The sequence below is a fragment of the Cucurbita pepo genome, chromosome 4, assembly GCF_057944985.1.
Source record: "Cucurbita pepo subsp. pepo isolate OVF chromosome 4, ASM5794498v1, whole genome shotgun sequence".
Taxonomy (NCBI): domain Eukaryota; kingdom Viridiplantae; phylum Streptophyta; class Magnoliopsida; order Cucurbitales; family Cucurbitaceae; genus Cucurbita; species Cucurbita pepo.
The window spans coordinates 8,107,832-8,214,051 of NC_141801.1; the positions used below are offsets into that span (position 1 = coordinate 8,107,832).

At 36.7% G+C, this 106,220-nt stretch overlaps 17 protein-coding genes and 1 long non-coding RNA gene across 27 annotated transcripts; 8 read left to right on the forward strand and 10 right to left on the reverse strand.

Moving 5' to 3' along the window:
* Window positions 1–604: 604 nt before the first annotated feature.
* Window positions 605–4,783, forward strand: LOC111793507 (uncharacterized). 2 transcript variants are annotated; one of them, XR_015420755.1, is made up of 5 exons: window positions 605–1,216; window positions 2,320–2,916; window positions 3,085–3,367; window positions 3,509–3,951; window positions 4,052–4,783. XR_015420755.1 is itself a non-coding variant. In XM_023675416.2 (4 exons), exons 1-4 carry the CDS (start codon window positions 605–607, stop codon window positions 3,535–3,537), a joined length of 1,521 nt encoding a protein of 506 aa, XP_023531184.2. In that variant the 3' UTR covers window positions 3,538–4,783. The 2 variants fall into 2 exon arrangements, 1 of the variants encoding a protein (XP_023531184.2); XM_023675416.2 differs by having other exon boundaries at window positions 3,509–4,783.
* LOC111793509 (uncharacterized) lies at window positions 1,091–2,522 on the reverse strand. Its single transcript, XR_002814940.2, has 3 exons — window positions 2,383–2,522; window positions 2,026–2,130; window positions 1,091–1,231 (listed from the first exon to the last, which is right to left on the reverse strand). It is a non-coding gene; the product is annotated as an uncharacterized LOC111793509 (long non-coding RNA).
* Window positions 4,784–5,322: 539 nt separating the features above from the next.
* On the reverse strand, window positions 5,323–6,643 carry LOC111793508 (thioredoxin H2-like). Of its 2 annotated transcripts, none has more exons than XM_023675417.2 (3): window positions 6,359–6,643; window positions 6,185–6,266; window positions 5,323–5,614 (listed from the first exon to the last, which is right to left on the reverse strand). In XM_023675417.2, exons 1-3 carry the CDS (start codon window positions 6,595–6,597, stop codon window positions 5,468–5,470), a joined length of 468 nt encoding a protein of 155 aa, XP_023531185.1. In that variant the 5' UTR covers window positions 6,598–6,643; the 3' UTR covers window positions 5,323–5,467. The 2 variants fall into 2 exon arrangements, with proteins under 2 accessions (XP_023531185.1, XP_023531186.1); XM_023675418.2 differs by having other exon boundaries at window positions 6,185–6,307; window positions 6,433–6,642.
* Window positions 6,644–7,035: 392 nt separating this feature from the next.
* Window positions 7,036–9,847, reverse strand: LOC111793821 (mitochondrial outer membrane protein porin of 34 kDa). Its single transcript, XM_023675871.2, has 6 exons — window positions 9,688–9,847; window positions 9,508–9,575; window positions 8,723–8,833; window positions 8,054–8,140; window positions 7,683–7,891; window positions 7,036–7,592 (listed from the first exon to the last, which is right to left on the reverse strand). Exons 1-6 carry the CDS (start codon window positions 9,734–9,736, stop codon window positions 7,286–7,288), a joined length of 831 nt encoding a protein of 276 aa, XP_023531639.1. The 5' UTR covers window positions 9,737–9,847; the 3' UTR covers window positions 7,036–7,285.
* A 1,123-nt stretch (window positions 9,848–10,970) lies between these two features.
* LOC111792365 (putative auxin efflux carrier component 8) lies at window positions 10,971–14,352 on the reverse strand. Its single transcript, XM_023673772.2, has 5 exons — window positions 13,551–14,352; window positions 12,399–12,573; window positions 12,087–12,330; window positions 11,499–11,575; window positions 10,971–11,431 (listed from the first exon to the last, which is right to left on the reverse strand). The coding sequence occupies exons 1-5, from the start codon at window positions 14,056–14,058 to the stop codon at window positions 11,365–11,367; spliced, it is 1,071 nt and encodes a 356-aa protein (XP_023529540.2). The 5' UTR covers window positions 14,059–14,352; the 3' UTR covers window positions 10,971–11,364.
* Window positions 14,353–17,639: 3,287 nt separating this feature from the next.
* On the forward strand, window positions 17,640–19,892 carry LOC111793849 (pectate lyase-like). Of its 2 annotated transcripts, XM_023675911.2 has the most exons (3): window positions 17,640–18,080; window positions 18,494–19,619; window positions 19,709–19,892. In XM_023675911.2, exons 1-2 carry the CDS (start codon window positions 17,881–17,883, stop codon window positions 19,611–19,613), a joined length of 1,320 nt encoding a protein of 439 aa, XP_023531679.2. In that variant the 5' UTR covers window positions 17,640–17,880; the 3' UTR covers window positions 19,614–19,619; window positions 19,709–19,892. The 2 variants fall into 2 exon arrangements, with proteins under 2 accessions (XP_023531679.2, XP_023531678.2); XM_023675910.2 differs by having other exon boundaries at window positions 18,494–19,892.
* A 1,092-nt stretch (window positions 19,893–20,984) lies between these two features.
* On the reverse strand, window positions 20,985–28,055 carry HMG (high mobility group). The gene is made up of 16 exons (XM_023676089.2): window positions 27,895–28,055; window positions 27,072–27,257; window positions 26,665–26,770; window positions 26,182–26,318; window positions 25,934–26,017; window positions 25,767–25,861; window positions 25,493–25,601; window positions 25,308–25,394; window positions 25,137–25,229; window positions 24,063–24,260; window positions 23,824–23,969; window positions 23,600–23,747; window positions 21,995–22,093; window positions 21,737–21,916; window positions 21,514–21,592; window positions 20,985–21,394 (listed from the first exon to the last, which is right to left on the reverse strand). Exons 1-16 carry the CDS (start codon window positions 27,946–27,948, stop codon window positions 21,267–21,269), a joined length of 1,929 nt encoding a protein of 642 aa, XP_023531857.1. The 5' UTR covers window positions 27,949–28,055; the 3' UTR covers window positions 20,985–21,266.
* Window positions 28,056–30,145: 2,090 nt separating this feature from the next.
* Window positions 30,146–32,701, forward strand: LOC111793436 (AP2-like ethylene-responsive transcription factor At1g16060). The gene is made up of 7 exons (XM_023675307.2): window positions 30,146–30,718; window positions 30,794–30,876; window positions 31,024–31,032; window positions 31,467–31,629; window positions 31,703–31,753; window positions 31,836–31,912; window positions 31,995–32,701. The coding sequence occupies exons 1-7, from the start codon at window positions 30,510–30,512 to the stop codon at window positions 32,576–32,578; spliced, it is 1,176 nt and encodes a 391-aa protein (XP_023531075.2). The 5' UTR covers window positions 30,146–30,509; the 3' UTR covers window positions 32,579–32,701.
* Window positions 32,675–35,214, reverse strand: LOC111793435 (uncharacterized). The gene has a single exon (XM_023675306.2). The coding sequence runs from the start codon at window positions 34,937–34,939 to the stop codon at window positions 32,924–32,926; it is 2,016 nt and encodes a 671-aa protein (XP_023531074.2). The 5' UTR covers window positions 34,940–35,214; the 3' UTR covers window positions 32,675–32,923.
* Window positions 35,215–35,719: 505 nt separating this feature from the next.
* On the reverse strand, window positions 35,720–40,821 carry LOC111792690 (uncharacterized). The gene is made up of 8 exons (XM_087122914.1): window positions 40,485–40,821; window positions 40,210–40,402; window positions 39,957–40,054; window positions 39,707–39,812; window positions 38,948–39,165; window positions 38,409–38,451; window positions 37,047–37,300; window positions 35,720–36,479 (listed from the first exon to the last, which is right to left on the reverse strand). The coding sequence occupies exons 1-8, from the start codon at window positions 40,808–40,810 to the stop codon at window positions 36,071–36,073; spliced, it is 1,647 nt and encodes a 548-aa protein (XP_086979040.1). The 5' UTR covers window positions 40,811–40,821; the 3' UTR covers window positions 35,720–36,070.
* Window positions 40,822–42,311: 1,490 nt separating this feature from the next.
* LOC111793737 (V-type proton ATPase subunit d2) lies at window positions 42,312–46,411 on the reverse strand. Its single transcript, XM_023675764.2, has 10 exons — window positions 45,972–46,411; window positions 44,912–45,032; window positions 44,701–44,808; window positions 44,460–44,562; window positions 43,927–44,007; window positions 43,752–43,837; window positions 43,580–43,639; window positions 43,448–43,496; window positions 42,850–42,984; window positions 42,312–42,728 (listed from the first exon to the last, which is right to left on the reverse strand). Exons 1-10 carry the CDS (start codon window positions 46,150–46,152, stop codon window positions 42,597–42,599), a joined length of 1,056 nt encoding a protein of 351 aa, XP_023531532.1. The 5' UTR covers window positions 46,153–46,411; the 3' UTR covers window positions 42,312–42,596.
* A 3,799-nt stretch (window positions 46,412–50,210) lies between these two features.
* On the forward strand, window positions 50,211–53,199 carry LOC111793859 (plant cysteine oxidase 2). Of its 2 annotated transcripts, none has more exons than XM_023675923.2 (5): window positions 50,211–50,653; window positions 51,235–51,353; window positions 51,457–51,637; window positions 52,522–52,728; window positions 52,819–53,199. In XM_023675923.2, the coding sequence occupies exons 1-5, from the start codon at window positions 50,431–50,433 to the stop codon at window positions 52,944–52,946; spliced, it is 858 nt and encodes a 285-aa protein (XP_023531691.2). In that variant the 5' UTR covers window positions 50,211–50,430; the 3' UTR covers window positions 52,947–53,199. The 2 variants fall into 2 exon arrangements, with proteins under 2 accessions (XP_023531691.2, XP_023531690.2); XM_023675922.2 differs by having other exon boundaries at window positions 50,213–50,653; window positions 52,816–53,199.
* Window positions 53,200–53,564: 365 nt separating this feature from the next.
* Window positions 53,565–57,687, forward strand: LOC111792332 (3-dehydroquinate synthase). 2 transcript variants are annotated; one of them, XM_023673724.2, is made up of 11 exons: window positions 53,565–53,617; window positions 53,808–53,965; window positions 54,075–54,326; window positions 55,758–55,924; window positions 56,089–56,187; window positions 56,302–56,370; window positions 56,441–56,581; window positions 56,661–56,750; window positions 56,862–57,029; window positions 57,217–57,295; window positions 57,379–57,687. In XM_023673724.2, exons 2-11 carry the CDS (start codon window positions 53,884–53,886, stop codon window positions 57,498–57,500), a joined length of 1,269 nt encoding a protein of 422 aa, XP_023529492.2. In that variant the 5' UTR covers window positions 53,565–53,617; window positions 53,808–53,883; the 3' UTR covers window positions 57,501–57,687. The 2 variants fall into 2 exon arrangements, with proteins under 2 accessions (XP_023529492.2, XP_086979122.1); XM_087122996.1 differs by lacking the exons at window positions 53,565–53,617; window positions 56,441–56,581 and having other exon boundaries at window positions 53,683–53,965.
* A 5,135-nt stretch (window positions 57,688–62,822) lies between these two features.
* LOC111793761 (Glutaredoxin family protein) lies at window positions 62,823–64,913 on the forward strand. Its single transcript, XM_023675794.2, has one exon. The coding sequence runs from the start codon at window positions 63,417–63,419 to the stop codon at window positions 64,677–64,679; it is 1,263 nt and encodes a 420-aa protein (XP_023531562.2). The 5' UTR covers window positions 62,823–63,416; the 3' UTR covers window positions 64,680–64,913.
* Window positions 64,914–68,598: 3,685 nt separating this feature from the next.
* On the reverse strand, window positions 68,599–69,625 carry LOC147792987 (uncharacterized). Of its 2 annotated transcripts, none has more exons than XM_087123493.1 (2): window positions 69,034–69,625; window positions 68,599–68,905 (listed from the first exon to the last, which is right to left on the reverse strand). In XM_087123493.1, exon 1 carries the CDS (start codon window positions 69,536–69,538, stop codon window positions 69,035–69,037), a length of 504 nt encoding a protein of 167 aa, XP_086979619.1. In that variant the 5' UTR covers window positions 69,539–69,625; the 3' UTR covers window positions 68,599–68,905; window position 69,034. The 2 variants fall into 2 exon arrangements, with proteins under 2 accessions (XP_086979619.1, XP_086979620.1); XM_087123494.1 differs by having other exon boundaries at window positions 69,017–69,625.
* Window positions 69,626–73,648: 4,023 nt separating this feature from the next.
* On the forward strand, window positions 73,649–82,167 carry LOC111793073 (cullin-3A). Of its 3 annotated transcripts, none has more exons than XM_023674786.2 (3): window positions 73,649–73,810; window positions 74,035–74,263; window positions 79,621–82,167. In XM_023674786.2, exons 2-3 carry the CDS (start codon window positions 74,103–74,105, stop codon window positions 81,659–81,661), a joined length of 2,202 nt encoding a protein of 733 aa, XP_023530554.1. In that variant the 5' UTR covers window positions 73,649–73,810; window positions 74,035–74,102; the 3' UTR covers window positions 81,662–82,167. The 3 variants fall into 3 exon arrangements, with proteins under 3 accessions (XP_023530554.1, XP_023530555.1, XP_086979307.1); XM_023674787.2 differs by having other exon boundaries at window positions 73,806–73,897; XM_087123181.1 differs by lacking the exon at window positions 73,649–73,810 and having other exon boundaries at window positions 74,122–74,263; window positions 79,605–82,167.
* A 161-nt stretch (window positions 82,168–82,328) lies between these two features.
* On the reverse strand, window positions 82,329–85,606 carry LOC111792173 (uncharacterized). Of its 2 annotated transcripts, none has more exons than XM_023673507.2 (5): window positions 85,569–85,606; window positions 84,120–85,039; window positions 83,078–83,482; window positions 82,760–83,001; window positions 82,329–82,661 (listed from the first exon to the last, which is right to left on the reverse strand). In XM_023673507.2, the coding sequence occupies exons 1-5, from the start codon at window positions 85,592–85,594 to the stop codon at window positions 82,404–82,406; spliced, it is 1,851 nt and encodes a 616-aa protein (XP_023529275.2). In that variant the 5' UTR covers window positions 85,595–85,606; the 3' UTR covers window positions 82,329–82,403. The 2 variants fall into 2 exon arrangements, with proteins under 2 accessions (XP_023529275.2, XP_023529274.2); XM_023673506.2 differs by having other exon boundaries at window positions 85,136–85,576.
* Window positions 85,607–103,530: 17,924 nt separating this feature from the next.
* LOC111793707 (myb-related protein 306) lies at window positions 103,531–104,890 on the forward strand. The gene is made up of 3 exons (XM_023675713.2): window positions 103,531–103,696; window positions 103,782–103,911; window positions 103,998–104,890. Exons 1-3 carry the CDS (start codon window positions 103,564–103,566, stop codon window positions 104,668–104,670), a joined length of 936 nt encoding a protein of 311 aa, XP_023531481.2. The 5' UTR covers window positions 103,531–103,563; the 3' UTR covers window positions 104,671–104,890.
* Window positions 104,891–106,220: the final 1,330 nt, after the last annotated feature.

The window sequence follows — 106,220 nt, forward strand, 5'->3', positions numbered from 1 at the left end:
TTAACATGCATTAAAAAAATATCATACCATATACTTTTTATGGTTATATAGAACTATAAATAAATAGTGACATATCATAAATTATAACCTAATCAAAGTAGTTAGGTGACAATTATGCATCATAAATGTCCAAACAAATTAATGTGACATTAAAAATAAGTCTAAGAAAAATAGGATATAATTAACTAAACCAAATCAGTTCTTACATTTTACTTTGCTTCTCGACTAAGTCAGGCCCAAGAGGTGTCTATACGAGCCCGTCTAGTGGGTCCATGTGTGCCTGGACCGTGTGTGAGAAAGTATTACACATCCAACCCTGTCCGAAATTAGAAAGAGCTTAAGGTCATGTTACGATTTTAAAAGATAGGTCTCATCATTAAACGTGTGTGATTATATTACTAACCCCAATAGTGTAGTGACTTGCTGAATATTTATTAAGTACTCAAGCCACGTGGTACTCGCGTAAAAGTAAATCGCCCTATTTCTAGGATGGTCATGGTAGCCAACATAGGGAAAAAAAAACAAAATTGACCTAGGGTTGTTGGTCAACCCCTTTCCTACAATTAAAAGGCACTTCCCTATTACACCTTCTTCTTGTCCTTCCATGGAGTTTTTCAACACCGCCAGAGTTGTTCGCCTTCAAAGCCATCTGGGCAAGTACCTCCAAGCCGCCGACGACCAACAATCCACCCGCCTGACCCGCAACGGCGCCACCCCTCACGTCCGATGGACGGTGGAGCTCATCGCCGGAAATCCCCACGTCATACACCTCAAGAGCTGCTTCGGCAAGTACCTCACTGCCTCCGATGCGCCTTTCATTCTCGGCACCGCCGGAAAGAAGGTCGTCCAGGCGGATCTTGCCGCCGTCCCCAGTGAAGGCTCCATCGAGTGGGAGCCGAGGAAAGATGGGTTTTTCGTGAAGTTGAAAACGAGGGCTGGGATGTTCCTCCGTGCAAACGGCGGAGCGCCGCCGTGGAGAAACTCTGTCACTCACGATATCCCACGCCGGACGGCGACGCAGGAGTGGGTGCTTTGGAGTGTGGATGCTCTTGATATCACGCCGCTTGATGAGTTGGCTGCTGACTGTATCTCACCGGCGGCCAGCTTTTCGAGCAATTCGTCGTTCTCGAGTAATTCTGATTACGATGTGGAAACCCGGTCGCCGTCGATGTCCATCTCCGGTACCGGATCTGGCCACGTCACTGACAGAGATCTGGTAAGCTCCGGACAACTGTTTAATCCATTCTCATTTTATTTGAATAGTAAAAATAAATAAATCAATATCCTTAACATTTCAAAAAAAAAAAAAATTAAAATTAAAAACGTTAAAATTTCATTAATTTAACTTTTAGTTTATTATTATTAATTATTATTTGTTCTCTTAGCTTTCTTATGAATTAAATGGTAAAGAATAATGATAATAAATGATAGAATAGAGAGTGTTTATAAATTATTTCATAATTAAATTAATTTAAAAAAAAAAAAAAAAAACAATTTGCTTCGAATCTGTCAAAGTTGACCAATTCAATGACGTTGACCTCTAACTTCGAGACAGAACTGACGTGAAGGACAATATAGGATGCTTTCTAGCTCACGAATTTCAAATTATATTTTAATTAATTACATACATATTTAATACGCTTCCTTTTATTATTGTTAAACTTTTTATAAACTAAATTAATAAAAATGTCCTTGAAATGTTCATTTGCCTTAAAAATATATATATTATTAAACTTTTTAAATAAAAATTTCAAATTATCTAAATATCCTTTCATTTTCAAAAATACCCTAAAATTTTCACAAGTTTCATCAATATCCAAGGTAGTGACTTCTATTATTAGAACTATTTATGATATTTTATCAAATTATGAAAAGAAAAAATGTAATTTTAAAATGATTAATCATGGATTATAATAAATTTTGTAATTTAAATTTTAAAATTAATTGAAATAATTTGGTGTAAAATGAATTTAAAAAAAAAAAAAAAGAAAAACAGAGCTAGGTTTGAACCACAAAAACTATTACCGGAATTAGCAGATTCCGGCGAGGCAAAGCCGTGGGCTCCTCCTTTATCGGGTATACAGTTCTTTCCTTTCCCCGTCGTTCATTTTGCCTCTCTGCTTCTTTCTCCTGAAAAAAAAGCTTCTCCTTTAAATTCGTTGTGTGTTCTTGAATTTTGATTTTTGGTCTTTTTGTTTGGAGCTCAGATCAATTGGGTTTTGCATTCGATCCCCGGTTTGGGCATGATTTGTTCTGAATTTCGAGTGTTTTTTTTGTTTGTGAGCTAATTGGGCATAACTTTGGTGGGGGATTTAACAGAGTACAATGGAGCTATTTCGAAGGGCACAAGTGGTTCGTCTAAAAAGCCACCATGACAAGTACCTTCTAGCAGAGGAAGACGAAGAATCCGTGTGTCAAGACCGCAATGGCTCGATCAAGAACGCCAGATGGACGGTGGAATTCGTCGAGCATGCAACCACCCTTCGCTTCAAGAGCTGCTTCGGCACGTACCTTACGGCCAGCAACATCCCCTTTCTTTTGGGCATAACTGGTAAGAAGGTCATTCAAACCCAACCCAAAAGGCTTGATTCCTCCGTCGAGTGGGAGCCCATTAGAGAGGGCGATCAGATCAAGTTCAGAACTCGCTACGGCCAGTTCCTAAGGGCCAATGGTGGCTTGCCTCCCTGGCGAAACTCCATTACTCATGATATTCCTCATTCAACCTCCCATCAAGATTGGATTCTTTGGGACGTTGATGTTATGGTGATTCAAACTCTCAACTCTCTCGATTCCATAGCTAGTTCTACTGGATATGAACCTATTCTCCCCCCACCCCCACCACCATGGATGACTACATCCCACCACCATTCAAAGGTTGAGTCGTCGCCGTCCCGAGATCATCATTCCCATCACAAGGTTAGCTCATGATCTCAATTCTATAACTTTTTGTCAAAAATAACATAGGGACAACAAATTAGGCTAAATCAATGTATAACTATTGCATAAGTATGAAATATGTGAGATTAGTAATATTTTACATATGTATTAATATCTTCTGTTGATATCAAATCTAATCAAATGCAGTCAAGTGGGTCACCGGACAAATCGACAATGAAGGTCGAGGGGAGAGTGATTCATTACAAAATCGCAAACGAGAAAGGAGACGTGGAAGAAGGAGAAGAGGTGAGGTTCATATTCAAAGGAAGTGAAGTGGAAGAGTTGAAGGAGAGATTAAAAGAGGAGACCGGCCTAGAAGACATCGTTGTCTGCTCTCGCAACCCTCTCAATCAAAAACTTTATCCTCTTCGCCTTCAACTTCCTCCCAACAACAACGACATGCACGTCGTTGTTGTCCCTTCGTCCGGAGGTTAGTATAGTTTCAAAAAATTTACTTTTGGTCCTTATAACTTTAGCTAATTGCCCATATCTCTCACTTTATCATATGGAATAAGGTAGTATTTCCTAGGTTTTATACTATTGTCTGATCTCGTCACTAAATGTTCATCAGATGTCGAAGCACCCGACGAAAGCCCGTAGAGCAGAGAAGTCAAACCACAAGGTTTTCTAGGAATGTTTTTGCAGCTCCAAATTGACAGAAAGTCAGATTTTTTCATGTTAAAGTTGAGAAAGAGGAGCTCATGCTTATTAATTCCCTATTGAATTTTTGTCTGAAATTTTTGTATCAATTGTAACATACAAAATGCCGCATTGTTTGTATCAGTTGTAGTAATAATCATTATTCACAGACTTTAGATACATTATTCAAACATTGTAAGCTTAGTCGTTATCGAATGTTGCACATTTATTCGATTTTTTAGGATTTGGAATTGATAGTATAGGATGGCGTTTGGGATGAAGATAATGTCTACAAGAATTACAAGTCTGACTTAGTGGTAATAAGTCAACCCTTTTGGAATTCACCAAATCAATTGTAGAGCATATTAAGTTCAGGTTGGAAACAAAATTTTGAGTCTATCTCTTTCGAACGGTGAAGTCAAATTTATGATTATAAGTCTTTCTGAGAATAAGGACTTTGCTTGGATGTTTGCAGGGTATCGAATGGTGGAAGCCTAAGTTCAACGAAGAATACTATCAAAGAGGAGAAAGAGTAAGTTCATTGACATTGAAAGTATTGGCATGCTAATACAAAGTGTTTTTTTTTTCATTTCAAAAGATTGTATTTTTTTGGAGTTAGGATGATTTGGAGAAGGTTGTCTACATGGTTGCGTTAAAAAGGAGGTTTCCAATCCAGTAAGAAACAGTTCAATGTCGAGTGTATCAACGACTCATAAATGGTACCTTTGTGCTTCAATATTTAGGTATAGAAAATTGTGGATTGTTAAGAAATTTCTAGATGAGTACAACTCCACGTAATATAATGGATTATGCTTGAAAAAATGATGGGATTAGCAAGATTTCCAAGGGTTTTTTTCTGAAATGTTTGGTCAGGGAATAGAGTCTTTGGTTCAGAAAGGCCAACCGACCGAGTTAGTTGTATATATCTCACTTCAGCGATTTACCCTTTCTAACAGTAGATGTGATCGTTGAATGCTTAATTCTATTCCCATATGCTTAATGGGTCCTTAAGCATATTTACATTGCTCGAGTTTGTTGAAAAATCAGTGGATAAGTATGTTCCCCTATAAGTTCTTAGTAGATGTCAGTTCTTCATCATTTTGATCACTGTGGTCAATGTAGTGTATGCTTCTTTGTATTAAGAGTTTCTGTTTAAACAATGTTAATTTAGTGGTTTAGATTTAATTTAAGATTGTTACATTTTGTTGATCTGAGATGTTGCGTACTTTTAGGCTTTGATTTATTTTATTAAAAACTTCAAAGTTTTGTAAAGGATGAAATATGGCAATTGGTTGGTGGCTACAGGTTTGAGTAAGAATACTTGGGAGAGGGATGATTTTAGTGCCTCAAATTACTTTGGCCTCCAGCTTAGTAAGAAAATGGTTCAATTAGGGTTCTATGAGAGAAACAACATTAGGCCAACCACTTCAGGAGGCAGAGATTTAACCTTTCCTGTTACAACTAAAGTATTTTCCTTTCCATAGAGGAATGCCACAATAAATGAGAGAAAAAGGTTCTCCAGATCATAGAAACTGTCTTAGCTAAGCTACAATACCAAGATTGGTTTCACATGGACATCAAAATTCCAACTCAACTTCAAAAACTTTAGGATATTTGCAAGAAATCACCTAAAAACTGTTGGGTTTTCAAGCACACAGATGATAGGAGAAAATAAACGAACGAATCATTAGACCAAAAAAAGGTTAACAATGGGTATATCTTACAGGAAAGAGAAAATCAGTCAGATTGAGCTCAAACAAGAACATGGAGTTTATATAATACGTGTAAATTCAAATCACTGGTCAAGTTAGAATATAGATAATTTTCATATGTTTGCATAAAAAGAGGAAGAAGAGTGAGAGAGAGAACTTATTGCTGGGGATTTGTGGATTTAAGTTCCACCAGAAGCTGATCGGTGCTTCTGAATCTTCTTCTCCAGCTCTTCCTTACGGGCTCCAACCACCGTATCCAACACTTTCCCTCTCCTCAGCAATACAAATGTTGGCATTGCTTGTACTCCAAAATCCTGAGCCACATCCTGATTACAGAGACACTCGTGTCATTCTCACAATTGGATTCAGGGTAAATTTCTTTTAGTCATTTTTTCACTTTAGTCCGTGTTAAAAAGATTCAATCTAGCAAATTATGTTTGAACATTATTCTAGAATTCAATAACATGTTGGGATGCAGATTCAAGTCTCTAACATTTTAATTGAGGATACAATGTCTTAACTTGTTGAGCTGTGAGAAGAGGGCATAGTTTTCAATTATATCATAAGTAACTCCTCCAAGTTTCTATGATAAAATTACATGAAACCATACCTATTCAGAGAGAAAAGTTTCGTATTTCGTCTCCAAGTTACTTAGAAATTGGCAGAAATTGCAAATTTTCCACTCTTATATGCTCAATTCCTCTTCTAAGCTTATGCTAACTCACTACTATCATTCAATTTCAACATAGACCAACAGAAAGATATTATTAGAGTAACAGAGACTAAACTGACGAACACCCTAACATAAACCACCAAAATTTATAATTAGCAACAATTGCAATTAAGAATCAGAAACAGAAACAAGGGAATGCCAAATTAGAAGTAGAAAGACATACAGATAACTCATCGACATCGATTTTGATGAACTCAACATCAGTATATGTACTGGCCATGGCGTTGAAGGACGGCTCCATGAGCCTACAAGGTCCACACCAAGTCGCCGAGAAATCAATCACCATCTACTCTCACACAGTCGCAAAAAAATCAACGAAGAGAGAAAATCATATCACCGATCAACAGTAGTCCTAGAAAAAACCCCTTCAATCAAACGACTGGCAATGGAAAAGGTAAAATTGATTCTTACGAGCTTGGAAGATTCCTGAACGGAATCGAAGTGGAGTTTCCATCTGGCCGACGAATGAAAAGAAGACACCGACGACGGCTCCGACGAGGCAGCTTCGGCACTCGCCGTTGAGGGGCCGAACCATTTAGAAACAAGAGTGCCGATCGTTGAGAAAAGAACTCCCATTTTTCTCTCTCTATTTTCTCTCTCTTGGCAAAAGAAAATGGCGTGTTCTATGCCGGCGTAGACTTGGAGAAAATGGGCCCAACTACGGGCCCAACTGCGGCCCAACTACCAAATATTAATTAGGGATATTTAATTAAAAAAAAAAAGGATATTTAAGGTATAAAATAGGGAAAAAAATAAATTTTAATTCTCTCTAATTTTTTATAATTTCGAAAGTTTTAAGTCTCTTTAAATTATATTTTTTATTTTTCACTGAAACATTTTTATATCTAACTTATAATTTTTTTTCAATTTTGAGATTGGGTTAAATTTTTAATAAAAGTAAAATATTTATTTATTTATTTTTAAATATTTAATTTTGCAACTCACCATTAATATATATATATATTTTTAAAAAAAGAGGAGGGGAAGGGAGATTGAATAGCAAAAAAGATGCAATAAAGAAAGAAAAATGGAACAATATATCAATTGTAAATCTCCTCCTCAACCAGTTTCATCTGGCCCGGTTTCAAAAGGGACTCATCATCTTAACATTTATTTCTACAATCCAAAACGACTGGCGGCAACATTCATCAACACATATCATCGAGGTCTCGACAAACAACTTGGGGAGCTATGTACCAGAAAACTCTACCTTAATTCTTCCGGCTTAATTCTTCCGGCCATAGCGAGTAATCAATTTGTCCTATCATGGCTTGAGGGCCAAAGCTAGTCCAACCTTGGCACTCTTGTCAATCGCTTTGGTGTCTACCTCCCCAGATACGGTGAAGAACGACTTTGGACGCCACTCGTGCTGGATAAGAGCACTCGCCTTCCCAAAGTTGTTCACTCGAGCCTTCACCGTGGTCAGTGGATCAAGTGCATGTTGGGTTCCAACAGTGATTGTATTCTCATTGGAGGAAAAGCTGTGAGCGACCTCTGCTCCGACGGCCGTGCTGGTCAAAGGGTTCACTGTGTGGTAGTATGATGCACTCAACGTATCACCCTTGTCATTCCTGGGTCATTAACGGACATCATTCTCCTTAATATGTACCAAAAAGGAGTATAACTCATAAACCTGTAAGAGAGCTGACTAGAAAACTCACAAGGTCAGAGAAGCAATTAGGTCTGCGTTAGCAAAGCTCAGTCCAGTATTGACTTTGGTGAAGTTTCCAGTTTTGGTGTCAAATGAGAGATCGGTACCGAGGGCAAGAAGATTTGACCCAACGACACCAGAAAAGTTGACGATAGGATTGGCTGTCAACCCAATACTCGTGCTGATTCCAGCATAGTCATGCAGATATTGCAGTTCCACCTACTTGACAAAAACAAAAAATCAGTCGGTGATTCTTATCGACCTGTTTATAACTATTTCAACACGTCAGTCAGCAAAAAATGAAAAAGAAAATGCACAACTCCATCAAAAAGTAGGACACAATCTCTCCAGAGACTGAAAGTACATTATTCCATCACTCACCTTACCAGACCTTTGATCAGGGACTTTGAAACTAAGTATTGCCTTCAATCCAGGAGCAGGTTCATCCACAGTTATAGTTGTAACAAGCTACAAAATTTCAGAACAGCATTTCTTAGATTGTTAACTGATATGAGCTACAAAGAGAGGCAATCTTGCTGCTTTCAACATGAAAATGGACCAACCTATGACTATTGACTATGAAGAATTATGGTTTCCTATTCTAATTAATAAAAGTTCGAAGGAATTAAACTAGACAAGAGAGTCTACCTTCCGCAAAAACTTGATTCAAATGTTATATTCTATGTTGGTATTTTAATCAGTATACTACGCATGTTCATACCGCTATACATGATCATATAATCCTTGATTGTGAACAGTTCAGATGAACTTTCTGTATATCATTTAGACTTTTTCAAAGGACCTTAAGCTGCATAGTGCCTCATAATTGGATAAAAATTATAGACATCCAGATATAAACATGAAACAACAATGATACTACAAGTGAACCTTCAAATTTCTTGATAGGCTAATGGAAAAAACTATGGAAGTTTAAATGTATAAAATTTTAAAAGTGGTATAAAGTAATGGGGGGTAGAGGGAGACAGAGAGACGAGAAAGAACATACTTAAATCATAATCTGAGGGATAACAAATAAGAAAAATAGATTACATTGGAGCTTGTGTCAACTTTGATATCGGTCGTGATGTTTTTGTTCTTGAGCTGAGTATTAACATCACCCAAAAACAGGTCACCCTTCTTCGTTCCTGAAGATGTTATAGCCTACAAATAAAAACACATAAACAAAGAATTAGAAAAAGCTTGTAACAATAGAGGAGAAGAATTATCGAAGTTACATCCAAAATACTAAGTACAAAAAACTAGCAAGCAAGCAGCAAATCTGAGATGGAACTTGAACTTTTAATGGAAGCCTGAACTAATTCAAAGAAACCTCTGGTGCAAAAGAATTGAGAATCACTGTGGATGATGATTGGTGCATGCAACACAAACAAAATGCAAAGTAACCAAACATTAGAGCAACTACAATTTATTTTACACGAAAATTATTAATATGAAAAGAAACCAATGATGCCCCAAAAACAGAGTGGTAATGCAAGCGCATTTGTCAATGATCATTCAAATAAAAGAAAACCCTATATTCATTACCTCAAAGAATCGAAACCCAGCCCAAATTATATATATCAAGGAAGGCTGTAATAAATTCTGATAATACGTTCAAGATCGATTACAAACAGAAACGAAGATTATAATTTCAATCCATAGAACAGCATAGAGAAGTCAAGAAAGTATATTAAGAAGCTTATTTTCATTTTTTGTTTTTTCTTCTCTTTTGCGTTCTTCAAGATTCATTCACCAATGGAAATTACATCCACAAGTGTATCTTCGACACAAAAACAGATCTAGAAACTGAAGAAAGTGTGGCAGGACGAACTCACAACTCCAGTGGGGGAGTAAGTGGTGATGGTGAACTTCTGGTCGCTCTGGTAGTCTCTGTAAAGAAGATCTGCCAAAGAAAAAGGCAAAACACAACAAAATTTGAAGAAAAAATCAACAAAAATGACATATTGAACACCATATTACCCAGAAATGAAGATGAAGATGAAGAAATCAATAACCTCTAGCTCTCTTGCCGATATCAGAGTAGAGACCAGGACCCTTCCCCATGATTTGTAGTAACGGAAATTGAAATGAAAACTCCCAAAGAAATACGATAGTCCTCTTCCCCAAAGCTGTAGAAAATGGTTGGAGGAATCGGTGGCTCTCATATACACCTTCAAAACCCTAATTTCAGCGCTTTTTTTTTTTTTTTTTTTTTTTTTCTTAATTGTCTTCATACCGTTGGATTCTAAGACAAAGGGTCACAATGTAGCCTTTATGACCGTTGATTTTTTTTTTTTTTTTTTTTTTAATTTCTTGAAGGATGATAATATTGTATCTCTTTCTTTTTTCTTTCTTTTTTCTTTTTTTTTTTTTTTTTTCTGTGAAGCTCAAATATTTTAATTTAAGTGTATGGGAAAATTACAAAATTGAGGCGATATCATTTTAGATAAATAATTCTACAAAAATAAAAAATAATAAAAAATAAAAAACCTTTTAAGATAATAATATTTGGTAAGTTTTATGATTTAATGTATACACCCCACCAATTAAGTTATGTTTTTTTGTTTTTTTATTTTTAAATTTTTCATTGAGAAAAAAATAATAATAATCGAGTCGTACGTTGTTTTTGGAGTTAGCTCACTCTCGCAGGATCATAACTCTCTGTCCCGACACTCAAACTATACTAGTGTGACCCAAATTCAGGAGTATGTCCAATATTGGGTAGGTTCTACTAAAATTAGCGACTACTAAAACTCTCGATTCACACTACAAACTACGCTCAATAGCTCAACAAAAGCTATTGACTTCCAAGGTTCCACAACCCGATAAGAGAAACAGTATTTTCTTATAAAATTATCTCATTGCGTCACGAAAAAAAAATCTCGTATATATGTGCATGCTCGTGCACGTGGGGTACAATAATTTTCATGCATTTTCATCTTCCATACGAAGGAGTTTAATATCATCATTGGAGTTTTGTCTTCTGTATTGTTAACAAATGATGATCTTGTCTCTTACATGCTCTACTCTCACTGCAACTGTTATAACTAATCTTCTTGATAAACTTCAAAGCTCAAAACCTATAAAAATAACTAAATAAGGGCATAGAAACCTCTTCCTAGTAGACGTGTTTTAAAATTGTGAGGCTGACGGCGATACGTAACGGACCAAAGTGGACAATATTTACTAACGGTGGACTCGAGTAGACTACCTTCTACTAATAGTTAATAGCACCAAGAAAACGTTGAACTTTCATGCATTTTCATATTGTTTTTTGATAGAATCTTCGAAGCCCGGCTGATATTTCAACAATTTATAGTCTTTAGAGTAAAAAAAAAATGCTAAGACATGGATAGCGAAGGTTCGTTCGCTCGGGTATCGATCAAAAGTATGGCAACTTGCCCTCTATTTTGTTTATTGCACATAATACTCGTTCGGTTGTATTCATAGTGTCACGGTCATGCTCGAAATGCGAAGACACTTAACACACACATTTACAAGCATTCTTAAAATCATAAGTCGTATACCATAATGGGAAAAAATGGCTACAAAAATGTATAACTCAAAAACTTCTTTTATGCATCTGCACATGGTCTGACCTGGTGCTTAGCGTCGATGTTATAACTTCTTGTGTTCTGATGCCACGTATCGTGTCGTGTCGTGTCGTGTCATGTGGTGGCAGCATTGATGATTTACAATGATAGCAAGGAGTAATAAGCCAATGCTACTGGCAATGCAACGAGCAAGCCTAGAAGTACCCTGACACCAAAACAAAGCCCCATTTCAGTACTAGTTGAGCCCAAGAGATGAAAGTTAGAAGAGTTACCCTGTGCTTAAGACATCTGGGTGTATATTATACTCTTTCGCAAACACAAATGGAACAATGCCTTGAGGAAGTGCTGCCTGTACCAAACAACAAACAATCAAACAAAACGGACCTGCTAGCAGATATGGTCCTCTTTAGGCTTTCCTTCAAGGCTTTTAAAACGTGTTTGCTCCACCAGTTATAAAGGGTGTTTCCGTTCTCCTCTCCAACCAACGTGGGATCTCACAATCCACCCCCTTTCAGGGCCCAACGTCCTCGCTGACACTTGTTCCTTTCTCCAATCAATGTGGGAACCCCACCAAATCCACCCCCTTCGGAGACCAGCGTCCTTACTAACACACCGCCTCATGTCTACTCCCTTCAGGGAACAGCCTCCTTACTGGCACATCGTCCAATATCTGGCTTTGATACCATTTGTAATGGCCGAGACCCACCACTAACAGATATTGGGAGAGGTTTCAGACTTTCCCTCAAGGTTTTTAAAACGTGTCCACTAGGGAGAGGTTTCCACACCCTTATCAAGGGTGTTTCGTTCTCCTCCAGAATCGATGTGGGATCTCACAACTGGTAATGCAAATTAAAACAAACCTGCACGATTGCCACTCGGAGCAATCTGCCCTTGAGGCCTAGAGGAAGTGAGGATGCAGCCATAAGTGCAGGTCCCATTAAGAATTTCATTCCCATGGCTACCAGTGTCATCTTTGTACCGCATGCTATGATGCTTGTCCGTGATCCCATGAAAAGGCCTAAGCTGAACATGGCCATACCAAGTCCTCCAGTTGATAGAATTGTTATGGATCGGTCTATTACTTCTGGTAGTTTTACTCCCCACCTGAGAGTATGTTAGTTTCATCCCCAAACATGAGTGAAGTGAGAGCAGAGGTGTTGTGTTTCGTGTACCTGAATCTTATGCTTGCCCAAATGAGTCCTAATATTGTTGCATGAGTGTTGGGGTTGTAGATGAGCTTCCTAGCAACTGTGAAGAGAATGGACCTGGTTTTGTGCCTCCTTCCATTGCTGTCTCTTGCTTCCTCACCTTCTTCTTTGGCTAATCCTTCTTCATTTGTATCAATTTCTGAAAGATAAACACGGTGAGATCGCATATCGATTGGAGAGGGGAACGAGTGCCAGCGAGGACGCTGGTCCTAAAGGGGGTAGATTGTGAGATCCTACCTTGGTTGGGAGGAGAAAGAAGCATTTTTTATAAGGGTGTGGAAACCTCTTCCGCAGACGTGTTTTAAAAACCTTGAGAGAAAATCTAAAAGGGAAAACCTAGAGAGAACAATATCTGCTAGTGGTGAGCTTAGGCTGTTACAAATGGTATTAGAGCTAGACACTGTGTGGTGTGCCAACGAGGATGCTGGGTCTCGAAGGGTGGTGGATTGTGAGATCCCTCATCGATGGGATGGGAGAGGGGAACAACATTGATTGAAGAGGGGAAACGAGTGCCAACGAGGACGCTGGACCTACAGGGGTGGATGTTGAGAATTATTGGGAGTGAGTCCCACGTTGGTTAATTCCATCATGGGTTTATAAGTGAGAAATACTATCTCAATTGGTATGAAGCCTTTTGGGAAGCCCAAAGCAAAACCGTGAGAGCTTATGCTCAAAGTAGACAATATCATACCATTGTGGAGATCCGTGACTTCTAACAGTGGATTGTGAGATTCCACGTCGGTTAGGGAGGAGAACAAATCATTTTTTATAAGGGTGTAGAAACCTCTCCCTAACAGACACATTTTAAAAACCTTGAGAGGAAGCTCGGAAAGTAGTCGAAATAGGGCAATATCTGCTAGGGGTGGTCTTGGGCTGTTACAATTGGTATCAGAGCTAGACACTGAACAGTGTGCCAGGAAGGACACTAGGGGCCCAAGGGGGTGGATTGTGAGATCCCACATCAATTGGAGAGGAAAACGAGTGCTAGCGAGGATGCTGGACCCCAAAAGTGGTGGATTGTGAGATCCCACATCGGTTGAGGAGGAGAACGAGAACGAAACATGTTTTTAAAAAAGTTGAGATAATTTGATTCAAAAACCAAATTCCAATCCTTACCTATGGCTTCTGATGCTGGAGCTAAAGCAGCTGCTTTAGTGGTAGTAAACTCAAACAGAAACAACAATATATTATACCAAACAACGCTCTGCAAGACAACAATCTGGGCAAGAAGCACATCTGCTTCACTGCCATACATGGCCTTCAATACAGGCAGCCCAAGAATGAGAGTATTAGGCATGGTGGACAGAGAAAGCCCTGTGATTATCCAGTTCAAGCCTCCCCTAGACGTGATTTTAGTCACTGCTCCCATCAGAGCAATAGCTAATATCTTCTGAACAAAGTCAGCCAATATCAATTGCAGGTTCATTTTGTAGAGATTGTTGTCCGAAATGACTTGAAATGATAGCAGTGGGATTGAGAATTTCGCCACAAACTTGTTTATTCCACAACATTGCTCTGCTGTGAAGAACTTCCACCATTTTACTGATATGTAAGCTAATATCATGGCCACATACAGAGGGACTGTGGCTGCCACAACATGATACACATCAGACAACGAAATCATGGTCACCAGCAGCTGAGGGGTTTCAAAGTTTTTCCTTCAACAAAACCACTTTTCTCTGCTTTTCTTCATTGCTTCTCAGCCACTGTTCATTGGAAGCCTCTTCATCCAAGAATGCCCACTCTCCTTCAGCCCTCTTATTTATAGGTGAGCGTAAGTACCCGAACCCAACCCGACCCAACCATGTTCGGTTGGGTCGGTTTTTCAAGAAACTTGATCCGACCCACTTACACCCCTAACTCGATTGTTTAGTATAACTCATAACTAAATGAGATTTTTTTTTTTTTTTTTTTTCTATACATTTAGTGAACCAACTTTGTATAATCCCTCTTGTGACAGTAATATGAGGGAGTAAACTTATGAAAGTGGGGGCATTTTGTCACTGTCAGCTAAAGGTAGATTCTACCATTCTTGTGCTCATGTGCTTCATGATTTATAAGTTCTTTAAATAAAGCAGATCTAAGTAGACTGACATGATAGCTCTGTAACTTCTTCCTGCTTGTTCTTTGAAAGAGAGGTGTTCGCGGGTTGGATTGGATCGAGTTGAGATAATATAATCTAGTTTTAAGGAAATTTATTAACCAACACTGTAACCGTCCAAGCCTACCACTAGCAGATATTGTCCTCTTTAAGCTTTTCCTTTTGGGTTTACCCTCAAGGTTTTAAAACACGTCACTAGGGAGAGGTTTCCACATCCTTATAAGGAATGCTTCGTTCTCCTCCCCATCCAACGTGGGATCTCACAATCCACTCCCCTTTGGTGCCCAGCGTCCTTACTGACACTCGTTCCGTTATCCAATCAATGTGGGACCCTCCAATCCACCCCCCTTCAAGGCTCAGAATCTTTACTGTCACACCGCCTCGTGTCCACCCTCTTTAGGCCTTAGCCTCCTTACTAGCACATTGCCCGGTGTCTGACTCTGATACTCTTTGTAACAGACCAAGCTCACCAGTCCTCCTTGAGATTCCCCTCAAGATTTTTAAAACACGTTTACTAGGGAGAGGCTTACACACCCTTATAAAGAATACTTCGTTCTCCTCCCCAACAGATACCGATATGGAATCTCCCAAGCACAATCCATAAACTTTTCATTTATTTGAACCTCAACCCAACTCAAATAGATTCATAACCCAACCAAAGCCGTACAAATTGGGTTGAATTGATCGAATTTTTCGAGTCATCGAACACCCCTAGGAAGAATATTGGTAGTTTTCTTGTAATAATAAAGGCTGTATCTGGTCTGTTTATCTTGTAGCAGTGGGAAAAAGGAATAAAGAAATGCATTGCAAGTGAAGTAATGGGAATCATAGTGGCACAGTTCAATGCAGTTGTGTGAAGGAATCACTGCTAAAAATGGTCAAAAGCTGAGAATAATTGAGATGGGAAGGAATTTCCTTTTGTGCAATGCAAAATTTAGGTGAGTTTTGCAATGTTCTTTACAATAAAGACTTGAAAACTTGTAGGAAGCCCTTGAAGAATGATGCCCAAGGCCTTATAGAGCCTCAAAAGTAGCTCAACAATTGGAATTTGATCCCTTTTTTGTGTTATTGATTACAAGAAAAATTGCCAACTCATTACAAAGTCAAGAACATCTCATTCATATAGAATTGTTTTAAGCTAGTGGCCCAATGGTTCTTCAAATTCTATTCGCCATTTAATTCTGATATCAACAATGGGTATCATCTCAAATTCTTTATGCTATCAAATGTTGTGACATACAATATCTTTTGCTACTCACTTTGTCCATTGGTTTATGAAACACTGTTCTTGGGAGGGTTATGCTGTCTCCACCTTGTTTCCACTCAAAATAAGCTTTTGGTTAAAGATATTGCTTTTTTCAACCCAACATATAATTTAATTGGTTAAAGTATATATCCTCTATTATAGGTCAAGAGGTTTAAATTCTTCTACTCACGTGATGTTGAACTAAAAAAAAATCTTCATATTTCACGTTATTGGTTATGCTTATACATTAGTATTTACGTGCTATGCTTAGTTTCTTATGTGACTCCATTGGAATAAAAATAGAATATACCATAGTTTTCTATTAACTTAAAGTGTTATTGTGACATAACTTTTTATGCTAAAATATTGAATTAAAATGTCTTTATTATTTTGTGGACTTATATGTTTAATAAAATGGTCTTAAAATAATACAAAGGAAATATTAAAATAAACATAGTAAATGTAAAACTAATCTAAGATCTATGAAATTAAATGTTACTACATGTCCATGTGTCATGGTATTTAATTGCGATATCGCCGTGAATCTATAAAGGTGTCTTGTCTTTATTAGAAGAGCACATGACTTGAGTATTTTTAAAAAATATGATCTCACTATTAAGGTCGGGAATACAAACACATGTAATAATGAACACATTGTAATACTTCCTTACACATGGCCCACATGAGCTCACCAGTCAACCTCCCCCAAAATTATTTTGAAGAATAAAATAAATATATGTACAATTATTTTATAAGTAAAAGTCATGAACCAATTTAATCCAACCGAGACGACAATTCACTTGAATTAATTAAAATTATATATAATTTCATTAAACAAATTAATAATGTGATTAGTTTTTAAAAGGTTTAAAACATTCTAATTCATATTAATATCGCTCGGGCCAATATGATATCAGTCTAACTAATATAAGGGTTGTGAGTTCTTGATCAAAATCGGATTTACTTTGTTTGGGATGAACTCACAAAGACTCGACTGGGGACTTCTCTTATAGAGTAGCGTCTTTTATAAGACTCGATTTCTCAGAGAAATGAAACTCGAAGGAATCTAAATTTTTTTTTTTATCTCTTTTGGCTGCCTTTAAGCTCTTTCGATAAGACGTCTATCCACATGTATCCCAATGTGACGTCCATTTTTTAGTATTGGATATACTCGAGAGAAATGTTTGGAATTCGACCTCTCCCAAAGTAACGTCCCAAAGTACATTTTCAAGTTGTCACAATTAATTAGTCTACGACGTACCAAAAGTGCAGTAGAAAATTCTAGTTTAGTTAAAATCTTTTTTTTTATCCAACTACTAGAAAATACGGTTTTAAACCCAACCCAACTTGACTGCATTTGAGTTTAATGAGATCTTAGTTATTAGTGCAACATATGTAGAAGATAAACCTGATTTTTTTAGAAAATTAAAAAAAAAAAAAATGAACAAATGAACAAATCAACTCGACCTAACCCAATTGGAAATTGTCAACCCATTTAGGTCAGTCATGTCACAAATCCAACGAATTCAAAAATTTTCAACCCAATTCGACTCGAAGTTGTCAACCCATTTGGGTCAGTCATGTTACCAATCCAACCAATTCGAAAATTTTCAACCCAACTCGAGGTTGTCAACCCATTTGGGTCATTCATGTCCAAACCCAACGAATTCGAAAATTTTCAACCCAACCCAACTGGAGGTTGTTTTAAAAGAAAGGTGGTTAACAATAGGAGTCAAATTAAGAATGAAGAAGTTCCCTCATATGAGGCAAAAGAATAGATGGTTGTTATTCAAAAAAAGGAAAAAGAATGACTGAAATGTGGCGTATAAAAAGGGCATTGATGAGGGGATTAGGCAGGGCAAGCAATGTTTGGAGCTTAGAGAAATAAAGAAAGAAAAAACTGAGGCTTTGTACACATTTTGGTCTGGCAAGGTCTTGTGTTTGGTTTGGGTTTGTAAACCTATCTGGGTTGCTTTGTTAGGAGACCTTGACCAGCCCAAACAAGGCTTGCTTTCCCAGAGAGCCTCCAAAAAACACCAAAAAATAAAAAAAAACACACACACACACAACAACAACAACAACAACAACAATAAACAACTATGATGGCTGGCTGTCGGTTTAAGGTTTTGATGGTTCTGCTGCTTTCAATGGCTGTTCTAATGCCAACTCTCCGAGCTGGCATTGCTGAATATGATGACTTTTTGCTCAAGAAGGCTGTTGCAGCCGAACAAGTGGCTCATGAGGCCTACAACCCCGACCCCATGAATGTCACTAACCATCTCAACCTTCAAGTTCATTTGTATGTTCATCCATCTTACTCCTCTCTTACTTTATTTAAATACAATTCCTCGTTTATTATTTATTCTAAATGAATGAAACGTGATTGAATTGGTCCCGGTCACTCTTCCAAACGGAATGGAAGAGGAGAGGAAAGGATCAGGAAAGGATCCAATGACTTTGAAAAAATTAAACGAGAAGCCGTATGATTGAATTGGTCTCAGTCACTCTTTGGGACGGAATGGAAGAGGGGACGAGATTCTCGAACGAGGAAAATGATCCAAATGATACAGAAACCAAATTAGAATTTTTTTCAAACCTTGTCTTCATTTTCTATTTTTTATAGTCTTTTTTTTCTATTTTTTATACTGTGTGTGTTCATCCGGTAAGATCGAGTTTATCAAAATGATGTTTTTTTATTCATTTTCGATATAGAGCTTTTGAGGGAAGCAATAGCACAAGGAGGGGCTTAGCCAAATACAAGGGACCATGTTTGGCGACAAACCCGATCGACCGATGTTGGAGATGCAACAAAAAATGGGCCAAAAACCGCAAGAAGCTAGCCTCTTGTGTCCTTGGTTTTGGCCGAAAAACCACCGGTGGCAAAAGAGGCCGTTACTACAAAGTAACCGATCCATCAGACACCGAATTCGTAGACCCTAAACCCGGAACCCTAAGACACGCATGTATTCAAAAACGACCATTATGGATCACATTTGGACGTAGCATGATCATCAAGCTATCAAAAGAGCTATTAATATCAAGTCACAAGACCATCGATGCACGTGGTGCCAATGTCCATATAGCCTATGGTGCTGGTCTAAGCATTCAATTCTCCCGCAATGTAATCATCCACGGCCTACACATCCACCACATCGTGGCAGCCAATGGTGGCATGATCCGTGACGCATACAATCACGTGGGCCTACGAACCGTAAGCGATGGCGATGGCATATCAATCTTTGGGTCGTCCAACATTTGGCTGGACCATCTCTCCATGTCAAACTGCCAAGATGGGCTCATAGACGCAATCCAAGGCTCCACAGCTATCACAGTGTCAAACTCCCATTTCACGCATCACAACGACGTGATGCTGTTTGGTGCAAGTGATTCATATCAAGGGGACTCCATCATGCAAGTGACCGTGGCATTTAACCATTTTGGTAAAGGGTTGGTGCAGCGAATGCCAAGGTGCCGATGGGGGTTCTTCCATGTGGTTAATAATGACTATACTCATTGGTTGATGTATGCAATTGGTGGGAGCCAACATCCAACGATTATAAGCCAAGGGAATAGGTTCATAGCGCCGCCAAACCCGGCTGCTAGGCAGATAACCAACAGGAACTATGCGCCGGAGAGTGTGTGGAAGACGTGGACGTGGAGGTCAGAAGGGGACTTGTTGATGAATGGTGCTTATTTTGTTCAGTCGGGGAGTCCGAGTAAGCGAAGGACGTACAGCAGGTTGGATATGATTAAGGCCAAGCCTGGGACTTATGTTAGAAGGCTTACGCGCTTTGCGGGGTCGCTGAATTGCTATGAGGGGCGCCCATGCTAAGCCATGGTGATGAATCAAACATTTTGTCATTTAAATTCAATTCATTTTTATTGTGATTGGGTTATGATTTGATTTGGAAATTGAATGGGTGACAGATGGGATGTTCGAGAATAAAGCAAGGGCGGAGTGAGGCTTTGGAAAGGCCTTGAGATGATGTTTGTTTTTTTAATTATTTTTGTTACCATTTGTATGTGTGAATTGTATTCACTTTCCTTTCTTTTCTTTTTATGTACACAATTCTATTTCCTTTATAATATTACTTTTTTTTTTTTTTTTTCATTTATCGTGGTCGGGTTCTCGGGTATTTTAAAAAAAGGTTTTTATATCTCCCAATCTCATCTGTAAAGAGCGAGATGATTGTTTGTTATTCTTATCATTGAAACATAGGTTAGGATTGAAGCTCTTAAAAGCCATCGAGGCATTGGTAGTCATATTGGTCAATCCTTTCTACATAGCCATATTGAAGCGATAAATGAGATCAATTCATTCTCTAAGAAACGTAGCAACTTCGAACTATGTATTTTTGGCCCAAGGCCTTTATTGTTAATAACAACTCCATTTAGTTAGTTCCACAGGTGTACATGAGTCATAAATCTTTTTTTGGTCATTTCAACTGTCATTACAATTCATTCAATAACTTGATTAGTCGATGAAATCGTAGGACTCGATGAAATCGTTTTTTTTTTTTAATGACATTTCTTTCTTGGGGTTTCTCCATTATTCATCTATTTACGTATTTTAAAAAGAGGATCCTACCCCGATTTCGGCTCTTATACATAATGCTACAATAATCAATTGGGTTATATTTAAGAGAAGTTTAGTCTACTATACAATGTCTCACATATAATAATCTAGAAATTACAATATAAAATGAAAAGGGAGGTTTGTGATGATTTTAAAATCTTTCATACTAGTATCCTTATGCATGAAGATAATTAATTCGTTCGTTTGTGGTCGGACTCTATTATGAATTTCTAACCACATTCTTCATAGAGCCTCTTATCTCTTCCTTCTCCGAGTTCGGGTTATGGAAGAAGGAACCGAGAAGAAAGTATCAGCAACAACAGGTTTTATTACGAGACAGCTCATGATGTTCATATCAATCTATGAGTTGGGTTGAATTTAAAGAATTTTTTGGACTCAAAAGTTCAAGTGGTTGGATTTGGTTACCCAACCCGAAAAAGTTTCTTGTTTTAACTTAGCATTTAAATTGTGCAAAGACAAACCATGAGTGTCCTAAATAGCAACGGTAAGCTTTTGCGCCAAAAGTACCATCAACCAAAGACCATAAAAGAAGGGAATCCCTGAAGAAATTTAAATTCTCCACCTCTTCCTGAATGGGAAACCCAAATGAATCAGTTTTACTCAATGTAAAGAAAGAATTCTAAATATTTACCAGGTTGTGTTAGCTTATAGCCAGCCAAGTCAGGTTGTTCAATCTCTCCTGTTGCTTCAAAAATAAATCCACACAACAGAAGCCGTAACCAACCGAGTTATGTTATGCTAATACAACGTGGACCAATAACCTAGGTACATGTAAGCAAATGATTCAGCTATATAGTCGTTGCACAAAAATGCAATACAGATCTTCCCGGACGTACCAAAAAGAACTCAAGGAAAATGCCTATAAAGAACTAGATATTGATCTATCATCTATGCACTGTCAGATTCGTTCCCTGAATCTATATTCATTGGCTGTGGATTCTTATAGCCACTGATTTCCTCCTTGTATCGTATTTTGTCATCCCGAGCCTTCGATTCGTACGGTTCTTTCTCTTCAGCTGCAAGTGAATTGATCAAGGTTAAGCTAAAAAAATATGTGCATTTCTTAGCTTAAGATGACATACTGGGATCAATGATGCAAGAGATCTCAATTAAAAAATTGAAAAGACACACATACCCGACATCTTATTCCACTTATCTCCAAGTACTCGCCCTAATTCCGTGAAAGAAATTCCAGGATTACTTTTCTTTATGTTCTGCAATGAGGAGATACAGGTAATAAGCAAACTAGTTCATGTTATTAATAAACATAGAAAGGAAAAATAAAAAGAAGGTTCCTACCTAGGTTTCGTCTTTGCAATAAAGAAGGGGGAGAATGAGAATAAAAGTGAGAAAATTACCTCTCTTTCCATCTTAGAGAAGAACATGAAACCAGATATTGCTCTCTTCGGTGCATTTGGATCCTTTTTCTTTTTAGGCTTTTTCTTCTTTGAACCATCATCAGTCCCTTCCCTAGGTTTCTTCTTGGCAGGTGGCTTGGAAGCTGAATGATCTTTTTTAGCCTCCTTTTTTCCAGGCTTCTGAAAATGGAAGCTCAGTGAGCTACAATATAGAATGCAAATACATATTCAACTCAAGGAAAGAGAAAATTCGCTCACCTCTTTTTCACCTCCACTTACACTAGCGTCAGAATCCTCCCCACCTGAATCATCTGTTGGAGAACCCCCATCATCCTTTTCAACCACAAAATCTGAATCCTACATGAACGCTTCCATATTATACAGAGTTGGACACGAATACCAAAAGGTGTATATAAAGAACTACACACACACACACAAGTTTACTCAAACACAATGATATATATACGTGACACAAATTCAGAACTTCATGCATACAAAAAGATTGCAAAGGATTGCATACGTGCAGGAAGCAAATATGAACAGAGAAAGATTCACCATTAGCTTCAGCATCAGTCTCACCCAATTGTTACCTTGAACGCATGCAATGATGCAACTACCCTCTCAACTCATGGTAATGCAAAAGTAGCAATAAAGACAATAAAATAATTTGCAAATTAGATGCATAGGAGGCAACGCTTGGTAAATCTATCACACGTGACATTTACATTTTAATGGATATTCACATGTAGTACCTATCCATGGCTCACACTACGTCTGTATAAAGTATGTCCAATCCTCAGAAACCTCATATCATTTCAATATTTTGTACTAACCACAAAATATTGGGCAATCATGCAAAAAAAAAAAAAAAAAATTATGTAAAAAGTTCCAAAATTTCAAAAATTCAACTGAATGAAAGATCATTTAACCAGTATGTACTACCATTGGGTTCAAGAGGCATACGTATAATAAATTAACCACCAAAAACGACCAGGGGAATCCAAAAGCATCAATGTGTCATGAATAAATAGAAAGTATCTGATATGAACTGTGCTTTTTTGGATGAAACGAACGAAATTCATAGAGAAAGAATGGAAGACTACACAAGGGCAATAAAAAAAAACTACGGGCCAAAAAGAGGGAAAATGGAGGAAAAATAGAAGAATACAAGAAAGAATAGAGAAAGGGGCTCCAATTCAAAAGAAAGATAAACAAGGAATAATCACTGAAGTCCATAATGATGGAAGGCCAATGGGAGACATATGAACTGTATTTACTGAACACTCATCCAATGGAAGATTGGATGGCCCCTATGAAAGGGCCAAAATCTCTCCTTACAACCTCAGAACACCCGAGACAAATAGATTACACCCTTGAACTGCCAAAGTCCTTCCTATTTATCATTTCCCATACCTTCAAATAACAATTCTAAAATCTTCAGTCCACGATGGTACATATCTATGAAGTCATCAATAGTTGTAATCCAACAAACGTGCTAGGACAAGTAGAAAATTGTGATCTGATTGAGCCTGATAATAGAAGGATAGAAAAGAATTGCCTAAGCTTGTATAAAGCCAGAGTTAGTTCTAAGTTCTGGAATTTTGAATAGGTATGAGCTCTCCCTCTACCATTCTCACACATCCCCTTCTAGTAATCTTATCCCCATCCAACTTTATTAGAACACTCTGCTATCACCTAAACTAACTTCGTCTCAACAGCCTAAATAATCACAACCACCTAACATTAACTGGTAGTGAAGTAAGCATCCTAATGCTTCCTACATAAAAGAGACAGTAGGCCTGAAGTATTAACAACTGTTGAAAGAGAGATCCAAATTGCGGTACTAAATAGGTCAAAGCTTACCTCTTCATCACTCTCATCTCCACCAGCTTCATTTCTAATACGCTCAAGATGTGGATCAACAGCATCATCATCATCCGCTTGGAGGACAGCCGCCACACCATCTCTAGCCTGGGCATCTCCCAGATTCATGATTTTCAAACCCTTTCCGCTGCAGGGATGAACAAATAAGTTAAAATGGAATAAAAGCCACCTCGATACATGCAAGGAAAGAAAATTAGACTCACCTGATAAAGTCAAAAAGATTATGGTATTCATTCCTCTGGATATTTCTAAAGAGATGTTCTTGTTCAGTTTTCAGTCTGATGAGAAGATCAAAGTAATGCATATTGGACCCACCAGCAGCATGCCTCTCAAATTCAACATAGTCAATCTATTACAAAAATATTTTAAGAAAAAGGTAAGCGACTCACTGGATTGAACTATCACATGATGTGAGAAAATGCAAGATCCCAAGAGCTTATACCTCATCGTGAAGAAGAAGGGTGGGAGGTTTAGGAAGAAAGAAAAAACTTTTTTCAAGTGGATACAAGACACCATCTTCAGCCTTCAAAGATGACTTGACAGCATAACCATCTTGACAACTGCGGAATTTTCCAGGTCTGGTAATTTTTGCACCAGATAGACCACGCAATATGGTGGTAAACACCTCGTGAATCAGCCCCTATTTTCAACAAAATTATTCACTGAGAGACATTGAATTCACAAGGCAAGTCTAAACACCTTGGTAGCTACTGCTGTAGATATAACAACAAATCATGTGATCCATGTCCTTATAAAACACATGGCAAAGTATGGCTGAACAGGTCCATCAATGGAACACTATGCTTTGATTACTTGATTGTAGCTGTGAAGCACAGACACTACAGCAGTTTGGGTAACATCTCCATGTCCAACAATATCAAACACTCCAACACTAGTTGGACACATGTTAGATACTTGTAAGTCATAGACATGTATCAAGTACTAGTTCAACAAACTGAATAAGACTCCAATACTTGTTGAGCATATTCTAAACACTTGTTCATAATCAACTCATGTGAGACACATGTAAGCATATGACAAAAAAATATTACCAATGGACTAAAGTATCCCATCCATTTTTAAAAATGGAGACACATATTTCATTGATATAATGAAATATATAAGGCAAGGGATTAAACCCCATATCAGTGGGATTCTAAAAAATCATTTCAATTCGCCAAAGGAGCTTGTATTTGTTTAGTTACCTTTTATAAATAGAAAAATAAAAAATAGTAATATAGGACAAAAATAATAAATTTTTTAGTGCAACATAAAACTGGTTTTATTAAAAAATAAAAAATAAAGATGCCTTATTGAGTTTAAATTTCCCTTCGGTATAGTATCAAAATAATATATATGTTTAAAAAATGTATCTAGCAATTGGTTTTGCTGTGCCCACGGCACACCCTAGGTTCTGCAAAATAATGTGCCACTGTTCATATTGTGTCTTCATTTCTGTTCCTTCGATCTAGAGTACGGAAGTTTTACTTTCTGAAAGGAAGGAGCGGTTGTTTACCTTATAAGAAGGTTCCAACTTGTCCTTGAACTTTGTGTGGAGAAGTTCATCGCCTATTTGCAAGGTGCTTTGAACCACATAGTCAGTCTCAAACTGCAAGGATGCATAAGAATAAAAGGTTATCCCAAGAATTACATGCAGGAAAATCTTAACAAATGAAGTGATAAATACCTGCAAAACAATATGAGGATATAAAGTTTGGCCTTTACGGATTGGTGGATCTAGAGTCACGACAACAAAAGTATGGGGCTGGTTGGACTGCATAAAACATCACAAGCACACAAGACTCCATATCTTATTGACTGCCTGATCTAGATAGTGTAAAATATAGGTCAATAGAGGTGAAGAAGAAAAACCTTTGGAAGTAAAAAAAGCCGAACAACACTACTGTATTGAATTTTGAAGTCATTGGCTTGTCCTTGGAGCCGCAGGAAAGAAAGGTGAAGTTCAACACTGTACCGACCCCTATACAACAAAAAATAATCTCCTTAGAATACCTTAAGAAAAAGGAAAAATCTAAGAAGCCAGTATTAAAAATACCAGATACATGTGCATGCTATGATAGTTCTATGCATGTGCAGCACATAACAAGCAGAATACAGAATACATTTCCTCTTGATAAATATCTACCTTGGAGTGAGGATAGCAATACCCTCAAATGTGACCACAGCTTCCTCAATGCCCGCACTAACATCCGCCATGGACATGATTTTGTCACGAAATACCTAAACCAAGCAATACTTCATAAACAGCCACAAAAAATATGTGTACTAGTCTGAAACAGATAATGATCCTACCTGAGCAGGAGGATGATTTTCATCACCAACGAATTGAGTATTGGTATTTGGTATGTGAAAACTTATCTCCATTAGAGAATCTTTCTGTGATCATAAATTCATAATGATAAAAAGTATTAGATCACAATGAAGCAAATGTAAAAGAAAAGCTTTGCAGTTTGAGATATTAGATATCATATTGCTCAACAATTTGGTTAGGAACAAACAACAAAAACTACTTACAAGAAAGAGACAACATAACCATTTACCTCATTAGCTCCTGTAGTATCGTCCACATGGAACTCTAACATAACATCATTCTTCCCTTGAAGTTGTGTTTGAGCAACATCAGCTAAAGACACTTCAAATGCTTGCTTTGAACCAACCAAGAATGTAAGCATGTTCCCTACATCATAAGTTACAAACGTAATTAAAAGAAGGCACACTTGACCTCATAAAACTAGTTCACAAAGTGATGGCTATCATATTTCATTTGCATAGCAGCTCATGCTAGAAATACAAAAATTCAATGAAATGTAAGCTAGAGCTAATTGCCAATATAGTGTAATTTAAAACCAAGATTGGCGGTTTCATAATATCCTTTTAATATCTTCTTAGATATCTACAGTTGCGATCTTATACATGCAAATAAAAAGTAGTTCTTTGGATATAAAATTGCTAACCATAAGAAATGATGAGTTAGAAAGTACAAGCACACCATGTGATAGATTGAATGCAGCAAAAATGCTTACCGTTCAAATCAACTTCACCCCAATTACGGCCGCTGACAGAAAGTTGTTTTTCCTCTGGTGCTATTCCACAATTACTTTGGAAAAATTTGGTTAAACTAGTAATGTCCTGCATTAACAAAAAAAATTATAAATAAAAAAGGAAGAAAAAAACTACAATCAGAACATATTGAATGCTCCATAAAAAACACAAATGTTCTTGAAATATTAGTTTGTAATCATCTCATTTCATGCTACTGCTGTGAACAGATGACATGCCCCAATCTAAAAGCTATTAACTAACCAAAGGCAATGGTTTATTGAATTATAACCCCATACAGTAAATGAGATATTAACACCTTGAGGTGCATAGCCAGATTCCAAAAGCAATAAATATAAAAACAACTTCGGTCTATAGAAATTCAGGAAACCTGGTCGCGGAATCCAATGAACTTGTAATATAATCCATCTTTGACCCGAATTCCCAACTGGTTTGTCCTTGGGACCTTCATCCATGTTACACCAATAATGTCTTCTTTATCCAGCTCAACAGCCTTGCCACCTCCTTGCTTCTTCCACTGAATACCTCTTTGATCTGTTTTAAGCTGACCAGGGTTCTGCGTTAAAACATACACACGGAGGATAACTGTTAGAATCCATGTTCATCATTCCATACCTTCACAGAACTGAAGCCCACAAAGCAAAATCAGAAATTGTAACTACTAAAGATCATTTCCTTCCTTTGTTGCTGAGTATCCTCCAATATAAAGAAGTTCACCAAATGCAACTAGTGAGATGCGAAGGATAAAAAATTACAAAGTCCGAAATAGAACTCTTTACCACGTGTTCCCAACAGATGACACTCGGAAAAAGATCAACAACCGCATCAAATTTTATAAACATGGGAAAGTTAAAGAAAACCTGCGATAGCTTATCAGCATTCCCTTCCCATAAAAATTCACCAAGAAAATAACTAATTATTCTGGCTATTTGCACGCAGCGCCACGAGGAGGTACACAAAGATACAAACAGTGGAGAAATATAAGAAATCCGCCTATTACTTTTCAGTTTGCAATACAAAACTATCATGTAAGTACATACAGAATCTAGGGATAGTTCAAAACTTAGGGTTTGAAAAGCACAAGAACATCCCAATGCCCATAATCTATACTAAATACAATGATCCAACTCCACCAAGAAACCTAGTTAAGTTACCGTTCAAAGGAGAGAAAGAGAGAGAGAGAGAGAGCTTACAGTGCCTCCACGACCGCCGAGAGAGATATTGTTGTAGAGCTGACCGTCAGCCATGGCTGGAAACCTGAGACCAACCAAAAGCAAGCTAATCGCAGAAAGAGAAATGCGAGGAGAAGGGTTTTTAATCGTTTGGGAGGAATTGCGAGTCCCACTCTCATGGCGCCAAACGGTGGTGATATGGTGTTTACGAACTCATCGTAATCTTTTTTACATTGATTTTGATTGGTTGTTTTTCGGCTCTAACGTATGTTTGCCCGCACTGGAGTATCGCCTTAATTACACTCAAAAAGTAAATTTTCATCCTCAATTTTGATCGCAAATAATAATAATAATAATAATAATAATAATAATAATAATGTTTCTTTCTTCTCTTGAACTAACGTGTCATCTCTCAATCCACCTCTTTTAGGGTCTATCGTCTTTATTGACATACTGCTCTGTGTCTAACTCTGACCTCTTTTGGGGTCTATCGTCTTTATTGGCACACTGGTGTCTAACTCTGATATCATTTATAACAATTCAAGCCCACAGCTAGTAGATATTGTTCACTTTAGCTCGTTACGTATCGTCGTCAGTTTCACAGTTTTAAAATGCATCTACTAGGGAGAGGTTTCCACACTCTTATAAAGAATGTTTTGTTATTCTCTCCAACCGATGTGAGATCTCATAATCCACCCTCTTCGAGGGCCCAACGCGCTCGCTGGCACACTGCTCAGTGTCTAACTTTGGTATTATTTATAACCGTCCAAACCCACTGCTAGCAGGCAGTGTCTGCTTTAGCCGTTACGTATTGTCGTCAACCTCATGGTGTTACACATAACCAATACTGGGAACAAACAAGGGAATCCCAAACCATATCCGCTTTTGCGCCAGCCACGACAATCTCACTCAAATTACAGGAACCCTTTTTCCCTTATTTATTAACCTGACCTGAACCTATTTATTCAAAGACAGTAAACAAAGACTCAACTCAAGAGGAATGAGACTTTACAGTGAAAGAAGAAATTCAGGGGGCTGAAGAAAATGAAAGATTCATTCTGAGAGAAAAGTTTCCACACCCTTAAAAAAAAAAATGTTTCGTTCTCCTCTACAACCGATGTGGGATCTCGAAATTCGAAGTTAGAAATAGAACCTAAAGCATGGTTTGAAGGTTGTCATAGGAAAGATCGTCATGCATAATTTGGAAGTGTATGGAGTTTTAGCTGCTCATGTAACTGTACTCATGTCTGCAACTGAAAACAACCCCATCACTTTCCTCCATTGTTGCTTCCTCCCACTAAAACACAAGCTTCACCAGCTTTCCTTAAACTTCTCAAATCAAGACAAATATGTCTTTTTCAATCAACTTTATGTTTTTAATTTGATCTAATTTGATCAATTAGTTGTAATTAACCTCTGTTAGTTGTAAGTAACCTCTGCTGAATTACCATTTAGTTGGACTCGATTCATGCGTAAATAGTAGAGGATAAACTTGTTGTCGGGGATCTTACGAAATTTAACAAGACATTCTTTTTGCTTGGGGGTAAACTTAGAACTGATGTTGACACCCGTGTATTCTTAAGTCCCTTACACTCATATTAGTAATCGAGTTTAAGAACACCTTAGACTAGAGAATTTGTAGACGTGTAACAAATATTACCACGTTACAAACACTCTTCAAGTTTCTCAAGACTCCTAATTGTGTAACAGCTCGATAGTTATTGATATCATGTTGATGATCATAATCGTTTTAGCTCGAGCTGACCTTTAACTTGTCTGGGTCGTTCTTTATAGCTATTTTCGTTGGATCGATTGTATTGGTTTCTAGATTGGTCTTTATAGCTATTTTCGTTGGATCGATTGTATTGGTTTCTAGATTGGCCTTTGGCCTCGATCGTCCCTCAAGGGTTTTACCACTTTAACCTTTAGCCAAACCCTTGAAGCTTCATGTCAACACATGTAAGTTGGACTGGAAGTGGTGTTTCCACCAGGGGCAGCTCAAGAGGCGCCAGCACCGGCAGAAGTTCTTTATCACGAACCCATCCTCGACCTAGTCAAGTTGGAGACGGAGAAATCCACTCTCGATCAATTTCATTCTAATCTTTTACAAAATCCCTCAGCAAAGATCGACACTCGATGGCTTGAGGAGCACGTCTCAAAGAGGTCATTGGGTCTTGAGCTTACACTTGTTTTGGACATAGCCACTTGCAATGAGCATTAAAATCCAAACAGAACAACCCAAAGCTATCGATCCAAAGATTTTGGAAGCACTTTTATGACCTTTAGCTAAACAACCAGAAGTCCTTTCACCGGCTGATACAAAAAGAAACAGAGGAAATTCTATGTTTTATAATGAAATAACGTTGGCAGAGACAATGTGGACAATGGTGTTCTTTGTCTTGTCTCAACTCTGCTTCGGAATTATCGACTCTCCTCTTTTGGACTTCCTTCCCCCACAAGAATTAACATCATCATCCAACAATTCATTCTTGGCTGTTCTTCCAAGTTTTGATCTTATAAAACAGAAACTGAAAAAGACAGGCTTTGAAAACAGTACAAGAACATGAATTGTATATATACATTATATTCAAATGGATTGAAACTTGCAGAGGTGGAGGGGAAGAACCCAGAAACAAATGGAGGCGCCAGCTTTGATTTTGAAGAACGAGGAGAATCTAAGAATATGTTGGACGGAAGGCCAAGTTCCGGCCACCAGGCGTGTCAAGAGACGGCGGAGAGATCCCTCCACTGCCTCTGCCATCGATCAAACTAAAAATAAGCAGCAATCCGATCAAGCTCCGACCACCACAACGAAGCGGAGCTCAAGATTTCGCGGCGTCAGCAGGTAAGAAACTGATATGATGGGTGAGATTTTGGTGTTCCTTATGGAAATTTATGGGTTTGTGTTTGGGATGAGAAGACATAGATGGACGGGTCGGTTTGAAGCTCATTTATGGGATAAGCTTTCTTGGAACTTGACACAAAAGAAGAAGGGTAAACAAGGTATAAGAACTTAACTTTTTCATACATCTCTGTTTCTCAATCTTCCATTTTCTTCTTTTACTAATACTTTCTTGTGGGGTTCTTTCTTTTTTTCCTCTTATCTTCGTGACCCTTTTGATGAACTGAAATTTTGGACGATCGAACCAGTTTATCTCGGTGAGTATATCTATATAACGGCTCAAGCCCGCTGCTAGGGAGTTGCTAAGAAGAAGTTTCCACATCTTTATAAGCAATGTTTTGTTCTCCTCCCCAACTGAACTTGGTCCTCACTAGCACTCGTTCCCTTCTCCAATTGATATGGGATCCCACAATCCACCCATTTCGAGGCCTAGCATCCTTGCTGGCACTCGTTCCTTTTTCCAATCGATGTGGGACCCCCAATTCACTCTCTTCAAGGCCCAGTGTCCTTGCTGACACACAGCCTCGTGTCCACTTTTGATTGTGAGATCTCATATCGGTTAGAGAAGGGAACTAAGCATTCTTATAAGGGTGTGGAAACCTCTCCGTAGCATAGGAATTTTAAAAACTGAGAGGAAGCCCAAAAGAAAAAACTCAAAGATATATGTTTATGTGTTTTGATTATATGATAGGAGCTTATGATGAAGAAGAATCAGCTGCAAGAGCGTATGATTTAGCAGCACTCAAGTACTGGGGTGTAACAACAATCACTAATTTTCAGATATCAGATTATGAGAAGGAGATTGAGATAATGCAGACAATGACAAAGGAGGAGTATTTGGCCTCTTTAAGAAGGTCTGGATTCATCAAACATCTTAACTGTGTTCATCAAATTGGCTTTGTTCTAACTTAAATTGTATTGTTTCAGGAAAAGCAGTGGATTCTCAAGAGGTGTGTCAAAATATAGAGGAGTGGCAAGGTGAAGTTCTTGTTGATTTTTGTGCTGTGATGAACTTCTTGAATGTGTTTAAGCATCCAAAAGGAAATCTGGGTGTTTGCAGGCACCATCACAATGGTAGATGGGAAGCAAGAATTGGGAGAGTTTATGGGAACAAGTACCTCTACCTTGGAACTTATGGTCACTAATTCTAAACAATTAGTTCTTAGTTAACAATTAAATTTGACTTATACTCACAGATTTGTTTGATCTTCCATCACAGGCACTCAAGAGGAAGCTGCTCGAGCTTACGATATGGCTGCCATTGAATACCGAGGGATCAATGCAGTTACCAACTTCGACTGGAGCAATTACATGGCCTGGCTGAAACCTCCGCTGCCACCCGTCGCCACCCCGAACGAATCCCATATGACATCGGACCCTCTCAAGGAGCTCTGCAACTCCAGCTCCATCATCCCAGCAGAAGAAACTTCCCTTTTCCAAAACCATCACTACCACGACAATTCCTTCCATTCTCTTCAAAAGCAAGAGCTTCTTCATAAAAGCTGCAGCATTCCTCTCAACAGTTATGTTAAATCTTCTCCATCAGCTCTCAACCTCCTTCTTCGATCTTCATTTTTCAAGAAACTCGTCGAGACCAACTCCAACCTTTCGGTGGATGAGGCTGATAATGGAGAAGAGGCGAAGACTCGAGCTGTGCTTGACAATGTGTTTGATGAATATGGAGACATCTTCTGTGATAGACTTACAGATGAAACGTTTGTTTGCAGCTCCGACAAAGAGCTGCAAGAAAGTGAGCTTCATTCGTTCTTAAATGGCTCATTTCATCGCTTCAAAGCATCCTGAAAAAGAGCTTGATTTTGTGTGTACTTTGTTCATACCATCATATTTAACATGTTAATATGAAAGTAAGAACTCGATTCTGTCAACTGTGGACACAAATGAATCAATTACTTCTTGCTTTATTCAGCTCTGTTCTAAAGCAAACAACTACAGCATGAATCTCAAATGTTGCAGAAACATAGAAAAGTAATAATCCAGAACTCGAGTATATTGCCAAATATAAAAAAAAAAGTACCCGGTTTCATACGATCGAATGCAACATCCTAACGCTTCCATCTATCTCTGCAATGAAATTACATATACGAGATGCCGTTGGATAATACATACCCTGCAACCCATTAATGAGCATCAAAATTGCTTTCTTTTGCTCTTGAAAAGTCTATCTCTCTTTGTGTAAACATACAAGAAAGCAAAGAAAACTCCTACAGATACAGACACAGAACCCCATGGAAATGGAGGGTCTTTAAAGCAAACCAACGATGCCTCAAGTTCTTGGGATGCATTGTAGACGATGGAGTGAAGCGTGTACAGGTCATGATCTGAAGATCTTATGTAGTACAAAGCCATCTCGAAGTCGAAATGCGACATTGCAGACACCACTTTGTCCAGCTTGTATTTGAAAAGGTTCCACCGCTGTATGAACTCCATTCGTTGCTTCGATTTTAGCAGATTTCTATCACCCCCATGTGCAGCTACAGAGTTAAGAACATCAATTGCACTAGTGATACTATTATTCAATGATGTCAAGATAACATTTCTCTTCGCTGCATCCTTCTGAACAAAAGATAAGGAGGAAACCTCTGAGAATGGACCGAAAGGAGTTTGCCCGATGCTCCACGAGTAATCGACTATGGTATCGTTGTGCCTCGAGCTCCAAGCTAAATGGGTAGGTGAAACTCCCCACATACTCTGTAAAATCGAACCGACTAGTGGCCTCTCAAGATTCCTTGTATGTGTAAATACATGGCGGCCATTACAGCTATAATCACTCACAGTCTGTGTATTCCTTGTCCTCACAGCAATAACCATGTCGTTAAATGCTACAGATTGATGGTAACGATCAAGCAACAAGATTGAGTTCAAGTTCAAATCAAATACATAAACGGGAATAACTCTGGCCATATCCACATCCTCAGGGAATCCAGCCCTTCTAAACTCCTCAGCAGAATCAGACAGAATCTGATGCAATCGCTTAGAATCCAAATACTCATTCACAATCAAAGTATAGTTATCAAACAAAAACCGGGAAGTAAACGAATTGGTGGACCGAGATATTGCAAACGCACAAATGGGGCACTTAGCATAGCTTACCCTATGAGACTTAAATCTCAAAGACTGCTCACCCAACAACAACCCAGCATCATTCAAGGTTCCCTCAATAGACTTCCAATCCAACTCATCTCCATCATTACTCTCAGACCCATAAATGTGTACAAATTGAACAACCAATGAACTCTCAAAGGGAATAGGAATTCTCATAGAAGGAACTAAATGAACCTGGTAAGCACTCCAAACCAACGAAGCCAAATCCGCCAGCAGCGCCTTCTGGGACTTCGGGCGGCCGTGCAAAGTCGTCAAAGGATGGAACTCTCCTCTAGGAAGAACCCCATCTCCAGACAGAGATGGTCCATAATCAACAGGCCCTGCACCCAAATCAATCCATAAATACCTTTCGGCACCACTCCAAATGCTTCCCAAACACTTGGTAAAACCAGGGGAAGAATCCCCTTCACCATATTTGTAAGCATACGGCTTGTCTTGGGAGCCCAAATTAAGCAAATATATATAAACCCCTTGGCCGGATTTCTCCTTCTCGAAATCCTGCTTTATGAGACGATCCACAGAATCATAGGATACAGCAAGAAGCGAAGATCGGAGGCTAGAAGTAGTGCTGGCAATTTCAGATTTCAAGATCTCAGAGAGATGGGTAGCCAGAGAGGAGGCATGAGATACGTCGAGATGAAGGGAATGCTTAAGGGCAAGACGGTGTTGATACGAATCAAAAGGAGTAATTACATGGAAATGGTCAGAAGGGAGAGAGGCAGAGAGGAAAGAGGAGAGATGGGTCGATGAATCGGAGGGGAAATCGCCAACAAGACGAACATGTAGAGAGAAAGAGAGGGAGAGGGAGAGGAGAGAGGAGATAAAAGAAGGAATGAGAGGAGGAGGAGAAGAAGAAACAGAGAGGGATTTCTTGAGAGACGATGAGAGGGAGAGAAACGTGTCGTTGGAGGCATGTGGGTCGAAGCGAGATTGCTGAGCGAGAAATGAATCGAGGCCGAGGATCGGAGCGGAGGAGGCGGTGGCGATGATGAACAGGAAGACGATCGCAGCGGCAGCGGCGGTGGCAGCGGCGGTGGGCATTTTTAGGGTTTTGGATTGGATTGGATTGGATTGGATTGGAAACGAGGAAGAGAGGGAAATGGATGTGATTATGAACGGATTAGGATTTTGTCATGGATTTCGAGGAGAACCCATTAAAATAGAGAGACATTTGAAGGGAATTGAAGGGAGAATCGAAGAAGATGAAGGCGGAGATGATGATCGTACGGAGGAAGAGCGGATTCAGTGATGTCTCTCGGCGAGTCAACCAGGACACATCCCAATTTCCACAAAATTTTGATTATCGCTTCATCTTTTATGTTGCCTTCTCTTCTTCTTTCCCTCAAAAAATTAAATTACATCAAATAATTTCAATTTATAATATCTTACTTATAATTAATTTGAAAGACTAAAATTTTATTTAATTATTTATGAGACTTTCTCGTACATTAAATTTTCTATCAATCACATCATTAAGTTAATCCACGAGCGATCCATCAACCTCATGTACTTAGTTTAGTGTTGGTAATCAGCTATAAAAAAAATATAAAAATCGATTAGTATTAACCGAGGATGAACAACTAGCTTATGTTTTTACTCGTACAACTCCCAAAGTTTAGATAATAAATTGATTTTTGCCCAAAGTATTATTTATGAAGTAATATTTATAATGTAAATGAAGAGAATGTACCATGTGAGTACAAATCTCCGATAATGCTTTCAAATTCTAATTCTAAAGATAAAAATAGATTTTTTCCAATAAATATTCGAATAATATATTATTTTTTTATAAAAATAAGGGATATTATTGCAAACACAATAAGTGACTTTAAAATTTGTTACATTCGAACCCTTCTTATGTCATTCATGTTACAATTCAAAATTACATTAATAACCTCCTTAACATCTAAATCTTAATCTCTCAAAGATAATTCAACTAGTATTAAATTTAAACTCTCAACTATGAGGTTAGAAGTTCGAACCTGTCACTAGAGACAAACCTATCAAGATAAGTTTGGACTTTTAACATCTAGGAGTAACAACTCGAACTTCGAACTTCCGATCTTGATTGATGGTATATATCTTAATCAACTGAATTGTGCACAAGTTGACAAAACCAAGATCGTAAGCACTAAGAGAAAACGAAATTATATATGACTTACAGATGATGTACTACACATCGGAGTTATCGTTGTCGTCGTCGTAGCATTGTGAATCCCAAAATTTGGAGACAACCTCGTCGTGTCTAACAATGGGACGAGAAGCATTGGTGTAGTCCCTGCAGCGTAGAAGTCCCAGATCTTCAGCATAGCAGGCAGTGACAATTCTACAGCCATTAACAGCCATAGAGGACAATGTAGTGCTGCTGTCCGTACTTTCAGTGAACCAGCAGCTCAATGAATTTGCGTGTGCACCCGAATCTGCCTCCCAGACGTTTACATCGACATTATCTGGACATCCCGTCACTATTTTGTAGGGATCCATGTGTAGGAAATTCACTGCTCCTCTATGTCCATCCAATTCAGCTATTGGTTCAGGTTTAAGAGCGTCCTGGTTTCTTCTTACATCCCAAAGCCTTGCACTACACAACGAAAAAGTATCCATTTAGTTTAAACCTATTTGATCTCCTAGATCTTAGATTTATTTTATAACCATCCCTAAACTTTCAAAATACTTATTCTACCGTCTCACTTGTTGGATGATGAAAGTCCCATATCGGCTAATTTAGGGAATGATCATGGATTTATAATCAAGGAATACTATCTCCATTAGTATGAGGCCTTTTGGGAAAGCCCAAAACAAAACCATGAGAGAGCTTATGCTCAAAGTGGACAATATCATATCATTATGGAGAGTCGTGTTCATCTAACATCACTTTCATCAATATATTGTATGAATAAACCATCCCTAAACTTTAATGATATATTGTATGGAGGGTCGACATCATTATTCTACTATCTCACTCAACTAGCCTAAACAGCTTCAATATATGCCTAAAGTCAACACATCAGTATAGATATTTAAAATCGTGCCATCCATCCATTAAAATGCTAAAAATGGTTATGTTTTGAAAATCCATTCACTAAAATAAACATTATAAAAGTTTAGACATATGGGCATTGCTCTTGATCAATGAATTAGAACGTACCTTCCTCTACCACCTGTGCATATTAAGGATTTAGAGGGAATCATCTCGAATGAGTATAGAAATGGATGATAAGCTGCAGCAGTTAGAACTTTCTGCATAGTCCTTAAATCGACTGCAACAACGGAGGAACTTGTAGCAGCATAGAGCAAGGATTCATGGCACTTAATGTTTATAGGAGCACCAGGAAGAGAAGTTAATCCAACGCAACATGATGAACGGATAGTCGATGATGCAGTTACATCCCAAACTCTCACCTTTTTCCATCGCGATAATAGTAAGAAAGAAAGAACGGAATTAATAAAAACTACAAAATATTAGGTCCAACTTTGAAGCTGTCTATAATGAGATGGTTAAATATATTTCATTAAACAACTAGAAATCTCTCCATCGTTCTGAATTCACAATCCAGAAAACATAGATTAGTTAAGAGCAAGGAGCATAGGATAACAATAGAACTTTTTGACACCGAGGAAGGTATTAAACCTAACAATAGATTAATACTTCCCCCAAGACCTCTCCTCATCCCTAAAATTTCTTCTATACTTCTTCAAGCCAGATATTCCTCCAAATGGTCAAAAAGCAGTTTTCAACTTTTGAATGCCATATATAACTATTGGAATGTCGTAGGCACGTCAATACATCCATCCATATATTGTATGGAGGGTCGACATCAATATTAAGGGGTAATCAATATTTGAATATATCAAAAACCTAAAAAATCACTAATAGAAATATACATGCAAAAACACGCTTTATAGCTCAATTAAAGTTTATATATATTCTGGTTTCTCATAATATTAATTTTTTTTTTTATCAATATCCATTAGTATTTCTACAAAACTTAGATCTCAACATTTTCATCAACACTAAAATTTAGTCCCGGCATGCATCTAACTCAATAAGATTCAAGGGCCAAGAAAAATTCTCCAGTTATGCATGACATGTATCTGCCCTTGTGTATGCTTGCAAGCAATTGCTACAATCACTTAAGAATTTTTGTGACGATTCCTCAGTTTCCTCTCAATCTAACTGCTCCAAGGTTTATAATGAAATAACCAAAAGCATTGATTACATAAGACAACCGAACTGCTATATAACACAAAAAATTAATTATGTCATGGTGTGACCAATAACACCAGTCAACAAAGATAAAGTTTAGAAAGTTATGACAACACAGTTGGATTATTTGCTAAGATACGCCTAGCTTTACTACTATAACCATACTAATAACACATACTAACACCCCAACATGTCCCTTACTAGTACTCTCACATTAACCTTTCATCTCTCCAAACATTGAACCTTCTTAAAAAATGCAGCGAAAATGCTAAATTAGAAAGCACTAAAAGATTGTAAAAATACCTTGGAATCTCTTGCAATGCTCACTAAAAGAGATGTCTTATGTCTGGGTGCAAAGACCAAGAGAAGAAGAAAAACATTAGAACATATCATCATAGTAATGAGAGAGTTCTCTACAGAAATAAAAAAGAAGGTCACTGTGTGTAAAAACAGAGATGATGCTACAAGAATTGAGACAATATTTTCGTAAGTACTGGAAAGACTTCCACGTGAGCACATGAATTTACGAAGTGTTGACACCACAGCAAAATGCTATCAAAATAGAACTGGATATCAGAATCTATGTTTCAAAGTGCTTGTATGTTCTAAAGGTCCAACTCTGAATTCAACCAGCCTAAATATTCCATATCCTTATGATATCTAGGTTTGATGAACTTAGAAAGAATGTCACGGCTATACTCCGGTCAACATTTCAATCTGAAAACATGATGTCATGCTGTAGTAAGAGATCTGATGTAAATAGAAAAAAAAAAAAAATTGAAAAAGAGTTGAGAGGTAAACTAGGACAATTATAAGAAGAATAAAGTTAAGTGCTTGCTTACCCTGCAACTGACATTAACTTAATTGGTTTCTCATGTCCATGTAGTGTAGCCTTTAAAGCACTCTTGCCTCGCTTGCCACTGGAACCAAGAGACCAAAGGCGAACTGTACCATCTTCCCCTCCACTGGCTAGTACTTTGCTACTACCATCACCTAACAGTTTATCTGATAGAGTTGAAACAGGGCCACTATGACCTCGAAAACATTTCTGACAAGAACCCTATAAAAGGTAAGGCCACAACAAAAGGTAAGGGGTTAGGGACATTACTTTTGAATTTTAAACTCTAGGTCGATTAAAAACTAAAAAGATAAAAATAAATAAAAATCAAATTGAGAAAAAACGCAAAGGAAACATATATCCGATCTTGAGCCTGAAGCTCTAATACCAAATGATATGTGGAAATCACTACAAGAGGAGTAAGATTCGGATTACCTTGGTGATTTGAATCTCAAACAATGTTCTTGCCTTGAGATATTCGATCAACAAGGTAATCCGAATCTTACTCTCCTTGTAGTAATTTCCACATATCAACTTTGTAAGACAAGCTTAAAGGCATATTAACCTTGATTAACAAATAAACAATTAAAGGATAATGATATGGCTTCCAAATTCATAACATGAAATTTTCCAACCAATTTTCAAACTTGTAGCAATAAAATATGATCAGGAAAAAACAAGGTGGAAAAAAATGTAGAGTATCTACTTTCTAGCGACTGCAAAAGAATTCATAAGAGGACCAATTCATGATTTCTGCCCATACCTTCCACCACAATCGAATCGAGTGATCAGAACTCGAAGTTACCAAAAAATTTCCAGATTTTTTCCCTTCACTCCTAAACAATGAAGTTTCTGTAAGGGGAAACAACCTGCAAATGAAATCATATTTCAATAGCCAGCTAAGAGGGCATTTCAACGAGTGTCAAGTTCAATTAAGCAAAGGATGAAAACAACTAGAATATAAATCATTAGAACAATCAAACCAGTTCCCATGGCAAATACTCACATCTCACCTCATACAAGTGATGCGCGCATTGTGATCATTCAGAGTGGTAAGAGAATGACTCCTGCCAAAAATTTTGGGGATTTTCATCATTCGAATTGAGGAGCCCTAACCAACAGAAAATAGCTAAAGGTGGGCAACTAGAAACAGTCTAATTCACTTGGCATCAATTTCAACAATCCAGACAACAAAATTGAAGGCAATCCAGATCAAATTAAAAGAAAAGATTCGACAAATAATTTCAAAAAGAATTCAAACAATACCCGGGAAACGAATACATCATCTCTATCCAAAAGCATGAGGCTATAAGGCTCGGGTTCGGTCAACATATCAACAACCAATGGATCTTCAAACTTGAACTGTTGAAGAGCGGAAAGCCTAGCCAAGTACGCATCCCTAGCTCCTCCTGAAGCTACGGAAGAATCAAGAGTCGGTAATAGATGCTGCCATCGCTCCCTACAGAAACAGAATGACAATCCCAATTGTTGATTCGGAAATTCATAAAAGAGCAGAATGGAAATAGAAGGGGATGGAGAACCTGAAAAGGCGTTGCCAGATAGAGTCGGAATAGGCTGCTTGTCGGAGATATTTGCAGGTGGTGGCGAGATTGAAGATGTCGTGGAGGTTGAGGAATGTGGCGCAGTGAGCCAGAGAATCTTCATTCAAGTCGGTAATGGCGGTCGGCAAGCTCTGATTCTGGTCCATCGATTGGCGATGGTGATTGGTTTTGCAGGGTTTACAATTTCCAAAATCTTCAACAGAGCAAAACCCCCCGACAGGAAATGGACTGCAAATTTCTTGCTTGGATTTTGCAAGTTTGATCTCTTCCCCTCCTCCCTGCAAATCTTTCAACACCACGGCCATTCCATTCTGATGCTCTATTAAAGTGAGGTGGAAATGTAATTAAAAATTAAAATATTTCTAATCTTTCAAAAATTTTAAAAATGGTTCAAAAAATAATCTTACTTTTACATGAAACCGGTTTCATTAATATTTAATATCTAACTTTGTTAAGAAAATTAAAAATATTAATACCATGTAAAAAAAAATGTTGATTAATTTTAAAAATAATATCAACATCGTTGATATTTATTTTTTTAAAAAATTCCATATTAGTAGAAAAGTATTTTTTATATTTTTTTTAAAAGTGAAAAAAATTAAAGGATATTAATGAAATTTATTTAAAATTTAAGGATATTTTTTTAATACTTTTTAAAAATTTAAGTGTATTTTTTTCAACCTTTTACAAGTTCAAACTTTTTTTTTAAGTTTAAGATATTAGTCAAATTTTTTATAGTTTAATATTATTATTAAACATTCATTCCATCAATTTAATAAATGCTAATTTAATCGAATTATTTCAAAATATCCCTCAATCAAAGGTTCTAAATTTTCAAATGAATTACGAAATATTTTTATGACTAGTTTTAAAAGGACATATATAATAATTTGTTTTAAAACATTAAAAAAAAAAAAAAAAAAAAAAAAAAAAAAAAACTACGTTTTAAAAATATCCACGAATTTTTTAAAGTTGCATTACATTCTTAAATTTTTGCCCCGGCCAGATGGCTCCTGCATTCCTTTGCATAACCAGCGAGAAAGACGAAACAAATGAAAGATTGTAGTCATAAGATGTTACAAATGGCACCTCTCTACTAGTAAAATGTGGTCGGGGGACGAAACAATGCAGAAATTGGTGGACATGTGATACCCGAGTAAATAAACAATACATGAATGAATTGAAACAGTAATCTCATATTCATGCTACTTAAAGGAGATTCGAAAGATTAAAAACTTCAAAAGAACATCTCCATTTGTTCTCATTGTATAGTTGAAGTCCCAATTTTATGAAGTGTTCACATAAGCCCCTATTTTATTTCTCAAATTCCATCATTGATTGTGTAGACCATTCAACTAATTCTTTCCAGACTGCTATTCCTCGAGATATGAAATCAACTGAGCGATAACTTAAAAGGATTGTTAAGGCCAATACGTTCTTCCATTCGGATCATAGAACTCATCAAGTCATCTCGATGCTCAAAGTTGCTACCTGTTGTGACCTATATTTCTAGAGTCTCGATCCTAACCATTAATTTGTAGACAAATATTTCGATTCAAGGCAGCCTGCCATTTCATCGATCATATCGGCTTTAGCGACAATCTAACATAAACAAGATTGCCACTAAAGAAAAAGAAGCTATAAGTTTAATTCTGGATATTGCCAACAAAGCTAGAAGTTTAATAAATTGGAAAAGAAACCACTAAATCATAAGATGAATCTTGAAAGAAACACAATACCTGTCTGTTTGTTACCCCCTTTTCCTCCTTCCTTCTGGTTTTGAATAGCGGACTAACAAAACAAAGCTGATTCAACAAGAACTTATTACATAATAAACTCAATTTCATCTCCCACATATGTCGTACGATTCTTGTGGGTACAATAACTTCTCACTCAATTTTAAACCATTAATACATCAAAAAACGCACTTATTTAGACATGAAGTCTTGCATGGAAAGAATGTATGAACCCCCCATCTCGACAGCACAATATAGGATAAGATGGAGACGAGATTTTACAGTAAATTATGCAAAAACAGGAAACAAATGTGATCAAGTAGACAGCCCCCCCTTTTTCTTTTCTTTTATCGGACTAAAATATGAAGACGACGCTGTCGTGAACCCTTGACTTCTGATTCTGAGCAACGCATTCCGAGATCCACATTAGGTTCCTAATCTCTTGTTCCCTCAACCTCATGTATGCAAAGAAAACACCATAATGGAACTGCATGTAAAGAAGATCTAGATGTTACTTGGTTCAATCATGTCAAATTTGTGTAAGTTAAAGTAACCGAACTTCTAGTTGACCTCCGAGAGAAATCGGGATTTGTGGAATTAGAACAAACCTGTTGCTCAAATGCTAAGCATAGCCTTTTCACCTCCTCTTCATAGAATGCCTTGTCAAGCATCTGACTTTCTCCATATGATAGCTTGGAGAAAATGGACTGGTAGGGAGGGTATTTTTCCATGGCACCACGAACCTGAAATAGGAAGTAAAAGAGGCTTCAATATAAGTCAGAAATTAAACCAAATTTATCATAAACTACAATATCACAAAATTTCTCACAGATGAACTTTGTTTTACTCATCTATCCTTATTTTTTAACCGACATACTCCCTTGAATGATTGGATGATGTTGTATGAAATCATCACATATTAGTTCAATTAGAGCGTCGTGTCAAATTTAAGTAACAGAATTATTGATGGAGGACTTGGAATCAAAATTGAAAGTTTATGGATTCGATTATGAACCAACCATAATCAAAGATCAAATTATAACTTTTAATTTGACCAGTCATTTGCACTTTTGTATTCTTACTATTCATGAGAAGTCAATTTCCACAAATGGAAACCAAATCAGCAGCCCAGTGTTAAAACTTGTACATAATGTTATAACTCAAATTCATGAGTACCCAAATCTTAGGACTCAAACTCATAAGTACCTGATCGATATCCTCACAGATGGCGAGCTCTTCATGACCATAGGGGTAACTGTCAATAAGGAATCTCATTAGGTGATGGTCCACTCAGCATATAAGTAATTTAAAATATATTGAGATTAAGAAACTGCTTACAGTAAACCAAAATTGGAATATAACTTCCTTCGGTCATCTCGGGTAAGCTCAGTGCCAATACTACAATAGATGAGGTGCACTTAATCAGAAAAGATGTCTGAGCATAACAATCAACACAAGAGAAAAGAAATACGGGGACCCAACAAATATTTATTGACCAGCAGCAAGATACCTATTTATGGTAATATTGACAGCCCTTCGATCAGCTTCAAAAGCAAGGAGGTCAGACATGATCTCAGCAGTGGCTCCACCCAGTTTCTACGTTAGAACCCAAATACAAATAGATAAGAAACTGGGATTTTAACAACGGAAAATGAAGCTTCTATATCTCAGTAATCTTCATTCACCTGACAGAACCTGTAGAAATCCTCTAGGTATGCCTTGTAGAGAGTGTTCCTCATTATTTCGATGTTCATATCATCCAAATCCTAACAAAAATAAGAGGAAACATCAAACCAGTGGCCATGAAGTCCAATATACTATACTACTTAACAGACTAAATCATTGAAGGACAATAAAGCTGCACACCGACAACGCCTTAATACCATAAAAACACATAAAGAGTTTCTCATACCGTCAGATATGATTTATGATGAAGTAATTATGCAAAGGAATCCAGTTTAACTCAAAGCGACAATGAATAACTCAACTCTCTAATGGAGTGCTCTGGCAGCAATGACTTCCAAAACTAAAAGCTCAACTTAAGTTTTTTAGTCAAGAAAATGAAACATTATCAATTATGCATTTACAATTGTATTTGCAAATATAGTACACGTACAGGTATCATATCATGCAACATGCTCTACTGTTATAAAGTAAGATGCAATAATAATAATAACCAAAGCCAATATGGGACAATGAATGGAGTCAAGCGTTATACCTCAGATGTGATACACTCAGAGAAGTATGGAGCCAAAGGGGTGTCAACAAGCACCAATCTATAAAGTTCCCGCATATTCTGAGCAACTGCCAAGGTAGCAATGCTAAAAAAGAATAAAAAGAAAAATAAATCATGAGTCTTTTTATACCATTAATATTTGGGTAAGATACACGTTTTTTCTTGTTTAGTAAGAAATGTCACGCGACACTATCAGAACACAAAAGCTCTCATTTGACAGTACCTATCAAACATGCCCAACGGGTGGCACTTCTCCAACAGTTCCTGAACATCTCTCTCATGCAAGGTTCCAGTAACGATAAGGACAACATTGTCTATCATGTGACCATATCTGAGTAAAAAAAAAAAATCCATCCAGTTGAAACTATGAGAATCAACAAAACAATAGATGCTGAAAAGGCAAAAATAACCTTCAGAAAAGAAAGTCGACATACGTGATATACTCTAAGAACGTCGACAGGGGCTCCGTGGCTTGGCACAACATGTGTTTATACTCATCAACCAGTTTAAGGGTGCATTTCTCCACAATTGTTGTTGTATGCAATGGAGATGGTTCTAAAAAATAATTTGAAATTAGCTAATAAAATCTTAAACCTTCAAGTAAGAAATGTAACCGTCCACGTAGGTACAGGATGACAAGTTAGACTAGCCCATACACTATTCACATAAGATCTTCATAGAGTAATATTAATTAATCTAGAATTTACGCACTGTGCAATATGCTATTTCTCATATTATTAACTACAATTATGGTCGGTCTCTTCATGGTGTCCTTTTCTAACAGCCAGACAATCCCTATACTCCTGAATATGAAACCCAAATCCTCGATGAACTCTGAGTTACCATTTCCCATCATAAAATATCAGTATCACACAACAGCAAAACCAGTCTCCTACAAAAATAGAAATCCCTCTCCTTAAAAAGAGACAGATATAATGTGAGAGGTCCCAACGTTTATCAAATGAAAAAAAGGAGGTCTCAACCGAAACCACATAAATCATCTGCATCTAGCACTTTCATAATCACTCTTCAGCTTCATAACACATATGTCAATCACGAAGAGGCTCTGTTTACAACTTTCATTAGTGAACTATTTTATCTTTCAATCAACTTGCAAGGCCAGAAGACACATAGTCAAAAGTAGAAATGTATTTCAATGGTTAATGAAGAAATAATTACTTGGTGTTCGACATTACAGACATGGGACTCGAGAGTATACAGCGAATCTGGAATCAGAAGCCTAGCTTCAAGTAGAACAACAGTACTAATATTCCTTGTTCAAATTCAATTATTAGTTGTGTCAAGATCCAAGCCCTTCGCTTCCATTTCCAATTTAATCGATAGCTGGCATCCTCAGAAAAACTAATCCCCTACCAATTTTCCCATCGTACAACTAATCCAACGATCTAAAAACACTAAAATTCCCCCAACTTCCACATCCAATTTCATAAGCCATCGAAGAAAAAAAAGAAAGGGAAAAAAAGGTTCACCCACCGTTTTGCAGATAAGGGCCATACTCAGTGGCAGAGAGGTGCATCTTGATATCATCAAGGGTTTCACACTGACACAAATTGTTATAATCAGCGGCAGTCAGCAACCCAGCCCTATGTCCCCGAACGATGGCCTCCAAATAGCCTCCATGAATGTTGAACGTAAGCGCTTCGAAACCATACATTCTCTAGAAATTCGATCGAAACGAGGGGGAGATCCGGGGAGAGAGCAGTGGCAAGAAACCAAACGCCTCCTCCGAGAGAACCCTAAGGATGCAGAATTGAAAAAGGAATTCGCAAGATTAGATGCAGACGAATGAAAAATAAGGCTTGGGAACCGGAAGAATATGAAGCTCCCTTTTTTTGCGATCCGAGTTGCAGAATCGGCAATTGATTATCAAAGAACTGATGAAGATGATGATCCCAATCGAATCGATCTGAATCTGATGGTGTCTTCAGACAGGTCCGAATAATATCTGAAATTACTGAATTGTCCTTTCATTCTTTTCTCAAGTGGGCCTGCTGAAAACATGGGCTGGACTTCATTTTGGGCTTTGGATTTCAGTAAATGGGCTCTCTTGCCTGGTAAGCTATAAATAAGATCGTTCGTAACGTTTCTTTTTCTTTTTAACTTTTTTTTTTTAAATATATAATTGATTTTCTTAAAGAATAAATATTAATTGATTTTTTTAAATTCTAAATTGTGAATTTTAAAAACCGGTATGTGGAGTCAAATTTTAAAGCCTTCTTTTCTTTTACTATAAAAGTCAAATTTAAAAGAAAATTGTATTTCCACGTAAATAAAATAAATATGACGTCATTTAATAGTTTTCGTTTTTCTAAAAAGGCGAAATTCGTAATTTCTTCGGTGGGCCCACTCCTCCACCTCATGCATGGGCGAGAAAATTGAGATTTTTTATTATTATTGTTATTATTATTATCATTTTATTTTAATTCAGTTGAATTTTCTCAAAATAAAAAATCTTTTTTTTTTTTTGTCAAATTAACTTACCACCTTGATAATAAATTTATAACCCAACCTTATTCTACTTTTTAAAAAAATTAAAAATATTTAACACATAATCAATATCAATTGAAAAATGTTAAATATTTGAATTTTACAATGTAATATTTATCAAGCATATATATGATTTTTTTTTTTTAAATAAGTAATTACTCGACAACCCAACTCAACTAAAAAAAAGAGAGTTGGGTTGGGGTGGGGTTGTGATATGAACCAAAAGACATCAATCATACAATATACTTCAATGAAATGTGAAAAAAAAGTTGTCAAAATTATCAAAAGATGTTTCAATTCATGACACATTGAAGAAAAATGAAGTTTGATTGTTATAAATTTTGGGTGGATTACAATTTAGAGTTATTGTATTTTGAGGCTATATAAAGCTATGTATGTTGTATTTGCAAGGAAGACTTGGAAAATAGAGTAAAATGAGCATTTGTGCTTTCCTTAGCCAATGGCTAAGTTTATTTGCAATTCTATGTAGTTTAGATTGCACGTAAAATCATTCAAGCTCGACATGATCAATCTTGCTTGTGAAGTGATTCGAATCTCAAACAAGTGTTCTTCCTTTGAGATATTTGATCAACAAGAATCATTCAAGCTAGACATGATCGATTCTTCTTGTGGAGTGATTCGAATCTCAGACAATATTCTTGTCTTGGGATATTCGATCAACAAGGTAATCCGAATCTTACTCCCCTTGTAGTGATTCCTTATCTTATCAGGTTGTGAAATCTATTCAAATCACCAACTCAACTAACCTAATAAGTTTAAAATATTTCTCTAACTCAACTCGACCTATATACACCATATGAAATTTAGCCCAGTGTCATAGGAAAAAAAATGGTAGTCACCGTCTTTTTTCTTTCTTTCTTTCTGAAAGAAAGTATTTATCTTTAAGATTCAACAAAAACGTCAATCTCTTCTCACATTAATAGAATCTTATAATAATATTTGTCACAACACGATAATATAATATTATCTAATTTAAAAAAAACATTTTACATTTTTTTTATTAAGTTAAAATGTTGGTTATATGTTGATACATTTTTTTTTAATATTTTATCAATTTTTTTTTTATAAAATAATAAGAATTTTGATTGATATCAAACTGAAACAAGACACGTGTAAAAATGGCAAGCTAACATTTTAACCAAAAAAAAAAGGAAAAGAAAATAATAATGAAGACGTGGAAGGAGCCAAGTCATGTGCGTGGCACCTGGCATCCACGTGAGGGCATGCTTCGACACGTTACAGCCGGCAAGGCGCAAAACACACCGGTGGGGCCCAGAAAAATAAAATTAAAAAAAGAAAAACAAAATTCGGATTCCATTGGGGGAATAATATAATAAGGGGACAGTGTTCTTTTGACTGGTACGAGGAAACTTGCTATTGGTTAGGTATTTGATGACGTGTCCTCTATTTTTGGTGCTATTAAAATATCTCTACCTTTTTCTCTCACGTTTGTTTGACTTTTTTTTTTTTTTTTTTTTTAATAAAACTATATTATAATTTATTTTAAGCTCAATTAATAAAAATACTGAAAAAAAAAAAAAACCTTTACCTAAAAGAGTTAAAAAAAATACTTTTACCGTTTGTTTAGAAGGGAAATCGTTAATATTTTAGTTAAAAAATGTTTGATTTTGTTTTCAAAATTTTCATTAATAACTTTGAACTATTTTAAGAATTTAAAAAAATAGTTTTACTGTCAATACCATATTTAAAAAATATTCACAAATTTTTAAAAGTAGTATTCAAAATGACGTTAATATTAATGTTAATGTTACTGTTCTAATTTTACGAGCATTTTTTAAACATAATACTAATGGTAAGAATTTTTAAATTTTTAATAGTTTATGAATATTTTTAGACAAAATATAAAATTTAGAGACGTTCTTTATTAGTTTAGCCTCAATTTTAATTGAATATAACAAAAAGATTAATTTGATAAAATCACGTGGTTTAATTGATTTTTTAACCTAAAAATATTAATGAATTTTTTTTTTAACTTTTGAGATTTAAATTTAGCATTTATTAGAATATTTAGATTTCAAATGGTTTTGTATTATATTTCTAAAATTATTAAACCTCGAGATAATTTAATTTATTTTTTAAGTTTAAAATTAGTTTCGTATTAGTAAAAAAAATAATATCATGAATATTTAATATGCTAACATCAACATGCAACCAAACCACGTCAAACTATGACAAGATACCATTTAGGTGGGTCGAGTATTTAATTTTAATTAAAACTCATTGCATAATAAAAATTAAAAAAATTATATTATTATTATTATTTTTACAAATAATTGATACATATTAGGGTCTATAGAGGAAAATAATATTATAATAGATTATCTCCTCTCTTACTTTTCTTAATTTTTTTTTTAATAAAAAGAACCTTTATTATTATTATTATTATTTTTTGTCCAAATCATCAAACTCGATCTCAAAATCTCTCGTTCCATACAAATAATGAATATAATACCATTTTGTAACCATATCTTATAATTTTTTTTTTGTCATTTTGTTAATCATCTCGTCTCCAACCTATTCCTTCTAGAATATACCAACCCAACTCAACTGAAATATCGTGTCGATCAAGCTGGTCTATGCTAGAAGAAGGTTAAGCTCGAAACTCGACGATAAAAAACATCTTTCTTTTATTAGTTGCTCTTAAAAATAAGTTCAGTAGAAACAAGATAAGATTATATATATCGTTATAGCTAAATAATAATAATAATAATAATAAATAATCTACTTCCATTACTTCATAAAATAAATCCTAAAAAATAAAATTACTTTTTACTTCCTACTATATAGTCATAGTCATCTCCACAGACAAGCACAAGTCCTTCTAGAATGTTTTGTTATCGCTTACATGCATTTATGAAAAATTCTAGGAAGGTATCTAACATAGAATTGCTTAAACTCCAATTAAAACAGAGACTTAAAAGGAAAGTGCATTTTGTTGGTATAGATAGTGAGTTTCAGTTATTTGAAGTCTTTATTTTCATTCAAATATAGTATTGATTCATTCACGTATCTCTGGTTTACTTACATGTCACAAATTATATTAGTTAAAAAGTATATTAGGAAAGAAAAAAAAAATATTTATTTTTATTTAAAATTAAAATATTTATTAAAAAAAAAAAAAAACAAAATCCGCTGTTTGGAACAGCCCACTGGAATGGTTGGGAATGGCCCCTGGTTTTCTCTTCTTCAAACCCATCTCTCTCTCTCCGCTAAAACCTCTCCAGTTTTCTCTCTTTTATATCCCTTCTTTCTCCTTGCTCCGTTTTCGTCTCCAGATATCCTAATTTTTTCATCTCCCTTCAATCCTTACCCTGTTTCTTCTTGCAATTCTATCCAGATCTCTGTTTTTCCCCAATTGCTCCACTTTTCGCCTTCAATTTTCCGCCATTTTTTTGAAATTTTAATGGGGTTTGAGAGGTCTCTGGCTGATCGCAAGGGGAAACAGTTTTTTGAATTGCCCAAAGAAACTACTAAGAACAATAAATCCAGGAAGAATCGGCGGCGCTCTAAGAAACCCTCATCGCCGATTCAGAAACTTTACGAGACATGTAAGCAAGTTTTTGCCTCTACTGATACTGGAATTGTTCCCTCTCTTGAGGATATCCAACGCCTACAATCTGTTCTCGGTATGTCTTTACTTTCGTTTTTGATTTTGTTTGTGTAATTTCTGATCGGATAAACCCTACATTGTTTTGAATTGAATTCCCAATTCTGATTGATAATGTGGTCTGATGTTATGATTATTGGCTTTGTTTGTGGGGTTTTGAAATTGAGGATCCGTACTATCTGGGAAAGGTTTTGTGAATTTTTCTTGGGTTTCATTCTTATTTGTTATTTCTGTACTTTTCATTTTGGATCGTGGGTTTAAAGATATATATATATTTTAGCTTGGTCTCTTCGGCTGTTGCTGGGAACTTGCACTGCTCCTGCACGTGCTGTTCTAGATATTGGTGCTTTGAGTTATTTTAGTTGGATAATGATTGTCTTCAACAATGGATTTGGTTTTTCTATTCAATGATTGAATTTGAGCTTTTATCTGGAGATTACAAATTGTTTCAAGTTCCATGGTTATAGAATAAGTTTGTGTAAGTTTTTTATGTTCTAACGCTGATTAGAATCTGTTGGCAAGTTTTATAAATCTTAATTCATTGAAGTCTTGGAAACTGGCTGACCTGCATTTTGTGTTACTAATGTTTCTTGTATATAGATAAAATGAAGGCAGTAGATGTCGGGTTGTCGCCGGAGATGCCGTATTTTCGAACCACAGCTGATGAAGGGACTCCTCCTATAACGTATTTGCACCTCTATGAGAACAACAAATTCTCCGTATGCATTTTCTGTTGCTTTATTAGGAAGCTGTCTAGCTGGGGAAGCTATACTTTTAAGTGAATGTACTTTTTGACCATTTTGAGTTTTGGTTGTGTTGCAGATGGGGATATTTTGCCTGCCTCCTTCAGGTGTCATTCCACTTCACAACCATCCTGGGATGACAGTCTTCAGCAAGCTTCTCTTTGGGACTATGCACATCAAGGCGTATGATTGGGCAGAGGTCGGTGCCGAGAATGGCATATCAGCGAGTGTCGATGCTTCAAACGGCACAGCTCCGTCAAGTGAGTCTCTATACAATATTGTTCTGTACTCTCTCAGCAGTTGGTTTATATGGATGGAAATGTCTATTGTAGTTTGATGGGTAGTTGTCTGGTGTAAGAACATAAGCTGGATGATGACATGTCCTGTTACAAAACCAAAATTGATAGGCCAACCCGAGCAACTAGTTAAGGCATTGTAGCATTGACCTAAAAGTTAGATATGGTTCTCTTTGGGCTTTCCCTCAAGGTTTTTAAAACGTGTCCGCTAGTGAGAGGCTTCCACACCCTTATAAAGAAAGTTTCGTTATCCTCCCCAACCGATGTGGGATCTCACAATCCACCCCCTTCAGGGCCAAGCGTCCTTGCTAGCACTTGTTTCCTTCTCCAATCAATGTGGGACCCCCCAATCCACCCTCATTTGGGGCCCAACGTCCTTGCTGGCACACTACCTCATGTCCACCCTCTTCGGGGCTTGGCCTCCTCGCTGGCACATCATCCGGTGTCTGGCTCTAGTACTATTTGTAACGGCTCAAGCCCATTGCTAGTAGATATTGTCTTCTTTGGGCTTTCCCTTTCCTCAAGATTTTTAAAACGCATATGCTAGGGAGAGGTTTCCACACCCTTACAAAGAATGTTTCGTTCTCCTCCCTAACCGATGTGGGATCTTACAATATGAACTTTTTTTTGTGTGTTTAATTGTTGAGATTAGTCGGGATGCATATGATCCTGATACGTTTATTGAAAAGAATCTCAAATCTTCTGGCCTTTATCTTTATGGTTCGTAAAACTTAATGAATATATCACAATTTAGAGAAGATCAACTAATTTTGAGTTATAATAAACAGAGGGAAGAGTGATGGTTTTAAGCAAGTAAGATTCCAATCTATCAGCATTTACATCTCCAGGTATTAGGTTGGCCAAAGTTAAGGTAGATGCCAACTTCACAGCACCATGCGACTCGACCATTCTCTACCCTGCAGACGGTGGAAACATGCATTGCTTCACAGCCGTGACCGCATGTGCAGTGTTAGATGTACTTGGCCCACCTTACTCTGATCAAGACGGTCGTCATTGCTCATATTACCTCGACTTTCCCTTCACCAAATTTTCAGGTATGTACTGTTGCAACTTTGTCTTTGTGTTGTTTTACCTCCAAAGCAGCAGCAGATGTTGACATGATAATTTTGATCAAAAAACAGCAGTCGACGGGAAATCGATCCCAGAAGATGAGAGGGAAAGCTATGCATGGCTTGAAGAAAGAGAGCAACCAGAAGACTTAGCTGCAGTTGGAGCAGAGTACAGAGGGCCTAAGATAGTAGAGAGTAGGTGAATTCTGCAAACAAATGTTGTTCATTTGATACAAAATATGCTGTTCATGGATTGGGACTGCCACCTCTTCTGTGCAGCATATAATCTTTGTTTTGGTTTTGATCTTCCTTGTATATAGTTAAGTTAGATAGTGATAAGCAAAAAGGAGTATGGATTTGTTATGTTCTTCCAATAACTATTCGAGTTTGTTCATGTTTTAACAGATTCACTTCAAAAAAATGAGAAAAAAACACAAAATGAAAGGCTTCTTTCCAGATTTTCCTCTTCCTTGTCCAAATTCATTAGTAGACGTGTTTCTATTTATCGACTTTAGCAACGAGAAACCTTCAAACTTGTAAACTCTCAATATCCAAACAAAAACTAGAATTCCAAGAACAGAACATCCAAGATCAGAAGTTACAGAACATTATAACTTGGAGATAAAAACAAAGAAATCCCGTTAATCCAACAAGGGAGACTTTTCTCTTCCAACGATTCACTCACTGATGCACAAAAGTACACAATAACATGTAACTTTACCTAATCAAAAACTACAAAAACTCATAAATGCAGGTGGGTTGGGTTGAGAAATTTTTTTGGACCAAGAAATCTATCGTAGATATTATCATACTTGTCCATCTCAATATTCTTTGAGTATACCTCCATTGGTAACCTATAGGGACTCGTCATCGGGTGAGTAAGGATGTTTGTTTAACCCATAAGAACCCGTCTCGAATAATTATGGGTTGAAGGCTACTTAGTTTGACGATGGAAAAATGTGTTCCAATTTACGCCAAAACCAATACGATTGATGTCAGGTTGAAATCTTTTGTGAAGGGCCATGCTGATCGCTGTCTTTTTGTTCGTGAACTTGTGGTTTCAGATTATAGCGGCCCACCTTCTTCATCACCGGGCCTTTGGGCTTCTCAGCGGCGAGCGAAAGAGAGTGGAAGAAAACGATGGCGGCCATGGTCTTGCTCTCTTGGTGGCCTGTTTCTCCACTGTTTCCCAAACAGCGGATCATCACCCACAAAGCACCAGGTTCTCAATTCGCAGTTCGAACCACATTTCGCCTCTCTTTTTGGTTGGTTTTACATCGTTACTGTACTGATTTGCTCCTTTGGCATTTAATCTTTGGTGGGGTTCTCAGATAATTTGAAACTTCGCGCTCTGATTTCAAGGGGTTTTGGCGGAGCCATTGGTGGTGAATGTAAATCTTTGGAGATAAATCGTTTACTGTGTTCTTGCGCTTCGTCGTCCTCTTCAATGTCTCCGATTGAGGCGTCGAAGGGGGTGTGGATTTGGAGTGAGGATCGGCAGGTTATGACGGCGGCGGTTGAGAGGGGATGGAGTACCTTCATTTTCTCGCCTCACAATAAGGAGCTTGCTGATGAATGGTCCTGTAAGCTTTTCGTTTCCCTTTCTGTTTATCTGATGAGATAGATGAGATTTCGATTCGTTATTGCACTTTTTAAAACGTAAACCTTATACCTTTCCATGTCATTTTGCTGGCGCATGACACTCATCTTTTATGTCAAGAATGCTTTCAAAAAGTGTTTGTCTAAGAAGGGATACTTGGGTTTGGCTAAACTCATCTTTAATGGTCTTGAATGTCTTCCCAAGATGGGTTATATAGTTCATTTCGGCTGGAAAATAATTCCATGATCATGTCTTACAAGAGGGGATGCTCTTTTTAGCTATTTGATGTTGAAACAAAACAAAAAAGCAAGTGTTAAATAGAAACTTATAGAAAATAATGGATAAAATAGACACAATTTCTTTTCTAGTAGTGTCACGAAATTTCTTGAGATTATAATTGCCCCACAATGTTGAAAGTGTTAGAGAGCATGAGTCGAAGAGATTTTTCTCCGCATATTAGACATGTCATGCATGCCTTGACAACCTTGTTTTTAAAAGGAAAATAGGGTTGTTAATGTTGGTTTTAGAGTTGCACAACATAAGTGTGGTGGACATGTGACACTCGAGTAAAAGAGTACATGAACGAACCGAGGTTACATTCGAACGAGAGTGGTCCTGAGGAGAGGATGGCTATGAAAGGCTTAAAAGAATTGAAAGTCACTACCTGTACTAATAAGATGTACCTTCCTTTTCGGTAGCTCAATCATAGAAACTTCTTGCTTGGAGCAATTATAAGTTGAGTGATCTCTTTGAAATTTTCCTAGGATGCACGTGAGTGTGGACAATACATGCTAGAAGGATTTGTGTTGGTTTGTATGGGTAGCCTTCACTCTTATAAGCGAGAAGTAAGTAATGTGACCCTGTCAAAGGAGATGTTGGGACCATCAAGTACCGAATTCGAATTATTTGAATCCTGTGCATGAGTCGTTACAAGTCAAATGTGTAGCAAGATGTAAGTTGTGAGAGATGGGCAAGTTAAGGGTTTAAGTTTTAAAAAGGGTAATAATGATGTTTCGTCCCTCGTAACTTTAGCAAAGACTTATTAGTTGTTATTCTCTATTCAATGTCTCAAGGGTCTTCTATCACTTAAAATTTGTCACATTTAAATAACATTAGCTCACAGAAAACAATATATACTTTAAACGACAAATCATCGGTCCATTGTTTACTATTAACGGTGTTATTGAGTAGAGATCAGCTTTATAATTTTGATATCTCGAGTACAAAGCGACTTCTAAAACACTGAAGATAAAACTAAAAAAATGAGGGATGGAATGATATATTTAGCCCGAAATAAACAAGCATATCTGATTTTCTGATGAGTTTATTGATTAGATATATTTGGTCCGAAAGGGTCTTGATCACTGAATTCTTTTGAGGATTCTAATTTGAAGTTTGGTGTTCGATGGTCCAGCAATTGCACTAATACGCCCACTTTTTATCAACGAGGACGGAGTTTTCGATGCAGAGGGTAGACTAATTGCCACAGTTATCGAGGTTTCTAACCCCCAGCAGTTGGAGCAGCTTCAGCCATCAAATGCATCAGTAGACAATGTTATTGTGGATTTACAAGATTGGCAGGTTCGTAGTTGCTTACATACGAGTCTGTTGGTTGAATCATCCTTTATCTGGACTGCAAGAATGATTTTGAATTGTCTGGATGAGTATGTAAACACTGATGATAAATCTGTACTATTTAGGGGTTAAAACAACCTTGATTTTTAAGTGATTCTTTTTATGTTCAGATAATACCTGCGGAGAATATTGTTGCTGCGTTTCAGGGGAGTCGAAAAACAGTATTTGCAGTCTCGAAAACTCCTATCGAAGCTCAAATCTTCCTCGAGGTGCATATTTTTGAGGCTGTATCAGTGTGGAAAGATGGACTAAATGATATTACTGTACTATATGTCATTTTCGTAGCATCATAAGATATGATTTGAATTCGTTTTCGTTTCTAGGCGCTTGAACACGGTCTGGGCGGAGTTATTTTGAAAGTTGAAGATCCTGAAGCTGTTTTTCAGCTAAAGGTGGTTTATCATTTTGCTTGATTTGTTTTAGTGCAAACTCTTGCTTCTTATATTGTTTTAGTATCATTAGGACTATTTTGACAGAAGAAATGAAGCTAGTAATCTTCTGAGCTTGACTAAAGCTACTATAACTCATATTCATGTCGCTGGAATGGGAGATCGAGTTTGTGTCGATCTCTGCAGTCTCATGAGACCCGGTGAAGGACTTCTAGTAATCCGCCATTCTCTTCTCTTAATATTGCTCTCCTAGCTTCTAGTTTAGCATCTAAATGGATGAAATTCTTCTGTAGGTCGGGTCCTACGCCAGAGGACTATTTCTAGTTCACTCGGAATGCTTAGAGTCGAATTACATTGCAAGCCGACCTTTTCGAGTCAATGCTGTGAGTTTGGCTAAATATTTTGGCTCAATTAATCTCAGCACGCCAGAAGAATTGTGTAGTCCTTTATTCTTTTGTAGCTTTTTCATCATCTTCTGATTTGTGAATGTTCAGGGACCAGTCCATGCCTATGTAGCCGTCCCAGGAGGAAAAACGAGCTACCTTTCTGAGTTACGAGCAGGCAAAGAGGTAATCGTAGTTGATCAAGAAGGCAGGCAACGAACCGCTATTGTTGGGCGTGTGAAGATAGAGACTAGGCAGCTGGTACTCATCCAGGCAAAGGTACAGTTAGTGTTTTTATCCGAATCGATCTGTTAACGTTTCTATGAACCAAGAACTAAAAAGGTTTCTTCCATAGTATCTCTGCTGCTGCTTACATTGAACCGTATGATCCCAGCTGAATTTTGTATGTCTGTTTATCTGGGTGTGATGCTAGAAATGACTTGCTAGAATAATTTACTATTGGCAGAGAGATTCAGATGAGCAAACACTGTACAGCATCCTCCTGCAGAACGCAGAAACGGTTGCCTTAGTCTGCCCCGGTCGAGGTCGATGATCCGTATCTCAAATTAGAGCTTTGTATTGCTTTGCTTTGCTTTGTTCTCCAAAATTTGGCTTGAATGTTGTGCAGGAAATGAGAAGAAAGCCATCCCTGTTACCTCACTTAAAGTTGGCGATGAAGTGTTCTTGAGACTGCAAGGAGAAGCAAGGCATACAGGTATTGAAATCCAAGAGTTTATTGTAGAGAAATGATTGTTAAGCTATTTTGAGTGAAATACTTGAAACCATTGCTAATCTCTTCCAAAGTTATAGGTATATGAAAATGACTAAAATATCATCGTACTGTCACCGTGTCTGTCATTGTTGTAATCTTACCACTAACGATCACACCAACGACTACTTCTGTGAGTATCAATGATAAATATGGTCTTAGTGTTTATTCATGGTCGTTTATAGTAATTTAATATTAGAAGCATGTTGAGGTAAAACAAATCAAATTAACTTGGAAGTGTTTACTCATTGTTGTGTATAGTAATTTGATATTAGAAGCATTGTCGTTTATAGTAATTTCTCGAACCTATAATGAACGACCTAATTTTTCATTTTGAACTTAAAAAGTTACTATTGGCAATGGCTATAAAGCCTAAAAACACTCATCACTAAACAACTCCAAATACCCTACGAACAGTCTTATTATTACCATGTGAGATTCCACATTGATTGGAGAGAAGAACGAGTGCGAGTAGGGACGTTGGGCTTCGAACAAAGGTGGATTGTGAGATCCTACATCGGTTGGAGTGGAGAGAGAATCTACATTGGAGAGGACCAAGTGTTAGTGAGGACGTTGGCCCCGCATCGATTGGAGAAGAACCTCTCTTTAACAGACGCGTTTTAAAATTTTGAAAGGAAAGCCTGGAAAGCCCGTAAGGAAAAATAAAAAAAAAGACGATATCGGCTCATATCTCTCTCTACGCATTAAGTTTTATATAAACACCAATAATACAAATAATAATCATTTACTATTATACTTTAATTATTGGAAACTACTTTCCTGTTTTCTATATTTCAAGATAAAAAATAGAAGAAAAAAACATCTATGAATAATTTACTTGTAAGTTTTTAAAGTCTATCCACTAAATTAATACGACCTTTAACGACTCATACCTAGGATTCAAAATTGGAATTCAGCACCTGATGGTGTCGGTACTTTCTCGATGACATGGCTATATTACTCCTCATTTTCAGCATCCCAAGAGGCCAACCAACATAAAATTACTCAAAACGAAGAAGATGCACATTATTGGTCTCGGTTCATTCATGTACCTTTTATTTAATTAAGTCTTACACGACCCTTTAAATATTTAAACTAAATTTATAGTAATTAGTAGGTTATAATTAAAATAATATTAAAAAACATGTATGCATAGGAAACAAGTTGGTTACCCGAACAGTCTGAATGGAGTTCATAACCCAACTCTCTATTTTCGAGTTGGGTTAGATTGAGTTTAGAGTTGTGTTTTTTTATTTATTTAAAAAAATTATACATTAATAACTAAGATCTCATAAAACTCAAATATTAAACATTTATAAGACACACTGTATTATTAACATCGGTTACAAATAGGATGAGTTGACTTTAGAGCGTAAGTTTTTATTTTATTTTATTTTTTTAAGTAATATTAAACAGTAATGATTTTAGGAGATAAACACCTTATGGAGATATATCCAACATTTGTCAAATCATTTTCATAATACTCATCTCATCCATAGACATTGATTTGATATTTGAATATTAATGATGGATGTTTTATGAACACACTTTACTAATATCTGTCTAATACTTTTATCTCAAAAGCAACTGCTCGTCTGTGTTGTCTAAATTGATTGATTGATTGATTATAAACTTACACGATGTGAGATTTATTACTGAATCCATAGAAGTTATGTTGCGAAGAAGTTGGTAAGAATTGTTCTTCTAAATTTCTATCAATTCACTATTTACATTGATACGATAATATATATTGATTTCATATCGGAGAAGGATAAAAGAAAGGAAGAATGATTGCATCCTCCCGTGTCTTAGAAATTCACGTGTATAGAAAGAAACACTTAACCCAAACTGAAAAGGGAAAAGGGAAAAGCAAAAAGCAAAAAGAGAGATGGAAAGGAGTATGATAGGGAGCGAAACGAGTTGTTCATCACTCAAAAACAAAGAAACAAAGAGGGAGGGCCAAGAAAGACGGGAAAAAGCCACCCATTAACGGCCTTGGGAGACCATACGAAAAGACTCCCATCAGAACCGCCGTTGTTACCTCTACCAATATGGTGCACCTTCTTTTTCAATGGTTCAATCCTAGGAATTTCAAAATTAGAAGCAATTCTATGTTGGGTGACGTTAAGCATGTGAGTGAGGACAAAACATGTTGAGTGTTCATCTCTGGAGATAATTTTTACTTTTAGAAGCGAGGAGCAAATAACGTGACTATGTTGTAAGAGAATGTCTCGGTCATTAAATTTTCTGAACACCCATGTCAATTAGCACGGGACTGTGCACACTGCCACGTTCATACTCATATTTAAAGTCCTATAATCGATTGCCGAACGATATTTTTAACGATAAGGGCTAAATTGGTATTAAAATTAACAAGTTGAAGAGCATATGAAATGATATGCCTCCTTCACAAGCTGCAGTCATGATGGGAACTGGAAGTATAGGGGCGTGTGGCTGTGAGATCCAAAGCTCTTTTCCTTTTGCCTTTAAAACTTTGTATCAATTATCTCACACAATTGCACGTGCTGCACGTGCACGTCATGGCCACATGTCTCTATGATTATTAATCTAACTTTTCTTTTCTCTCCACACGTCGCCTCGTTATCATCTCCATTCACTCACGTGCCGATTCGGTTAGGCCCTTGTTTAGCTATGTTCGATTGCTGCAAAAATTGCGATCATCGGTTTCGTTGTTGATTGTATTATTACATGATATTGTGTTGTTTCACACAAGTATAGTTAAGAGTCGAGATATTTATTGTATTAAAAATGATATTCTAATGAGCTTATACAATTTATAACTAATCCATCGGGTAGTTCACGAAACTTTGGATTATAATGTTACCATTCAAACTCGTTCCAATTCAAGTAAGCTTATAATGTGACCATCCCGTTGTGTACGGGTTGTTGTCACGGATCCCAATTGCCATGAAACTCCATGGAATATTGTAGGGAGTCATTGAGATTCTTTGTCGAATTCTCGAAGCTGTCGCTGATCCATGCGAGGTTGAAGAAGCGATCTAGCTTGGTTTGATTTAGTTCATGTAGCTGAGTTTGGTCCAACTTAAAGGCCTTTTAGGAAAGTCGAAAGAAAAATCCTGAGAGCTTTTACTTAAAGATTCTTTAACACAATCCCTAGGCCGTCGGTTTCATAAGTTATAACAATTGTTCAATTTCATCTCACTTAAGCCGTTTGAAGCTGTTGGAACACTACACTTTCTAATGTCTCAAACTCAACTTCTCTGTTGATCTAGCTTGGTTTGATATCTTCAGACCATTTTCTCGCATTTTTCAACTCTTCCAGAGACATTTATGATATTTTAGAGGCGTTTAAGGTTAGTATGACATTTTTCGACTCTCTGTTTTTTTTCTTTTTTTTGTTGGATTGTTTATTTACTCGTGGGGTCGGGCCCGTGGGGATTTGCCTCAAGTGGAACAGAGAATTTCCACTTAAAAGTAAAATGAGGGAAGAAGTAAGAAGAGATTTCTCCCCGTTAACTAAATGGAGTCGGAGACAGAATTACATTCTCCGTCCCCATCACTACTCCACCCCAAAAATATAGAAATAATTATAGGTCAGAAACCTAATTCCCGCTACAATAAATAGAGAATTTGAGGGAATAAGAATAAAATAAAACGGCAAAGACGGGATGAGAAAGGTCTCTGCATCCATGCTCCATAGACATCGCTTGTTGTATCGGTTTTGTGTTTAAAAAAATGACTATTTAAATTTCTCTCCTCGAAAAATAAATCAAGAAATAAAAAATCGTAAAAATTAATAAAATATCTATTTGAAGTCTACATATATACATCTTTATATTTAAGATGATTGAGAATAATTTTTTGTTTGACACGTGACAATGAGAGATATATTAACGTAATTTATTTCCGAATGAGACGTTTTTGAATTAAAAGTCTTAAAGAACAAAATAATTGAGTTAAGATTTTCAAACTAGTTTTATATACCTAAGCCTCGACCAAATGCCTATTATTTCTTTTTGCACTTTCAGAAAACCCGACTTTTCTATACCTAGATCGACTAAATTCTTCACTAAATGCACGTAACCATCATTTTAAAATTAGAGGAAAAAAAGTATATAAAATCGATAAACATAATTATTTCAATAAAATAAAATAAATTTGTTTCGAGTCCCTTTTATAACATTTAAAAGTACGTTGAAAGTTTGAATGGTTGGGTATTAAAAATATTAAATGTGTAACCATCTGTTAGGGTTAGATTTGCTAACACGCCAATAAAAGTGAAACATGAACCGAGAAACCTAAAGTCATTTAGCCTGTGACCTACACTGATAAGAGGATCATCTTGCCTGTAACCTCAATCGAGCCTAGAGATACTAATCATCTAGCTTGTGGGTCAAAATCAAAATCCTAATTCTCTACCTAGGATCATGAACCGAACCGTAGGTTATCTAGCACGTGACCATGGTGGTAAAATTAGCTCATTTAGTGACGAGCAATTGCCATAGTTTTATTTCCCAAGCGGTCCCAAAACATTTCAAAATAAATTTTGTATGCATACAAAACTATCACGGAGTAAATAACATGGATGAACAACTTACCTGAATCTAAATAGCGATACACCACTCTCTTCGTTTCAAAACTCCTTTTTGAAAAACAACCTAAGTCAATCTTATCCAACTTAATGCTAGCTTAAAACGAGAGAAAGTTGAATCATACTCACCTTAAGCTGAATCAAACCAATCTAATTGAACTGAACCAAATGGTTTAACTAAACCAAATCACTAATTGGTCTAATCGAACCAACCGAGACAAGTAGCTTCATTACAATCCTCGTGCATAAGATCCTATGACGAGCTTTGGCCAGTTTCGTGCAATCCTTTCCTTGGCCGCTACAGATCTGTTAATAACAAACGATGACTACTTCTTTAAGGATAGGTCCATGGTGGTTGATGACAACGTTGAGATGGAGTAATAGAAAACAATATTAGGAAACGATAACCTAATCACCCAACCGATTCTAGGGGTATTCATATGACCTGTCTATCCAACTAATTCGAATTACCATACCCAAATTATAAAGGTTGAGTTGGGTTACATTTTTATTTGGGTTTGAGTTTGGTTAAATTTTGACCAAACTAACTCGAAAAGAGGGTTAAATTCCAACCCAACCCAACCCAACCGGTACCGTGTAGACGGTGACTATTTCTTGGTAAAGTTAAAAAACAAAAAAAAATTGGATTTAAAAATCGGTTTCGATTTTGTTGTGGAAAGCTTACAAGTGTATATAAGAAGAACGCCAACTTGAATTTCGGTTCTGAATTTACCTCTTTTAATGCCATTCATCATTCGCTCCCCTTCTTCTTCTTCTTCTTCTTCTTCTTCTTCCTTCCCTTTCTCTCTCCTCAAATCTAGAGAGAGAAACTTCATCCATTCCATTCCATTCATCTCTGGAATCCAAATCCAATTCCCCAACTCCCCATTTCTCTCTCCCCCCAAAACACCATATCCCCCAAATCCCCCATTTCTCCTTCTTCCTCCGTCCGCCATTGATGCTCTCTGTTCCTCTTCTCCACCCTCTCTGTTTTTCCCCTGTTCTTCTTCTTCTTCTTCTTCTTCTTGTTCATGTTGTTTCTTATGCACCTTCCTATGATCCTTTGATTTCTGCAATTTGGCCATCAGATGAAGAAGAAAAAGGGGGAACAACGGTTCTCGCGATTCTTCCAATCTCAATTTATTGATTCTTTTCATTCCGAACCCTGTTCCTGAATGTTTTGTATTATTTTCGTTTTCGATCCTCCAAATTTTCGCTTCTGGATCTTCCATTTCGATCTGATTCATATCATAATTTGTTCTTACACAATTGTAATTATTAAATTTATGCAATCTTCTCTCTTCCCTTTTTGTTGAATCCGTCAATGGGATGTGTAAGTTCGAAACCAAATCGATGCCGCCATTGCCGGCGGCCATATTCGCCGATTTCTCGAAGCTACTCGATGCAAGTTCATCATCCACCGCAAAGTAATGGCGATAGTTACCACGTCGTTGCCCTAACCTCCTCCACATTAGGCTCGTTGGAGCTCGGAATCAATAGGGACGGCGGCGGCGATGGCGATGGCGATGGCGATGGCGATGGCGATGGTGGTGGTTATCATCAACGTCAATCAAGGAGAAACGAAGATTACAAAACGATTGGGGATTTCCGGGAAGGATTGGCGGAAGCGAAGACATGGTCGAGTATAATCACAGAGAAAATGGGTAAACCCGCCGCGAAAACTCCGGTTAGAACACCGCCGGGGGAGCCGGAGATGATTAATACATGGGAGCTGATGGAAGGGCTTGAAGATGTTAGCCCTGTCCCATCTCCGACCCAATTTCGGAGCCTGTCGTTCGATTTCGGTAGCCGGACGGTTATCGATCCGTCATTCAATCGGCCGGAGACGATTCCGAAAGAAACCGTTACCGATTCATCTCCGAAACCCCTCTGGCTTCAATTAGAAGAAGAAGAAGAAGAAGAAGAAGAAGAAGAAGAAGACGATGTGAATCTGAATTTCGAATCGGTGGTTTCCGATTTCGATCCAGAAGTGATTTCATTGTTTCAAAAATCCCTACAAAAGCTGTCGCCGGATCACCCATTTCACCTCCGACAATTGCCGTTGGCCGCCATGGATTCAAAGAAATTCAAGAGGGAGAAGGTGATTCTATACTTCACAAGTTTGAGAGGGATTCGTAAGACATATGAAGATTGCTGCCATGTGAGAGCGATTCTGAGAGCCATTGGAGTTCATGTAGATGAAAGAGACGTGTCAATGCATTCTGGGTTTAAAGAGGAGCTAAAGGAGCTATTAATGGAAGAACAGAACAAAAATGGCGGAAGGAGCTTACCCAGAGTGTTCATTGGGAGGAAACAAATCGGTGGGGCAGAAGAAATCCGGAGATTCCATGAAGATGGGCAGCTTGAGAAATTGCTCGAGTGTTGCGAGAAGGTTGAAAATGGCGAAGGGGGTGGGTGTGAGGCGTGTGGGGATATCAGATTTGTGCCATGTGAGACCTGCTGTGGAAGCTGTAAAGTGTTCTATGAAGAAGACGAGGAACAAGACGAAGAAGAAGGATATGGGTTCCAGAGATGTCTCGATTGCAATGAAAATGGGCTTGTCAGGTGCCCGATCTGCTGCCATTAATGGCGGATTCGAACTGCAAATCTGAAAATTCTTCATCTTTTTTTTTTTTTTTTCTTTGATTTGGTTTCTGGGTTTTGCTCTGTTCTTTGTTTTTGTTTGTACAGTGGAAGAGTTGTTTTTTTTTTTTTTTTTTTTTTTTTTTTTACATGTGTTTTTGGTGGAGAATAGAGGAACATAATCTAACCGGAAAAAATACAGAATCATAATAATAATAACGTTATGTGTTCATACTCATTTCTGTTCTGTTTTCAATCTTGGATATAAAATCAAAAAACGTTGTTGCATTGAATTGGGTTTAATTTGTTAAGCTAGATCGACATTAATTAATACATACATCTCTCAATCAAATTAGATCGAAGGATTACAACATTCATTGAATCAACCAACAGAAAGACCAAGATCCGAACATGATGATAGAATTAGAGAGGAGTAGATCTGAACTTGATGGTAAAGCAGGGAGGGGGAAGTCGGTGCTCAAAATGAAAGACCAAAAACATGTACGTGACGAAATGAGACGGAATAACAAATTATTCTTATGTGTAGTGTGTGGAGCTATGTCGTTCGAACGATCATAACATGATCGTTTTTAAAACGCGTAAGAGAAGGAGACCTTATATTGATGAAAAAGTATTCCAAATGAGCTTTAGTTGGTCACAACTCACCATGGCTGCTCAATAATTCATGTACATGCATACAAGAGGGGAAAATAAATTATTGATAAATTGCTTCTTCTCACAAGCATGGCCCACAATTTTTATTTATTTATTTTATAAATCTTTTTATTTTTAAAAAATGTCTCGTTCCAATGAATGTAGTATCCTTAAATTATATATGTAGAAAGCACGACTCTCTATAATAGTATGATATTGTCCATTTTGCATATACGCGCTCACTCTCGAATAGTCTCGAAATCTCTGTACACAATAGATTCAATAATCACTACTATTATGTACTCTAAGAAATATGACAAAACCAACATGTGTTGATCAAAGTGGACGGTGGTACTTCAAGATTGTTGTGTGACCAAAGTCCTAATTGACTAATTAAATAGAAGATCATAAGTATATCATCGAGGATTGTTGGGAGGGGAATCCCATGTCGGCTAATTAAGGAAGTAAAGCCATGAGAGCTTAGGCTCAAAGTGGACAGTATCATACCATTGTGGAGGGTTTGTGGTTCTTAACATGGTATCAGAGTCATGTCCTTTACTCTTATTTTTGTTCGAGGGCTCTAGATAAGGAGTCAAGCATCGATTAAGTGGAGGTTGTTTGAGGGTGAGAGCTTATGTTCAAAGTGGACAATATCATACCATTGTGGACCGTCACTATACATCACTAAAATTAGTTATATTCTTAATTTTCATAATAATCTTAAAACTATGGTAGGGTCTGATGTTGAGGATTGTCGAGGGAATGATCCTGTTTATGGTTAAAGTGGACAATATCATATAATTATGCCGTCCTTATTCTTAGAGTTCTACCCTATTTTTAGGTCGGTCAAGTTGACCTACAAACCCGACAATAAAAAATGCCAACTTGCAAATAGACAAATGTTTTTTTTTTTTTTTCACTTTTCAACATTCAACCTACGGGGAACGAAAAAATATAACCCAATCCAACTTTTATGTCATAGATTGAGTAGTCAGGTGTAACGCAATCATTGTGTAGTTTTCATTTTATGGTAAATTTTATACGAGTAGTTTTCATTGTGTAATGCAATCACGTGTAGGACTAATTGGTAAAGCCTTTTCCTAATTTAAAATAGCTCACACGACTCAATTTTTGAGGTTTCGAAAAAATCGGACCATGATGAAAGGACACAATTAAACACATATAAAATAGAATCAAAATAAAATATAACATTGAAAATGTAGAAAATACGGTAAAATTTTACGCAGCTCGATTTCTTGAAATTTTGAAAATTGGATCAACAGAATGTGCTAGTGAGGACGTTGGGCCTGCAAGGAAGGTGGATTGTGAGATCCCACATTGGTTGAAGAGGGGAACAAGCTCTCCCTAGTAGACACATTTTAAAATCGTGGTTGACGACCATACGTAATGATTCAAAATGGATAATATCTGCTAACTGTGGGCTTGGACCGTTACAAATGCGAGGAAAAGTTAAGACATAAAGAATGATTTCTTTTGCTCCTATGATTCAATATTTTTTATTATTCAACCAAAAAAGAAGTTTAAAATAATTTAATTTAAATCTAAGTAAAGTATGAAAGTAGTTGTATAGGCATGCCCAATTCACTAAGTGAAAATATAATTAGGTTATTTTCGACTCAATCATTTAAACCATATTATAACGTTAAATTTGTTGGTAGTAAGAATAATAATAATAATTTTTAGATTAAAATTCAAAAATTAAACTTTAGAAGTAGAATTGAAACCTTAGAATCGAAGAACGCAAAAAATATTTCATAAATATGATATAGCTAATATGAACATATCTCAACTAACATAAAATATGTATCATCCATCGAGTTTGAATCTCTCACCGTGTAATAGTCCAAAGCCATCACTAATAGATATTGTTCGCTTTGATATGTTACGTATTGCTGTCAGTCTCATAATTTTAAAATGTGCCCACTAAGGAGAGGTTTCCACACTCATGCTTCGTTTCCCATATGGGACTTCACAATCTACTCTCCTTGAAGTTCAACAACCTCGCTAGTACACCGTCCAGTGTCTGGCTATGATACTATTTGTAAGAGCCCAAGCTCGCCATTAGTAGATACTATTTGCTTTAGCTCTTTATGTATCGCTGTCAACGCGTCTACTAAGAAGATGTTTCCACACCCTTAATTTAAAAAATCGATATCAAGTTTTTTCTCTCCATTAAGATGTACCAAAGCAAATATAGCCTTTATTAAAAGGAAGTGGGAAGGTAGCAATTCATTAGAAGCATGAGAGAGTGAAGTTACAAAAAGTCCCCACACCAATAATTTATTTCTCTATTGTCTCCTAAATTTTCAACATCCATTCATAGCACTTCATACCAAGTGTTTGTTTGTTTCCCAAACATACTAATGTATGATATCGATAGCATTCAATGTTATTCCATTCATATATTAACGTATTAAAGAAATTTTAAAAGAGTTTTTCAAATCATTCCAATTCACGTTGAATTACATGGATTGAAATTTCATATACACATATAAGAGGTGGATTGAAATTTCATATACACATATATGAGGTATATTTTATGTGTAGTCATAAAGTAGTGTGACGGTTGAAAATGCTCAAATCTTTCCTGATTTGAATTTGAAAGTTCAAGTGAGCTATAGAGCTAAAAATGCCAAAAATCTTTCCTGATTTGAATTTGAACAAGTTCAAATGAGCTATAGAGCTTACACTGAGATCATTCCAAGTTGTGGGGTCACCCCGAAACATTTTAATCTGACAAAATAATGTGTAAGAGAGATTCTACACAGATCCGAGATCGTTCAAGTTGTGGGTCACACTCAACATTTTAATCTGACAAGATAATTGTGTGAGAGAAGCCTACAAATTTTTTTCTTAGTTATTAATTTCGTTCGACTAGTGTTTGATATGTCTTAAATTCATATGTATTATGATAAATTCTTTGCTTTAGTATTTAAGTATATAATTCATTGCTTTAGTATTTAAATATTTAGTTCATTTTTTTTCCCAATACTAAATCAAAGTAATCGATAAACTTTTCAATAAACTCATTCCCTTCAAATTAATCTCCAAAAATATAATAAGATTTATGACCATAAAAAATGTGACTATGTAGAACATACGTAAATTCTCGTAATATTCTTCATAGTCTATATCAAATTTGCACACAACGGCAGGAAACTGGCATTGGAAAATGGTGCAAGAAATGACCAAAAAATACAGCCAAATGAAATGACAAATAAGTCTTATGAAGAATGCATATTTTTAAATGGATTCAAAAATAATTGCTATTATATATAATTGTAGTTTCAAAATATCAAAGAAACAGAGAGAGACAGAAATTTATTTACATCATCAGAATTCACGCATTTCTTCTTCTTTTTCATTCAAATTAGACTTTACAGTAGCGGTTTTGATCTCCAGATTCTGTATCACTGTTCATCCCTCTAATTTCTTCCTTCAAATTTAATCAAACTCTAAAAACTAAGCAGCCAGAAAATTTGGCGTACGCCGGAGATCAAAATTTCCCAATCTTTTCTGCTCAGTCTAACTAATCGCAAAAATCAGGAGCGAAACCTAACTCAATCACAAGAATTGAAACCTTCAGTTTTCTCAAAGATTCAATTAATTTCACAGATTCGAAATCGAAATCGAAAACACAAATACCGACCGATTGAGAAACAGTACCTTGATTTTTAGAGTACCTTAATTTAAAGCCCTAAGTGTGTTCTTCCCGCTGAGTGGCGAGCTCGGCAAGATCGGCCGCGAGAAAATTACAACGTTCATTTGTGGAGTAACGCGGTTATGATAAAAATGAGGAGGATTATGATGATGATGATGATGATGATGATGATGATGATGATGATTACATTGATATCCAACATCGCACCAATCTCCGATCGAATTCATCTTCTCTTTCGCGTTGAAGCCTTCGCCGATATCCTCACCAAGATGCAAATCCTCCTCTCTGATTCTCCGAATCTGGTAATGAACATATGCCAATTTCTTCCTCCAGTCCGCAACCTTCGTTACTGATCTCGGCGATTCTGTTTCCTCCGACGATCCTATACTTTCCTGATCCGTTTCCACTTCCTTGTCCGCCTTCGCTGAGTGAAAATCACAAGGATTACAAGTCATCCTCGTCGATTCCACCGCCAGAAACTCGCCGGAGATAAGTGGTTCTTGATTCTCTTTCAACTGCTTCGTCATTACGACGCCGATTTTAGGTTTCTTTTGGATCCGCAATTCGCTACCCTGTTTTTTTCTCTTCTAACTGATGCAAAGAACAGAGGCTGAGCCCTTGTATTTATACCCCCGAGATTAAACGGTGCGGTTCGAGATGGTTACGTGGCTGAGGCAAATGCAAACGGGGGTTATTTGGAATGGTCAAAAAACCGTTTTCCTTTATCTAAGCCACAAGGAAAAAGAGATTTCGTTCGCTGTCCGCCACGTCACTACTGAATTTCCACTTCATTTATGCCACATCATGGGGTAATCACCAATGGTAAATTTTTGACTCACGTGGCAGAAGGGGATTGGTCATGTAGATTCTGGTGGTTTCGATAAATTTGTTGTGTTTTTTTAGGGTGGAGTCGTGGCGGGAGGGGAGTGGACGTGGAATAGTGGGGCCCAGACGGTGAGTCATGAGGTGAGTGACGTTAGTAAGGCGTTGGGAGACAGGTGGCACTTTAGAGTTGGAATTTGCATTTGGGACGGCGGGTGATGGACGGAGCATCACAGCCATTGACGATCTGACGTGTCCTCCATAATTCTAACAACTAAAATGGGTGGAAAATAAAAATATCTGAAATTGAGATTTTTTTTAATTTTTTTAATGACAGGTGGACTGGAGAGAGCCAAACCGACGTCGTGTATCATTCATTTACATAATATCTAAGTATAATAATAAGTATGGGAGTGATATATTTCATTTTAGGTATATTGCTAATATAGCTTATATATTTAATATAAAGTATTTCGCTACATAGCAAAACTTACTACTTTAAGTGTGATGTCCCACGTTGATTGGGGAAGAGAACAAAACACCATTTACAAGAGTGTAGAAACCTTCCCAAACGCGTTTTAAAGCTTTGAGGGGAAACCCGAAAGGGAAAACCCAAAGAAGACAATATTTGCTAGCAGTGAATCTGGGGCATTACAAATGGTATCAGAGCCAGGCATCGGATGATTGCCAGCCTTTTCGCTGGTCTCCGAACGGGGGTAGACACGAATTTCAAAATCGTTAGGATTTATCTTCTAAAACCTCTTAATGGTTAGTATGAAAAGTTTGAAGTGATCCGTGTAAACTTGAACAATATGTGGTTGATATAAGGAGAGATCATGTTCAAATACTAAGTTAAATGATTTATAATATATGGATAAGGTTGAGTGTTTTATTCTTGATATAACCATTTTGTCATCGTTATAAATAATTTAATCTAAATCGTTCATGTGAAGATATATGAGTGAGAATATCATATGTTATTAGTTTCCATAAGGCTATCAAAAAAATATTTAATCTCTATTTATAAATCCGTTAATTGAAAAAATTAATATTTCATAGGATAATTACATGCGACTTGATCTTAATCTTGAGTAAGCTATGAACCCTCCAGTGAGGGCGGTGTTCTTTCATTTATATTGCTCAATATGATTTTTATAGCCAATTCAATATACTTTCAATGTTAACGAATAAACTTAATTCATCGTTAATGATATGGCTGCACATCGACAGATTTTGAAAATATCAAGTCTAATTTAAAAGGTTCATCGGATATATCTGGCCATTAGATTCACTTGGATTATTCATGTATCACCATAACGATAGTACGTAGATTCGTTATTTAATATTTTGGACATATATGGTAGATGTTCTGAAACGCCCTTCTCTACAATTTTTTTTTTTTTTTTTTTTAAAACTTAGCTCCAACATTTGGAGGAACAAAAATGCTATCTGATCCTTCACTGAGAAGAGAAAAACTCGAAGATTGATCAGCTCGTCAACCACCCTATGAGGTTTCATTCACAAGCATACTATGCAGAACTTCTTGATGTTCGTGTAGATCTTGACCTATACATCTATTTGGGGTTATGTTGAGTTAATTTTTTAGAACTGAATTGGTTTGGTTCAAGTTTCTAGTTGACTAAACAAATTTTCGAGTTGACCCAAAAAAATTTATATTTATGGTGTGTCCGTTCATGTCTTTTTATATTATTTTATTTAGTTTATTTTTATGTTTGAGGATTTGGTTAGGTTGGGTTGTCAAACAATTTCAAGTTACTTGTGTTACAAACTCAAACCGCTCGAAATTTTAGGTTAATCCAAAAAATTCTCTCAACCCAACGCGTGTATATCTCTAGCTATTTTAAAGTTTGTTATGTCATCTTCTCAAGTTCTTCAAATATGGATGTCACCAATGGTCTAATTTATATTGGATCCAATTATGGATGTGTCGCCTTCTCAATTTCATTCAACTTTCTAAAAAGAACGAGTCATAAATTGACAAAAAAAGTAAGAAATTAAATTTAACGATGAGAAATAAAGGTGGCTCTCCAACAACACGTCAAAGTTTGGTCGATTGTCGAGACCCCACCTGAGATCATACAATTCTATCTTGTAGAAATAGTGGAATCATGTCAAAGGGGTTATGAATCACAATCAAGTGTTATCGTTTAATTAATGGGCGTGATAGCCTTCAACAAATAACATGAAGAAGACGACTAATGATTAAGATAAGACTAGGTAGGTGAGATAGCTAGAATTGTGGATCATAAAATCATGCGTATTAATCAAACAATCGATATCAAGTTCCAAAGTTCGAGCACCGATTCACCCAACATAGAATTGATCGAGCAAAACATGTTTAACTATAGAGTTACTATGATTTAATCACCGAAAGGTGCACCTTATTGATATAGGTAGTAACTTTTAATTCTTGTAAGTCTCTCATAGTCAGCCTATCCTTAAGATAGCTCTCATTCGGATGTGGTTTTAGTGGGAGAGGTACCACTTAGATACCTTTTGTAACGACCCATCCCTAAGATTCAGAATACAAATTTGACCTATGATTACCCTAATATTCTCCTACGAGATAGTCACATTTCTTACTCCTCTCTTCTAAGAATAAAAACTATCCCCACAGACCAACACAAATCTAAGGAAAATACCCAAGAGATCACCCAATATAGAATTACTCAAAGCAAAGCAGACTTGACGAGTTCTTATGATTGAACCATCGAAAAAGAAGGTGCACATTGTCGGTATATATAATAGCTTTCAATTCTTTCAAGTATTTCTCAGTCATCCTATTCTTAAGATCGTTCTCATATAGACAGATCGTGTTTGGACACTCCAATTGAGATGACCTTAGCTAGAACAATAGACCTAAATGATGATATAATTATAGAGTTTTTGAATTTTTATGTCCTCAATCCACCTATAATGAATCTCGTAACGGGAGAGTGTTGAAGATATTTAGCATTGAACTATAATTTAACATATATATCATATTTGACTGTTTATTATACGCAAATATCTTGTATAATTGAAGATATTTAGCCTTTTATTATAATTTACCAAAAGTATCATATTTGTCTATTATCTCGATCCACCTATAATGGATCATTGTACTTGGGGAGGACGTGTCTTTTACACTTATAAGCAAATCAAAGAACATAAGAACATTGAGATTAGGCAAGAAGAAATTATTATTATCAAGAAAAATGATTGACGTATTTCATACGGAAGTAAGGTAACAAATCATTCATGTAATTATATCCCGTCATTGCCTATCAATGTCTTGAGTTGACTCATTTCTTCACCGCCCAACAAATTCGAAATATAATAAGTATTGCATGCATATCTTGAGAAAGACACTCATGATTTTCTTATTTTTGGAACTCTACTTCTGACCGGCTTTTAGGAGTGTTCATATGATTCCATAACCCGACCAACTCGAACTACCCAACCCAAACCATAAAGGTGAGTTGGGTTGAATTGTTGGAAAATCGAAAAATCGGTTCGGTTTGTAGGTTGACATTTTTTGGTCGGAAACCAAAAAATAGGATTACGATTCAATCCAATCCTACCTTAGTTCTTAAAATATTAAGAATATTTTTAACGTTTATAATCAATGTTAGTGATACATTGTGACTTTTATAGGTTCGATATTTAAATTTTATGAAATTTTAGTTATTAATTTAACGGATTATCACCCTTATACTTCAAACAATAGATTAATTCTAGCTTCAAACATGCTTGACAAATATGTTTAAAAGTTCCTAATACAAAAATTATATTTTGCTCATACATGATGAAAGTTGAATCTTGATTTTTTTCAAAAAAAGTTGACGGATCTGATCCATCTACCCCCAAAATTGGCCAGGCTGCGCCCAACTCCGACCCTCCCGAAAACCCATCTCAAGTTAATTCGGAAGAACAAGAGAGCAACGTCGAGAAGAAAAGGATAATTTCATTTGAAAGTAAGCAATTTGTTATTCTAATCATTTTTTTTTTTCTTTCGAATTATTGCTTTGAAAGGTTTTCCTTCTTAAATCCTCCAGATAAAGGTTTCCGTGTTCTTTCCCTTGTCCAATTTCTCATTTCTGTCTGTAATCCATTTGTGTTCTCTCAAATCTTCTTCTGTCATCCTCTGATACTTGCTCAATCGCCGGGAATTGATCTGTTTGTCTTTTCAAAAACCTAGGGTTTCGTCGAAGGGTTCGAGCATCCAATCAAGATTAAGAGGTTTCTGGGATCCGATCTTTGGAAGTCATGAGTGCGCAGAAGAAGAGGAATTTCCAGATAGAGGCTTTTAAACATCGGGTCGTGGTGGATCCAAAATATGCTGAGAAGACGTGGAAGATTTTGGAACATGCAATTCACGAAATTTACAATCATAATGCCAGCGGGCTTAGCTTCGAGGAGCTTTACAGGTTGCTTCTGCTTCTTTTCATCTCACTGGTATACTACGCCATGTTATTTCGTTCTCTCGTTGCCGCAACTTTTGTGGGTAACTAGAGATTGCAACTTGCGTCATGAGTTTTGTATTGAAGCAGCGATTCTCAGATTACTTCTCTGTTGTGCCTATGTGTTTCTGAGAGTGGTTAGTGCTATTGCATCTTTGAGCCCTCGCTTAAAACGAGGAAAAGTTTCGGTGTACAGGGCATGATAATTATTTGCAGTTCATCCTCATGTATGTGTCCGAGATGATCATCAATGGATCTGCTTATCAGGAGGATATTATCAAACTTAATGACATTAAAAGAATTTGGGGAAGTTGAATATCTGGGTTCATAGGCCTCATGGAAAGTTCTTGGAGTATTTGTTGAATCAAATGGCATAACAAGCCATTTATATAATCCTTCATTCATCTAGAATGTCATCGTATTATATACTCTTTTTCTTGGAGAAAGATGTCTCTAATCCTTCTTTTCTCTAGATGGGCAATTCATAAAATAATATTATAGTTCTTTCATCTAGAATTTCATCTTTCTCATCCCTTCCGATTGATGATTCCCATTGCGTTGGGTAATCTTAGAAAAATTATTGCAACCTTGCAGTTGATCAAGTGAATTTGGTATTTGACACTCATTTTGTTCAATGCCCTATTTCCTATACTCAATACATATCCATGTATCCTGGCATATTTTGTGTTTCTGTGGTGCAGTTGCAATGGATTAAGATTAGATTAGATATGACCTTTTTCTATTACTTCTTGAACTTACTGATCAAGGTTGATATCCGCGTGGATTTATGTGATACTGAGATACAGGTAGGTTTTGTAAGGTTGATCCAAGTATAAGAGACGTGTGATTTTGATTATTATGTGTCGGGGATAGCTGAAAGCCCCATTAGACCGACAAATAAGCAGCAGTCTTTCAAGCCGTCTGCACTTCAAACTTGATTTGAAGCTTCTCCTTTAACTGCATCATTAAATAAAAAACATGATCAACCAATAAGTCCTTTTCTAGTACTTCAAGTTGTTCTCCACACTGGATTATCAGCCCTCCTTTAACTAGTATATCCCAGAAAAGAACTTATCATGATCATCTAGGAACCTTCTCTAGTTCAACTAGGAATAGACGGGATGGTTTCTATGATCTTTAGCTTTAGGAATTTGCAGAAGAACACTTTTTCCCCACATCATGAGAACTCCACCCTTGTTTCTTCCTTTATGATTGCCTTGGTCAAATCATATTGCTAAGGTCAGAAATCATGACGAGAAGTAGTGCACAATTAAGTAATTGAGGCTTCACATTCTGATTGTATCAGATATTTTTTGGTATGGGTGTGTAATTTATTTGAGATGAAAAGTTTGAACAAACTTTGAAACGAAGTTTTTACTTCTCTCTCTCTATCAAGTATCAATAAAAATGCCATGTACTTTCCCTTTTGTAGGTTGTCTTGATCTTGTACAAATGCTAGTGCTTGGTAGATGATGGGCCTCAATTTTAGGGTTTAGTTGTAAGCAACAGACATTGAATGACATAAGTTAACTCATCATCGTTGTCAACCTCAATATAGTCATATTCTCCCTCCTCTATGCTACTATTATGAGTCAGTCTTGTGAGCATTTATTCAGTGCCTTTTTGACTAGCATAGATGAGTGAGATTGAACAACTCATTGGTAACACTTTCTGATGTGGGGCGAAGAATTGGAATTATCTATAGCTTGTTCCTTGTTAATGGAGAGGTAAATAACACATCTTGCATTTGGCAAGTTTGTTTCATTATTTACCCTTAGCGTGCTTGCGCAAATTTTTGTGTATCTAGAAATTTATCATAGTTTTATGCATGGTTACATTCCTCCACATAGAGTCAGTTCTCAAAAGATTGCTCATGGAGAAAAGTCAACTAAACAGGTGATGCTAGACCAAGCTCTTTCTTCCTTCTCTTCCTTCTCTTCTCTGATCCCAACAAATCATTACTCAAATGTTGCTCTGGTGATATTCATAATGGACTGATAAGACTTTGGTACCTTTGCAATCATAAAATTCTTCTTCCTAATTGAACAATGAGATTTTGGATTGGGTAACCTTTCCAGCCACTCTTTGTCAAACATTCACAAGTTGTTCTTCTTGTTGAAGATTCAAACTTCCGAAGTTTTTTAGTCATTGTATCTAGTGTTTTATAATTATTGTGAGATTCCACATCGGTTGGAGAGGGGAACGAAACATTATTTATAAGGGTATGGAAACCTCTCCCTAGCAGATGCGTTTTAAAAACCTTGAGGGGAAGCCTGAAAGGGAAAGCTCAAAGAGGACAATATCTTCTAATGGTGGGCTTGAGCTGTTACAAATGGTATCAAAGGTAGACACTGGGTGGTATGCCAGCGAGGACGCTGAGCCCCGAAGGGGGTGGATACCCGGCGGTGTGCCGGCAAGGACGCAGGGTCTTGAAGGGGGTGGATTGTGAGATCCCACATCGTTGGAGAGAGTTACGAGTGCCAACGAGGACACTGGGCCCGAAGAGGGGTGGATTGTGAGATCCCATATCGGTTAGAGAGGGGAACGAAGCATTCTTTATAAGGGTATGGAAACCTCTCTCTAGCAAACACGTTTTAAAAACCTTGTGGGGAATCCCGAAAGGAAAATCTCAAAAAGGACAATATCTGCTAGTGGTGCGCTTGGGCTGCTGCCGTGGTCCTATTAATAACGAGATACTTCTGTCTTGAAATCGAAGTTAGTGACTAAGTTTGACAATTCTCCCACCTAAGCATTCTTGTGGTGTTTCAATGCAGTTTCTCTCCAATCACCTTCAGCTTTAACTACATTATCCTTTTAGTGTTGCCATGTTCCAGCCATGGTTGATGGAGCTCCGATACCAAGTATATGCAACTCAATTTTTTATTACTGCTGATCTATTATTTCCTTTGGATTAAAAAGACTGATACCATTGTTTGAACTTAATAGGCATCAAGCTAGGGTTGTAGTAGTTAATATGATGTTTAATCTGGCTATAGGCTATCTTATCAAGAACAAAAAATCTGGCTACTGACTACAATAGGTAGCTAGTAACCATGCTGTCGTAAGTTTTTCCTACTTCACGGTTCATCTTGAATTTCTACACATTTTAGCTGACTACAATTTGTAGCTAGCATAATTATGCTTTGGATCTTTCCTTTCCTTTTTAGAGAAAGTGTATGGCTGCAGGCTACAACATTTCTATTCTGTCAAGTTCCCTATTTCTAAGCTTGTTAGGTGATTGTGATTATGTTTTTTGCGGACATTGTTTGCAAGTACTTAATCTCTGCATACATGTTTTTTTTTTTTTGGTTCAATTTAGTATCAAATTGTAGCAGCAATCATATTAATGTGGTTCCTTCCTAGAGTTTGCTTTCAATTATTATTATTATTTTTTTCTTTATGTTTTATAATCTTGGAAGGATGAATTGCATTAGGGTTAATCTCTTTCGTCGGTACAAGTACCATCAAGTGTTGCAACTCTTTTCGAAAGAAAAGTTCAAAAACTTTCATTGGGCTAAAATCGGTACAGAAGGATCACAAGTTGGAAATTTCTGTTTATAGAAGCAAAGAGGTTGGTGGTCTCTGTCTTGAAAACTTGAAAAAAAGGAACATTGCTTTTGTAACCAAGTGGAATTGGATTTTTTCTTAGAGAAAACTTGCTATGGAGATTCCTAGTGGATGGAGCTCACAAGGAAAACATCAGTAAAAGAATCCCATTCCATGGAATTTCATAAACAAAATGCAGATAGCCCGTGGAAAAATATCTTGATTCCAAGGTCGGAGATAGGAGCAAAGTGCTATTTGGGTAACACAAAATGGCTATGGGGAATATCCTCGTAAGGAGGAGAGATTCTTGACAATCTACCTGGTGAAGACATGAAATTGTGTAAGATTAGAAACTGCAGGAAGGAAGAGAACAAATGTGTGATGCCTGAATTCTAGAAGAGTCTTGAACGACAGAGAACTGACGACTGGTTGTAACTTTATTCTAGAAATTCCATCTTTGCTCACAAGAAGATTCATTAATCTTGAAAGGAGATCCGTTGAGAATTTTTGCCACAAAATCAATTTTCCATATTATCACACAGAAACAAATTCCCAGCCAAATCTCCTATGGTTGCTGTTTGAAGCAATCAAAAGTTTAAATCTCCTAAAGAATTTAAAACTCTTTTGTTTGGAATTTGGCTCTTGGAGGCGGTAAAAGAAATTTCCGTGTGTACCTCCACCCTAGCATATGCAGCCTCTTTGAAAAAGAAGAGGAAAATGGTTACCATTTCTATTTTGACTTTGATTATAATCAGAAGGTAAGGGGCTGGATTTAAACTGATTTCAACCTTTCTTGGTGTTCGGTCGATGAAATAGTTTACTTCATCTTCGTGGCAGCCTCTTTTCAAGTGTGAAAGCTCTTGCTATTTGGGTGATAGGAGCAAAGGATATCCTTGCTGACATGATGAGAGAAATTTTTAGAATCTTTTTTATAAGAAAAATTGAGAGGAAACATGTGAGTTACCTTACTTGAACACCTCAACATGGTTCACTCTTTCCATTCTTTATTAATTTTAATTCTTTTGTTATTAACATTAAATGAATAGGTTTTTCCTTTGTTTTCCTTTTGTACTTTTTATTTTTTCAATGAAAAGAAGGTGGAGCCCTGCTGCTCTAATCACCCCTGTTGCTCTAACACCCTCTGTATGCATGTAGGATATAAGCGCACAGGGTCCAAATGTATACTTGTTTTTTTATAATTATAATCACATCTATAGATTATTTTGTCAGATCCCTTTCGAAATTCTCATACAAAGTTTGACCAATCAAATCTTTTTTATTTTCTGCCCAAGGTGATATTGAGTATTGCATAACCATATTCGAACTGAAGCTAGGAGGATGGACTTCTCTGTGTGCGTAGTTGAAATTAACTCATTTTTTTGTTCAACTTGTGCTTTGTGCAAATTAAAAAGCCAAGTGAGAATGATTCGAGTGTTAACAATACAGTACTCGAAGATGTTTCTGTCTCTTTTTATATTTTCAGTGAACATTGGATGATAATTTCACTTCTGTCAGATATCCGAAAAAATTATTTTTAGAATTATCATTTGACATAATGCATCGGCTTCTAATATTTTTGCTCAAATCAACTTGTTGAAGCTGCATATCAGCTAGTTTATCATATATTTTCAACTTTTTTTTTTCTTTGATTTTAAATTATTTTTCTGCTCTAGTATAATTGGAACCATGTTGCTTTTATTACTTTCAATCCTTCTCGTGGGTGTGCATTCATGTAAAAAGATTTTATCTCCTGATGATTCAGCATCTTATGCATTTAGGAACGCATACAATATGGTGCTGCACAAATTTGGGGAAAAACTTTACTCTGGACTTGTGACCACAATGACATTTCATCTGAAAGAAATATCCAAAGCAATTGAAGCCGCTCAAGGAGAACTTTTCTTGGTAGAATTGAACAGGAAATGGGCAGACCATAACAAAGCTTTGCAAATGATCCGAGACATATTGATGTACATGGATAGAACTTTCATCCCAAGCACTCACAAAACTCCGGTTCATGAGCTTGGTTTGAATCTATGGAGGGATGTTGTCATCCACTCTAGCAAAACCCAGACCAGGCTCCGAGATACTCTTCTTGAACTTGTGCACATGGAAAGAAGTGGTGAAGTTATAAACAGGGGTTTAATGAGGAACATTATAAAAATGCTTATGGATTTAGGCTCTTCTGTATACCAAGAAGACTTCGAAAAACATTTTCTTGATGTCTCTGCAGATTTTTATCGTCTCGAGTCTCAGCAATTTATTGAGTCTTGCGACTGTGGGGATTATTTGAAGAAGGCTGAGAGACGCTTGAATGAAGAGATAGAAAGGGTGTCCCATTACTTAGATGCTAGAAGTGAACCTAAGATAACCAGTGTCGTGGAGAAAGAGATGATAGAAAGTCACATGCAGAGATTAGTCCATATGGAAAACTCAGGATTAGTATTTATGTTTGTTGATGATAAATATGAAGATTTGGGCAGAATGTATAACTTGTTTCGTCGTGTATCGAGTGGACTCTCTATAGTAAGAGATGTTATGACATCATACATCCGTGATACAGGTAAGCAGCTGGTAACAGATCCTGATAGGATAAAAGATCCTGTGGATTATGTGCAGCGACTCCTTGATTTGAAGGATAAATATGATAAGGTTATTAGCATGGCATTCAACAATGACAAGACGTTCCAAAATGCCTTGAATTCCTCATTTGAATATTTTATCAACCTGAATGCTCGCTCCCCAGAATTTATCTCTTTGTTTGTAGATGACAAGCTTCGCAGAGGATTGAGAGGGGTCAGTGAGGAGGATATCGAAATTGTGTTAGACAAGGTTATGATGCTTTTCCGTTATCTTCAAGAAAAAGATGTATTCGAGAAATATTACAAGCAACACTTGGCCAAGAGGCTTCTGTCCGGAAAGACTGTCTCTGACGATGCTGAAAGAAGTTTGATTGTTAAGCTTAAAACAGAGTGTGGGTACCAATTTACCTCAAAGTTGGAGGGTATGTTCACTGATATGAAAACATCTCAGGATACGATGCAGGGTTTCTATGCGAGATTTGGTGCCGAGTTAGGAGAAGGACCCACGCTAGTTGTGCAGGTCCTCACTACAGGTTCATGGCCAACTCAGGCTAGCACAACTTGCAACCTTCCTTCAGAAATTCTTGGGATATGTGAGAAATTCAAAAGCTACTACCTTGGGACGCATACTGGGCGAAGATTATCTTGGCAAACAAATATGGGGTCAGCCGATCTGAAAGCAACCTTCGGTAAGGGTCAAAAGCATGAGTTGAATGTTTCCACGTATCAAATGTGCGTGCTAATGCTGTTCAACAATGCGGATAGCTTGAATTATAGAGACATTGAGCAGGCCACAGAGATTCCGGCTGTAGACTTGAAAAGATGTCTACAGTCATTGGCATGTGTGAAAGGAAGGAATGTTCTTCGGAAGGAGCCAATGAGCAAGGACATTGCTGAAGATGATGCATTTTTCTTCAACGACAAGTTCACGAGCAAGTTGTACAAGGTGAAAATCGGTACTGTGGTTGCACAAAGGGAGTCCGAACCTGAAAACCAGGAGACACGACAGAGGGTAGAGGAGGATCGAAAACCACAGATAGAGGCAGCAATCGTTAGAATAATGAAGGCAAGGCGGGTATTGGATCACAATAACATCGTCACGGAAGTCACAAAGCAGCTGCAGTCAAGGTTCCTTCCAAACCCTGTTGTGATTAAAAAACGAATAGAATCTCTAATCGAGAGGGAGTTTTTGGAGAGGGACAAAGAAGATAGAAAATTGTACCGTTATCTTGCGTGAAGAATGCGCGACGATTGGCGTTAATGTGTCGAAAACTTTATGCTACGGGCTCATATTGTTATAACTTTGATGAGTTGAAATATTTACCATTGAATTGCTGCCTGCAGGGTTGGGTTGGTTAGATAGATGAAACTGTCATCTCTCTATTTCCCAGCTCGCTCTTTCCCTTAACGCTGCTCTTGATCTTATAAATGCCCTACGGCTTCACTGGATGTGGAATCCAAAGTGAAAGGTGGTTTGTGAAGGTTTTAAAGGCGATATGTTCCACAAGGAAGGTCTGGAGTACAAACTTGTACATTGTATTTTCTTGGATTTCTATATGCTATATATATATATATATATATATATATATATTATATATATATGATATGCTTAGGCAAACTTGTTCAATTTATGAATGATTAGAATGCCACTTGGTTTGAACTTTTGGTGCAAACTCTATGATTTGATTTGGCTCCTTGCCTTTTGATGTGGAGAGAAATATGTCAATGGGCTACTTTGTTTAATTTCTTCCTTCCTATTCTCCCCTACTCCCTTTTATTTATGTTATTATACTTTTGTCAAACAAAGATATTATACTTTTCTCAACGTAAGATAATCGCAATCGTAGTAATTATCAAATAGCCTGAGTCTCGTTACATCCAATATGATATCATATGATGATGAGTTTACTATCCGAAAGAAGAAGAAAATATAGTACCTCCAAAAAAATTCAATATACAAGTGAGTAATTGATTAGAAATCAACAGGGAAAAAGAAAGAAGGAAGGTTCTAAATGTATTTTTGTGTGTATGAAATGAATTCTACTCAATTTGTTCCTACACCAAATCAATTGATCTGTTGTTATTCTTGACATTTTTAGTACTCTTCCAACCAATTTCATATCCATTTCACTGAAGAAACTCACTGCTCCTTCTGTTTCTTCATCTTCTTCATTTTTCTTCAACTTCTTTAGGATGCAATGCCCACTCCTCATTTTTTCCTTTACCTTCCTCTCTTTCTGCAGTACCGAAACATCCAAACAAAACCAATCGACATTTAGAGGCTTTAAGTTTAAAAAACGTAGACTTGAATGATCTAACTAAAACAAAAACGAACCTTTTGGAGATCAACTTGGATCTCGGTTAGAAGTTGCATATCTGTAGGGTCCTGAAGTTCAACTTGAAACTTTTTCGGGCGCTTTAGGGTTGCGGTGGGGTTGTGAACTTTATCTGCTCGAATGAATTGCGAGATAACTCTTATTGATTCTTGTAAGATCTCTACAAGCATATCGTTTGTGATTGCTTCATTCTCGTGATCTCTCCATTGTCTTGCTTTCCTCCTATCCCTCGTTTTATCCTCTACGAGAAAAAGAACCAAATTAGCTGATGAATCCATAGAAATAGAAATATACGTAAGAGAATTGAAGATAGATACCTCTGATGACTGGAACTTGAAGAAGATTACGAACAACGCATCGTTGCTTGACATAATTCTCAACTCTCGGGCCCTCGAAAGCTTCATTCTCCAAGAATCTTTCCAAGAGAACTTGAAAGTGTTGGAACTCACCAGCAACTTCATTGTAATGGTGAAGTCCATGAGGCTCAGATTCCCACAAATCCAAAGCCTTTCCATATTGCCATTGAATGAACTCCCAAGAAAGACACATTTGAGCCACATAAACCATCTCCAAATCACAATGAACTTCTCTTATGAAATCCTTCATTGGGTCCACTTGACATTTCTTTTGTCTGTATAGCCTTAGAACAGATGTGATGGATGGGGATGAAGATTTGGTGTTGCTAGAAAATGACTTTAGTGGGTCCTTTGATTGCAAAACCCCTATCATATTTCAAACAAATTTTGTCAAAAATTGACGAAATCATTCGTGTTATGAATTTCGACCAACATTTAATGACTATGCAACCTATGGAAATTGTCACTACACACCGACACCGACACGAGTCATTTCAACATGCTTTGACATCACTGACATGTTTTCAAAGACAATTTCTAGGAAGTCACCAAATATAGAATTGCTCCAAAACTAAGTACACTTAATTATGAAGTTTCTACGATTAAGCTACAACAGAAACGACCATTCTCGTTAGGATGTGTAGTCCTGTTTCATTCGTGTATCTATCTTCTCTTCTCCTCAAACGTCTCAATTACACTCTCTCTAACAACATTAAGAAAAATTTCAAAAAAAACTTTCCACTTCCAACCAAAGTTCCAAAATAAAAATAAAAAATGGGAACTTTTCTCCTTCCTAAGAAACTTCCAACACCAAATTAAAAAAACAAATGAATTTTTTTTGAATGTGAAACCAACCCCTCTTTCTCTCTAATTTGTTCAACCAAACTAAGGTAAAACATACCCATCATTCAAAATCACAAATTTTGTAACCAAAACAGAGGAAATCAAATTCAAAATAAATTTTTAAAGAAAATGAAGAACAGCAAGAACAGCAAGAACTCACCCATTGCATACATCTTCTGGTAATTCAAGATGTCCAATTTCCTCATGCGCTCTCTGTAACTTCTGTAGAAACTATGAAGCTCCTCCATTAAATCTCCACGTTTAAACCTTTCATCAATCTTCCATGGCTTCAGTTCTTCCATTATCTTCGGCGACTCTGATTCTTCAGAAATGGTGGGCAGCCCCGACGCCCTCACTTTCTTCAATTCCATTTTCAACTGTTCTATCAGTTCTTGGTGTTCCCACTCTGTTTCCAATCCATTCAACTCCTCCTCCTCTTCTTCCTCCCCCCACTTCTCCAATTCTTCGTTGGTTTCCTCGTCCGGCTCGTACCCACCCATCTTCAAATTCATAGCATAATCGGACACAAAATCTGTTTCCCTTTCATCTCTCTGTTTCAGTTCACTCTGTTTCTCTGCCATTTGTTCTTCTCTAGAGTTCGTAGAGCTAAGCTCTGCCGTTTCTCCGATGACTTCAGATTCTGGAATTTCCCCGGAAAGTTCATAGCTCACTGTAATCGTTTGAGAATCCAAAGCTTTCCCGGAAAATTCACGAACGGAGAAATCCCCTGTTCTGGGAATCTCGTAATTCGAACAAGAATTCAAAACCTCCACGGTGAAGCTCGGAATTTCAGGTTCTTCCACGAAGTGGCTCGTACTCTTCTCCGGCAAAAACTCATATCTGTTACTCAATGAATCCAATCTCTCACAACCCAAATTTTTCTTATTTGATTTGGTAAATTCTTCATAAGTTTGAAACCTGAAACTGAAGACAAACTCATTCGTTCCCTTTTCATCTGAAACCTCAGGATCTCCACCGCCGCTGGTCTCCTCCTCTGGCGGCTGTAAATCATCACAACCACCACCATCATCAACAAGAACAACATCAGAAATTTCCATATTCCTCCCACCATCAAGAGGCCTATGAAAATCCGAAAACCCCATGATTAAAAAAAGAAAAAAAAACAAGTTTTTCTTTAAGAAAATGAAGAACAGGACACAATCTCAAAGAACCCACCTGAAGAGGAAGCTAAAAAGAGAGAGAAAGAGAGAGGAGAGAGAAAGCAAGAGAGAGAAATGATTGAAAGACGCCATAAGCAGAGAAAACAAAAACAGGGGAAGAAGGAACAGAGAATCAAGAGAAGAAGCAGCCATTAAAAGATCAAATCCATGGATTTCTGAAAAAGGGTCATCGAAACTGTGATATCCAGTTTGAAATTAAGTGGGAAAGAAGAAGAAGAAGGGGACATATCACCAATGGGACCTAAAAGGAAGATAAATTTACAGAAAACAACCGTTGAGCGACTCTTCTGCGAAGGATTTGAACGAATCTTTGGAGTTTTTTAGGAGAAAAATTAGAAGTTTGGGGATTGCTTAAGATGAAGGGATGAAGAAAATTTTTGGTTATGTGGTTTGGTTTCGTTCATCAGTTCTTGAGGGCTTTGTCTTACCTTCCTCTTTCTTCATCGGACATCATAATTTTCAGGAGAGAGAAAGAATGTCTACAAAGTCGGTTTTAGAATACAGAGTACAGTTAGGGTTCATTTATATTTTTGTTGATGTATTAGTATACCCATTGCCTTGCATTTTCGTTTCTTAATTGTGAGGGTGGGAATGAAATATTTTTTTATAAGGGTGTTGAAATCTCTTTCTAGTCATTTTAAAATCGTGAGTTGACCATAATACGTAATAGGCTTAATGAGCCAAAACAAATATGCCAAAGCAAATAATATCTTCCGGTAGTGGGTTTAGACTGTTATAAATGGTATTTGAGCAAGATATTGGACAGTGTGTGCCCCAAATGGGTCAAAATGGGTGAATTGTGAGGTTCGTGTGAGGTCCGTTGGAGGGGACAGTGTGCGCCCCAAATGGGTCAAAATGGGTGAATTGTGAGGTTCGTGTGAGGTCCGTTGGAGGGGACAGTGTGCGCCCCAAATGGGTCAAAATGGGTCAATTGTGAGGTTCGTGTGAGGTCTGTTGGAGGGGACAGTGTGCGCCCCAAATGGGTTCAAATGGGTGAATTGTGAGGTCCGTTGGAGGGGATAGTGTGCGCCCAAATAGGTAGATTGTGAGGTCCCACGTCCTTTGAGGGAGAACTATGGTGTCGAAACCTTTTCTGTTTTAAAACCGCTGATGACTATCAATGGGTTTAAACTGTTACATTAAATATTCAATTTTCGTTAGGATTATAGTTTTATTTCTAGTTATGATCATAAGTTCTAATCGATTGGTAGTACTAATATTCCACTTTTAGAATGAAATTAAAAATAACAAAATTCAAGCGTGGATAAATTTTAACATGGGATGGGATGCAACAACAACATGTAATATTAGTTAGAAACTAATAAGTCTAATTAGTTTTACAAGAGCAATCGTAACAATACAATGTTGTGAATTGCTATAAATATTTGGTTCATGAATACGTTTGGTACATTCTCCACTTCGATTCATGAATCTATCAGATTCATTTGGTTCATCTCCTATAGATGAATCATATTGATTAATGTATGAGTATTAGTGTTTGCTTTGATTCATGTATGAAAATTAGTATTATTATGCTTATATAAAAGTTTGTCAAGCATTGTTTTGAGATATGAAGTCATTATCATTTTGAATTTGCCTAAAGACAATTAGGAGGAACTTTATAAATGAGACGATACACATGGTAAACACTTTAATTATAGTAATTACACCACTCGTAGATGTAGAAGAATTTCTTCTCCGAACCACGTAAATCGTTGTCTCTTTATTCATTTATGTTCGTGGGTGTGTAAGTGCAATCGATCATCATATTTCCACTTCCGTCACAACAAACAAACAAATCAAATATAGTGTGACAATCTTCCGTCTATGATGCAATCTCCAAGTTTATCCCCTCATGACGACGTTCCAAAACGATGAATATACAGAGAGAGTCCACGAGCATCTTGATCTCTTCTATCTCCACCCGACATACATTGACTAATTAAGAAGAATATCATGATTTTTTAAGTAAAGAATACTATCTCCATCGGTACGAGGTTTTTTGAGAAAACCAAAAGCAAAACTACGAGAACTTATGATCAAAATGGAGGTCCATCATTCTTAACAGGATAGAATCCTCAAGCGTCGTCAAAGTGAAGTCAAAGGTAAATTAAGCGTCGAACACAGAGTATACTTTGTTTCAGGGCTCCAAAGAAGAAGTCGAGTCTTGGTTAAGGAGAGGTCCGTATAGTCAAAGGTGGTAATTGAAGAATGGTATTGGGTGTTAGAATTGTCGTACACGTTTTTAAGTTTCAACAAAAGTGGGCTCACCACAATATCAACAAACACGTGTCCAATCACATTCACACGTCATTACTTTATTCCTTTTTTTCTTAAAATTCTTTTAAATTTCAAATTCTAATTTTGCGGACTTTTCTCTTCAAACACTTAAAAATCCATTAATTGAATTCAATTCAACTTTGAATATGACATTTATTTGGAATTTCCATTTTTAAATTTTCAGTTATATTTTTCTAATTTAATCCATTTCTAGCATTATTTTTTTTTTTGTTTATACGTTAATTCCACGTAATGCTTTGACTAATATTTTCTAATTTACCCATTTAATTAAATTGTTGTAGCATTTATTAGCAATAATTTAATAATTTAGTAATATAGAAATTAAATTAAGTTCTTAAATACGAAGACAAATTAATATTAAAAATTTTAAGAGTAAAAGATGAGAATTAAATGTAAATTTATAGTCAATTATGTTGGTTTTAATTTGGTGTTGTAATTGTAAATATGATATTTAATATATAACTGCATGTGCCCACCAAAATAATTATGTAATAAAAGTAGAAATAATTGAGTCATTTATGAAATGAAAATATGTGCTAAGTACAAAATCTAAATAATTTAAATGACGAGAAAACACGTCACTCTAAAATTCAAATAAAATTAAATTTTATAATAAATGAAAATGAAAAACTACATCAAGACAAAAACATAGATTTGTAGGTCGGTTAATACTTACTATTTTTCGAATGATTTTTAGGTAAACAAACGGATGTGATGGAGGGGTGACAAGTAAAGTTGTTAGAACATGCTAAGAGCATTTTTTTTTTAATGTTTTTGACTCAATATTTCCACTTTAATTTATTTTGTGTAAGAAAACTTTTAGTTTACGGAGACTAATGAAATTGTGGACTCGTGATTTTCAAATTTTGTAATGTTGGTTGCGTGTATAAATTCGCGTTGGTGTTAGAGTGATTGGGTATTTTGACGTTACTAGATATTAGGTGAGTCCGACTAAAATAGGTTTGGAATGGTTGGAGTCGCACCAAATATGTTACGATTATTATGATTAACATCAGGAACAGGAGTGATATCTTTTGTGCAACATGACGGAGAAGAGGCATCAAATATCGTCATTTGAGGTTCAATATATAAAATAGTTTGTAGGTAACACTTATATAGACTAACATTATTCATCATCATCAAATTTGTATTGATAATATATGATTATTATTGGAGTAATGGTGTTACAATATAGAAATAACCTATCATTGTCAATGGGCCTAACCTTTTTAGGTCCATTAATAGACCTTGCAGGCCCTTAAACATGGGCCCTCGTGATAAAACTCCAACGAGCCAAGCAAAGATAGTATATGGACCTAATATGTCGTGTAATTTGGATTCGGGTTTGAAATTTGGATTAGACATTTGATAGCTGATAGCTCGTGCATTCTCATATGACATAATCATGTTACATACTTCTTGCTTGTAAGAGTGAGAACTTATCTTCACAAACGAACACGATAAGTATACTTTGTTTTTACTCACATACATTTTAGGAAAATTTTCAAGGATCAACATAGAATTGCTCCAAGCAAAGGACGCTAACAGTGAAATTCCTAAAAAAAAAAATGTACCTTATTGGTATAAGTAGTGACTTTTAAAAAAATGATCTCTCATTCAGATATAGTATCGGTTTATCCATGTACTCTTCTTTTACTCATGTCTTTGATGAGGTGGAAACTCGAATCTCTTTCTTTGTGATATATATGTTCAGATATAGTCTCAGTTCATTCATATATGAATGTTTGTGAATTCAATTGTACGTATTTATAGGACAAAAACTTTTAAAAACAGGGTGAATTGTAAATGAGATATAATTGTTCGTATGGGTTTCCACATGGGCGACACCCAATTTTCTTGCTACTTTAATTTAAAGATATCAATTCTTCCACGACACACATAAACTTACCAAAAACTTACCAAATTAATGATAAAAAAAAAAATTGATATGATTTCTTGAAATAATAATAAAAAAAATGTGATACTTTGAGTAAATAAATAAATTGAGATCTTATCTAAGAAAGTCATTACTAAGAAAGACTTTAAAAAATTAAAAGTCACTACTTATACAACAAGTTTTCATTAACTTGAAAAGAGATTTGTTTTACTGCCAATGTTCATGGTGCTCGGGGGAGCATAAGATTTTGTTGTCTATAGTAATGCTTCGTAGAAATAAGCTAGGTTATGTGTTAATGTAGCAAGGTCATCTCCAATGTTATCTACCTGTTAAGGGTTTAAGAATGTAATTACCTATTCATGATTTGGAATTAACACTTATAGTCTTTGTTTTAAAGACTTAGAGGCATATGGGAGAATTGAAATGTTTAGATACCATAAGAGCTTGAAGTACTTTTTCACGTCAAAAGAACTAAACATGAGATAGCGCAGATGAGTGAAGTACGTTAAGGATCATGATGTATTATCATCTATATTAGGAAAACGTGGTTGTGGATGCCTTGAGTAGGAAAATAGCATCACTCTAATCAACGATAATGTTTGTATACATACAAAATTAGAATGTGCTAAGATAGCCATAGTAATAGGAGAATGGTGGTACATTTGGCTTAGTTATTTCACCTAATATTGAGACAACGTATCATAGATAATTGATGGATCCTCGTTTTGCTGAAGTTTTGCCCTCAAATAGAGTCGAATATGTTCTCTTTAGCCTCCAATATTAGTCACATTTGTTCAAGGTGCTTGTGTGTCTAAAAACTTTGGCTTTGGAATGAATTATTAGCTGAAGCTCACAATTTTCTATTCTATATCCATTAGGGTAGCAAAAAGATGTATCAAATAATACTATTAGTTGTATAATATGATGATGAGTATAATATACAATGTCAATAAATGTTTAGTTTGTCAAATGGTAAAAGATTAGAGCCAGCAACTAGAGTTTTTTTTTTTTTTTTTTTTTTTTTTTTTTTTTTTTGTCATAGAATGGTCAAACAATAGAAATGAGAGGAAGTATTTCATCATCGTAATTTGAGTTATTACCGAAAGGCTCACCAAGTCTATCACATTTCTTTTAGTAAGGCTACTTAATAGAAAAAATGACTTTTGATTATGCGGGTCAAATACGTTCGGAATTCGGGTAAAATGTAGTGTTGCCTTTTATCCTCTCACTAATGGTTAGATTGAATGACTAAATTAGACCTAAGAAGACATGTTACAAGCTTGTGCATTGGATCTTACAAGTAGATGGAATACTCATCTACATACAAGAGGGTTGGTGTAACGACCCGGAAAAGAAAGAAAAAAAAAATATATATAATAAATAAATAAATAAAAGAGGAAAACGAGAAAACGAGAAAACGAGAAAAAAAAAATAAAAAAAACAAAAATTCAGTCGCCGGAAAACCCGCGAGTTTTCTGGCGACCGCCGAGTTTCACGGAACCCACGCGAAACGACGGCCACAGCACGCCCAGCCCTCAGCCCACGACACCCAGCACCATCAGGATACCTGCAAAGAGAGAAAAGACAGAAACTACAGGAGAGAGAGACTTCGGAAAAAAAAATCGGCGAGTGTCCAGTTTCTCCAACGAACCCTCAAACCGACACCAAACGACCTGTTACCACCACGAGAAGGGTCCCTAACGAAAGCACGATAACTCAAGGTGCGTTCTGTGCTTCTTCGTAAACGCCGTCGTCGGTAACCGAGGTCGGAAAATTGGGTTTTTCCTAATCGTTCATAGATCTATGGTTTTAGGAACCTTTAGGCTTCTGGAAGAAGAACGACAAATAAAGAGGAAGAGGAAGAGAGAGGACCGAAATCGGCAACGAAAACGCCGCGGGAAGGAGAGAGAGAAAGCTCGCCGGAAAATCGGCCGAAGTCGGGTAAGGAAGACGAGACCCACGGATCCGGGTCAACCCGAACCCAAAACCCGAGAGGGTCAGCCCATTCTTTCCTCGGCCTCTGCCTTCGGCCTAGCCTAACTACAGCGGCCCAAACCTCAGACCAGCCCAGAAGTTACGGTTCAATTAAACCAACCCGAGACCAGACCCACGGTCCAATCGAGCCGCCCTGCAACCCAAAAAAAAAACGTTCGGCCCAGCCCAATGAGCCGAGGCCCAACTGTAGTCTTGGCCCAGTAGCCTCCGCAGGCCACGACCCGGACCACGACCCGAACCGGACTGCGACCCGCGCTTCGACCCGACGCTACCGCGCGACGTGGCTTGCTATGCTACTGCCACATGTCACATAGCGGCGCAGGCGGTCCCTCGGCTCGGGCTCCCTCCGGCGACGTTCCGGCGGCTTCCAGCGGCTGCTCGGCTCAGCTCACCTGTTTTCAGCCCGGTTTCCATTGTTCCGACCCTCCCGGATCTGTTTTCGGCCCCGATTAAGGTATCCGAGGCCGTTTTAGAGCCGTAGTTCACATTTATTAAATTATAGGTAAATTAATTGTGAAATACTAACGGAAAGTGGTGAACGGTGTGATAGGAAACATACCCTGGCGACGTAGGAAGCAGCTCTCACGGAACGGGAGCTTACGTTTAGCTATTTAGGGAGTACTTCTGCCAAGGCCAACCAAGTAAGTGGCCTTACTATAGGATAGGCTAAATAAATTGCATGAGTTATGATGATGTGTGGATTATGATGCTTGATGATATGTGCAGTATATACATATTTTGTTGAGTGATGCTTGATATGTTTGACGCACGTTGTGGCATTATGTTGAGCATGATGATTGCATGATTTTTACCTTAATATGATGATGTTTTTCCATATTGAGCATGCTAGATGATGATGAGTGCCATATTGCATCATGTCGTTAGATCGACATAGGACACAACCCTAAGAGCATGAAAATGATATTAATATAAATATCCACGAGTATGCGTTACCTAGAGTAACAAAGAGATGAGACTAGAGGGTTGTGTCAGAAGAGACATTACGATGGATTTAGAGGGACCTCATGCATTTTGTATGTTCATAAGCATAGGGCTACTCCCCCTAGAGATGATGAGTGCGGACGCGCACCTTATGATGAGCGCGAATGCGCACAGGTGCGAAAGCACACAGATGAGGGTGTTCATGAGGCGCATGACACTATGGGGTTCCGCTGACCTCCGGACGTCGCTACAGATTAGCTTGACCAGAGGGTCCAGGGGGTGTGCGAGCGCCCTGGGGACTCATACTCGCACGTGTGAGTCGTGTGTAGGAAAGTACTACACATCCAATTTGTCCGATACTGGAGGCCACCCCTAAGATGATTAGAGATAGGTCCCTATTCATGATTGCATGTGTTTGCATTAGCATGACCCCTATAGTGGGGTCACTTAGAGTATTTCTTTGAAATACTCAGGCCGTATGCCATATTGTTTTTCAGGTAAAGGCAAGGCTCCCATGTACGGTTGACGGTGGCATCGTGATCAGAGACTGTGATGCGTGCATAGGAGAGTTGCATATTTAAAATTCCTAGTCTTGGTTAGGATAGGGCGTTTGCATTTCATTCATTTATATTAATTAACTTGTAATCGTTTTATTTTATCTTTTTGAACTCCAGCACGATGTTCGAAACACGTAAGTCCGGCAGTGTTTTCCAATGTTTAAATGTATTTTGAAGTTTTAAATTTTTTTTCCGCTAATAAAGATGAGCATTCTTAGATTTTTATTCTGCATTAGAGATGAGTATGAGACGTTAGTGACGACTCTAGATATGTGGAAATTTAGAGTCGTTATAGTTGGCCTACAACAACAATTATTAAACAACAATTGATATGACACTGTTCAAAACTCTCTATGTGAGAAGGTATAGGTCCTTTGTTTATTGGAATCAGACGGAAGAATGTATACTCTTAAGAACTAAGTTGATCCAAGTCACAAATAAAGCAATCCAAACTATTGGAGAAAGGATGAAAACTATATAAAGCCGGCAGAAAGGATACGTAGATTCATGGTAAAAGGATGTGGATTTGTAGTTAATAATAATGTGTTTCTAAAGGTAACACGAATCAAGGGAGTTACAAGATTCGCTGCTAAACCCATGATTTATAGGTGTTTTGAGGTCTTGGAATGGATGGACCTCGTGGCTTATCATTTAACTTTGCCACATGCACTTGTTGTAGTCCATTATGTATTTCATGTCTTCGTGTTGCATAAGTATTTGGAAGATCCACGGCATATAAGTGACTACGACTCACTATATTTGGATAAGAGAATAGATAATGTAGAGAAGCCCACACAAATTCTCGTGAGATTCAAAATTCTACATAACCCAAAAATAACCTTTGTCAAAGTCAGTTAGCATAACCATCACTTCAAAGAAGCAACTTGAAAACGAGAGGATGAACAAATGGCCAAGTATATTCCAAAGCTTTTCCTAGGATTAGAAACTCTTAGGGTCAAGATATGCATGTCAAGATATGCAATTGATAAAATATAACTTACGCTAATATGACTAATCTGACCTACAACTTTGCCATTTGGTTTTCACTTCTTTTCTTTTCTTCTAAATGTGCACGCATAGTTTTATGTACATCACTTTCACGTACACTAAACTCTTTAGGCATGCATCACTTTCAGGCACCTTAACTTTCCTAAATATGCATCCTTTTTATACATAGATGTGTATCATTTTCACACATGCTGACTCTACCCACATTATTTTTTATGTATTTACAGTCAAATCTCTTAGAAAAATAAGGCAATGTAGTTCAATATTTTGTGATTTTTATGAACATATGATGTAACATTGAAGATCTTTCATTTACAAACAATATCATCATCCAACTTATTTTCATTATGATGACATTACATTCATAACTTTTTTTTCAACTATTGTATAAAACATTTCAACCAAAACTCAACTACCTTGTGGAAGTCTTGATCCAAATCAAAGTCCAAATATTAAAAATTGATGCAAACATTTTGGGACCAAAAGGCAACAAAACGTGCTTAGAAATTTGATCTAAATTGATACCTACTCTAAAATTAGTCTTTCAACTTCAAGAATCGTCTAATCCTAAACACAAAAGACTTATAACTCTAAATACACCATTAACTAGAGAATTCAAGAAGAGATACCAATCTCATTACCCGTTGAAGAAATTCTAAAATTTTCCCAACTTAGTCCAACAAGTCTGATAACATTCAATCAACATGAACAGGTCGAAAGAGGATTTACAATCCAAAATTCAATAATTAAGAAAAAAAATATAAATTAATCTTACTCGAAACGAAATAAAAAGTTATGTATATGCCAGCTTAGGATTGAAGGGATGAAATAAATGCTGCCTTTTGTAATTAAAAGTAAGTAATACCCCACAACATTGGTAGGTGATGGTATTTATTTTCTACACATGGAATATTAACAAAGGCACATGGCTCTCCAACTCCAGAACACCCTAATACTACATGGACTTTTGGAACACCCATGGCCCCAATGTGTTTGCTCTTCCATGGAAGAAAAAAACATGATATCTTCACCTTCATGTTTCCTTTCAAAATAATGTCCTAAAAACTACTGTCCACCAGCTGTTCTTCAAAAGTTGTTTTCTTCCATTCTCTTTTAATTTCCATTTATGAACCACTTGATTCGGTCGATTAGAGAACATGTGTTTCAAATGGTATCATAGCCATACACTGAACGATATGCATCCGAGGAGGTTGAGCCCTAAAGGAGATGGACATGAGGCGATTTGCCAGCAAGGACGCTGGGCCTTGAAGGGGGTGGATTGGAGACTCCCACATCGATTAGAGAAGGGAACGAGTGCCAAGAAGAATGTTGTGCTCCGAAGGGGGTGGACTATGAGATCCCACATTGGTTGGGAAGGAGAAAAAAACATTTTTTTTAGAAGGGTGTAGAAATATCTCGCTAGTAGACGCGTTTTAAAATTTTTGAGGGAAAGCCTGAAAGGAAAAGTTCAAATAAGACAATATTTACTAGCGGTGAGCTTGGGTTATTACATAATGTTATTTCTTCCGAGATTTAGGGTTTAATCCTTGATAGTTACACCAAATCGACACTTTTGAAATAGTGGTGGAAGCAAAAAGTGTGGGTGAGAGTGATTGGGAATGGTCCTAACAGGATTTAGAGGTGCAAAGACAACTAAGATTTATGATATTTTGACTTTATGCCTGTGTTTTTTAGTCATATGATTCGGTTGTTGATGGGATTTGACGCATTTAATGATGTTTTTAAAAGAGAATATAGTATTTATCAAATTAAATTAAGAAGAAAAATTTGCCTACGCAAGAGATGAAAGGGCTAAATATTAGCTCAATTATTACTTGTGTACGTAGATACTATTTGTAATAACCACACATGGCTTTCAAATAAGTTTTTGTTTGAAAATATAAAAAATATAAAGAAGGCAAAAGATCGAAATGCTTTCAATTTAGAAAGGAACTATTCAATAAGTTATGGTAAGGGTGGACCTTTTGTGAAGCAAAAAACTATTTAATGTGAATTTTATTATTGATACAATTAACTATATACGCTTTTAATGTCATTTGATATGGAGTTTTGAATTTGTTGGACAATAATCCACCCAATTCACTCGTTATAAAAGGGAAGACATTGTATCTCTTGCCTTCAACTAGTGTATATTCACGTTACCGAAATATCACAGAGGGAAGTGAGTGCGCATAGTATTATGGTATAAATAACACTGAAATATAACATCGTAGTGTACGCGTCTGTATTAATTATAGTGGAAAAATATATCGATCCATGTGAACATACAAAATGTATGAGGTCCCTATAGTTTAAAATCATGACATGTATCTGTGATGCAAGTTATACCTTAAAAATTTCATACAGAACTTGTTCATTTCATGTCATCTCATAATGTAGTGTATAACACGGTACAATATTTTTCATAACATAGCATGAACATGTCAATGTGATATTCCATAACATAACTTATCTTGTAGTTACAACATAACATAATGAACTCCATTGCATACCATACTCACATCACGACAATAAAGTACAATTAAGCATTAAATAATCACAAAGCACGGTACGTGCAAGGTTAAGATTATTATACTACATGAAGTGCTAGAAATGTTAGGATTTACGTCATAAAGCTATTGGATTTTATGTCCTAAAAATCATAGTTTGTAAACAAAAACATATTCTATTTTCATTAACGTTATTATGGTTGTTTATTCAGTAAAGATTATTATTGAATAAAGTGAACTATACGATCATTAATCTAACTCCAATAAACTAAGAACACTCTGGCTATAGTATGATTACTTGAACTATATGTAGAGACAGAAGAGTGGATCAAGTTCAAGTATATAGTCAAAATGATCTATAGTATAAGGATAAGGGTGAGTACCTTATTCTGGGGACACTATGGATGCGGCCCACTTTTGTATAAGATATAAACAATGTGATTACTAAATTGTACATGTGGAGACATGTGAGTGGGGGCGTCCTATGCAATGAGTATTGCATAAGATCGGACCATGAAGAAAACCACTCTCACTTTATAATGTCGTTTACTAGTGAGACTGATTTTCTTTTCATTCGATAACCTAGGTAACTCGATTTTAATCCTGAGCTAACCATGAACTCCTGTTTATTCGGACTTGTCCTTAGATTTGCATGGGTGAGAGTGACTCTAGTTCGCCGACTCAATAGGCCTCCCATTTCAGGGGTAAGACTGGGTGAATGGCTGGGGACGTGGGGTGCAAGATGGAATTCACTCCTACCCACTTTTAGGGATAGAAGAGAGGTAGTTCCCTTAAGCACTGACTCCAGGTCTTGAACAAGGCGCCCCACCCTCTCATTGGCCTGAGAGGGATTCGGTTTACTGGTTGGACCACAAACCAATTGTTCATTAGAGGATCAGTGAGACATAAGTGTTGATTTTGGAATTTGAACAATCGGGTCTATTCTTTCTCTCACCCGAGAGAGACTTAGTTTATGGTTGAATCATGTGCAAATTATTTATTAGACAAGCAATAATACTTACATCAAAAGATGTAATTACATGAGTAAAACAATTTTTTTTTATCCAACCGTAATTATAAACAACCATGAAGGATCATTTTTCTTCCATCTTTTTGAACTTTTGTTAAAGAGACTTCCAAAAGCCTTACCTTTTGTGTTCAAGCAAGCAAGAAGACTTTGGAGAGGAGATTCAATAGTTTGTTTAACCTTGATTTTGTTTAATTCTAAACAAAACAAAAGCCAATTCTAATGGTTTTGCTTCATGAATGAAACATGTATTCCCAACAAGAAAGTCGTCAACTAATGTACAGTAACAAATTGTCCAAACACATAGGGTTCATATATGTACTTGAGTTGGACGCAATATTGTCGTGTCATACATGTTATGACATACATATGGAGTCACTGTTTGCATGTACTTGATATGATAGATTAGGATCATGCTCTACATTTCATGAACACACAGGAGATGGTCAATATCGTAGAGTTTGTATATAATAGAACAATTTATACCACCACTCATTGTTCTCTTTTTGAAGTTGTTTATAGATTTAATCCACTTATGCCTCTTGATTTGCTTCCTATTCCTTCTAATATTTTTGTGAGTGAAGCAACCACAAATAAGGTAGATTTGATCAAAACATCGCAGAAAGAGGTGAAGGAGAGAATTGATAAACAAAATTTCAAAGTTGCTTCAATAATAACCAAGGATGGAAGGAAATCATTTTGCAACACGGTGACTGGGTTTGGATTAATTTTCGCAATAAGCGATTCTCATCTCAAAGGAAGACAAAGTTACATCCAAAAGAGATGTCTCTTATCAAGTCCTTGAAAGAATTAATAACAATGCATATAAAATTGATCTTCTGGAAGAATTTTCAGTACATTCTACTCTCAATGTTGCTGACTTGAGTTCTTTCCATGCAAGTGATGATTTTTCTGATTCGAGGACGAATTCTTTTGAAGAGGGAAAAAATGACAATGATCATGGTGTTCCAAATGTTCCAACTAGACCTATGACATGATCCAAAGCCAAAAAGATTCAACAATCATTCATTGGATAGATCCAGTTCAACCATTATTTCATATGTTACAAGCTGATTCGATTGAGGAAGAACCATCTGGAGCTTTAGAAGTGAATATTTGCATAGTTGAAGCAGCTGATGAAGCTGCTTAAAATTGTACTTATAAGTTGTTAGAAAATTTTATTTATTATTTTTAATTTCATAATTGTTCTTTATTATTTTTAATTTCATAATTGTGCACAAGTGTGAGAAGTTATTTGTATTTTTTTTTTTTTTTTACAAGATATAAAGGGAGTGAGATTAAATTATGGCCAGTAATTTCTGCACGCTTGAAGAATTGAAATTTTGTTGTGTAGAGAGACTAAATACCCATAACATTATGTAAAATACTAATGTAAAATGAATGAAATTGAGATCTCAACTTTTACTATTAGAAATTCTAGCATCATCTTTGACATTTCCTAAGTTTAAAGCAATTCTGATAGTAGATTGCATCATAGTCATTCAATCAAGTTTGATTGTGGATTCACTCCATTTGGAACCTTCAATTAAGTCTTAATCAAGTTCAATTGTGGATTGACTCAATTTAAAACAAGGTTCCAAATCTTGCCGATAGACATTTGATCTTAAGATATAATATAATTCTAGTCTTACCTTGGTTGATCTTATTAGAATTTTGTATAAGGAGGTGTTAATTTATTTTATTTCAGGGTTCTTGTTTCAACAAAAGCTTGAATCATTGGGCTGAGAATTAAGGTTGCCTTGTCAGTCGAGAATCTAGGTCGTGATACCGTAAACCCAACTTACGTAGGGACGAAGGACTACACAACTCATGATATGTGCGACTATCGTGTGTGGAAATGGTCAACAGTTCCCTAAAAGGCTCGTTGTACTGTGCGTAAGAGGGATAAGGGATCACATGGGTAAACTAAGTAGTTTTTAGGCACACAGGTGCCCTCCTTCCAAGTGTTAACGGTATGATTTTTCCTGTAGAATGGTCGCTAGTTAAATTTACATTGATATGTTCAGACAAGACGTCATAATTTTTTATGAGATAAGATGAGGTTGCACTTAAACCCTGCAGTCTAGAATACGAGTAATTCACTATTGTAGCTATGAGACTCCAAATGTGCAAGGGAAACTAAAAAGATGAAAACAAAAATAAATAAAAATAGAATTAAGAAAATAAAATAAGAAAATGTACTAAAACTTAAATCCAAATAAAGAACTAACAACACTACAATAAAATAAATTTAAAAGATGGTATTGTATTACAAAAGAAAAAATGGGTTTGAGATAAAATTACAAAACGAAATACAAGATGGACTCTTACCTCGAAACGACCTTTTCTATAGCCGCATAGCTCTCAAATGTCACTCCACCTAAATCGACCGCCTGCCATGCCCTACTAGTATAAGTATGTATGACGGGATTGCTTCCCTTGTAGTTATGATTATTCTTCTCCTAAAAGTGCTCCATGATTGGCAACTTCTCAAAGCATGACGAACACCTTCCATGATTCTAACGACTTAATATTGACTTTAAAGCGTATTCACTCACATTCCAAACATATTATCATCAACCACATAACTAGCATATATAAATCAATCAATATCTAAGTGCTTAATCCTAGAATTTTAAGGAAAAAAAAAATCCATGTAAATGAATGGACATAAGGAAAAAGTTGGTGGCTCATGAAAAAAATCAAAATCAAAATCAATAAAAAAAAAAAAGTGAAAGGAGAAGCCAATCATAACTAACGTAGAAGGTGTGAAAGAGTTTATTGCGTTAGTTTTTTCTTTTTTTTTTTTTTCTTTTTTTTTCTTTTAATGTAATGTCAATCCTTAGGACGATCGAAAAAACTTCACTATCAATAATGAAAGTAGGGGCATACATTGAAGCCGACAATCCAAACCGACCCAACCTGAATTATAAAAGTTGAGTTGGATTGAATTTACATTTCTTGTTGGAAAAATTAAAAAGAAAAAATTATAATCAAAATCAAAACTATCCTCTCCTAAATACCATTTCTTTACACTTTCAAACTTCAAACAAAGAGAATATGAGAATTTAATTAGATTTTGCATATCAAATTTGAAGGGTCTCATTAAAAAGAATAGAACTTAGAAAATCATCCCTCATAGTATACTCTTTGTTTTTTTTTTTTTTTTTTTTTTCTCTTCAATTATTTTGTTTAAAGACCAACGAAATGAAGTCAACTACTCACCATGCATTATAAAAAGGTGTAACTCAATAATGGAAGGTATTAATTTGAACATTTATTTAGATTTTAAGAAAGAGAGAGAGAGAGAGTAAGAAAAGGGTTACCCTAAGGCCTAAAATGGATTAGTAATGGGCGTTCGTGCTTCTTTCCTCTCCTATAGTGTTACCCACCTCAACATTTGGTATTTGGTTGGCTTTGGGAATTAAAAGTATGTTTCATTCAAGTTTCAAATGCCTATATATTAGCTATGTATTGTGTTTCATCCATGACATCACCTCACTTCAATTATTGCTTTATTATTGTTATTATTTAGCTTCAACATAAAATAAAAGGTATGTAGAGATTAAATAAAAATTACTTTTTTTTTTTTAAGATCCAAAGTGCATGAATCCTAAAAGAAGGTTCAAATAACTAGATGATTTGTTTTTAAATAATTGATTGTCTTATGAAAATATAAAGACTTAATTATGTCACGACTTAAATATCGAGGCTTCGAAACTCCCGTGACTAAATGAAATAAACGTTCCTTCACAACTCTCAAAATACATTTAGGCTCTCATTGCATCTTTGACCCAATAGAAGAAGTTTTACTCTAGGCTCTAGGTGAAGGTTCTTCGTCATTTTGTGTTTCCTTTTCTTAAAGATGAGGTTTGAGGGTTTGCTTCAGGAACCTGGGTCTGTACCGTGGCAGGGTAGTATTCTACCACTAGACTACTGGTACTATTGTGAATATATGTATTACTAATTTTCGAGATTTAGCTTAACCATAAGGAGCTAACCTTGAACGACCTGGAAACGCTTGTTATGACCTAATCCATCAAGATGCCCTAGAACCTAATATATATCTACGGCACCCAAGGTGAACTACTAGAACACATAAGATCGATGATAAGACGAACATGAACTATTTGAGGAGTCACTGTATGTGTAAGATATAACCCACACTAATAGGGGACGAGGGACTACATAAATAGCGACCAAAAGACACACTAATACATGGAGAATATAACCCGCCTTGATAAGGGACGAGAGACTAGATGAGTAGAGGATATGAGGAGATACCACTATATGTATGATAACCTGCCTTGAGATGGATGAGGGACTACATAAGAGGGTGACATGAGAAATTGCTACTGTATGTACGATAACTCACCTTGAGAGGGGACGAGAGACTACATAAGTAAATAGCATGAGGAATCACTATTGTGTGTATGATAACTTGCCTTGAGAAGGGACGAGAGACTACACAGGTAGTTGATTGAGGATATACTATTGTGTGTAAAACAAAGTCGTCTAAGAGTGGATGAGAGACTACATAAGTAGTAATCGAGAAGCTACTGTTGTGTGTGGAGGAAACCCACTCTGAGAGAAGATGAGGGACTACACAAATAGATTATCTCATGGTAGACACCACTATGGTGTGAGGTAACATTCAGGGGATACCTAAACTAGGAACTTCTTAGAACTCTATGACAAAGCCTGTAAAAACATATTAAGTTAAGGATGCAATAAGAGTCTATAGGTAGGCTGTTTGCTGAGTATTTTATACCCACTTCTTTCCCTTTTAATTTTTTCGGGTACCGATCAAGGTGGGAAGGTGCACGGGAGTTGCGCTATCACAAGGAAGGTGTCAACCCGTGATGTCAATGTTATTTTGTATCTCTTTTGGGTTGTCGTTTGTATTGGTTTTTCTCACACCCTTTTCCTATTCCTAAATAACTAGAACAATACCTATTTTGTCTTTATTGTTTTAAGTTATGGTAATGGTATTGTTTAATTTTAAATGGAGCCGAATTTTAGTGTATTTTTAATTGTTTGTTTTTATTTATTTTTATTTTCGTGATTTGTAAAAGCCTGGAAAATCAGGCCTGACAATACCTCTATATGATATGATACACTATTTTAGCATAATCACTTCACGAATATATAACACTACTAAGCCACGTATGTATTCATAAAAATTAGATTTACGACAGAACAAATATATGATCTGCATCATACATTTATGTCAAGATTTAAAGCTACGGGGACCTCATATATTTTTTGCATCGAGATACATCCCCATTATGATGAGTGCAGACACGTACATTAAGATATCTATGTATGTCATGATATTAAGCAGGCTCCTTTCTCTCCGTGACTCCAGCAGCGTTAGCGTGTGCTAGCTGAATAGCATGCTCAAGAGGTACGTATACGCCCACCTGGTGGGTCCATGTGCGTGTACGTGAACCGTATCTAGAAAAGTACTACACATTCAATTTTTGCCCATACTAAAAAGCCAAGTACGAGACCATGAAATAATTTCTATGAAATGATAGGTCCCACCAAGATGCATTTCCCAACCCTAACATAGATACTATTTCTTAAAATAATCAAGCCACAAGTTAGTCTTATTTCTCAAATTAAGGTAATATACTCCTTTATACGAATGATAACGCTCCATCAGTGGCCATGAGACCAAAGGTAGAATAGTTGTATTTATGTTTAAATCGTTACGCTTTAAGTAAGATGAGGACGTTTTCCAATATTTCCTGGATAGTCACTTTTATTTAAAATGAATTTTACAAATGTTTAAGATCATAACATCCTTACAAGAGTCAAAGAGAAACTCAAGAAGAAAAAAAAGTAAGAGAGAGAGAGAGAAGAGTGTTGCAGTGGGGAGTGGCAACAGAACATTGAATGCTACGCGGTTTCTCGCGGCTGAGAGGCGGCATTGCCATAACTTAACCTCACCCTCGCGCTTGACTTTTGGACTTCTCTCTATCTATCTGTGTATACAATGCAATGGAATGGCTATGCCAAACTTTAATGCCCCCTTTGACTCCCTCCTCCCCTCCTCCTCTTCTTCACATCTCCAAGTCAGCGTCCCAAAGCTTCTATTTATACACACCGCGACAACCCCCAATTCCCCATTTCTCACTACTCTCAACCAACACACACTAACTATTAAGCCTCAACTCCAAAATGGGTCGCCCTCCTTGCTGTGACAAACAAGGCGTCAAGAAAGGCCCTTGGACTCCCGAAGAAGACATCGTTTTAGTCTCTTACATTCAAGAACATGGCCCTGGCAATTGGAGGGCTGTGCCTGCCAATACTGGTAACTTCCTTATACCAACATCTTCTTTTTATTTGTTTATGAACTCCTCCATCTTATGTGCCTTTTTTTTTTTTTTTTTTTTTAGGGTTGCTTCGATGTAGTAAGAGTTGTAGGCTTCGATGGACCAATTATCTTCGCCCCGGGATTAAGAGAGGTAATTTCACTCATCATGAAGAGAAGATGATTATCCATCTTCAAGCTCTTCTTGGAAACAGGTAATTGTGAAGAAAAAATTTAACTTTTTTTTTTTTTTAATTTCTCTTGGAGTGAATTTATGATGCAAGGGTTTTGATAATGGCAGATGGGCCGCCATAGCTTCCTACCTTCCACAAAGGACAGACAATGACATTAAAAACCACTGGAACACTTACCTCAAGAAGAAACTCAACAACCACCACCACCACCACCACCCATCTCCGGCCACCGATCTATCTGCCGTCGGCGGAGGAGATGCGAGAGGCCAGTGGGAGAGACGCCTCCAAACCGACATCCAAATGGCCAAACAAGCCCTCTCCGATGCCCTCTCGCCGGAAACCACTAAACCGCCGCCGCCGCCGCCGAAACCGGTGGATCCCAAAACACCCCATCACCAAATTCCGACGTATGCGTCCAGCGCTGATAACATAGCACGATGGCTGAAGGAGTGGAACAAAAATTCACCGGGGAATAATCGTCGGCGGTCGAGCTCACCGCCGGCCATGGAGTCTGGAAACTTCGGCGGCGAGCATGGCGGAGGAATTAAAGAGGTGGGTTTATCAGAATCGATTGAATCATTTCTGGGTTTTGATTCATTTGAGTCGTCGAATTCGGATTTGTCGCCGGAGACGAGCGTTTTTCAAGGGGAAAGTGAAACGGATGAAAGTGAAGAATTATTGCCGATGGAATTGCTTGAGAAATGGCTTCATGAAGATTCCAAAGGTTATTACTTTAGTGATATAATTGCAGATGAAAAGTTAAAGTGTGATCTTTTATGAAATTAGATATAAATATGGTCATCTTTTTCTTTTCTTTTCTTTTCTTTTTTCTTTTTTTTTTCTTTTTTTTTTTTTTTTTTGTTTTGTTTTAGTAGTGAATAGAGCATATTTTGGGTTGATTTTTGAACCAATTTATCTTTGTAATTGAAAGAGATGTGTACCCTACAAAGATTAGAGGGTTCCAACAATAGTACTAATTAAATGAGTTTCTTTCTCCTCCCCTCCTAACCTCTCCTTTATTAACTTCTTCCTATCTGATGCGTTTATCCTTATGAATAATGTTTCGTTCCCGTTTGCAATCTTTGTGAGATTTCACAGTCCATCCACTCCATTGGGATTAGCATCCTCGCTAGCACCTGTTACTCTCTCCAACCGATGTGAGATCTCACAATCTACCGCCTTCACGACCTAGTGCACTCACTGTCGCTCATTCCTCTCTTCATTTGATGTGGGATATCACAATCCACCCATTTCGTAGCCCAACGTCCTCATTGACACTCGTTGCTCTCTCCAATCGATGTGAGATCTCACCGTGTGTTTTTTAACTTCTTTTCAAAATTTAGAACATTATTGAAACTTTTGAAAGTTTAAATGTATTTTTTAGGCAAAAACACAAAAATTAAAGATATTTTTTTTTAAACCAACCTAAAATTCAACCCTTAATTAATATAATGAAAATGAAAGATTTTGTAGATTATTTTCAAAATACCCTTTCCAATGGGAAGCTAGTAGCAATTCCTACTTTATCAAGTTGACGTGGCGTTTAAGTTTAACTGAAAGAGTCAACATTGAAAAAGTCAACTACAATGGTCCTATTAAATACTATTATTTTTCTTCTCCATCCTTTAGTCAACATCTGAAAATGATCCTATTTTTATCACCAAAGTTTTTAAAAAAATAAATAGTTACAATTTATCTCTTATTGCTTTGTCATTAATGCATGGTTTGTGTAATGTCTTGCGTATTAAGAAAAAACTAATGTCTATTTAACTAAGCTAAGTTAAACTCATTAAACATTTGAATTTGAATTTGAATTTTGAATGAATAATGACTTTTTGATTGTCTCCAATTCGTAATCTTCAAAACTTAATTTTCATTCACTGAAACAATTTCTTGAGATGAAAGCTTGATTTAGATAGAAAGCCTTTTGTAAAGATCCCAATCTTTCTAGTGATATGCGGGACAAAGATCGTGAGAAGTTGTCCAAATTGACAATAAAGAGTTCCTTTGCACGAGTAAGAAACCTATGTATTTTCACAGGTCACCCTCGTGGAGTAAATGTGTTCTTTCGATTTCTCGTATCGTTTTTCATGGATTAGCATCTAGTTGATATACAAAAGCCCTAACTTGACATTGCCCGTCCTTCTTAATTGAAAACGTTGGAAAACCAATGAACAAAAACTTGACAAGTAAGGCCCGATTATCCACATTGATCATGATTTTGATCCCTTGCTCGTGTATATTATGTGCGTGCATGTCTAACCCCACTAGAGGATTTTGATCCTAGATAAAAGTTTTTAATTCCTTTATATAAAATATTATTCTTGATT

Bases quoted from the DNA above. Each gene is read 5' to 3' on its own strand.
- LOC111793508 (XM_023675417.2), bottom strand. From the start codon at position 6,597: ATGGGAGTTCTTTTCTCAACGATCGGCACTCTTGTTTCTAAATGGTTC. The intron at 6,267-6,358 runs GTGATATGATTT...TGGACCTTGTAG, and splicing joins TCTAGGACTACTGTTGATCG to GCTCATGGAGCCGTCCTTCA. The intron at 5,615-6,184 runs GTATGTCTTTCT...CTCTGTAATCAG, and splicing joins TCGATGTCGATGAGTTATCT to GATGTGGCTCAGGATTTTGG.
- LOC111793436 (XM_023675307.2), top strand. From the start codon at position 30,510: ATGGAGGCGCCAGCTTTGATTTTGAAGAACGAGGAGAATCTAAGAATA. The intron at 31,754-31,835 runs GTGAAGTTCTTG...GGGTGTTTGCAG, and splicing joins AAATATAGAGGAGTGGCAAG to GCACCATCACAATGGTAGAT. The intron at 31,913-31,994 runs GTCACTAATTCT...CTTCCATCACAG, and splicing joins CCTCTACCTTGGAACTTATG to GCACTCAAGAGGAAGCTGCT.
- LOC147792987 (XM_087123493.1), bottom strand. From the start codon at position 69,538: ATGACGAAGCAGTTGAAAGAGAATCAAGAACCACTTATCTCCGGCGAG.
- LOC111793849 (XM_023675910.2), top strand. From the start codon at position 17,881: ATGATGGCTGGCTGTCGGTTTAAGGTTTTGATGGTTCTGCTGCTTTCA. The intron at 18,081-18,493 runs GTATGTTCATCC...TTTTCGATATAG, and splicing joins CTCAACCTTCAAGTTCATTT to AGCTTTTGAGGGAAGCAATA.
- LOC111792365 (XM_023673772.2), bottom strand. From the start codon at position 14,058: ATGATTTCGTTGTCTGATGTGTATCATGTTGTGGCAGCCACAGTCCCT. The intron at 12,574-13,550 runs GTAAGGATTGGA...TTTATCTTTCAG, and splicing joins TCCAGCATCAGAAGCCATAG to AAATTGATACAAATGAAGAA. The intron at 11,432-11,498 runs GTAACTCTTCTA...TTTTGGTGTCAG, and splicing joins CCAGATGTCTTAAGCACAGG to GGTACTTCTAGGCTTGCTCG.
- LOC111793507 (XM_023675416.2), top strand. From the start codon at position 605: ATGGAGTTTTTCAACACCGCCAGAGTTGTTCGCCTTCAAAGCCATCTG. The intron at 1,217-2,319 runs GTAAGCTCCGGA...GGGATTTAACAG, and splicing joins ACGTCACTGACAGAGATCTG to AGTACAATGGAGCTATTTCG. The intron at 2,917-3,084 runs GTTAGCTCATGA...AATCAAATGCAG, and splicing joins ATCATCATTCCCATCACAAG to TCAAGTGGGTCACCGGACAA.
- LOC111792173 (XM_023673506.2), bottom strand. From the start codon at position 85,272: ATGGCTGCTTCTTCTCTTGATTCTCTGTTCCTTCTTCCCCTGTTTTTG. The intron at 85,040-85,135 runs GTGGGTTCTTTG...GGATTTTCATAG, and splicing joins CTTTTTAGCTTCCTCTTCAG to GCCTCTTGATGGTGGGAGGA. The intron at 83,002-83,077 runs GTATCTATCTTC...TTTTTCTCGTAG, and splicing joins TCAAGTTCCAGTCATCAGAG to AGGATAAAACGAGGGATAGG.
- LOC111793761 (XM_023675794.2), top strand. From the start codon at position 63,417: ATGGGATGTGTAAGTTCGAAACCAAATCGATGCCGCCATTGCCGGCGG.
- LOC111793073 (XM_023674786.2), top strand. From the start codon at position 74,103: ATGAGTGCGCAGAAGAAGAGGAATTTCCAGATAGAGGCTTTTAAACAT. The intron at 74,264-79,620 runs GTTGCTTCTGCT...TTATGCATTTAG, and splicing joins AGCTTCGAGGAGCTTTACAG to GAACGCATACAATATGGTGC.
- LOC111793435 (XM_023675306.2), bottom strand. From the start codon at position 34,939: ATGCCCACCGCCGCTGCCACCGCCGCTGCCGCTGCGATCGTCTTCCTG.
- LOC111792332 (XM_023673724.2), top strand. From the start codon at position 53,884: ATGGCGGCCATGGTCTTGCTCTCTTGGTGGCCTGTTTCTCCACTGTTT. The intron at 56,751-56,861 runs GTGAGTTTGGCT...GTGAATGTTCAG, and splicing joins GACCTTTTCGAGTCAATGCT to GGACCAGTCCATGCCTATGT. The intron at 57,296-57,378 runs GTCGATGATCCG...AATGTTGTGCAG, and splicing joins CTTAGTCTGCCCCGGTCGAG to GAAATGAGAAGAAAGCCATC.
- LOC111793707 (XM_023675713.2), top strand. From the start codon at position 103,564: ATGGGTCGCCCTCCTTGCTGTGACAAACAAGGCGTCAAGAAAGGCCCT. The intron at 103,697-103,781 runs GTAACTTCCTTA...TTTTTTTTTTAG, and splicing joins GGCTGTGCCTGCCAATACTG to GGTTGCTTCGATGTAGTAAG. The intron at 103,912-103,997 runs GTAATTGTGAAG...TGATAATGGCAG, and splicing joins CAAGCTCTTCTTGGAAACAG to ATGGGCCGCCATAGCTTCCT.
- HMG (XM_023676089.2), bottom strand. From the start codon at position 27,948: ATGGCTGACGGTCAGCTCTACAACAATATCTCTCTCGGCGGTCGTGGA. The intron at 26,319-26,664 runs GTAAGCATTTTT...CTTATGATGTAG, and splicing joins GGGTGAAGTTGATTTGAACG to GGAACATGCTTACATTCTTG. The intron at 21,395-21,513 runs GTATGTGTGTCT...ATTCACTTGCAG, and splicing joins TAAGTGGAATAAGATGTCGG to CTGAAGAGAAAGAACCGTAC.
- LOC111792690 (XM_087122914.1), bottom strand. From the start codon at position 40,810: ATGGCCGTGGTGTTGAAAGATTTGCAGGGAGGAGGGGAAGAGATCAAA. The intron at 38,452-38,947 runs GTAAGCAAGCAC...CTTTGCACCCAG, and splicing joins AAGTTAATGTCAGTTGCAGG to ACATAAGACATCTCTTTTAG. The intron at 36,480-37,046 runs GTACGTTCTAAT...TTCGTTGTGTAG, and splicing joins TGCACAGGTGGTAGAGGAAG to TGCAAGGCTTTGGGATGTAA.
- LOC111793737 (XM_023675764.2), bottom strand. From the start codon at position 46,152: ATGTATGGTTTCGAAGCGCTTACGTTCAACATTCATGGAGGCTATTTG. The intron at 45,033-45,971 runs GTGGGTGAACCT...ATTATTTTTTAG, and splicing joins TGGCCCTTATCTGCAAAACG to AACCATCTCCATTGCATACA. The intron at 43,838-43,926 runs GTGAATGAAGAT...GTTCTAACGTAG, and splicing joins ATTTCTACAGGTTCTGTCAG to AAACTGGGTGGAGCCACTGC.
- LOC111793859 (XM_023675922.2), top strand. From the start codon at position 50,431: ATGGGGTTTGAGAGGTCTCTGGCTGATCGCAAGGGGAAACAGTTTTTT. The intron at 50,654-51,234 runs GTATGTCTTTAC...TCTTGTATATAG, and splicing joins ACGCCTACAATCTGTTCTCG to ATAAAATGAAGGCAGTAGAT. The intron at 51,638-52,521 runs GTGAGTCTCTAT...TTACATCTCCAG, and splicing joins AAACGGCACAGCTCCGTCAA to GTATTAGGTTGGCCAAAGTT.
- LOC111793821 (XM_023675871.2), bottom strand. From the start codon at position 9,736: ATGGGGAAGGGTCCTGGTCTCTACTCTGATATCGGCAAGAGAGCTAGA. The intron at 8,834-9,507 runs GTGAGTTCGTCC...TTTTATTTGTAG, and splicing joins CTTACTCCCCCACTGGAGTT to GCTATAACATCTTCAGGAAC. The intron at 8,141-8,722 runs GTAATCTATTTT...GAAATTTTGTAG, and splicing joins AAGTTGACACAAGCTCCAAT to CTTGTTACAACTATAACTGT.